General features: G+C 45.3%; 1 protein-coding gene across 1 annotated transcript; it reads left to right on the forward strand.

Moving 5' to 3' along the window:
- Nucleotides 1-47,304: 47,304 nt before the first annotated feature.
- On the forward strand, nucleotides 47,305-117,318 carry MYLIP (myosin regulatory light chain interacting protein). Its single transcript, XM_063923205.1, has 7 exons — nucleotides 47,305-47,633; nucleotides 54,621-54,811; nucleotides 89,190-89,375; nucleotides 103,925-104,122; nucleotides 105,332-105,496; nucleotides 107,259-107,673; nucleotides 115,242-117,318. Exons 1-7 carry the CDS (start codon nucleotides 47,409-47,411, stop codon nucleotides 115,329-115,331), a joined length of 1,470 nt encoding a protein of 489 aa, XP_063779275.1. The 5' UTR covers nucleotides 47,305-47,408; the 3' UTR covers nucleotides 115,332-117,318.
- Nucleotides 117,319-121,896: the final 4,578 nt, after the last annotated feature.

Here is a 121,896-nt window from a genome sequence, read left to right on the forward strand (position 1 = left end):
ACGTCAACCAGGAACGACAAGCACTGAACTGATCGCACAGGCAGAGTAAGTCTGAAGCTACTCTGAAACTGCTAAGTAGTTAGTAATCGCAATATTGCGAATACATCGGTCGCAATTTTAAGAAGCTAAGATTCACTCCCAGTAGGCGGCGGCTTAGCGTGTGTAACTCTGCTAAATTCGCCTTGCGACCGAACAACTCGGAATGAGGGCCATGGATTCAAAAAGTTGCATGAAAATGCACCCGATACAAAACGAGTTTAAACACTACACAAACCGAATCAAACACGAATATTAGTAAATATTGGCCCATGTGCACTGCAGATGGGGCAGATATAACATGTAAATAGAGAGAGTTAGATTTGGGTGGGGTGTATTCAAACTGAAATCTAAATTGCAGTGTAAAAATAAATCAGCCAGTATTTACCCTGCACAGAAACAAAATAACCCACCTAAATCTAACTCTCTCTGCACATGTTATATCTGGCCCACCTGCAGTGCACATGGTTTTTCCCATTCCAGACAGTGCATTTGAATTATACTGTACATATGTTAAATAGTATTGAATAGGACTATGGTGTATTTTTTACAGTGCACTGCTGTTATTAAGGTACATTATCCTGCATGGACTAGCAGGATTTTACTATACATATTTTATCAAGTGGCACTGACTATGCACTGTCTAATTGTTAGAGATGAGCGCCTGAAATTTTTCGGGTTTTGTGTTTTGGTTTTGGGTTCGGTTCCGCGGCCGTGTTTTGGGTTCGAACGCGTTTTGGCAAAACCTCACCGAATTATTTTTGTCGGATTCGGGTGTGTTTTGGATTCGGGTGTTTTTTTCCAAAAACACTAAAAAACAGCTTAAATCATAGAATTTGGGGGTCATTTTGATCCCAAAGTATTATTAACCTCAAAAACCATAATTTACACTCATTTTCAGTCTATTCTGAATACCTCACACCTCACAATATTATTTTTAGTCCTAAAATTTGCACCGAGGTCGCTGTGTGAGTAAGATAAGCGACCCTAGTGGCCGACACAAACACCGGGCCCATCTAGGAGTGGCACTGCAGTGTCACGCAGGATGTCCCTTCCAAAAAACCCTCCCCAAACAGCACATGACGCAAAGAAAAAAAGAGGCGCAATGAGGTAGCTGTGTGAGTAAGATTAGCGACCCTAGTGGCCGACACAAACACCGGGCCCATCTAGGAGTGGCACTGCAGTGTCACGCAGGATGGCCCTTCCAAAAAACCCTCCCCAAACAGCACATGACGCAAAGAAAAAAAGAGGCGCAATGAGGTAGCTGTGTGAGTAAGATTAGCGACCCTAGTGGCCGACACAAACACCGGGCCCATCTAGGAGTGGCACTGCAGTGTCACGCAGGATGGCCCTTCCAAAAAACCCTCCCCAAACAGCACATGACGCAAAGAAAAAAAGAGGCGCAATGAGGTAGCTGACTGTGTGAGTAAGATTAGCGACCCTAGTGGCCGACACAAACACCGGGCCCATCTAGGAGTGGCACTGCAGTGTCACGCAGGATGTCCCTTCCAAAAAACCCTCCCCAAACAGCACATGACGCAAAGAAAAAAAGAGGCGCAATGAGGTAGCTGTGTGAGTAAGATTAGCGACCCTAGTGGTCGACACAAACACCGGGCCCATCTAGGAGTGGCACTGCAGTGTCACGCAGGATGTCCCTTCCAAAAAACCCTCCCCAATCAGCACATGATGCAAAGAAAAAGAAAAGAAAAAAGAGGTGCAAGATGGAATTATCCTTGGGCCCTCCCACCCACCCTTATGTTGTATAAACAAAACAGGACATGCACACTTTAACCAACCCATCATTTCAGTGACAGGGTCTGCCACACGACTGTGACTGATATGACGGGTTGGTTTGGACCCCCCCCAAAAAAGAAGCAATTAATCTCTCCTTGCACAAACTGGCTCTACAGAGGCAAGATGTCCACCTCATCTTCACCCTCCGATATATCACCGTGTACATCCCCCTCCTCACAGATTATCAATTCGTCCCCACTGGAATCCACCATCTCAGCTCCCTGTGTACTTTGTGGAGGCAATTGCTGCTGGTCAATGTCTCCGCGGAGGAATTGATTATAATTCATTTTAATGAACATCATCTTCTCCACATTTTCTGGATGTAACCTCGTACGCCGATTGCTGACAAGGTGAGCGGCGGCACTAAACACTCTTTCGGAGTACACACTTGTGGGAGGGCAACTTAGGTAGAATAAAGCCAGTTTGTGCAAGGGCCTCCAAATTGCCTCTTTTTCCTGCCAGTATAAGTACGGACTGTGTGACGTGCCTACTTGGATGCGGTCACTCATATAATCCTCCACCATTCTATCAATGTTGAGAGAATCATATGCAGTGACAGTAGACGACATGTCCGTAATCGTTGGCAGGTCCTTCAGTCCGGACCAGATGTCAGCATCAGCAGTCGCTCCAGACTGCCCTGCATCACCGCCAGCGGGTGGGCTCGGAATTCTGAGCCTTTTCCTCGCACCCCCAGTTGCGGGAGAATGTGAAGGAGGAGATGTTGACAGGTCGCGTTCCGCTTGACTTGACAATTTTGTCACCAGCAGGTCTTTCAACCCCAGCAGACCTGTGTCTGCCGGAAAGAGAGATCCAAGGTAGGCTTTAAATCTAGGATCGAGCACGGTGGCCAAAATGTAGTGCTCTGATTTCAACAGATTGACCACCCGTGAATCCTTGTTAAGCGAATTAAGGGCTGCATCCACAAGTCCCACATGCCTAGCGGAATCGCTCCGTGTTAGCTCCTTCTTCAATGCCTCCAGCTTCTTCTGCAAAAGCCTGATGAGGGGAATGACCTGACTCAGGCTGGCAGTGTCTGAACTGACTTCACGTGTGGCAAGTTCAAAGGGCATCAGAACCTTGCACAACGTTGAAATCATTCTCCACTGCACTTGAGACAGGTGCATTCCATCTCCTATATCGTGCTCAATTGTATAGGCTTGAATGGCCTTTTGCTGCTCCTCCAACCTCTGAAGCATATAGAGGGTTGAATTCCACCTCGTTACCACTTCTTGCTTCAGATGATGGCAGGGCAGGTTCAGTAGTTTTTGGTGGTGCTCCAGTCTTCTGTACGTGGTGCCTGTACGCCGAAAGTGTCCCGCAATTTTTCTGGCCACCGACAGCATCTCTTGCACGCCCCTGTCGTTTTTTAAAAAATTCTGCACCACCAAATTCAAGGTATGTGCAAAACATGGGACGTGCTGGAATTTGCCCATATTTAATGCACACACAATATTGCTGGCGTTGTCCGATGCCACAAATCCACAGGAGAGTCCAATTGGGGTAAGCCATTCCGCGATGATCTTCCTCAGTTGCCGTAAGAGGTTTTCAGCTGTGTGCGTATTCTGGAAAGCGGTGATACAAAGCGTAGCCTGCCTAGGAAAGAGTTGGCGTTTGCGAGATGCTGCTACTGGTGCCGCCGCTGCTGTTCTTGCGGCGGGAGTCCATACATCTACCCAGTGGGCTGTCACAGTCATATAGTCCTGACCCTGCCCTGCTCCACTTGTCCACATGTCCGTGGTTAAGTGGACATTGGGTACAACTGCATTTTTTAGGACACTGGTGAGTCTTTTTCTGACGTCCGTGTACATTCTCGGTATCGCCTGCCTAGAGAAGTGGAACCTAGATGGTATTTGGTAACGGGGGCACACTGCCTCAATAAATTGTCTAGTTCCCTGTGAACTAACGGCGGATACCGGACGCACGTCTAACACCAACATAGTTGTCAAGGACTCAGTTATCCGCTTTGCAGTAGGATGACTGCTGTGATATTTCATCTTCCTCGCAAAGGACTGTTGAACAGTCAATTGCTTACTGGAAGTAGTACAAGTGGGCTTACGACTTCCCCTCTGGGATGACCATCGACTCCCAGCGGCAACAACAGCAGCGCCAGCAGCAGTAGGCGTTACACGCAAGGATGCATCGGAGGAATCCCAGGCAGGAGAGGACTCGTCAGACTTGCCAGTGACATGGCCTGCAGGACTATTGGCATTCCTGGGGAAGGAGGAAATTGACACTGAGGGAGTTGGTGGGGTGGTTTGCGTGAGCTTGATTACAAGAGGAAGGGATTTACTGGTCAGTGGACTGCTTCCGCTGTCACCCAAAGTTTTTGAACTTGTCACTGACTTATTATGAATGCGCTGCAGGTGACGTATAAGGGAGGATGTTCCGAGGTGGTTAACGTCCTTACCCCTACTTATTACAGCTTGACAAAGGGAACACACGGCTTGACACCTGTTGTCCGCATTTCTGGTGAAATACCTCCACACCGAAGAGCTGATTTTTTTGGTATTTTCACCTGGCATGTCAACGGCCATATTCCTCCCACGGACAACAGGTGTCTCCCCGGGTGCCTGACTTAAACAAACCACCTCACCATCAGAATCCTTCTGGTCAATTTCCTCCCCAGCGCCAGCAACACCCATATCCTCCTCATCCTGGTGTACTTCAACACTGACATCTTCAATCTGACTATCAGGAACTGGACTGCGGGTGCTCCTTCCAGCACTTGCAGGGGGCATGCAAATAGTGGAAGGCGCATGCTCTTCACGTCCAGTGTTGGGAAGGTCAGGCATCGCAACCGACACAATTGGACTCTCCTTGTGGATTTGGGATTTCAAAGAACGCACAGTTCTTTGCGGTGCTTTTGCCAGCTTGAGTCTTTTCAGTTTTCTAGCGAGAGGCTGAGTGCTTCCATCCTCATGTGAAGCTGAACCACTAGCCATGAACATAGGCCAGGGCCTCAGCCGTTCCTTGCCACTCCGTGTGGTAAATGGCATATTGGCAAGTTTACGCTTCTCCTCCGACAATTTTATTTTAGGTTTTGGAGTCCTTTTTTTTCTGATATTTGGTGTTTTGGATTTGACATGCTCTGTACTATGACATTGGGCATCGGCCTTGGCAGACGACGTTGCTGGCATTTCATCGTCTCGGCCATGACTAGTGGCAGCAGCTTCAGCACGAGGTGGAAGTGGATCTTGATCTTTCCCTAATTTTGGAACCTCAACTTTTTTGTTCTCCATATTTTATAGGCAGAACTAAAAGGCACCTCAGGTAAACAATGGAGATGGATGGATTGGATACTAGTATACAATTATGGACGGACTGCCACGGTTAGGTGGTATAAAAAAACCACGGTTAGGTGGTATATATTGTAATACAATTATGGATGGACGGACTGCCTGCCGAGTGCCGACACAGAGGTAGCCACAGCCGTGAACTACCGCACTGTACACTGGTTGATAAAGAGATAGTAGTATACTCGTAACAACTAGTATGACTGACTATGACGGTATAAAGAATGAAAAAAAAACCACGGTTAGGTGGTATATATTGTAATACAATTATGGATGGACGGACTGCCTGCCGAGTTCCGACACAGAGGTAGCCACAGCCGTGAACTACCGCACTGTACACTGGTTGATAAAGAGATAGTAGTATACTCGTAACAACTAGTATGACTGACTATGACGGTATAAAGAATGAAAAAAAAACCACGGTTAGGTGGTATATATTATAATACAATTATGGATGGACGGACTGCCTGCCGACTGCCGACACAGAGGTAGCCACAGCCGTGAACTACCGCACTGTACACTGGTTGATAAAGAGATAGTAGTATACTCGTAACAACTAGTATGACACTATGACGGTATAAAGAATGAAAAAAAAACCACGGTTAGGTGGTATATATTATAATAATACAATTATGGATGGACGGACTGCCTGCCGAGTTCCGACACAGAGGTAGCCACAGCCGTGAACTACCGCACTGTACACTGGTTGATAAAGAGATAGTAGTATACTCGTAACAACTAGTATGACTGACTATGACGGTATAAAGAATGAAAAAAAAACCACGGTTAGGTGGTATATATTGTAATACAATTATGGATGGACGGACTGCCTGCCGAGTTCCGACACAGAGGTAGCCACAGCCGTGAACTACCGCACTGTACACTGGTTGATAAAGAGATAGTAGTATACTCGTAACAACTAGTATGACTGACTATGACGGTATAAAGAATGAAAAAAAAACCACGGTTAGGTGGTATATATTGTAATACAATTATGGATGGACGGACTGCCTGCCGAGTTCCGACACAGAGGTAGCCACAGCCGTGAACTACCGCACTGTACACTGGTTGATAAAGAGATAGTAGTATACTCGTAACAACTAGTATGACTGACTATGACGGTATAAAGAATGAAAAAAAAACCACGGTTAGGTGGTATATATTATAATACAATTATGGATGGACGGACTGCCTGCCGACTGCCGACACAGAGGTAGCCACAGCCGTGAACTACCGCACTGTACACTGGTTGATAAAGAGATAGTAGTATACTCGTAACAACTAGTATGACACTATGACGGTATAAAGAATGAAAAAAAAACCACGGTTAGGTGGTATATATTATAATACAATTATGGATGGACGGACTGCCTGCCGACTGCCGACACAGAGGTAGCCACAGCCGTGAACTACCGCACTGTACACTGGTTGATAAAGAGATAGTAGTATACTCGTAACAACTAGTATGACACTATGACGGTATAAAGAATGAAAAAAAAACCACGGTTAGGTGGTATATATTATAATACAATTATGGATGGACGGACTGCCTGCCGAGTGCCGACACAGAGGTAGCCACAGCCGTGAACTACCGCACTGTACACTGGTTGATAAAGAGATAGTAGTATACTCGTAACAACTAGTATGACTGACTATGACGGTATAAAGAATGAAAAAAAAACCACGGTTAGGTGGTATATATTATAATACAATTATGGATGGACGGACTGCCTGCCGACTGCCGACACAGAGGTAGCCACAGCCGTGAACTACCGCACTGTACACTGGTTGATAAAGAGATAGTAGTATACTCGTAACAACTAGTATGACACTATGACGGTATAAAGAATGAAAAAAAAACCACGGTTAGGTGGTATATATTATAATACAATTATGGATGGACGGACTGCCTGCCGACTGCCGACACAGAGGTAGCCACAGCCGTGAACTACCGCACTGTACACTGGTTGATAAAGAGATAGTAGTATACTCGTAACAACTAGTATGACACTATGACGGTATAAAGAATGAAAAAAAAACCACGGTTAGGTGGTATATATTATAATAATACAATTATGGATGGACGGACTGCCTGCCGACTGCCGACACAGAGGTAGCCACAGCCGTGAACTACCGCACTGTACACTGGTTGATAAAGAGATAGTAGTATACTCGTAACAACTAGTATGACTATGACGACGGTATAAAGAAAGAAAAAAAAATACCACGGTTAGGTGGTATATAATTATACAATTATGGATGGACGGACTGCCTGCCGAGTGCCGACTGCCGACACAGAGGTAGCCACAGCCGTGAACTACCGCACTGTACTGTGTCTGCTGCTAATATAGACTGGTTGATAAAGAGATAGTATACAACAATATACTACTATACTGGTGGTCAGGCACTGGTCACCACTAGTCACACTGGCAGTGGCACTCCTGCAGCAAAAGTGTGCACTGTTTAATTTTAAATTAATATAATATTATGTACTCCTGGCTCCTGCTATAACAACCTGCAGTGCTCCCCAGTCTCCCCCACAATTATTATAAGCTTTTATACATTGATGTGCAGCACACTGGGCTGAGCTGAGTGCACACAGACTGAGTCACACTGTGTGACTGCTGTGTATCGTTTTTTTCAGGCAGAGAACGGATATAGCAGAGAACGGATATATTAAATAAAAGTTAACTTAACAACAACTGCACTGGTCACTGTGGTAAACTCTGTCTGCACAATCTCTCTCTCTCTCTCTCTCTTCTAATCTATTCTAATGGAGAGGACGCCAGCCACGTCCTCTCCCTATCAATCTCAATGCACGTGTGAAAATGGCGGCGACGCGCGGCTCCTTATATAGAATCCGAGTCTCGCGAGAATCCGACAGCGTCATGATGACGTTCGGGCGCGCTCGGGTTAACCGAGCAAGGCGGGAAGATCCGAGTCGCTCGGACCCGTGAAAAAAAAAGTGAAGTTCGTGCGGGTTCGGATTCAAAGAAACCGAACCCGCTCATCTCTACTAATTGTTAGACAAGTCTCTGTGGTGGTTGGCCAGACCCCTGCCCCTACCACTGCACTCCCCCATTGGGTCCTTCATGCCCCAGTATGGCACAGCCAGCAGTCTATGCAGAGAGCACAAACAAGATATTGGAAAAAAATACATCTGGACAGTTGCAAAGCAAATCATATAATAAGTAGAGATGAGCGGGTTCGGTTCGTCGAGATCCGAACCCCCCCCGAGCTTCACTTATTTTACACGGGTCCGAGGCAGCCTCAGATCTTCCCGCCTTGCTCGGTTAACCCGGACGCGGCCGAATGTCATCTTCCCGCTGTCGGATTCTCGCGAGATTCGTATTCTATATAAAGAGCTGCGCGTCGCCGCCATTTTCACTCGTGCATTGGAGATTGAACGGAGAGGATGTGGCTACGTTCTCTGCCTGAAAAGCTCCATATCTGTGCTCAGTGTGCTGCAAATATCTGTGCTCAGTGTGCTACAAATATCTGTGCTCAGTGTGCTGCAAATATCTACGTTCTCTGCCTGAAAAGCTCCATATCTGTGCTCAGTGTGCTGCAAATTTATGTGCTCACTGTGCTGCATTTTGGTGACCAACAGTATATAGTTGTACAGTACAGTAGGCCATTGCTGTATCTTGCAGCTCCGTGTCACTGCAAGTATCCATTCCATATCTGTGCTGCATTTTGTTGAGCAGTATATATAGTAGTACAGTGCAGCATTTTGGTGACCAATAGTATATAGTTGTACAGTACAGTAGGCCATTGCTATTGATATAATAATATTACTGGCATATAATTCCACACATTAAAAAATGGAGAACAAAAATGTGGAGGGTGAAATAGGGAAAGATCAAGATCCACTTCCACCTAGTGCTGAAGCTGCTGCTTCTAGCCATGGCAGAGACAATTCAATGCCATTAACGTCGTCTGCCAGGGCCGATGCCCAATGTCATAGTAGAGAGCATGTAAAATCCAAAAAACAAAAGTTCAGTAAAATGACCCAAAAATCTAAATTAAAAGCGCCTGAGGAGAAGCGTAAACTTGCCAATATGCCATTTACGACACGGAGTGGAAAGGAACGGCTGAAGCCCTGGCCTATGTTCATGGCTAGTGGTTCAGCTTCACATGAGGATGGAAGCACTCATCCTCCCACTAGAAAACTGAAATGAGTTACGATGGCAAAAGCACAGCAAAGAACTGTGCGTTCTTCTAAATCACAAATCCCCAAGGAGAGTCTAATGTTGTCCGTGGGATGAATATGGCCATTGACATGCCTGGTCAAATTACAAAAAAAAAATCACCTCTTCGGTGTGGAATTATTTCAACAGAAATGCGGAAAACTGGTGTCAAGCCGTGTGTTGGCTTTGTCAAGCTGTAATAAGTAGGGGTAAGGACGTTAACCACCTAGGAACATCCTCCTTTATACATCACCTGGAGCGCATTCATCAGAAGTCATTGACAAGTTCAAAAACTTTGGGTGACAGCAGAAGCAGTCCACTGACAACAAAATCCCTTCATCCTCTTGTACCCAAGCTCCCAGTGCACACCACACCACCAACTCCCTCAGTGTCAATTTCTTCCTTAGACAGGAACGCCAATAGTCCTGCAGGCCATGTCACTGGCAAGTCTGAAGAGTCCTCTCCTGACTGGGATTCCTCCGATGGATCCTTCAGTGTAACACCTACTGCTGCTGGCGCTGCTGTTGTTGCTGCTGGGAGTCGATCATCGTCCCAGAGGGGAAGTCGGAAGACCACTTGTACTACTTCCAGTAAGCAATTGACTGTCCAACAGTCCTTTGCGAGGAAGATTAAATATCACAGCAGTCATCCTTTTACAAAGCGGATAACTCAGGCCTTGGTATCCGGCGTTAGTTCACAGGGACTTAGAGAATTTCTTGAGGTAGTGTGTCCCCGGTACCAAATACCATCTAGGTTCCACTTCTCTAGGCAGGCGATACCGAGAATGTACACAGACGTCAGAAAAAGACTCACCAGTGTCCTAAAAAATGCAGTTGTACCCAATGTCCACTTAACCACGGACATGTGGACAAGTGAAGCAGGGCAGACTCAGGACTATATGACTGTGACAGCCCACTGGGTAGATGTATTGCCTCCAGCAGCAAGAACAGCAGCGGCAGCACCAGTAGCAGCATCTCGCAAACGCCAACTCGTTCCTAGGCAGGCTACACTTTGTATCACTGCTTTCCATAAGAGGCACACAGCTGACAACCTCTTACGGAAACTGAGGAACATCATCGCAGATTGGCTTACCCCAATTGGACTCTCCTGGGGATTTGTGGCATCGGACAACGCCACGAATATTGTGCGTGCATTACATGTGGGCAAATTCCAGCACGTCCCATGTTTTGCACATACATTGAATTTGGTGGTGCAGAATTTTTTTTCAAAACGTGCAAGAGATGCTGTCGGTGGCCCAAAGAATTGCGGGCCACTTTCGGCATTCAGCCACCGCGTGCCGAAGACTGGAGCACCAGCAAACCCTCCTGAACCTGCCCCGCCATCATCTGAAGCAAGAGGTGGTAACGAGGTGGAATTCAACCCTCTATATGCTTCAGAGGATGGAGGAGCAGCAAAAGGCCATTCAAGCCTATACATCTGCCTAAGATATAGGCAAAGGAGGGGGAATGCACCTGACTCAAGCGCAGTGGAGAATGCTTTCAACGTTGTGCAAGGTTCTGCAACCCTTTGAACTTGCCACACGTGAAGTCAGTTCAGACACTGCCAGCCTGAGTCAGGTCATTCCCCTCATCAGGCTTTTGCAGAAGCAGCTGGAGAGATTGAAGGAGGAGCTAAAACGGAGCGATTCCGCTAGGCATGTGGGACTTGTGGATGGAGCCCTTAATTCGCTTAACCAGGATTCACGGGTGGTAAATCTATTGAAATCAGAGCACTACAATTTGGCCACCGTGCTCGATCCTAGGTTTAAAGCCTACGTTGTATCTCTCTTTCCAGCAGACACAAGTCTGCAGATGTTCAAAGACCTGCTGGTGAGACACTTGTCAACCCAAGTGGAACATGACCCGTCAACAGCTCCTCCTTCACATTCTCCCGCAACTGGGGCTGCGAGGAAAAGGCTAGGAATTCCGAGCCCACCCGCTGGCGGTAATGCAGGGCAGTCTGGAGCGAGTGCTGACATCTGGTCCGGACTGAAGGACCTGCCAACAATTACTGACATGTCGTCTACTGTCACTGCATATGATTCTGTCACCATTGAAAGAATGGTGGAGGATTATATGAGTGACAGCTTCCAAGTAGGCTGTCACGATCCGGGTATCTGGACGCCATTTCTTACCCATCAGATGCCTCCTAAGGCTGGCTCAGCGCTCCAGGACCGGATCCCATCTGTTATCCTAATGTTCACATTCCTGCATCCTCTCCTGTCTCTCTGAGACGCTGTCACAGTAACGCCTTATTACATCTGGCATGGCGTCTCCCGCGGCCTCCGCCGCCGTCCCTGAGCTTCTGCATGCAGAGTGTCAGAGTGGCGATTACGTCAGCCGCGGCCTCCGCTGTGTCCGCGTGGTTGGATGTGCACTTGTCAGCCTGGCGTCTCCTGTCTCCAGTGGCCGGCGCCGCCATTACTGTTTTCATTACCACATGGATTACAAACCAAACTTCCCTCCAAGTGTCTGCATGGGCGCAGCCATCTTGGATTCTGTCAGCTGATCATTTCCTCCAATCTGTTGTCAGTATTGTTAATCTGCATAATTGCCTAGCCAATCCCTTCCTTGCTGCAGGTATAAATACACTATGCCTGAGCAAGGAAGGCGTCAGTGCTTTGGTTGTCAAACCTAGTTCCTGTTTGTCTCTCTCCTGTGATTGTCTTCCAGGTTCCAGCTCCTGTCTCAAGACTTCCACCATAGAGACCCGCACCAGCATTCCACCTGCGGTGTAGCCTGACTCTCCAATCCATTGTGGATTCATCTGTTTCCAGCTACAACATTACCTGCTTCCAGCAGAGTACAGCTTCCCTTAAAAGGCCGGTGTCCTTTCTACACTTTACCACTCTCCACCGGTATTATTATTTCTCCGCTCTCAAGTTCTACATTTCAGTTCATATTTCATCGCTCCCAAGTTCATTTATTATTTAACTGGTTCCAGCCAGTATCCACTCCGTGCTAACAACAGTCTGGTTCCAGCCAGTATCCACAGCAGCTGTTTTACCTTCAGCAACCCAGCTTTTCCTGGAACACCAGCTGGCACAATCCTGGGTTATCTCCACTGCTACAGTCGGGCCTGGTAAGGACTTTCCATCTAGAAGATCATAAGAACTATCTCACACTACCAGTGCCCTGTGGCTCCTGCCATCCTGTAGTACCCAGGAACTGTATTTATTATTTGCTGACTTTTACGTTTTCTTTTACTGCTGCTGTGTTGCGGAGTTGTCATAATAAACATCATTGACTTTTATCCAAGTTGTCGTGGTCACGCCTTCGGGCAGTTATTATTCATGTTACTTACATGTCCAGGGGTCTGATACAACCTCCCAGGTTCCGGTACATCTCAGCCCCTACAACTGAGGCTGCCTCCCGTCAGCTCAGGCCCTCAGTTGTGACAGTAAGCACTGACCTAATGAATCCAGCCGGAGACCAGGATCAAGCGGCCAGGCCGATGCAAGAACTGGCAGCCCGACTAGAACATCAGGAGGCTGCACAGGGCCACATCATCCGCTGTCTCCAGGGTCTCTCTACTCGGCTGGATGGGATTCAGACAACTCTCCGTGGATCAGGCGCATCTGGTGCGTCAACCACAGTGACTCCAGCTATAACCCCACCCACCTTACCCATTTCTGCTCCACGTCTTCATCCTCCAACGCCAGCAAAATTTGACGGATCTCCAAGATTCTGCAGGGGATTTCTCAACCAGTGTGAGATTCAGTTTGAGCTACAACCTGGCAATTTTCCCAGTGACCGTACAAAAATTGCCTATATCATCTCTCTTCTCAGTGGCTCCGCCCTTGACTGGGCATCACCGTTATGGGAGAGGTCCGACACCCTGCTATCTTCTTACACTGCATTCGTGTCAACATTCAGGCGCATCTTCGACGAGCCAGGCCGGGTAACCTCAGCTTCATCCGAGATTCTCCGTTTACGCCAGGGGTCACGTACTGTAGGACAATATCTGATACAGTTCCAGATCCTGGCATCCGAACTGGCATGGAACGACGAGGCCCTGTATGCTGCATTCTGGCATGGCTTATCTGAGCTTATTAAAAATGAGTTAGCTACCAGAGACTTACCTTCTAAGTTAGATGAGCTAATCTCACTCTGCGCGAAAGTTGATTTACGTTTCAGAGAGAGAGCAACTGAGCGTGGAAGATCATCTGCTCCAAAATCTTCTGCTCCTCCTCCTCGTCAACTGTCACCATCTAAAGATGAGCCCATGCAAATTGGCCGTTCCCGTTTAACTCCTGCTGAGCGCCGAAGACGTCTCTCTGAGTCTCTTTGTCTTTACTGTGCAGCTCCGTCTCACACCATCAATGCCTGTCCCGAACGTCCGGGAAAACTCCAAACCCTAGCTCGCCCAGGAGAGGGCCGGCTAGGAGTAATGATCTCCTCTCCATCTCCTCATGATTGTAATCTCCCAGTCTCGCTTCAAGTTGCTCAACGTTATCGGAACGTCATTGCTCTCCTTGATTCCGGAGCAGCTGGGAACTTTATTACTGAAGCCTATGTTAAACGGTGGTCCCTACCCACCGAGAGACTTCCTTCCTCCTTTTCCTTAACTGCCGTGGATGGCAGTAAAATTTTTGATACTGTTATTGCTCTAAGGACTCTACCAGTTCGTCTGAGAGTGGGAGTTCTTCATTCCGAACTTATTTCACTTTTAGTGATTCCAAGAGCCACACATCCTGTGGTCCTGGGCCTTCCATGGCTCCGTCTTCACAATCCTACAATTGATTGGACGACTACGCAAATCCTGGCATGGGGTTCCTCCTGTGCAGAGACATGTTTGTTTAAAGTATTGCCTGTCTGTTCTTCCTCCCCCAGGTCGTCTGATGTTCCACCTCCTCCATATCAAGATTTCACGGATGTGTTCAGTAAAGCTTCTGCTGATATCCTTCCTCCTCATAGAGAATGGGACTGCCCGATTGATCTCGTTCCAGGGAAGGTTCCACCTCGAGGCCGAACTTATCCGTTGTCTCTGCCTGAGACGCATTCTATGGAGGAATACATTAAAGAGAACCTAGCAAAGGGGTTCATTCGACCTTCTTCTTCCCCAGCCGGCGCAGGCTTCTTTTTTGTAAAAAAGAAAGATGGTGGTCTGCGGCCGTGCATCGACTACAGAGGTTTGAACGACATTACCATCAAGAACCGTTATCCTTTACCCCTGATTACTGAGCTCTTTGACAGAGTTAGCGGAGCTACCATCTTTACAAAGCTGGACTTGCGAGGTGCATACAATCTCATCCGGATCCGTGAGGGTGACGAGTGGAAGACCGCCTTTAACACCCGTGACGGACATTATGAGTACCTCATCATGCCCTTCGGATTGAGCAATGCTCCAGCTGTCTTCCAGCATTTTGTCAATGAGATTTTCAGAGACATTCTATACCGTCATGTCGTGGTCTATCTAGACGATATCCTCATTTTTGCCAACGATTTAGAGGAACATCGTTTTTGGGTTAAAGAGGTTCTGTCCCGTCTCTGTGTCAATCATCTCTATTGCAAATTAGAAAAATGCGTCTTTGAAGTCAAGTCCATTCCGTTTCTAGGGTACATTGTGTCCGGTTCCGGACTAGAGATGGATCCTGAGAAACTACAAGCAATTCAGAATTGGCCGGTACCCTTAACCCTCAAAGGGGTCCAGAGGTTCTTAGGGTTCGCCAATTATTACCGAAAGTTTATACGAGACTTTTCCACCATTGTGGCGCCTATTACTGCTTTCACCAAGAAGGGTGCTAACCCGTCCAAGTGGTCTGAAGAAGCCATGCAAGCTTTTCATCTTTTAAAACAGAGGTTCATCTCTGCGCCTGTCCTGAAACAGCCTGACATCGACTCTCCTTTCATCCTAGAGGTGGATGCCTCCTCCGTTGGAGTAGGAGCGGTGTTATCTCAGAGGGCTAAAGATGGCCATTTACATCCTTGCAGTTTCTTCTCCCGGAAGTTCTCCCCAGCTGAGCGCAACTATGCCATTGGCGACCAGGAGTTGCTAGCCATCAAGCTCGCTCTAGAAGAGTGGAGGTATCTGTTGGAGGGAGCTTCTCATTTAATCACCATACTTACAGACCACAAGAACCTTTTATACCTGAAGGGCGCACAATGTCTCAACCCTCGTCAGGCCAGATGGGCACTTTTCTTTTCCAGGTTCGACTTTAAACTCCAGTTCTGTCCGGGCTCTCAGAATCGCAAGGCCGATGCCCTTTCCCGCTCATGGGAGCAAGAAAATGAGTCAGAGTCTTCAGACAAGCATCCTATTATAAATCCGTTGGCATTCTCCACGGTGGGGATGGACTCTACGCCCCCATCAGGGAAAAGTTTTGTGAAGCCGATGCTAAGGAAGAAGCTCATGCATTGGGCCCATGCTTCCCGTTTTGCCGGACATACAGGTATCCAAAAAACCCTGGAGTTTATCTCTAGGTCCTATTGGTGGCCAACTCTGAAAAAGGACGTCTTGGAGTTTATTGCATCTTGCCCAAAGTGTGCCCAACATAAAGTATCCCGCCAGTCGCCTGCGGGGCAACTGGTTCCACTATCCGTTCCCCGTCGACCATGGACCCACTTGTCGATGGATTTCATTACAGACTTACCCATGTGCAACAAGTTCAATACCATCTGGGTGGTAGTTGACCGGTTCACCAAGATGGCACACTTCATTCCTCTCACCGGTCTTCCGTCAGCTTCCAAGTTGGCTCAAGTATTCATACAAGAGATCTTCCGACTCCACGGTCTTCCTGAAGAAATTATCTCAGATCGAGGAGTTCAATTCACAGCCAAATTCTGGCGAAGTTTATGTCAAGTCCTCCAAGTCAAGCTAAAGTTTTCCACGGCTTACCATCCTCAGACCAATGGTCAAACCGAGAGGGTGAATCAGGACTTGGAGGCCTTCCTCCGCATCTATGTGTCCTCCTCTCAAGATGACTGGGTTCAATTACTTCCCTGGGCCGAGTTCTGTCATAACAACCAGTATCATTCTTCATCTGCTTCAACACCATTCTTCACTAACTTTGGATTCCACCCTAAAGTTCCTGAGTTCCAACCGCTTCCAGCAACTTCTGTTCCCGCAGTGGATATCACCTTGCATTAGTTTGCCAATATCTGGAAGAGCGTACGATCAGCTCTGCTCAAGGCATCGTTCAGGTACAAGAAGTTTGCGGATAAGAAGCGTCGAGCAGTTCCTGCTCTCAAGGTGGGTGATCGGGTATGGTTATCCACGAAGAATTTGAGGTTAAGAGTTCCCAGTATGAAGTTTGCACCTCGCTATATCGGTCCTTTCAAGATTGAACAAGTCATCAATCCTGTTGCTTACAGACTCCAGTTGCCTCCCTTCTTAAAAATACCCAGGACATTCCATGTTTCCCTGTTGAAACCGCTGATCTTGAATCGGTTTCATTCCTCACTTCCTCCAACTCCGAAAGTCCAAACTCAACGAGGCGTTGAGTATGAAGTGGCCAAGATCCTGGACTCACGTCACCGTTACGGTCAACTACAATATCTTATTGACTGGAAGGGTTATGGTCCTGAGGAACGTTCATGGACCAATGCTTCTGATGTCCATGCTCCTGCCTTGGTCCGGAGATTCCATTCCAAGTTTCCTCAAAAGCCAAAGAAGTGTCCTGGGGCCACTCCTAAAGGGGGGGGTGCTGTCACGATCCGGGTATCTGGACGCCATTTCTTACCCATCAGATGCCTCCTAAGGCTGGCTCAGCGCTCCAGGACCGGATCCCATCTGTTATCCTAATGTTCACATTCCTGCATCCTCTCCTGTCTCTCTGAGACGCTGTCACAGTAACGCCTTATTACATCTGGCATGGCGTCTCCCGCGGCCTCCGCCGCCGTCCCTGAGCTTCTGCATGCAGAGTGTCAGAGTGGCGATTACGTCAGCCGCGGCCTCCGCTGTGTCCGCGTGGTTGGATGTGCACTTGTCAGCCTGGCGTCTCCTGTCTCCAGTGGCCGGCGCCGCCATTACTGTTTTCATTACCACATGGATTACAAACCAAACTTCCCTCCAAGTGTCTGCATGGGCGCAGCCATCTTGGATTCTGTCAGCTGATCATTTCCTCCAATCTGTTGTCAGTATTGTTAATCTGCATAATTGCCTAGCCAATCCCTTCCTTGCTGCAGGTATAAATACACTGTGCCTGAGCAAGGAAGGCGTCAGTGCTTTGGTTGTCAAACCTAGTTCCTGTTTGTCTCTCTCCTGTGATTGTCTTCCAGGTTCCAGCTCCTGTCTCAAGACTTCCACCATAGAGACCCGCACCAGCATTCCCCCTGCGGTGTAGCCTGACTCTCCAATCCATTGTGGATTCATCTGTTTCCAGCTACAACATTACCTGCTTCCAGCAGAGTACAGCTTCCCTTAAAGGGCCGGTGTCCTTTCTACACTTTACCACTCTCCACCGGTATTATTATTTCTCCGCTCTCAAGTTCTACATTTCAGTTCATATTTCATCGCTCCCAAGTTCATTTATTATTTAACTGGTTCCAGCCAGTATCCACTCCGTGCTAACAACAGTCTGGTTCCAGCCAGTATCCACAGCAGCTGTTTTACCTTCAGCAACCCAGCTTTTCCTGGAACACCAGCTGGCACATTCCTGGGTTATCTCCACTGCTACAGTCGGGCCTGGTAAGGACTTTCCATCTAGAAGATCATAAGAACTATCTCACACTACCAGTGCCCTGTGGCTCCTGCCATCCTGTAGTACCCAGGAACTGTATTTATTATTTGCTGACTTTTACGTTTTCTTTTACTGCTGCTGTGTTGCGGAGTTGTCATAATAAACATCATTGACTTTTATCCAAGTTGTCGTGGTCACGCCTTCGGGCAGTTATTATTCATGTTACTTACATGTCCAGGGGTCTGATACAACCTCCCAGGTTCCGGTACATCTCAGCCCCTACAACTGAGGCTGCCTCCCGTCAGCTCAGGCCCTCAGTTGTGACATAGGCATGTCAGACAGTCCGTACGTATACTGGCAGGAAAAAGAGGCAATTTGGAGGCACTTGCACAAACTGGCTTTATTTTACCTAAGTTGCCCCCCCCCCTCCCCCCCCTCCAGTGTGTACTCCAAAAAAGTGTTTAGTGCAGCCGGTCACCTTGTCAGCGATCGGCGTACAAGGTAACTTCCACAAAATGTGGAGAAGATGATGTTCATAAAAATTAATTATAATCAATTCCTCCGTGGAGACATTCACCATCAATTGCCTCCAGAAAGTACACAGGGACCTGAGATGGTGGATTCCAGTGGGGATGAATTAATACTCTGTGAAAGGGGTGAGGAATCGGAGGAGGATGATGAGGTTGACATCTTGCCTCTGTAGAGCCAGTTTGAGCAAGGAGAGATTGATTGCTTCTTTTTTTGGTGGGGGCCCAAACCAACCAGTCATTTCAGCCACAGTCGTGTGGCAGACCCTGTGGCTGAAATGATGGGTAGGTTAACGTGTGCATGTCCTGTTTATACAACATAAGGGTGGGTGGGAGGGCCCAAGGACAATTCCATCTTGCACATCTTTTTTTTTTTTTAATTATCTTTGTATCATGTCATGTTTGGGGCCAATTTTTTTAAGTGCTATCCTGTCTGACACTGCAGTGCCACTCCTAGATGGGCCAGGTGTTTGTGCTGCCCACTTGGGTCGCTTAGCTTAGTCATCCAGCGACCTCGGTGCAAATTCTAGGACTAAAAATAAAATTGTGAGGTGTGAGGTATTCAGAATAGACTGGAAATGAGTGGAAATTATGGTTATTGAGGTTAATAATACTATAGGATCAAAATGACCCCCAAATTCTATGATTTAAGCTGTTTTTGAAAAAAAAAAACAACCCGAATCCAAAACACACCCGAATCCGACAAAAAATTTTCAGGGAGGTTTTGCCAAAATGCGTCCGAATCCAAAACACGGCCGCGGAACCGAATCCAAAACCAAAACACAAAACCCGAAAAATTTCCGGTGCACATCTCTAATAATAAGTCACAGCCATCATAATAGTGTACATAGAAACATGTTACGAATCAGTCCAGTTCACTCCAGTGGAATCTCAGCTCCTCGCACCCCTCCTCAGTGTCAATGAAGCATAAGGAGACTCCAACTATTTAGAAAATGTGGTCAGGTTTGGTCAATGCATCCCTGCCAGTGTAAACACATTTATTATGCCCTATATTGGTATTACCTAAAGACACCTAGTCAGAAAGAAAGAGGACTTCTAGGATGCATCTATTTTTGTGTGATGTAAACTTTCACCAGCATCAACATGTTGAGTACATAGTTATGAGGTTTTTGGCAAGAACAAACTGTAAAAGAGGGAGAGACTCGTGTAGAAGACACCACTCTTGCCACCCTGCACTCAAATTTATTAGCTTCAGGGTATGACCAAATAAGGTGCCTGAATGCACCCTCTGGTGCAGAGCATTTTGGGCAAGCAGTGGAATGACTCACACCAAATAGTCCGTTACACACCCACATATACTAGGCAAGGTGGGGAAGGGAAGCGCCAGGCCATGAATAAAATAAAAATAAATAATCTAAATGACAGGAGGGGGCAGGTGCCCTGATGCCCCCCTGAATCTACCCTCTGCATGCGCCCGTTGATGCTGCGTCATTACCATCACACACCCAATAAAGACAAGATGTGTGCAAATGAGACAAACCCAAGTCTTTGAGAATTTTCATATTACGACATCTTTGCACTTTTGTTAAGATACTGTATCTGTTTTTATTTTTCAACGGTATTTCATGGAATAAGTGTTACTTATAAAATAACGAAAATGAATAGCGTTATGTGTTTTTACAAGTTGATAGTTTTTTTCTAACGTGATTAAATGCTTTCATTTGGTAAAGCATTTTATGAAGACCTTATATATATTATTAACCTATACACTATGATCATGGTCACAAGAGCTCATATTCCGGAAAGAGAGCACCAGGAAATGGAAGTTGTTCTTCTGTATTCTATTCAGCGGACCATCTAAGCCAGGCATGTCCAAACTGCGGCCCTCCAGCTGTTGTGAAACTACATATCCCAGCATGCCCTGACACAGTTTTGCTGTCAGAGAATGCTGAAGCTGTGTCAGGACATGCTGGGATGTGTAGTTTCTCAACAGTTGGAGGGCCGCAGTTTGGACATGCCTGATCTAAGCGGTATGTGGTCTATAGATGTAGTGTCAGATAGACAGTCAATACACCAAATGATAGACATGCATTAGGTCGCAATGGTCAAAGGTCGACCTAGTCATTAGGTCGACATGTAAATGGTCGACAGTGCATATGGTCGACAGGCACAACAGGTCAAGTTTCAAATGGTCGACACACACATGGTTGACACAACTTTTTACGTTTTTTTTCTTCCATATTCTCACTTTTATCATACTTTACCATCCACATGGACTACGATTGGGAATAGTTTACCTGTGCCGAGTGGAGCGGCAGCGGATTGAAGCACCTTGCCCATAGCATGGCGAGTGAAGCGAGCCATCCAAGGGGCCGCGGTACACTAATTGGGGACAATCTATAAAAGGTAATTTTAGAGTTAGAACTTAGAGTCTGAATGATCAAATCACCTCTGCTGGAAGAAAGGGTATTACTGTTGAAGAAACTTTTCTATTGCCAGCAATAACTCCTGTTGGGGAAGCCTATTTATGAAACATTGAGGTGGTATACCCTGTCCTGTATCACCATCCCGAGATGATATTACCAGATCAGAATCATGAAAAACATTTCTTCTTAGATATAAATTGAATATAAATATAATGTCTTCGAAATGTATATTCACTTACTGTATATTGGCCCTCATTCCGAGTTGTTCGCTTGCTAACTGCTTTTAGCAGCATTGCACACGCTAGGTCGCCGCCCTCTGGGAGTGTATCTTTGCATAGCAGAATTGCGAACGAAAGATTAGCGAAACTGCTACTAAATAATTCTTTGCAGTTTCTGAGTAGCTCCAGACCTACTCACAGATTGCAATCAGCTCAGTCCGTTTAGTTCCTGGTTTGATGTCACAAACACGCCCTGCGTTCGGCCAACCACTCCCCCGTTTCTCCAGACACTCTTGCGTTTTTCCCTGACACGCCTGCGTTTTTTAGCACACTCCCGGAAAACGCTGTTACCACCCAGAAACGCCCCTTTCCTGTCAATCACACACCGATCAGCAGTGCAAATGAAAAGCGCAGCAGAATCCACAGCAAAACTGCTAAGTTTTTAGTAAAATAACTAAACGCATGCGCGCTGCGTACCATGTGCATGCACATTTAGCAGCAAATTGCAGCATAGCGAAAATCGGCAACGAGTGAACAACTCGGAATGACCCCCATTGTACATTGTACAGGAAATTATCTACACAATATTGTTTTATTTTGCATATGTGGACAGTCTTAAAAATGTACATAATTTCTATATATTATTTACCTGAGTTCACGTTCTATTCTATTGGTAATATACTGTACAAACTGAAGGTGGCACTCTATTCCCAATGGAAAAAGTTACCCTACAGGTATATGGAACACTAATTAGATAATTGCAGATGAGTATATTCATTATGCATTCCATTAGACTGAGTTAGCACAATGCAAATCTGCATCAAATTTTGGCGAATCATATTAATATGTTCTCTTTGGAAACATGTTTATTTATTTAGGTCAGTGATCTTATTTTTTAATATATTAATTACACACTATTTTAAAAAGCATTCTTTTAAATCATGGATAAACCTTCCCTTGATACACTTTTAATTATAAATATAATAATTTTTCATGAATCATATGGTGCTCTGGTGTGTTGTTACCATAAATTCTCTCTTCTCCCTGCTCCATTATCTCCCTCATCCACTTGTTCTCTATCAATGATCCTCTTTCTTTTTTCTTACACTTAGTTTTCCTTCACAACTCCTTCTCCCTCGGCCTTCTCTCTACCATATTCCTCTTCTTCTCTCTCATCTGGCTACTCGTTTGTCATTCCTCCTGAGCCTTTATTCCTCCCTCTCCTCTTTGAATTGTGTTGATTAAAGGGTCACCTTTACATCTTCCGTTTCAATGGACAGGTTGAAGGAGCATATCTGAAGGATGGTGCCTTGCCACTGCACTTACCCATCAGCACCAGCATCACTGTAAATCATAGTATTTGTCCAACAGAAGACCTGGAGGACCAATATTGTTGCAATGAATGATATGGTCATAGAGACCATTTGTAAGCAAGCCACTGGCATGTAGAGTCCAGGGCCACTAAGAGCTAAATGGGGCCCAGGTATGGGGACAAGTCAAAATCCTGGAGTCTGGCAGTGGTTGCACTGGCTTTGCCTGAGCCTAAGTGCTCTGCCACTACCACCACCACTCCCCATCCATTCTGGGGACATTGGTGGTATAGCAGAGGAACGGGTGGCAGTGCCCTTTGCCCTCCATGCTACTTCCCCATCACCTGGTCTGCACCAGGACTGAATTGGAGCTCATGTGTGTGACCAAAGATTGTGCTATGCATAAGAGATCACCAGCTGGGGGTGTTGCAGCAGGAGCTGCTAGAATGGCTCCAGCTGCATTGCCAACTGCAGCTGAATGTCCGTGCAGCTTAGTTGCCTTGGCACTGCACTGTGACCCTTAGAAGCTGACTAGGGCACCACCAAGCTCGGGCCCAAGTAATCAGTACCCGCCTCCTCTCTTGCCCCTGGCCACGTCTAGCTGTATGGCTAAAAAAAACCTTTCACAAACAGTCCAACTCTGGGAACACATGTTGCCCCCCCCCCCCCCCCCCCCCCGCTACCCCTTTACATATATCTGGTTACTTCAATCAATACACCCTAAGACACTTACTATCCAATGGTTTCAGTAGCACTGGAAGCACTTTTTTTCTAGGTCATGTAACAAAAAAAATTAACCCATTGTCGGTGTTTAACAGGTAACCTGCTTCTGATAGATTCAGTCTATAGGCAATGGGCTATACTATGGTGTTTTCACACATTGGAAAGAACAATTTATTATTTATTATCAGTTATTTACAATGCTCACACAAATTCTGCTGCATTTTACAGAGATAGCAGTACTTCACATCAATCCCCATGGAGCTTAAAATCTATATTTACTATAGCATGGACATACTGTACATACATACTAGGCTGAAACGTCTTGAAAAGCGCAGTGAATTTAATTCTCACTACACAACATGAGCTGAGTAACTCTGACTGATACGGCTGGCATCTCAAGGTGACCACACAGTTCTCTGTTCTGAGGCCCATGGGAGATGCTAGCCTGGTGATAGGGTTATGTTCAAAGAAGAGAGTCTGACTTAATTAGGGCTGACTAACTCACGCTGATGTGTTGGCTCAAATCTACATACTGTAGGAAGGCGAATGATTTGTATCTTGGTTCAGTGATCCCTAACCCCTCTGAACAGACATTGTAACCACTTGATCTTTGTAGTGCTCTTTTACCTTCCACTAATATCTCCACACCATTCTACTCTTGATCAACTTGACCTCTAACATCTTCTTCCATTGATCAAGTCGCTTCTGGGACTGCACTAGGGCCCTCAGCTGTGACTTTGGAGATCTCCAGCAACTTTCACTTAGACCACAACTCTTTTCCACATAGATCATCTTCTTGGCAAGCTTCGCAAACTGACTCTCCACTTGCCGCTCGTACAGGAGCAAGTAGTTTTGGTGTTGACATAGCAAGCCATGATTGGCCATATATTATTGGCTAAACCACAGCAAGCCAGTGGTGACAATCTTAAAATGCTACAAATTCTTCTCAGATTCAAGCTTTCAAAAGCTCTGAATACACACTGGGCCAGGTGCCTCCACTTACGAAAATAAATGCGGATCTCCACATATATTCAGAGTTGCTTCCATCTATGCAAATGCACCACCCCATCATTAGCACACATTTGTGCTAGCCCTATCTCTGGCACAAGATATGCGACTGAAGGTGGACGGATCTCTGTATGTGCTAATCTCTGAATAGACTGCAGACTGACATGCACATGGCATACTTATCCTACATGTAAATGCCTCATAACACACTCAGTCATCGGTAGAGATGCGACTGAGACGCACACAGCTCTGGATCACTCTGAGTTGCTTATACAGGTCCTGACATATGCGCAGTCTACTAAAATTTGAGAGACCCATATGCAGACGGAATTATGGAATTGCTCAACATTGTGGAAACTTTTTTTGTATAGCAACAGTTCCTAAGGCTTTGAACTAGTACTGTAGCTATAACTAACATTGCCTATTCGCTGAATAGACTTAACTGCATTTAAAGCTGGCTACTAACTGTAAACATTTCTATTCATTGCATGAAATTACTGCATGATACTTTTATAGTGTACACTTAGATTTAGGTTTACTAATATCAGTACAATAGCAGTCCCCCACCCACCATCATAATGTCACACAACAAGTGCTGGGGGCCAAGAACATGGGTGTCCTAAGGCCCCCTGCAAGCTGTGAATGGGTGCCATTGAGGAAGCAACCTTAGTTTTGGCATCCTTGGCCTTGCATCCTCTGGGGCCTCATTGAATGTACACCCTTGTTACAGTTCAGATTAATCTATTACACTATGGGGTGTATTCAATTATTGTCGGAAGCTGCCGTCTTGTCGGAAAGACAGCAGCTTCCGACAGGTTTAGGTCGGAAAGGGGTTCCGACCTATTCAATACCCGCTGATTTTTTCCGACAAGTCGGGAATTCCCGACTTGTCGGAGACCACGTGGATTGTCGGAATCCACATTGGCTCTCGGATGCGTGGCCAAATCTGACAGGTTTTAGCCCCGTTTCCGACAGTCAGGTTGCCATTGTCGGGAATGGGCCAAACCTGTTGGGTTTTGCATGGCATTGAATACTGACCTGTCGGCTCCTTTCCATTTGAAAGGATCCGACAGGTATTGAATACACCCCTATGTATGCAATATTGATAGTAAAAGTGATACAACCGCCACTATAGCTGATATAATAAGTAAAAATTTAGTTTTTTTTTTAGATTTTACAAATATATTTATTTTTGTGATATACTGTATTGCACTAATGAAAATTAAAATTTAGATGATCATTATTTTGTAACCAGCACTGTTAATTTCTCCTGTTTTTCATTTTAAATCTTAAGTTTGCCTCATTCATGTTTCTTTCTTTCTTATGCCTAATCAAGTTGTAGGTTCCTATATTTTTATATCTATAGCAGTGGTTGGGGAACGGTTGTCATAGAGATTAGTGATCTCTGCTTCATTTTGAAAGACAAAAAAAACTATGCAGTTGACACTTCCCAAAACTACAGTACAGTTCTCTTTCTTAATGTATTTTTGTCTAGCATGTGATATATTAATAATGCATTAAATCAAAGTAAACTTGACATTGTGCTTGATTTACAGAACTTATTTGATCGTGTTTTAAATATTCTCCTATTCTGCAGTATGAAGAAATGTAGTCGGTGAATGACTTGGTTTGGTTGTCAAGATTTATGTTTGTACAGAGCTGCATAAGGTGTACCACCAACCCTAGTTACAGACAAGTGAAGCAGAAATGCTCATCCTGTGTACACAGAATACAGCTGAGTTTTTGTTCTACAAGGATCCATCATTTAAAATGAACCTGAATGTTACACCACAGTTACACTGTCAGCAAATACAGGCAGACATGCTAATTCTAAGGCTGGGTACACACCAGACAGATATGTCAGGGGACACACCATCGCACCGACTGATCGGCCGACCCAGGCAGTAGTGTCTTTACCACAAGGCAGCCAAAGTGGCTGCTTAGAGCCCTGTGGGGCCCAGGGGGCCTGCTGACAAGGCTGTATAAAGGAAATTTCTGGCAGACCGTGAGCTCCACCGAAATGGTCAGTGCTGCGCTGGCTGAATACTCCCAGCAGGCTGTCAGTGATTAGACGCTGTTGGGTGGCGGCTCCAGTCTTGCAACATTGTGCATGTGACCCTTAATGACATACGAGTGTATGACGATAGACTCGCAGAGAGTAGCTGGGATGCTCACAGAGAAAAACATGAGGTTTTCCAGTGTCCTTTATTACAGTATTATTTACATTTTGTATAACATCCAACTACTTCAAATTCCAATGGAGGGAGGCTGAATAGTTTTATTTTAAGTACAGAGTATAACATCCGCCTCCTACCATCATCGCTGGGGGAGGCACACAGGTTATGGTTCAAAGGGACAACCTAGTTAAGGTCGACAGTCCATAGATCATCCACTTTTAGTCGACATTAACATGGTCGACATGTGAAACTTGTCGACGTGGCACAGGTTGACACATGAAAAGGACATGACATTTTTGACTGTTTTTGGTGTTGTTTTTTTCCGTAACATGACCAGGAACTCCAATTATTGCACCGCGTCTCCTTGCGTGGTTCGCTTAGCTCACTGCAGGCAAGGTGTCTCACTCCGCTACTGCTGCTCCTGGCACATGTTACTATTTCCATTCGTAGTTCACGTGGATGAAAAAGTAAAAAAATCTAATTTTGTTTTTAAAAAGCCACGTTGACATTTTCATGTGTCGACATGTCCTGTGTCGACCATTTTAATGTGTCAACCTTTTTTATAATGACCATGTCAATGTCAACCAATACTGGTCAACCTATTGACTATCGACCTACCATCCGGATGCCAGGCACACACTGACCAGTTATATAACAATATGCTATCATACTTTATATTAAGTACAGTAGGAGATGCCTGCTACAATCAGTAGGGCACTGATATATACTCAATGCAGTCACACTGACTGAGGGGTGTAATAATGGGTATTATAAGGGGGACCTGCTAGACTGTTGCAATCCGTAAGGGTGAAAGAGGTATTCATATAATGCAGTCAACACTAATGTGAATGGGTGTAATAATAAGTATTATAAGGTATAGGTGCCCAGAGGCATTTCCGTATCTGGAGACACCTGGTGTGCACTCCGTATCCCCCTTGCACGCCACCAAAAAGTAAGGATGTGTCCTAAACTGAATAGGACATGGCTTAAATGGGAATCCTGATGTTCTCACTCTGGGGAGCAGCCCAGCATCCTCGAGATTCTAGGCTGCCCATGGAGACTGGTGCCTGCACTGCCAGCTCCTTCTCTCTGACAGGAGCCAGGTGCTGCAAAAGAATGTCACACTGCAACACCCGGCTCCTGTGACTGTGGAGAAGCCAGCATTTTGGTAACACCTGGATGTGGCCCACACCCCCAATTCTGACGCCACTGTGGGTGTCTGCATTATACATCATTGCCACCCTCCCTACTGATTATAGCGCATCCCCAACCCCTATTAGCAGGTGACCTATTCCTTATAATACCCCTTACTGCACTCCACAGTCAGTGACTGTATTGATTATATATCAGTGCCTTTAGTGAGACTATCAATGCCCTCCCCTTCCCCCTCCTGAATGATTGTACCAGGCACATTAGGCACTGATATATAATCAATATGGTCACTGGCTGTGTGGTGTAAATAACGGGTATTATAAAATGCTGTTATAAAATACCATTATAAAATGCAGTCAGTAAGTGAGAGGGGATGATAATAAGTATTTTAGGAGATGGGGCTTACTACAGTCAGTAAGCCTGGGTCACTCATATACAATACAGACAGTGATTGAGGGTGTAATAGTGGGGTATGGGGAGCTTCTACATTCAGTGAGGGGAGCATTGATCTAAAATGCAGTAACTGAGAGAAGTAATAATGGAAATTAGAGGTGAGGTGACATGGTGCAATCAGGGAAGGGGGAAAGTGATATACTATAACATAATATAAGGAGGAAAAACAACAAATAATATAAGGAGCATAAATCAGGATTGAAAATATAGTGGATTGTTTGAGGGAGGGGAGTCCTATCTTGATTTAAAATAGGTACATATTATACAATTATCTGGCAGATAATCTGCCAGATCTAACTGGTTGGAATGGAAATCTGGTAATGGATGAGAGCAAATGACAATCGACCATTTGCTCCCAAACACTGGAAAACAAATAAAACCTGTTGTTCAGACATATTGGTTAAACGTAAATTTAACCAACTCATATGGGCAATTGTTTTTATCTGTTTTGCAGTGTTTGTGAGGAAATGGTCGATTGTCATTTGCTCTCATCCATTACCAAATTTCCCTTCCAACCAGCTAGATCTGTCAGATAATCTGCCAGATTATTGTATAGTGTGTACCTATTTTAAGGCCCCATGAGGTCTAAATCCACCTCTGGATCCAGGTAAGAATACACAATTACCGATCAGCTACTCGATGAGTCAGTCTTCTCATGCAGCTGGGTGGGCACTTGAATTTGCCGCCTAGCTGTGACGTGGGACCCCACAGCAAGTGTATGGGTGGTCGGTGCCAGATGCGCCAATATATCTTTAAATATATCACCCATCGGATGTGCTGCACAGTCAACGTGATATTTCTTTGAATGACATCGTTCACAGACATATTGGGTGTACACACCCTCTGACGAGCTCAGGATGTATCAGCCATTTGTACAAACGCCAGGTATATCGCCTAGAGTGTAACCAGCTAAACCCAGATCTCTGCATGGAAGCAAGTAATGTTTTAACATGTAGCGCATGCTGAGGTGCAAATTGACATGTTTCCATATCTCCTTACTATTTTGAGTATTTGGACGGTTCTTTGTCAGATATCTTTCCGTGAAATGGGCATTTTTGTAGAGGGAACTTGGCGGCGTCAGTGTAATTGCATGGAACTGTTCTGTATTTTGGGTGTGTGGCTTAAGTTTTGTGCTAAGTTAGGCATACTGAGAAGGAAAGCCTTTTTTAACGGATCTCTTGCACCTAATAATGATGGCTGTGGCTGTGGGGTGAAACACAATGTGTAGAGCCAGGGGCGCTTTAATAGAGGAGAAGGCCTGTGTACTGCCTACTCCGTTCGGGCTCCCTCCCCTCTGCCGGCAGCGCTGAAGAGTCTGAGCACTAGAGGGCTCAGACTCTACTGCGCATGCGCAGATCACCTGGAGAGTGGCGCAGAGGTCATTTTCCCTGTGATTTCTCTACTGCCTTTTCACAGTGATTCCACAGCGCTGCTGACTTTGGCGTGGCACTCCGGAGGGGTAAGAATTCAAAACATGGGTGTAATGTATGCGGTGAAGGCTAGGGTGGCCAATCCTGGGCCATTTTTTCAAACCCAGGTATCGTTATCGAAAAATGGTCAATCCCGGATTCCCAAAATACCCGGAATTGGTTTGTTTCCAGTGTCGTCCCCTCCCACACACAGAACTTACCACCATGGTACCTGGGAGGGCGCGTGGTCAACTTCCTCCTGTCACAACTGAGGGCTGGTGCTGACCAGGGGAAGCCTCAGTTGTAGGGGCTGTGGTATATGTGAACCTGGGAGGCAGTACAGGGTTCTTAGACATGCAGGGAACCTTTACCACAGATACCCGAAGGCGTGACCACGACAACAACGGAAAGTTCAAAGGTTTTATTGAAACTCAGCTCACAAGCATATGTCGGCAGTTAGCAATATTAAGAACAGCATATAAGTCACAGTTCCCAGGAGTGCATATAGGCAGTCTCTAGGTGTGGTATAATTAAGCACAGTCTTGAAGGACTTGGAGATGATATGTCCTTACCAACACCGATGCACTGGGTAGCTGATGGGAAACAGAAGCTGATGACTGAACTGCCGGGAAATGCCGGATAGAACCGACACAGGTGGTGAGCTGTGAAATGGTGTCAGATACCAGTGTAATGGAAGATCAAATGTAGAAACACTGGTGATGCTAGAGATCGATGACAGAGCACTGATGGTGACTTGGGATCGATGATGGAACACCGATGGTGACTTGAGATCGATGGCGGACACCGATGGTGACTGGAGATCGATGGCGGAACACCGATGGTGACTGGAGATCGATGGCGGAACACCGATGGTGACTGGAGATCGATGGCGGAACACCGATGGTGACTTGGGATTGATGGCGGAACACCGATGGTTACTGGAGATCGATGGCGGAACACCGATGGTGACTGGAGATCGATGGCGGAACACCGATGGTGACTTGGGATTGATGGCGGAACACCGATGGTTACTGGAGATCGATGGCGGAACACCGATGGTTACTGGCAGGGCAGAGCACCGCTGGAAGCTGGAAGCCGGTGTCGGGTAACTGCCAGTCACAGGGTGCAATGATGAGACACTGCAGAGTCAGGCTGTACTGCAGAGAAAGTCCATGGGAGAACTGCACACTGGAATCACTGAAGACAATTGAAGCACTGACATCTTTCCACCCCAGGAACAGGATATTTATACCTGCTGGGAAGCAGGGATTGGCTGGCTGATTAACCAGAGACCAGAGCGCAGCTGCTGTGTAATCAGGCTGAGAGCAGAGTGCAGCTGATAGGCTGAAAGGTAACATGTGATTAGGAAAACATGGCTGCGCCCATGGTAGCTTTTGGAGGGAAAGATTGTTTGTAACTTGAATGTGAGCTTTAACCATGAAGCTGCCAGAATCACAGTAAAGAGATTTGAGACAATGAGATGCAGCGTGCTGCACACAGACAGTGCAGATGGAATCCAGGCTTGGAACACTGGGACAGTCTCAGGAGGCATTTGGAAGGTAAATACTGATAAGGAATTACCTAGATCGTGACAGCACCCCCTCCTTTAGGAGTGGCCCCAGGACACTTCTTATAAGTTCTTTACCTGAACAAATGGAAGGATCTAGATTGAATCCTGATGAACTTGAACTGGCTGGGACCAGAGGAGATTGTACCGGATCTATGGACGAGACCAAATTAAGTCCAGACAACCTTGAACCGGTTGAGACCGGCGGAGACTTTAGACCGACGGATAGGACCGGGTTAGATCCGAAGGTATTGGAATCGGCTGGAACCGAAGGAGGCTGATCCGGACAGACGGATGGGACCGGATTGGGTCCAGAAAAGCTTGAACCGGCTGGGACCGGAGGAGTCTTCGGATTGACGGTTGAATCAGCTGGAACTGAAGGAGTCTTTGGACCTACGGATGGAACCGGATTGGGTCCAGAGATATCGGAATCGGCAGGAACCGAAGGAATCTTCAGACAGACGGATGGAACCGGATTGAGTCTAAAGACAGTTGAATCAGCTGGAACTGAAGGAGTCAGAATCCGGTTAGAACCGGAATGAGTGGTATCCGAGTGTTCAGTTAGACCATCCTGGACCTGGTCCATGCTGGATGCCAACAGAGTGGTGCTCTCTGAAGACGGCAAACAGGAGTTCATAACTGCATCTGTAGCACAAAAATTTCCATCTGGGAACTTGGCTCTGGATACTTCCCTTGGGACTGAAACTTTGGTGACCCCTCTTGGGGTTGATAAATCAGACACCTCTCTCAGGGTTGTTTTCTCCTGCACCCCTCCTGGGGTTGACAGATCAGAAACTCCTTTTTGAGAAGACTCATATGCCCCTACTAGAGCTTGAACATTGGATACCCCTCCTAGGGCTGTAGACACAGACACCCACCCTTGGCTGAGTAAAGAGCATCATCATTCCAGGAAAGTTCGGATGCTAGGATCTGGTACTGTACCAGATATTTACCGACTGTTCGTGTCCCCTGATGTAGCCGGAGGATATCAGAGGAGGCAGAGGTCACACGACCTGGTTCATCAAAGATGCGCCTGAAGGTTGCCACGAAATCTGCATATGAAGAGAGCACGGCATCAGACTTCTCCCACAGAGGTGATACCCAATCGAGGGCGGAGCCACTGAGGAGGGAGATGATGTAAGCAACCTTGGTGCGGTCAGTTGGGAAACTGCCAGGCTGTAACTCAAAATATATCTCACACTGATTTAGGAAACCCCGACAGGCTTTTGGGGAACCATCAAACTTGGCAGGTGTCTGTAAATGGAGACAAGGAGCAGAAACGGGAATGGTGGGTGGGGATACCACCAAAGGTACTGCAGTCGGCACACTGGACGCCCCTGAACCACGGAGGGTTACTTGTATTCCATCCAGCCGAGAGGAGAGGTCCTGGAGACAGCGGATCACATGGCCCTGTGCAGTCTCCTGACGTTCAAGGCAGGCTGCAAGTTCTTGCATCGGCCTGGTCGCTTGGACCTGGTCTCCGGCCGGATCCATTAGGTCAGTGCTTACTGTCACAACTGAGGGTTGGTGCTGACCAGGGGAAGCCTCAGTTGTAGGGGCTGTGGTATATGTGAACCTGGGAGGCAGTACAGGGTTCTTAGACATGCAGGGAACCTTTACCACAGATACCCGAAGGCGTGACCACGACAACAAAGGAAAGTTCAAAGGTTTTATTGAAACTCAGCTCACAAGCATATGTCGGCAGTTAGCAATATTAAGAACAGCATATTGTTATGAACCACAGGCAGTGGTTCATTCCTATTTTATGTTTATAAAGTTGTCTTGCATGCCAGGATTTCCTGTTGCTCTGTTTTAGAATACTCTTGTCTGCTGCCGCTGGTGAGTCTGTGTAATTGCAGCTTGTTCCCTTGTGTTCAGCCTCACCTGGCTGCTAATTGCATCTGGTCAGTTTGGAATCTTGCAACAAGGCAGCTGCATGGGATTATTAATTAGGCCTCTCTGTTATATGCTGGCTGTTTGCAATTCACAGATGCTGGTGATATTCCTGGGTTTTCAGTCTGCTTGAGGTCTGAGCTTGGTTCCTGCTAGTTCCTGAGCTTCCTGTGTCGATTCCTGTGTCAGTCCCTGTGTCGATTCCTATGTCTGATCCCGTGTCCTGCCGTGAGGCGTTCCTGTCCTGAGGTCCAGTACCTTTGCCTGTGCAAGTTTCTGGCTTCTTGGTGTCCACCGGTCTGTCGTTTGGGATTCTGCCTGTCCTCCAGTTCTGAGAGTCTGTGTCAGCAGCATTGGGAGTTCCTGTCCGTTTGCCAGTATTCGTACCGGTTCCGTGAGTAGCGGCACGGCCGCGTCCGTTGGCTTAGGCCGCTGTATTCCCTTATCATTTCTGTCACTGGTGTTTTGCAGAGGGTTCTGCTTATGCTGTCACCGCCGGTACACAAAAGTATTGTCGGCGTGTGGTCAGCATTTCCTTTGTTGTTCTTTTCCTTTGGCGGCAAGCCGCACATACTTTGGCTTTAGGTTTGTTAGTAGCCCCTGGCCTTGTTGTTTAGTCAGAGGGCCCCTTGTTATCACCCTGTCTCGGTTCACTCTTTGTCTCTCATTAAGACCTGAGGGGGCATCGAAGTTGGGCAGACGTAATCCGCCCTTCAAACGCGGCTGCCATGGGCTCAAGCAACCATAGTCTCGCAAGAGTGTACTGACAGCACGGGTGAGACAACGGAGATAGGGCGCCAGGGGCTATTCCCTTTCCATTCCCCTTTCCCAGCATTCCGTCCTGGTGCTCTGGACTCGCTTCATAACATCTCCCTTGTTCTGAGCACCAGGAACCTAACATTATCACCAGCCATACCACAAAAAAGAAATAAAACTTTTTTTTTTCTTTTTTGGCCCAGTCCAGTGTCTAGTCTAGAATCCAGTCCGGTGTTAGAATCCAGTCCGGTGTTAGAATCCAGTCCGGTGTTAGAATCCAGTCTTGTCTAGAATCCAGTCTTGTCTAGAATCCAGTCTTGTCTAGAATCCAGTCTTGTCTAGAATCCAGTTTTGTTTAGAATCCAGTCTTGTTTAGAATCCAGTCCGGTGTTTAGAATCCAGTCCGGTGTTTAGAATCCAGTCCGGTGTTTAGAATCCAGTCCGCGGTGTTTAGAATCCAGTCCGGTGTTTAGAATCCAGTCCGCGGTGTTTAGAATCCAGTCCGCGGTGTTTAGAATCCAGTCCGGTGTTTAGAAACCAGTCCGCGGTGTTTAGAATCCAGTCCGGTGTTTAAAAAAAAAAAAAAAGTCTTGTTTTGTTTAGCAAAATTTAGTCTTGCCTTGCCTTGCCTTGTCTTGTCCTGTCTAGTTTTAAATCCTCCTATGTCTACTATGCAAGCCCTGCAGGCATCTCTCGCAGCCCTGAACTCTGTATTCAGTGCTTTGAGACCAGAGCGACTAGAAGTTTTGCAGCAATCCCTAAAGCAACTGCAAAACCTTCTGACTGAAATCTTGCTCATTTTGCCAGAAGTCGTTGAGAGTACATCTATCTCTAAAGAGACTCTTGTTCACAGTATGGTGACAAGAGAATCCTCTGGTTTAATTGAAGAGAAAAGGTTTAAAAGTTTTCTGCGGCCCAGGCTCTCAGAAGAGGAGCGTCTGCGTCGCAGAAACTTAAACTTATGCCTATATTGTGGGGGTTTAGGCCACTATCTGCAGACCTGTGAGTTGCGCAAGCCAAAGTGTGGTGACGAGTCTTGCCCTCTGGCCAAGTTGAGTCAGGATACAAGACCTACTCCTGTCTCTACTGTGGCAGAGGTACTTGTCACACAACCCACACTAAAAAGCTCTCTGTCCTATAATTGGGGTCCTTGGGCAAGGGAGCCCCATTATAGATTCAGGAATCAAAAAAGAATGTTTTTCTCCTCTCTTGAGGTTCCTGTGGAAGTGGAGTTGCAAGCCCCTGGAGTGGTGCCCGTAGCCCAGGGTCCTGGAGTGGTGCCCGTAGCCCAGGGTCCTGGAGTGGTGCCCGTAGCCCAGGGTCCTGGAGTGGTGCCCGTAGCCCAGGGTCCTGGAGTGGTGCCCGTAGCCCAGGGTCCTGGAGTGGTGCCCGATGCTCAGGTTCTTGGTGCGGTACCCGATGCCCAGAGTGCTGGAGCGGTACCCGATGCCCAGAGTGCTGGAGCGGTACCCGATGCCCAGAGTGCTGGAGCGGTACCCGATGCCCAGAGTGCTGGAGCGGTACCCGATGCCCAGAGTGCTGGAGCGGTACCCGATGCCCTAGCTTATAGAGGGACATCAAATATTATAGTTCAAGTGTCCATACCGGAAGGGGTCTCAGAAGCTGTCACCCCAGGTAGGGACTTGAAAAGCGCAACCCAAGAAAGGGTCTCTAAAACCATAGTTCTTGAAGGGAACTCGAGAAGCAAAACCCCAGAAGGGATCTTTGAAGTAATATCCCCAAGTGGGGTCTCGAGAGACGCAGCCCCAAAGAAGGGTCTAGAAGTCGCTTCCCCAGGAAAGAACTTAAGAAGCATAGCATTAGTGGAGGATCTGAACGCTATTGCTTCAGCAACAGTCCCGGAAGTCATAGTCCCGGGAGAACTTTCGATAATTATCGACTCAGAGAGGGAGGCCGATGGCCCGATCCCAGTCAGGGAGGCCAACGGCCCGGTCCCAGTAAAAGAATCCGAGGTGCTGGCCCCAGCGGGGTTCCCGGAGGCCACTGCCCCAGCGGGGTTCCCAGAGGCCACTGCCCCAGCGGGGTTCCCGGAGGCCACTGCCCCAGCGGGGTTCCCGGAGGCCACTGCCCCAGCAGGGTTCCCGGAGGCCACTGCCCCGGCGGGGTTCCCGGAAGTCTCTGCCCCGGGTGGGGTTCAGAAAGTCACTGCCCCGGGTGGGGTTCAGAAAGTCACTGCCCCGGGTGGGGTTCAGAGAGTCTCAGCCTCGAGTAAGGTCAATAGTGACCAGGTCCTAGCAAAGCACTCCAGTCAGTCAGATGAGAAGGAAACAGATCCTGACTCTGATATCTCAACATCCATAATCTTTGATGGGGACTTAGCCCAATTTTTGACACTTTACAAACACTATTACATTATTATGTTGTCTAGACCATTTCTGGGCATCACTTCAGAGAACATTGTGCTTTATCTGATTTATTCTTTTAGAGGAGAGCCTTTTGAGTGGGCGACCAGCCTAATGAAAGCTGAAGATCCCATTCTTCAGGATCCCCTAGCATTCAGTGATGCAATTATTAAAAGATATGGTTCCAAAGAAATTGGTTCAGGTTCCTCTAGGTCACCCGTCTTATATACTGAGAGTCCACCAAATACTGTAAACTCAGCACAAGAGTCTCAGCCCGTTGTTTTGACTGCAGGATGTGCTTTTCTGACTTCTTCTTCTAATAATAGTACTTTACCAGAAAGTTCAGCTCCCAAGGGTAAGAGACCTGTCTCTGATTTGAACGCAGCCTTGCTGGGTGGTACCATCAGTTCAGACAATGTGTGGGGAATTACCTTGGTCAGACCTAAAGAGCTTTGTAAAAAGAAGAAGAAAAAGAAATAATTTTTGACTCTTGCCTTGATAAAAAAAAGAGTTTTTTTGTTTTTTTCCCCTTGTCTTGTGTCCAGTGGCCACCATCAAGGGGAGGGCACTGTTACAAGTTGTTGCTACAGCTTGTTTTTGTTTTCTTGTCTGTTAGACCAGTGTGTCAGGTTTTTTTTTTGTATCCCTTGTTCTGGATAGTCTGAATTTTGGGGTCTTTTGACCCCTCCTCAAGGGGGGGGTAATGTTATGAGCCACGGCTGTGGCTCATTCCTGTTTTGCAGTTTTGTTCTGTATTTCATGTTATACTTCTGTTTATGTTCCCCGTGGGTGTCATGGGGTGCTCGGAGCTCACCCTTAAGGAGGGGATACTGTTATGAACCACAGGTAGTGGTTCATTCCTATTTTATGTTTATAAAGTTGTCTTGCATGCCAGGATTTCCTGTTGCTCTGTTTTAGAATACTCTTGTCTGCTGCCGCTGGTGAGTCTGTGTAATTGCAGCTTGTTCCCTTGTGTTCAGCCTCACCTGGCTGCTAATTGCATCTGGTCAGTTTGGAATCTTGCAACAAGGCAGCTGCATGGGATTATTAATTAGGCCTCTCTGTTATATGCTGGCTGTTTGCAATTCACAGATGCTGGTGATATTCCTGGGTTTTCAGTCTGCTTGAGTTCTGAGCTTGGTTCCTGCTAGTTCCTGAGCTTCCTGTGTCGATTCCTGTGTCAGTCCCTGTGTCGATTCCTATGTCTGATCCCGTGTCCTGCCGTGAGGCGTTCCTGTCCTGAGGTCCAGTACCTTTGCCTGTGCAAGTTTCTGGCTTCTTGGTGTCCACCGGTCTGTCGTTTGGGATTCTGCCTGTCCTCCAGTTCTGAGAGTCTGTGTCAGCAGCATTGGGAGTTCCTGTCCGTTTGCCAGTATTCGTACCGGTTCCGTGAGTAGCGACACGGCCGCGTCCGTTGGCTTAGGCCACTGTATTCCCTTATCATTTCTGTCACTGGTGTTTTGCAGAGGGTTCTGCTTATGCTGTCACCGCCGGTACACAAAAGTATTGTCGGCGTGTGGTCAGCATTTCCTTTGTTGTTCTTTTCCTTTGGCAGCAAGCCGCACATACTTTGGCTTTAGGTTTGTTAGTAGCCCCTGGCCTTGTTGTTTAGTCAGAGGGCCCCTTGTTATCACCCTGTCTCGGTTCACTCTTTGTCTCTCATTAAGACCTGAGGGGGCATCGAAGTTGGGCAGACGTAATCCGCCCTTCAAACGCGGCTGCCATGGGCTCAAGCAACCATAGTCTCGCAAGAGTGTACTGACAGCACGGGTGAGACAACGGAGATAGGGCGCCAGGGGCTATTCCCTTTCCATTCCCCTTTCCCAGCATTCCGTCCTGGTGCTCTGGACTCGCTTCATAACATCTCCCTTGTTCTGAGCACCAGGAACCTAACACATATAAGTCACAGTTCCCAGGAGTGCATATAGGCAGTCTCTAGGTGTGGTATAATTAAGCACAGTCTTGAAGGACTTGGAGATGATATGTCCTTACCAACACCAATGCACTGGGTAGCTGACGGGAAACAGAAGCTGATGACTGAACTGCCGGGAAATGGCGGATAGAACCGACACAGGTGGTGAGCTGTGAAATGGTGTCAGATACCAGTGTAATGGAAGATCAAATGTAGAAACACTGGTGATGCTAGAGATCGATGACAGAGCACCGATGGTGACTTGGGATCGATGATGGAACACCGATGGTGACTGGAGATCGATGGCGGACACCGATGGTGACTGGAGATCGATGGCAGAACACCGATGGTGACTGGAGATCGATGGCGGAACACCGATGGTGACTGGAGATCGATGGCAGAACACAGATGGTGACTTGGGATTGATGGCGGAACACCGATGGTTACTGGAGATCGATGGCGGAACACCGATGGTTACTGGCAGGGCAGAGCACCGCTGGAAACTGGAAGCCGGTGTCGGGTAACTGCCAGTCACAGGGTGCAATGATGAGACACTGCAGAGTCAGGCTGTACTGCAGAGAAAGTCCATGGGAGAACTGCACACTGGAATCACTGAAGACAATTGAAGCACTGACATCTTTCCACCCCAGGAACAGGATATTTATACCTGCTGGGAAGCAGGGATTGGCTGGCTGATTAACCAGAGACCAGAGCGCAGCTGCTGTGTAATCAGGCTGAGAGCAGAGTGCAGCTGATAGGCTGAAAGGTAACATGTGATTAGGAAAACATGGCTGCGCCCATGGTACTTTTGGAGGGAAAGATTGTTTGTAACTTGAATGTGAGCTTTAACCATGAAGCTGCCAGAATCACAGGGAGTCATTCCGAGGTGTTCGCTTGGTATTTTTTACTCGCAACGGAGCGATTAGTCGCTAATGCGCATGCGCAATGTCCGCAGTGCGACTGCGCCAAGTAAATTTGCTATGCAGTTAGGTATTTTACTCACGGCATTACGAGGTTTTTTCTTCGTTCTGGTGATCGTAATGTGATTGACAGGAAGTGGGTGTTTCTGGGTGGAAACTGGCCATTTTATGGGTGTGTGCGAAAAAACGCTACCGTTTCAGGGAAAAACGCGGGAGTGGCTGGAGAAACGGAGGAGTGTCTGGGCGAACGCTGGGTGTGTTTGTGACGTCAAACCAGGAACGACAAGCACTGAACTGATCGCAGATGCCGAGTAAGTCTCGAGCTACTCAGAAACTGCTAAGAGGTGTCTATTCGCAATTCTGCTAATCTTTCGTTCGCAATTTTGATAAGCTAAGATTCACTCCCAGTAGGCGGCGGCTTAGCGTGTGCAATGCTGCTAAAAGCAGCTTTCGAGCGAACAACTCGGAATGACCCCCCCAGTAAAGAGATTTGAGACAATGAGATGCAGCGTGCTGCACACAGACAGTGCAGATGGAATCCAGGCTTGGAACACTGGGACAGTCTCAGGAGGCATTTGGAAGGTAAATACTGATAAGGAATTACCTAGATCGTGACACCTCCGTTTCGAGTTTCAAACGGCGTGTGGCAAGCTTCGCAGCTTGACCTCTGACTTCATGTCACGCTGCGCAGAGGGAACCAGAAGGAGGGAGTGAGGCAGTGTCTGAGCCTCCTGAGGACGCTCAATACTGCCCGGCCTTAAAAAAACAAAGGATTGCCTGATCCCTCAATCCCCGGGACTGGAGCTAAACCCCGGGATCCTGCCGATCCTGATCCAGGTGGGGGCACCCTCTGGACTCAGGGGCCCATGTGCACCGCACACACTGCACCCATTATAGATATGCCAGTGTGTGGAGCAGTGTCCACACTGAAATTCTGTTTAGTATAAGGTGATAAATCTAGCAGTGTGTGGGAGCAAACAATAATCAGTCTCTGGTTCCCAAACGATAAAAATGGGAGGAGAGGATCAGTCCCCGGCCCACATTGCACCCTACCAGCCATCACCCGTACCCCCCTCCCGCGCGCGATCACAAACTAGAGGCCGCACCCCACTCACGAACACCTGCTATACCGCCCCCCCATCTGCGCACAATCACCTGGAATATCCACCGCAATCACCACCTAGTGGAGCACTGACACTCCACTGGCCACAACCCACCAGCGATCACACCCCAATATCCCCCCCCCCATCCCGGTCATTTCCCAGACGAGCACCCTCCCATTCATCTCCTGGACAAGCACCCTCACCCACCAGCCCGTACAGTGGCCACTTCTGTGGAGGAAGAGATTACAACAGCAGTAGCAGCTCAGTGCCCGGTCCCCACGCCAATACAGCACCCATTTAAATAATAAAATAAAAAATATGAACATCAAAAAATTACAGGTTGTGTGAAAATACTGGTCAGCTTGGTGCCACATTTACACACATTCCATCCGGAGCACTGCCAATCATAAAGTATGTGGACAAACAGAAGTGAATCCTGTCCCTCACCACAGAACTGACCCTAAGGTCGGATGACATATAAACACAATTTACTCAATTTAATTTTCTTCCTAAATCTCTCAATAATAAACTGTTGGCCTAGGGGTGCGTGAAACAAAATCTGATACTCTAGGGCGCTGTGATTCAAAAAAGTTTGGGAAACACTGGAATAGTGAGTTGTTTTGCAATGGAAAATCCCTCTCCAAAATTCTGTTTTACATAACTGAATGTATATTATAAATATGTTAAATAAATATGTTACTTGCATACATTGTCACAGCATATTGGGGGTCATTCCGAGTTGATCGCTCGCTAGCAGTTTTTAGCAGCCGTGCAAACTGCAAAGGCATTGTCGCCGCCCACGGGGGAGTGTATTTTCACTTTGCAGAAGTGAGAACGCTTGTGCAGCTGAGTGCCTGCAAAATCTTTTTGTGCAAAACAAGACCAGCCCTGTAGTTACTCGTCGTGTGCGTTGATTCTAACGACGGAGGGACGGCTTTTGACGTCACACACCCGCCCAGCGAACGCTCAGCCACGCCTGCGTTTTTTCTGCAATGCCTGCGTTTTACCAAACACTCCCTGAAAAACGGTCAGTTGCCACCCAGAAACTCCCACTTCTCCTTGCGATTGGCTGTGCGTTTGGAATCGTCGCTAGAACCAGTGCAAAAACACAAAGGAGTCTGTACCCGTACGACGCTCGTGCACATTGCGGTGCATATGCATGCACAGATTAGCCTTTTTTTCACTGATCGCAACGCAGCGAACAACGGCAGCTAGCGATCAACTAGGAATGACCCCCATAGAGAGTATATATGCATGCTTTTCATCTGAACCGGTAATTGACCACAAATATCAGAGAGCTTGTTTAAATGACAGCGAGAGAGATGTAGGTATTTATGTATCTGCTTGTAGTAGTTGTAACTTACTGTATACATATACAAAAGTATCTATTTGCTGCCTTCAAGAAAGGCAAACTTAGTCAGCTGAATTGAAACACATGCAGTAGTTAGATCCATCCTGTTACCTTGGCAACCTGTAACCTGACAATAACATTAAAAAAAACATCCAGTTTTAGTAAAAAAACAAAAAAAAAACATCAAAACACTCAAAGCAGGCAGATACTGTCCGTCTACTTCTGTGACCTCACAAGTTGGAGAGAAGTTGGCTAGTCTGATGTAAAAAAGTTGGTTAGGTGTGTGGGGCAGCGTCGTTTTACTATGACAGACAGGTTGGAAGGCTGAAGGAAAGCTGTCATGGTGTATTGTCCACATTAGTTCAACGGTCATCACGTATGAAAGTAAACCTGGGTACAAATCTGTCCAATCCCTGGCTGATTGGGATAAATTCTCCTTATCAGCCGAGGACAATGTGTCTCCACCGTGACCCCCTGTGACATCCTGAGACAACAGCAGCAGCTGTGTAGGGAGAGGGGTGGGTGGCGTGTGTGTGTGTGTGTGTGTGTGTGGGGGGAGGGGGGTAGAGGTGTTGGGTGGTTCATCAACTCCTCTATGGGAATTGGGAGGTTGGCTGTGACCTCCCGCCTTTGACCATTGCAGGAGCGTTATGAGCCGTTAGCCATTTATCGGCTAATGCTCCTGCATCGGCGCAGGAGTGGTATTCAAGATCTAGTGTTTAGGTCAACCCCATATGGTTGACATGCATTAAGTCAACATTGACAAAAGGTCAACATGGAGAAGAAGTCAACCTATGAAGTTCGAAACAGGTAAAGGTCGACATACACAAAAGATCGAAAGGATCAAAAGGATGACATGGCAATGGTTGACACAAAAATGTTTGACACTTCTTTTTGCAGTTTTGGAGTTAGTATGGATAGTTTTTCTATCTGGGACCACCATTTATAGAAACACTTCGCTAGCTGCGCTTTGAGTACAGAATCTTGCTTCGCTTGACACAAGGCTACTAAAGGTTATATTATATGACATGGATAGTGAAGGATGGAAAAAGTCCAAAAACATGAACAAACATGTCGACTATTTTTAACCTGTCGACCTTTTGTCCATAAAAGGGAAGGACCTGGACTGCACATCTTATTGCTAAAGATATCAAGAGGTGCTATCATGCTGAGGCTTCTAATACCATGCTGGAGGAAGAGAGATGCAGATGCACACTCTTAGCACTAAGAACACTGATAGTAAACATAATTTAAATAAACCCTCACAATTAACATGGAGTATAATTGAAGTTCTTAGCACACATTTGCGCAAATATGCGGGCCCATGACTTCATCACATGTGTCCCTATCTTTAGTAATAGGATGTACAGTCCAGGTCCCCCCTTTTTCCACTATATTTGTGTATATATTGTACACTGGAAGGCAAGGCTTCCTTCCTCTGGTATTGGCACTCCTCCCATTCACCCTCAGGTGTTTTAATTAGCTGGGTTCCTGCATTTCAGATCACACATTGATAAGGCCCTATTATTTAGAGAAGTCCTGAATACATTTATATAATGTGATAGTATTAGGAATGTTAGGGACCCATGTGATGAAGTCACCTGGGCGCGGTACATGGGCCCGCATATTTGTGCGCAAATGTGTGCTAAGGACTTCAATTATACTCTATGTTAATTGTGAGGGTTTATTTAAATTATTTTCACTATCAGTGTTCTTAGTAGTGATGAGCGGGTTCGGTTCCTCGGGATCCGAACCCCCCCGAACTTCACCCTTTTTTGCACGGGTCCGAGCAGACTCGGATCCTCCCGCCTTGCTCGGTTATCCCGAGCGCGCCCGAACGTCATCATCCCACGGTCGGATTCTCGCGAGATTCGTATTCTATATAAGGAGCCGCGCATCGCCGCCATTTTTCACTCGTGCATTGGAGATGATCGTGATAGGACGTGGCTGGCGTCCTCTCAGTTTCTATGTTCAGTGTGCTGCAAATATCTGTGCTCAGGGTGCTGCAAATATCTGTGCTCAGGGTGCTGCAAATATCTGTGCTCAGTGTGCTGCAAATATCTGCGCTCAGTGTGCTGCAAATATCTACGTTCTCTGCCTGAAAAACGCTCCATATCTGTGCTCAGTGTGCTGCAAATATCTGTGCTCAGTGTGCTAATTGCTTTATTGTGGGGACTGGGGACCAGCAGTATTATATAGTAGGAGGACAGTGCAGAGTTTTGCTGACCAGTGACCACCAGTATTATACGTTCTCTGTCTGAAAAACGCTCCATATCTGTGCTGCATTGTAGTATATAGTAGGAGGACAGTGCAGAATTTTGCTGACCACCAGTATATATATATAGCAGTACGGTACAGTAGTCCACTGCTCTACCTCTGTGTCGTCAAGTATACTATCCCATCCATACCTGTGGTGCATTTAAGTTTTGCACAGTATATATATAGTAGGAGGACAGTGCATAATTTTGCTGACCACCAGTATATAATATATAGCAGTACGGTACAGTAGGCCACTGCTCTACCTACCTCTGTCGTCAAGTATACTATCCCATCCATACCTGTGGTGCATTTAAGTTTTGCACAGTATATATATAGTAGGAGGACAGTGCATAATTTTGCTGACCACCAGTATATAATATATAGCAGTACGGTACAGTAGGACACTGCTCTACCTACCTCTGTGTCGTCAAGTATACTATCCCATCCATACCTGTGGTGCATTTCAGTTGTGCGCAGTATATATAGTAGTAGGCCATTGCTATTGTTATATTACTGGCATATAATTCCACACATTAAAAAATGGAGAACAAAAATGTGGAGGGTAAAATAGGGAAAGATCAAGATCCACTTCCACCTCGTGCTGAAGCTGCTGCCACTAGTCATGGCCGAGACGATGAAATGCCATCAACTTCGTCTGCCAAGGCCGATGCCCAATGTCATAGTAGAGAGCATGTAAAATCCAAAAAAATAAAGCTCAGTAAAATGACCCAACAATCTAAATCAAAATCGTCTGAGGAGAAGCGTAAACTTGCCAATGTGCCATTTACGACACGGCGTGGCAAGGAACGGCTGAGGGCCTGGCCCATGTTCATGGCTAGTGGTTCAGCTTCACATGAGGATGGAAGCACTCATCCTCCTGCTAGAAAACTTAAAAGAGTTAAGATGGCAAAAGTACAGCAAAGAACTGTGCGTTATTCTAAATCACAAATCCCCAAGGAGAGTCCAATTGTGTCGGTTGCAATGCCTGACCTTCCCAACACTGGACGGGAAGAGGTGGTGCCTTCCACCATTTGCACGCCCCCTGCAAGTGCTGGAAGGAGCACCCGCAGTCTAGTTCCTGAAAGTCAAATTGAAGATGTCACTGTTGAAGTACACCAGGATGAGGATATGGGTGTTGCTGGCGCTGGGGAGTAAATTGACAAGGAGGATTCTGATGGTGAGGTGGTTTGTTTAAGTCAGGCACCCGGGGAGACACCTGTTAATGGGACGAATATGGCCATTGACATGCCTGGTCAAAATACAAAAAATGTGGAATTATTTCAACAGAAATGCGGACAACTGGTGTCAAGCCGTGTGTTGCCTTTGTCAAGCTGTAATAAGTAGGGGTAAGGACGTTAACCACCTAGGAACATCCTCCCTTATACGTCATCTGGAGCGCATTCATCAGAAGTCATTGACAAGTTCAAAAACTTTGGGTGACAGCGGAAGCAGTCCACTGCCAATTAAATCCCTTCCTCTTGTAACCAAGCTCCTGCAAACCACACCACCAACTCCCTCAGTGTCAATTTCCTCCTTAGACAGGAAAGCCAATAGTCCTGCAGGCCATGTCACTGTCAAGTCTGACGAGTCCTCTCCTGCCTGGGATTCCTCCGATGCATCCTTGAGTGTAACGCCTACTGCTGCTGGCGCTGCTGTTGTTGCTGCTGGGAGTCGATCGTCATCCTAGAGGGGAAGTCGAAGACCACTTGTACTATTTCCAGTAAGCAATTGACTGTCCAACAGTCCTTTGCGAGGAAGATGAAATATCACAGCAGTCATCCTGCTGCAAAGCGGATAACTCAGGCCTTGGCAGCCTGGGTGGTGAGAAACGTGTTTCCGGTATCCACCGTTAATTCACAGGGAACTAGAGAATTGACTGAGGTACTGTGTCCTCGGTACCAAATACCATCTAGGTTCCATTTCTCTAGGCAGGCGATACCGAAAATGTACACAGACCTCAGAAAAAGAGTCACCAGTGTCCTAAAAAATGCAGTTGTACCCAATGTCCACTTAACCACGGACATGTGGACAAGTGGACCAGGGCAGACTCAGGACTATATGACTGTGACAGCCCACTGGGTAGATGTATTGCCTCCCGCAGCAAGAACAGCAGCGGCGGCACCAGTAGCAGCATCTCGCAAACGCCAACTCATTCCCAGGCAGGCTACGCTTTGTATCACCGCTTTCCAGAAGAGGCACACAGCTGACAACCTCTTACGGAAACTGAGGAACATCATCGCAGAATGGCTTACCCCAATTGGACTCTCCTGGGGATTTGTGACTTCGGACAACGCCACCAATATTGTGCGTGCATTACATGTGGGCAAATTCCAGCACGTCCCATGTTTTGCACATACATTGAATTTGGTGGTGCAGAATTATTTAAAAAATGACAGGGGCGTGCAAGAGATGCTGTCGGTGGCCAGAAGAATAGCGGGCCACTTTCGGCATTCAGCCACCGCGTGCCGAAGACTGGAGCACCAGCAAACACTCCTGAACCTGCCCCGCCATCATCTGAAGCAAGAGGTGGTAACGAGGTGGAATTCAACCCTCTATATGCTTCAGAGGATGGAGGAGCAGAAAAAGGCCATTCAAGCCTATACAGCTATCTACGATATAGGCAAAGGAGGGGGAATGCACCTGACTCAAGCGCAGTGCAGAATGATTTCAACGTTGTGCAAGGTTCTGCAACCCTTTGAACTTGCCACACGTGAAGTCAGTTCAGGCACTGCCAGCCTGAGTCTGAGCTAAAACAGAGCGATTCCGCTAGGCATGTGGGACTTGTGGATGGAGCCCTTAATTCGCTTAACCAGGATTCACGGGTGGTCAATCTGTTGAAATCAGAGCACTACATTTTGGCCACAGTGCTCGATCCTAGATTTAAAACCTACGTTGTATCTCTCTTTCCGGCAGACAGAGGTTCAAAGACCTGCTGGTGAGAAAATTGTCAAGTCAAGCGGAACGTGACCTGTCAACAGCTCCTCCTTCACATTCTCCCGCAACTGGGGCTGCGAGGAAAAGGCTAAGAATTCCGAGCCCACCCACTGGCGGTGATGCAGGGCAGTCTGGAGCGAGTGCTAACATCTGGTCCGGACTGAAGGACCTGCCAACGATTAGTCCATGTTGACCTAATGCATTTCCACCATATGGGGTCAACCTATTGACTGTCGACCTATAGTCTGGATCCCCAACTGCACTGCATACACACCTATACAATCAATACCCGTTCACCTGATATTGGGAGACCGGGTTGACAATTGTATTGGTGTTTATTCTAACCAGCTTAAGTACAAATCTTCTCCCACAGCAACTACAGAATTGTATGATAGAATCAGGCCCAAAGCATATTATACAGCTGGAGTGCAAATATCCTAATTACCTGGGGTTTATAATTAAACATTTACTGAACACGAAAATCAGTCAAATGAAGTACAAACGACTGAGTTACATAAATTAGACAACATTTATGTAGGGTCAGAGGAAGGACAGCGACCTGATCACACCCAGCACTGATGTTGTTTGTCTCAGGGGTTTGCGGACCTAAAAAATGGACTATTTAGGAAAACTAATGTGCAATCCCCGGGCACAGCCCTCCGTAGCTGCTGCTGGACACTGTGTTACTCATGTCAGTGACATAGGGCTCACCTCCCCCTTACCAATACACCCCAGTGTGCAGGCAGCACGCAGCAGGGGTGATAATACATGACCACTCTGTCACCGCATAGCGCTTCATGTCAGTGTGAATGAGGACTAGTAGGGGAGGAGGAGGAGAGGCTGGCGGCGGCAGCTATAGGTAGGAGTGAGCCTGAGTTGCCCAGCTGCTAGTGAGCCAATGAGGGAGGGTGGGACGTGCATTATATGGGAGGGCGGGCCTACGTGTCTCTCAGACAGGGACCCTCGTCTCGGACCCTGAGTCCATTCCCCAGAGCAGAGAGGCTGCCACCGCCGCCACTATAAGCAGGCTGCATTCCGGGCTCCCTCATCTACATGCAGATATCTACAGGGAGCACACGGCTGGCAGCGAGGGCGCTCCCGGGTCCTGCGGCTTCTACAAAGGGGGACAAGAGCTCACCCAGCTTCTGTGCATTACAGCCCGACCTGGGAGAGCGCTACCCCGCTGCTGCCATGCTGTGCTATGTGACGAGGCCGGATGCGGTGGTCATGGAGGTGGAGGTAGATGCCAAAGCTAATGGAGAGGACTGCCTCAATCAGGTAAGCTATGCTGGTCCTCAGTGACTGACCCTCTGTAACATGCTGGTGCCAGCCTGGCGCTCTGTAACATCTGTGCTGCTGCCCTCTTCCTGATTGCGTCCTGTCTGTACAGCTATAGATGTCATATATGTTCAGTATCTATCAGATCCCCCCCTGCTGCTGCCGCCGCCAGGCAGACTGCAGCTCCCCGTACCTGGCGGAGCCGACGGGCTGCCCTCATGTCTGTGCCAGTCTGTACTGGGTGCTGTGGGCTCTGCGCTGGTTCCCCTATATGTACTGTAGAGGACTTTTCCCTATACGCAGTCCTCACCCACACAGTATGTGCCTCTGGCTGCAGTATGTGCCTCTGGCTCTCCTGGTGGAGTGTTAAAATAAGTTTACATATAGTTGTCGGGAACCTAGTAACATTTCTCTCCCCTCAAGGTTATGCCATGGGCACACTGATGCTCTTGATTTGGGTTGGTTACTGGTAAGCAGCAGTTACTGTAGTGTTGTTGTTTTTTTTTAATATATATATATATATATATATATATATATATATAAAATCTGCTCCTTTCACAAGTCGTTTGTTTTTGGGAAGGGATCCGGACTGAAAGTCGACAGTGTCTAGGTCGACCACTATTGGTCGACAGTAACTAGGTCGACAGGATGTCTAGGTCGACAGGGTCTTTAGGTCGACATGTTCTAGGTCGACAGGTCAAAAGGTCGACACGAGTTTTTCACAATTTTTTCTTTTTTTGAACCTTTTCATACTTAACGATCCACGTGGACTACGATTGGAACGGTAATCTGTGCCGAGCGAAGCGGTAGCGGAGCGAAGGCACCATGCCCAAAGCATGGCGAGCGAAGCGGTGCACTAATTGGGGTTCCCGGTCACTCTACGAAGAAAACTACACCAAAATAACATTAAAAACTCATGTCGACCTTTTGACCTGTCGACCTAGAATATGTCGTCCTAAATACCCTGTCGACCTAGTTACTGTCGACCAATAGTGGTCGACCTAGTTACTGTTGACTTTCAATACCACACCCTTTTGGGAAATGTCTATTGCTGTTACAGAAAAAAACAGGGCAGAGTGTAGTCTTTGGTTCTGTCTGAGAGAAGAGGTGCACAGATACTGTATATACACTTCGTGTCTGGCGCTAAAAAGGTTAATAGTCTGAGATGCATGGTTGTTTTATTATTATAGTCCCAGATTCCTGTGTGTTCTTGTTTCTTTTGTTTGCCTTATAATATGTGTGCAAAAAAAATAAAATAAAATACATATATATATATAATATATATATATATATATATATATATATATATATATATATATATATATATTTCTGCTACAGCAATGCGGCCAAGTTAATAAAATAAAAAACATTCCCAGAAGACGATAACAGTGTAAGCAGGATATCATGAAGTCATGTACAGCATGTGGCCTGTCATCAAGAAAGTACAGAACTGCTGTACTTCAGGCGTTCAACTGATCGAAAAGATTTATTTATTTATTTATTAACAGTTTCTTATATAGCGCAGCATATTCCGTTGCGCTTTACAACATGCAGGCTAAATTGTTGGCCTGTTTGTGCTGTGCAAATATCTTACTTCATGGTAGGTTTGTTCTTTGTTTTTGCTGTAGTTTATGGGAAACCTTCACAATGCTGTAGAAAAAATGACTTGGAATGTGACTTGTTATTGAGAACACAGTCTGCTCCTTTGTGAAGCGCCACTACCTTTTCTGAAGCTTAATAATAAGTAACCTGTTGAGACGGTAGCAGAATTATTTATTTTAATTACTTATTAACCGTTATTTACATAGCACATACACATTACAGCACTTTACAGAGAATATTCAGTCATTTACATTAGTTCATGCCCCAGTGAAGCCTACAATCTGTATCGCCTACTATAGGGGCATCCACTAAGATTTATTATTGTTTTATTATTATTTATTTTTCTTGCTGGTTTGTGAGAAACCAAATAATTTTTCTACAGTGTGGGAGGAAACCAGAGTAATCGCAAGAAACTCACAAACACAGGAAGAACATACAAACTTCACACTGATAGGGTCATGCTTGGGATCAAAACTTTGACCCCAGTGTGGTGAGGCAGCTATACGCATTACTGCATCACTATGATGCTATTTATTCCTGTAGGAATTGTACACCAGCTTAAACACGCATTTAGATATGAATTTCTATGTGGATGTAGTTAATCTAAGAAAGTCAGAAAAATGTTTAACTATGAGCCACGAACCTTAATGGTCTGCTACATATTTTATATTACTACTTTGTAGTCTAAGCTCCTTTTAAAGTACACAAAGCAACTGTGCAAACATCGTAATTATAACTTCACTGAAAGAGAAGAATAAAACAACTACTTCAGTTTTATTGTGCCATCCACCACCCCAGTCAACTTCACTGGTGACTTATATTGAAACTCAAAATATCTCCTGGTAATACAGGTTGAGTATCCCATATCCAAAATGCTTGGGACCAGAGGTATTTTGGATATCGGATTATTCCGTATTTTGGAATAATTGCATACCATAATGAGATATCATGGTGATGGGTCCCAAGTCTAAGCACAGAATGCATTTATGGTTCATATACACCTTATACACACAGCCTGAAGGTAATTTTAGCCAATATTTCTAATAACTTTGTGCATTAAACAAAGTGTGTGTACATTCACACAATTCATTTATGTTTCATATACACCTTATACACACAGCCTGAAGGTCATTTAATACAATATTTTTAATTATTTTGTGTATTAAACAAAGTTTGTGTACATTGAGCCATCAGAAAACAAAGGTTTCAATATCTCAGTCTCACTCAAAAAATTCCGTATTTCGGAATATTTGGATATGGGATACTCAACCTGTATATTGTACTAGAACAAAGTGGGAACATTTTATGTATATTTGGGAACACATTAATTCTTCTGTTTGACTCTTAATTAAATTGCAATATATGTGGCTTAATACGTGCATCACAATTACTAATCCCAGGGGCATAATATCATTATTACTACTATTATTACTATTATTATTATTATTATTATTAATAATAATATGTTGTACTAACCTTTTAATCACTATTGTGTTGTTAGACCAACATGGGTTTAGCTGAAAGCAGCCTTTTCACAGTTTATTATAGCAGACTATAGCACAGCAACTGTTTTTAACAAGCTGCTGTGAGCATAGTACATGGTACACAGCTTAAATGCATTTTAAGATGATGCAGTTGTCACAGAGTGAAACGGTCTTGCAATTTAAGCTGATGATTTTCCTGTTGATTTTTGCATAATGTAACATGTATTCCAAGGCAAACAGCAGCTGTTCACATTGTGAATTGGTTATCAAAGACTATCTTTAAACTGTCAGTTAGGTACATACTGGAGGTTATTGGCCTCTAATACTCCTTTAGATTCATGCCTTTATATTACAAACTACAGCAATACTTTATTTGATAAAGGGTTTATTTGCGCGTATGCTGAAAGGTTGAGCATGTGCCAAATGTTTATTTCAGGACTCACTGATAATGTGTCTGCTCTGGTCTTTCTGTGGTGGAGGAATAGTTTTCTGTTTTTGTTGTGTGGATACTACTTATTTGAGGAGCTTCAATAGCTAAAGAGACATGATGATCAAACTGGAATTTTTTGTATGCATAATCAATAATCACAGTAGGCAGCGTGATTCAATTAGCGTGGATTCACGCTGTATGGTGGTGTTATCCTCACAGCTTCAGGAGCTGTGAGGAAAAATCAGAGAGAAAATGGCATAAGTGGGGGTATGCGTAATCGGTGAGTTTCCACGCTGTAATCCTCATTTTAGGAGCAGGGAAAAAGCTATTTAATTGAATAACTTTTGCTTCGCCACACGGTAATTTCCTGACAGTTAGTTTTGGGGTAAATCTTGGGGCTAATTGAATATACCCAATAGTTTGAGGTCTGTTAACCCTAAAACAAAACAGAAGTTCTCGTTCTTGTTGTGTGAAGTTGTAGTTACATTTTCTGTGTGGCTAGTGTAAGCTATAATTCAGGAATTCTAAATGGAGAAAGTGGGTCATTGTCTTAAACTGGCTTACACTGCTACCTGGTCTGACGATCAAATGACCATATGAACGGTACATAATGGGATATATAATATCTCTATCTCTATATATCTATATCCCACACATACAACCCCATGGTCAGTCCAAAGTATTGTAGTTTTACCATGAAGTCTGTAACTGAGACAACTTTTATTTTAGGTTAACTGGAATTTTAAACATTGCTGTAAAGTGGTCATAGCAATCTATCAAACTTTGTGCAAAGGTTTTTTTATTTTTTTTAAATCAGTGTACCCATTGCTCTCGGAGTAGTCTACAGCCCGATTGCATGAACTGGGTTCATTGAGTTGTTGGAGTGAGAAATATGGCCAAGACCTAGGTAGTGTGCTAAATGATGATGATTATTATTATTATTATTATTATCCTATATTGATATGGTGCCACAAGGGATCTTCAGAGCCCAGTTAGAGTACATAATCAAACAAGTTAAACAAGGGATACAGGGGATGCAGTGAAACACCGCAGGACGGAATTCCGACCTCCGCTGGTTATTCCCACTCGGTTGGTGATTCCATACCACCAATCGAGTGGGAATATAACCTGTGGCGAGCGCAGCAAGCCCGCGAGGAGACTCGATGCCTTGCTGCTGGGATTCCACCAGATGGGATTCCACAGTTTGTATACTGATAGCCATCACCCAGTCTGTCAGTAAAACATACCGATTTTCAAGTACAGGGTATATAAACATACAGTGCCTTGTTAAAGTATTCACCCTCCTTGGCTTTTTACCTATTTTGTTACATTACAACCTGTAATTTAATGTGTTTTATGTAATGTATCTGCACAAAATAGGCTAAGTTGGTGAAGTGAAATGAGAAAAATGTATGTAAATTTTTTTTTTTTTTTGATAATTTTTTTTTTGAAAATAGTCATGTGCATATGTATTCACCCCCTTTGCTATGAAGCCCCTCAAACGTTCTGGTGTAACCAATTACCATCAGAAGTCACATAATTAGTGATATGAAGTCCACTTGTGTGCAATCTAAGTGTCACATGATCTGTCAGTATAAACACCCTTTTTCTGAAAGTCCCCAGAGGCCGCAACACCACTAAGCAAAAGGCATCACACCATGAAGACCAAGGAGCTCTCCAAACAAGTCGGGGACAAAGTTGTTGAGAGGTACAAGTCAGGGTTGGGTTATAAAAAAAAAAAAAAATCCTACTTTTTGATGATCCCCTGGAGCACCATCTAATCCATCATCTTCAAATGGAAAGAACATGGTACCACAACAAACCTGCCAAGAGAGGGCCGGCCACCAAAACTCACAGTCCGGGCAAGGAGGGCATTAATCAGAGAGGCAGCACAGAGACCAAAGGTAACCCTGAAGGAGCTGCAGAGTTCCACCGCAGAGACTGGTGTATTTGTGCATGTGACAGCAATAAGCCATTCACTCCATAGAGCTGGGCTTTATGGAAGAGTGGCCAGAAAAAAGCCACTACTTTGCGTTAAAAATAAGAAGGCACGTTTTGAGTTTGCCAAAAGGCATGTGGACGACTCTCCAAATGGAGGAAGGTGCTCTGGTCAAATGAGACTGAAATTTTACTTTTCGGCCACCAAGGAAAACGCTATGTCTGACGCAAACCTAACACCTCCCATCACCCCAAGAACACCATCCCCACAGTGAAACATGGTGGTGGCAGCATCATGCTGTGGGAATTTTTTTCAGCAGCAGGGACTGGGAAACTGTCTTGAGCAAAACCTGTTTCAGTCTGAATGTGATTTGAGACTGGGACGGAGGTTCACCTTCCAGTAGGACAATGACCCAAAGCATACTGCTAAAGCAACACTTGAGTGGTTTAAGGGGAAACATTGAAACGTGTTGGAATGGCCTAGTCAAAGCCCAGATCTCAATCCAATTGAGAATCAGTGGTCAGACTTAAAGATTGCTGTTCACAAGCGGAAACCTTCCAACATGAAGGAGTGGGGCAGATTTGCCTTGAGGAATGGGCAAAAATCCCAGTGGCAAGCTCATAGAGACTTATCCAAAGTGACTTGCAGCTGTAATTGCCGCAAAGTACTGACTTTAGGGGGGTGAATAGTTAAGCACGCTGAAGTTTTCTGTTATTTTATCCTATTTGTTGTTTGCTTCACAATAAAAAAAATAAAAATCTTCAAAGTTGTAGCCATGTTCTGTGAATGAAAATTATGCAAACCTTCAAACAATCCATTTTAGTTATAAGTTGTGAAGCAACAAAATATGAAAAATGCAAAGGGGGATGAATACTTTAGCAAAGCACTGTAGCTGTATCCGCAGATGACACTGAAATAAAGGTCCATACACACTGGGCGTTTTTGCCCAGCATGTATGAACAGCGATGATCGTTAACATCGCTGGGCTGAAAAGCGCTCCGTGCATACACACTGAGCGCTTTTCCCCGCTGCCCAGCGATGTCAGTGGGGGTGAGCGGCTTTCCATAGCAGGACACTATGGAAAGCCGCTCACCCCGCCGTTCATCTACTGGTAATACCAGTAGATGAACGGCGGCTGCCAGCGATGAAGCGGGAGTGCGCATCAGCACTCACAGCTCATCGTTTACTCATACACACTGGGCGGCTTTGAGCTGAAAGCAGCTCAAAGCACCAAAAGTGATCTGCTTTCAGCTCAAAATCGCCCAGTGTGTGTGGGCCTTTAGTATCAGAGTTGCAGAAAACAGAGATTTTGTACCGTCGAAGGGAGTATGGAGTAGAAGATAGTTTAAGTAAGAGAAAGAAAGGCACATGAGGGAGAGGAGCCTCTTTTCGTAAGAGCTGTTATAAAGATTTTTGGACATCTAGCATTTCAAATATTTCTCTTACGATTTATATTTGCCGCATTAGAAGAAAAAAAAATCTTAAGTTTAAACTTATACAATGTAATGACTGTCACTTTCTCTGTTTTCTAGGTGTGCAAACGGCTTGGCATTATTGAAGTGGATTACTTTGGTTTACAGTTCAGTGGTAATAAAGGAGAGAGTTTGTGGCTGAATCTGCGAAACCGAATATCTCAGCAGATGGGCAGCTTGGCTCCATTTAGAATGAAATTAAGAGTCAAGTTCTTTGTGGAACCTCATCTTATTCTCCAGGAGCAGACTAGGTAAGACCTGAAGGACTGATATAGCTAGGCAAGGTAGAAACTTTTATTTTTAAATGAAATAAACCTGTGTATGCTACTGATGTAATGTTAGTTTCATTGCTGGTTGTCCGTATTCTAAAACTGTGACAAGTGACTGTTTTACTTGGTATAATATATACTGCTCATTTTAATTTCATTTTTTTTTCTTTGTTCCTCTAGCTTATTTCTATTTTTTTTTTCCCCCTTATAGTCCTCTTTCTTTATTTTTTAGATGTCCATTGCTTTGCTGGTAACATTGACAGATTGCATTGGTTAGCTGATTGTAAATAAATACAGTGCAGGAAACTTTTCTAAGCCTGAAACAACAATGGTTCACAATACCTTGTACATACTGTATGCTATTCAGTGACTGTAATGCTCAATGTGAAATCACTTTTTCTGTTGGTTAAATTATTGGAAACCTTTTATTTTACTTAAGGTAGATGTTAAGGAAAATCAGTTTATTTTGCTTCTATTGCTGGAACAGAAGAAATTCTGCCCTGTAGTAACCTCATAACTGAGACTGTTATTATAGGTCATACAAACCACAAGTATAGCAGAACAGGAAACTCCCTCCCACTAAACTGCTCAGCTTTTTCTTTTCCAAGCTCCATGTGCCAGACGACTTTTTATGTTTGTTTATTAATGGATTTTTTATCGGAATGTATCTTAAAACATTGGGGTAAATTTACTAAGATGGGAGTTCTATTTAAGATGGGATGTTGCCCATAGCAACCAATCAGCTTTTACTTCTCATTTATCTAGCACCTTCTAGAAGATAATACCTGGAATCTGATTGGTTGCTATGCGCAACATCCCATCTTAAATAGAACTCCCATCTTAGTAAATTTACCCCATTGTTGCACCTACATGTCGGTCATTTTGGAATTCTTCATTTTTGAGAAAAGACCAACTTTATCTTTTTAAGAGTTACTTGCTTTTTGCTTACACAAGATGAACGCATTCTCAGCCTTTTTTAATAAATGTATGTATTCAGTGACATTTCTGAATTATTTAGAAAGTAGGAGTATGTTAGTAAATTTGTTATAAGCTTCATGGGTTTGTGTAAAGTATTTGTACTGTATAATTATACTGTCAGTTGGTGTTTGGGGTAAAGAGGTGAGGGGGGCTTATTTATGAAAGCTTGGAGAGAGATTAAGGGGGAGTATCCAATTAGCCACAGTTTATTACCGTAGCTAATTGTCCCACTGGAAGCTATCCAATTAGCCTCGTAAAGCCGCAACGGCTTATCAGGGATTTTGTTTCACCTTCCTCAGGCCAGTGAAACCAAATCCCCAGAAACAGCCCTGTTTTCATCTGAAAACGGGGCTGTTTCTCATGAAACACATTGGTCTCACTGAAGCTGTGTGTTTCTGGGAGACAATGTGTTTTTTACAGGTGACCAAATTGAATAGCCTGGGGGAAAAAAAGAAAAAACGGGTGAAACATCGGGAAAAATCTGAGTGTACCATGGACCACCGTAACGTCACTGTATAAAGTGCAAAAAGACTCATTTAATTTGCTACTACTGAAAGTTATCATAAAACATATGTACATTTAGAACTGTGGGCCTGATTCAGACCTGATGGCTGTTGTGCAGAATAGCACAGCGGGCGATTATCGAATGACTGTGTATGCACCGCAATGCACAGACGTGGCACCAAACAGCGACAGGATGGTGTGAAAATTTCAATCGCAAAGTGATTGACAGGAAGCGGACATCTGTGGGTGGCAACTGACAGTTTCCTTGGAGTGTCAAGAAAAACACAGGCGTTCCCAAGCGTTTTTTGGGAGGGTGTGTGACACCAGCTCCAGCCCCGATCAGCCTGTTTTTATTGCACTGTAGGGGTAAGTCCTGGGCTATGCATAGACTGCACAGTATAGAAAAATCATACAGTGGTGAGTGAGTTGCGAACGGATTTGCAGATGTCCGCTGTCTGGCGTAGTTTTCGTACGGCGTACACATGTATTCGCAAACTTACATGGGGCAGGTTTTCACTCTCCCTGGGCAGCGACTATCTGATGGCAGCCCTCTGCAAACTTGCAGCATAGCGATCAGGTTTGAATTAGGCCCTGTCACCGTAAGAACTGCAAACCATTTCTGATGTACACACTCCTAACCTTTTGTCTGTAAGTACCCGCTTTGTTGTGCAGCACATGGCTAAATATTTATTGAGCTTTGTTACTTTTGCAAGTCTCTTGGGGAAGTCACATGAATTTTCAATATGTGATGACATGGTGTAACAATGGGTCACTGACTCAGAGTAACCTCTCCTAATAGCTGGTAATGTATAATGTAGATTACTGTAAGAGGAAACGGCCTGGGTTGGCCAACAGTTCTTGTTTCTATGCAGAAAAGAAAGTGTTTCTTCTAGCACACAAAGTTGCACACTTGTTTTCTAAACCTTATAAAGCAAAACTAACATTGCATGTTTATACACCGCATAACTAAACAATTAAAATTTTGTGTGATATATATTTTTATTAAATATCTTTTGTTCTTAATAGAGGGGGGTGTGGGGGATGATGACATTATTTGCCTACACATATTAATGCTTTTAGAGCATATTGTAAGCTTCTCCATTACATAGGATAATGGTTTTTAGTCTCGGACATGTTTTTAATGTTTTTGATAGCTTCCTGTAAGTTATGACTGTTTGTGAGTGATCGCGCATGGGCTGCATTGTGCCTGCTGGTTTCCTACCACCTTGTGTGTGTGTATGTGTATATACAGTGTATATATAGTTTAATGGAGTGATGGATCTCCATGTCTGTGTATCATGGACGATTACAGCAGCCGATTGCATGTATGAATTGTTCAGTGTTGACCTTCCCTATATAAAGTAGGGTAAAGGTTACTACAGTATAGATAATAAGATTGTAATTGGAGAGCTCCGGGTGCACTGAGCTTTTCTCCTCCCTCTATTTTGGCAGCTGCTTATGTGTTTTTTACAAGCAGCAGTTGCTTTTGTTTAGACATTTTCCATATACGTACAGGAGTTAAATGTGGAAAGACACTTTTTTTTGAAGGCCGTATACCTGGTGGCATTCTCACAGGAAGGTGGCCAGATAGGGGATTTTGCAGGTTTGTGTGGTGATTGTAACACAAATATTTTAAAAACAAACACCAAAAATGCCATTTTCTCTTACGTCCTAGAGGATGCTGGGGACTCCGTAAGGACCATGGGGTATAGACGGGCTCCGCAGGAGATAGGGCACCTAAAAAGAACTTTGACTATCGGTGTGCACTGGCTCCTCCCTCTATGCCCCTCCTCCAGACCTCAGTTAGATCTTGTGCCCAGAGGAGAATGGGTGCACTGCAGAGAGCTCTCCAGAGTTTTCTGTGGAAAAAGAATTTTGTTAGGTTTTTTATTTTCAGGGAGTCCTGTTGGCAACAGGCTCCCTGCATCGTGGGGCCGAGGAGAGAGAAGCAGAGCTGGCTTGTAAAGTTGGGCACTGCTTCTAGGCTACTGGACACCATTCGCTCCAGAGGGAGTCGGAACACAGGTCTCACCTGGGGTTCGTCCCAGGAGCTGCGCCGCCACCGTCCTCCTCACAGATGCCGAAGATAGAAGCTGGGTGAGTATTGAGGAAAAGACTTCAGGCTGCAGAAGACATTCATGAGCTGCGCGCCATTGCTCCCAGTCACACACACAAAGCAGGCACTGAAGGGCGCAGGGGGGGGCGCCCTGGGCAGCAATAAACCTCGTTTTGGCCATAAATAAGGTGGATTAGGCTGGGGGACAGTAAATCCGCGGACCCCCGCCATTTTATTAATATATGATGAAGGGACCGAAGCCCGCCGTCGGTGGGCGGGGCTGATCCTCAGCACTCACCAGCGCCATTTTCTCCACAGAGGCTGCATGAGAAAACGCTGGCTCCCTGTTCTCTCCCCTGCTGAGCTTCACAGGTTGGAAAAAGGAGGAGGGGGGCACTTTGGCGACGCAGTGAGTGGAGATTACGATTATAAACATATAAAAGCGCTATCTGGTTGTATATTCCAGTGTTTTTAAGCGCTGGGTGTGTGCTGGCATACTCTATCTCTCTGTCTCTCCTAAGGGCCTGGTTGGGGTTTTATCCCTTATAGGTAAATCCCTGTGTGTGTGGGGTGTCGGTACGTGTGTGTCGACATGTCTGAGGCGGAAGGCTTCTCCAAGGAGGAGGTGGAGCAAATGAGTGGTGTGTCCCCTTCGGTTGTGCCGACTCCTGATTGGATGGACATGTGGCATACGTTGCATGCAAGTGTGGCATCTCTACATAAAAGGCTTGATAAGGCTGGTTTAGGGGGGACATCAGGCGGTCAATCCTCAGATTGGACCGACTCACAGGGCCCGTCGGGGTCTCAAAAGCGTACCTTAACACAAGACACTACTACCGACATGGATTCTGATTCCAGTGTCGACTATGACGTAGTAAAATTGCACCCTAGGGTGACTAAAACTATTCAGTGTATGATTGTGGCAATAAGGGATGTGTTGCATATTGTGGATGAACCCTCAGTCCCCGACACAAGGGTACACATGTTTAAGGAAAAGAAACAGATTATTAATTTTCCCACATCTCATGAATTAAATGAGTTCTTTGGAAAAGCTTGGGAGACTCCTGATAAGAGACCGCAGATCCCCAAAAGAATGTTTATGGCATACCCTTTCCCTAAGCAGGACAGGGAGATTGGGAATTACCCCGCTCTGTGGACAAGGCCCTGACGCGCTTATCCAAGAAAGTGGCGCTACCGTCTCCTGACACAGCGGCCCTTAAAGACCCAGCAGATCGCAGGCAAGAAACTACCTTAAAGGGTATTTATTCTCATACGGGTGCTGTGCTAAGACTGACGATTGCGTCGGCATGGGTGTGTAGCGCAATTGCAGCTTGGACAGATGAGTTGACAGATCAATTTGATACTATGGATAAGGAAACTATGGCCCTCATTCCGAGTCGTTCGCTCGGTATATTTCATCGCATCGCAGTGAAATTCCGCTTAGTACGCATGCGCAATATTCGCACTGCGACTGCGCCAAGTAATTTAACAATGAAGATAGTATTTTTACTCACGGCTTTTTCTTCGCTCCGGCGATCGTAATGTGATTGACAGGAAATGGGTGTTACTGGGCGGAAACACGGCGTTTCAGGGGCGTGTGGTTAAAAACGCTACCGTTTCCGGAAAAAACGCAGGAGTGGCCGGAGAAACGGAGGAGTGTCTGGGCGAACGCTGGGTGTGTTTATGACGTCAAACCAGGAACGACAAGCACTGAACTGATCGCAGATGCCGAGTAAGTCTGAAGCTACTCTGAAACTGCTAAGTAGTTTGTAATCGCAATATTGCGAATACATCGGTCGCAATTTTAAGAAGCTAAGATTCACTCCCAGTAGGCGGCGGCTTAGCGTGTGTAACTCTGCTAAAATCGCCTTGCGAGCGATCAACTCGGAATGAGGGCCTATATTCCTAACTCTAGCCCATATAAAAGACGCAGCCTTATTTATGAGGGATGCAAAGGGACATTGGATTGCTAGCTTCTAGGGCCAATGCCATGGCTATCTCAGCGAGAAGATCCTTATGGACTCGCCAATGGACAGGTGATGCGGATTCCAAGAAACATATGGAAGTACTACCCTATAAGGGGGATGTATTGTTCGGGGATGGGCTGACGGACCTGGTTTCCACAGCTACAGCAGGTAAATCAAATTTTTTATCATATATTCCCCAACAGCAAAAGAAAGTAACACCCTATCAGATGCAGTCCTTTCGGTCGCACAAGTCCAAAAGAGGTCGGGGATCCTCTTTCCTCGCCAGAGGTAAGGGCAGAGGCAAGAGAGCACCTGCTTCGGCAGGTGCCCAGGAACAAAAGTCCTCCCCGGCTGCTCCAAAACCCACAGCATGACGCTGGAGCTCCCCTGAGGGAGTCCGCACCGGTGGGGGCACGTCTTCGACTTTTCAGTCAGGCCTGGGTCAGTTCGGACCTGAATCCCTGGGTGTTGGAAATAGTGTCCCAGGGTTACAAATTGGAATTCGAGGAGGTGCCCCCGCACCGATTTTTCAAATCGGCCCTACCAGCTTCCACATCGGAAAGGGATGTAGTGTTAGCTGCAATTCAAACGCTGTGTATACAGCAACTGATAATCAAGGTTCCCCTGCACCAGCAGGGAAGAGGTTACTACTCAACCCTATTTGTGGTCCCGAAACCGGACGGTTCGGTCAGACCGATTTTGAATCTGAAATCCCTAAACCTGTACATAAAAAGATTCAAATTCAAAATGGAATCACTCAGAGCGATAATAGCCAACATGGAGGAGGGGGAGTTTATGGTGTCTCTGGACATAAAGGATGTGTACCTTCATGCCCCATATATGCCCCCCATCAGGAATACCTGAGATTCGCTGTACAGGATTGTCATTACCAATTTCAGACGTTGCCGTTTGGACTTTCCACGGCCCGAGGATTTTCACCAAAATAATGGCGGAAATGATGGTGCTCCTGCGCAAGCATGGAGTCACAATTATCCCATACTTGGACGATCTCCTGATAAAAGCGAGATCAAGGGAGAAATTGCTGAGCAGTGTGGCGCTTTCTCTGAGAGTGCTCCAGCAACACGGTTGGATTCTAAATCTACCAAAGTCACAGTTGATTCCGACAACTCGACTACCGTTCCTAGGTATGATATTGGATACGGAACAAATGAAGGTCTTTCTCCCAATAGAGAAGGCCCAAGACATCCAGAACATGGTCAGAGAACTGCTAAAACCAAAAAGGGTGTCAGGTCACCAATGCACTCGAGTTCTGGGAAAAATGGTGGCGGCCTACGAGGCCATTCCCTTCGGAAGGTTCCATGCACGGATTTTTCAATGGGACCTTCTGGACAAGTGGTCAGGGTCCCATCTGCACTTACATCGGAAAATAACTCTGTCCCCGGGAACCAGAGTGTCCCTCCTGTGGTGGTTGCAAAGTGCTCACCTGCTGGAGGGTCGCCGGTTCGGGATTCAGGACTGGATCCTGGTTACCACGGACGCGAGCCTCCGAGGATGGGGAGCGGTCACACAGGGAAAGACTTTTCAGGGTCTTTGGTCAGACCAGGAGTCCTGTCTACACATCAATGTGTCGGAACTCATGGCCATTTACAACGGCCTTCGACAAGTGGAGAGTTTTCTTCGAAACCTACCGGTTCTGATTCAATCAGACAATGTCACAGCAGTGGCTCATGTGAACCGCCAAGGCGGGACAAGAAGCAGAGTGGCGATGGCGGAAGCCACAAGGATTCTTCGCTGGGCGGAAAATCATGTAAGCGCTCTGTCGGCTGTCTTCATTCCGGGAGTAGACAACTGGGAAGCAGACTTCCTCAGCAGACACGATCTCCATCCAGGAGAGTGGGGACTTCATCAAGAAGTCTTTGCAGACGTAACACGTCTTTGGGGAACCCCTCAAATAGACATGATGGCGTCACGCCTCAACAAAAAACTTCGGAGGTATTGCGCAAGGTCTCGGGACCCTCAGGCAGTAGCAGTAGACGCACCGGTAACACCGTGGGTGTTCGAATCGGTCTACGTGTTTCCTCCTCTTCCTCTCATCACGAAAGTGTTGAGGATCATAAGACGAAGAAGAGTACAGACGATACTCGTTGTCCCAGACTGGCCTCAAAGGGCCTGGTACTCGGATCTACAAGAGATGCTCACAGGAGACCCCTGGCCTCTTCCTCTGAGGGAAGACCTGTTGCAGCAGGGGCCCTGTGTATTTCAAGACTTACCGCGGTTACGTTTGACGGCATGGCGGTTGAACGCAGAATCCTAGCAAAAAAGGGGATTCCGGAAGAGGTCATCCCTACTTTAATAAAGGCTAGGAAGGAGGTGACGATAAAACATTATCACCGTATCTGGCGAAAGTATGTGTCTTGGTGTGAGACCGAGAATGCACCTACGGAAGATTTTCATCTGGGTCGTTTTCTCCACTTCCTACAGACAGGAGTGGATATGGGCCTGAAATTAGGCTCGGTTAAGGTACAGATTTCGGCCCTCTCGATTTTCTTTCAGAAGGAATTGGCTTCTTTTCTAGAAGTCCAGACGTTTGTAAAGGGAGTGCTGCACATCCAGCCCCCTTTTGTGCCTCCAGTGGCACCATGGGACCTGAACGTGGTGTTGCAGTTCCTAAAATCACACTGGTTTGAACCGCTTAACAAGGTTGAGTTGAAATTTCTTACTTGGAAGGTGGTCATGTTGTTGGCCTTAGCATCAGCAAGGCGAGTGTCAGAATTGGCGGCTCTATCACACAAGAGCCCCTACTTGATTTTTCATGTGGATCGAGCTGAATTGAGGACACGTCCGCAATTTTTGCCTAAAGTGGTTTCTTCGTTCCATATGAATCAACCTATTGTGGTGCCTGTGGCTACCGGTGACCTGGAGGATTCCAGATCCCTAGACGTAGTCAGGGCCTTAAAGATTTATGTAGCCAGGACGGCTAGAATTAGGAAAACAGAGGCTCTGTTTGTCCTGTATGCGGCCAATAAGATTGGCGCTCCTGCTTCAAAGCAGACTATTGCTCGCTGGATCTGTAATACGATTCAGTAGGCTCACTCTACGGCTGGATTGCCGGTACCAAATTCGGTTAGAGCCCATTCCACTAGGAAGGTGGGCTCTTCTTGGGCGGCTGCCCGAGGCGTCTCGGCTTTACAACTTTGCCGAGCGGCGACTTGGTCGGGGTCAAACACTTTCGCTAAATTCTACAAGTTTGATACCCTGGCTGATGAGGACCTTGCGTTTGCTCAGTCGGTGCTGCAGAGTCATACGCACTCTCCTGCCCGATTGGATGCTTTGGTATAAACCCCATGGTCCTTACGGAGTCCCCAGCATCCTCTAGGACGTAAGAGAAAATAAGATTTTAAACCTACCGGTAAATCTATTTCTCCTAGTCCGTAGAGGATGCTGGGCGCCCGTCCCAGTGTGGAAACTCTGCAAGACTTGTATATAGTTGTTGCTTACATAAGGGTTATGTTATAGTTGACATCGGTCTAGGACCGTTACTGTCGTTTTTGTTCATACTGTTAACTGGTTATGTATGTTCCAGGTTACATGGTATGATTGGTGTGAGCTGGTATGAATCTTGCCCTTGGATTGCTAAATCCTGCCTTGTATTGTCCATCTCCTCTGGGCACAGTTCTCTAACTGAGGTCTGGAGGAGGGGCATAGAGGGAGGAGCCAGTGCACACCCATAGTCAAAGTTCTTTTTAGGTGCCCTGTCTCCTGCGGAGCACGTCTATACCCCATGGTCCTTACGGAGTCCCCAGCATCCTCTACAGACTAGGAGAGATAGATTTACCGGTAGGTTTAAAATCTTATTATCTTGCGCTATTCAGAAATGACAGTTGTACCTCTAAAAAAGACCCTCTGTTAGAGTCCAAACACATAACATCCAATACAAAAACAGATTTAGAGAGCGCTCTAAATGGTATGCCCTAAGTTTCCCGACTGTCGAAATCCCGACAGCCATTGAAATACAGACGGTCGGAATCCTGACCGCTGGCCAGAATCCCCACTTGGGTGATTGTCCACACTACCACCCTAGGGAGAATAGAACCTTGTGGCGACCATATTTCGACCGGTATTACGTCAGTCTGGAAATCATACTGATCTCCCCCCCCCCCCCCCCCCCCCATAAATGTGATGGATCTCATATATATATATTTATATATATATATAATATATAATTTTCATAATTCTGCACTCCAGGCTTTATTTTTTGATTCAAATCAGCCAGCCAGAGCTCTTTGTCACTGCCGGAAGCCACATGCGCTCCACCACTGTGGAGTGCATCACGTGACCAGAAGTCAGACCCAAATGTGGCATACCGTAAATCAAAGATACAACATAATAAGAAGTGCAAAATGCAAATAGTCGACAATAATTCCTTACAAGGGGACATTATTTAATTATAGTATATAAACCCCCAGATATTAAAGGTATAAATATCAAGGCCAAGTGCAATAGGCTATAGGCAAAAAGGGCTCGGGTAGATGTCGGCCATGTTGGAGAAGGGCAGAAGCTGTTTTATAAACCCAGGACAAAAAAACATTATCAGTTTTGCTGCAAAAAAAGGGGTTCTGTAAGACATACCCCACATAACAGACATAGTGAAAGAAGACAGAAACATATAGGATCACAATTGATGATAACCTAAAAACATAACCTACAAAAAGGCCACCATATGGTCCATATAAAAAATAGAAATTGGTTAAAAAATTGCACTTGACGCCACAGACGCAAAAAATAGGAGTCTCCCTTTTTTTTTTTTTTTATAGTCTACCGTTAAAAAATGTTATATGGATTGTGCTCGTTTACGCCTCTCGGTGCTAGGGTATTCAGCTGGTAGAACCATCGAATCTTGCTTTGGCGCAGCAGTTTTTCTCGATCACTGCCACGTGGAAGGACGGGGATATGATCAATAAACATGCATTTAAGGCTGGAGACAGTGTCCTTCTAATAAAAAAAATGTTTAGCCACCTGTTTGTCAGAATCTTTAGTGGGGAGAGCATTGCGTATTGAATAGCAGTGATTTGCCATTTGATCCCTGAAACAGCGTGTCGTCATACGTACATAGTAATAGCCACCAAGGCAAACGATAATATAGATGACGAAATACATCTTGCAACGTAACTGATGACGAATATATATCTTCCTTCCACTATGTGGATGTGCAAAGTACGTTCCGGTCATCATGGACCTGCAGGTCACACAGTTTGGGCATCTGTAGCAGCCAACCTAGCATTTAGGCAGCCATTGTCCTGAGTTCTCTTCAGGCTGTAGCATAGGGCGCATTAGCAACTGCTTCAGATTCGTCCCTTTCCAATACGCGCACATTGGCGTTTGAACTAATATATTCAAATGCAGGGTCAGTTGAGATAATCGACCAATGTTTTTTCTTTAAAAGTTTTCTCAGTCCGCATAGAAGCAGTATCATAGGTTGACGTAAAGATCATTCTTTTGTGAGCGATTTATCGTTTAGGTAGATCAACCTGCTGTGAGTGCCTGCGTCTAGCCTTAGATAGACATCTGGAAATGGTCTTCTGGGTATAACCTCGGTCCAAAAATCTATTCACCATTTCGTCAATCTGAATTTCGGTATTTGTCTGGGATGTATTATACCTTAAGTCGCACATAAATTGTGAGATCGGAAGGCTCTCTTTCAAGGTACAAGGGTGGTGACTCTTAGCAGGCAGGATGGTATTACAATCCGTTTCCTTTCTAAACCACATAGAGGTCAGCCGAAAAAGCATCCAAAAATGTAAAACATCTTGGGCTTTCTGATAAGTAAAGCTTATTGGGCTGTCGAGTGCATTTTAAGACCTCAACCATCTCCCTAAACTCTGCATCTGTATCCCCTCTCCCCCCCCCCCCCAAAAAAAAAAAAAAACAACATCAAAAAAAACAAAAGACAAATCATCACTATAGCTTCTAAAATAATAAATGCTGTGTCCATATTTCGGCAATAGATGGGTATTTTCATATTGGTGCATGTACAGATTGGCGTATGAGGGCACCAAGTTCGACCCCATTGCCATTCCTGAGACTTGTGGGAAAAAATATTTTCCATAGGTGAAGTAATAGTCAATACCAGGTTTGCCAGTTCCAAAAGGAACCCAGTTGGAGGGACGCTATGAGACAATCCACTCAGTGCTTCTCTCATTGCATCCAAACCCACTTTGTGTGGGATCACAGTGTAGAGTGACTGTACGTCCATAGATGCTAACCATACATTGGTCAGGATTTTACCTAATAGACTCAATTTCTTTAAAAAGTCTGGGGTATCCCTAATGTAACTATGCATCTTCTGGACATAAGGTTGTAAAAAGCTGTCAACAAATACTGCCAACAGTTGGAGGGTAGAGCCCATGGCAGAGATTACAGGACAACCCGTTGGGCTTTCTAAGGGTTTTTTTTTTAATGAATTTAAGGGAGCGTATGCAAGAGGGGACAAATAGGGTGCTCGACCTTGAGAAAACAAGGAATTTTTGTATCCAGCCACTGCTGTTGAACTCCCAGATCAATTCTGCGATCAAGAACCTTTTTGGTGGTATACATAGGGTCGACCTGAAGCTTAAGATATGTTTCAGTGTCTGACAACTGTCGACAGATTTCGCGGTTGTAGGCATGCCAATCCTGCAAACATTTTTATATATATATATATATATATATATATATATATATATATATATATATATATATATACTGCTCAAAAAAATGAAGGGAACACTAAAATAACACACTACTGAGCCTCATTTTGACTTGTTTTAAGGACATTACATCAAAGTTGGATCAGCCTGTAGTGTGTTTTTCCACTTTAATTTTGAGGGTGACTCCAAATCCAGACCTCCATGGGTTAATAAATTTGATTTCCATTGATAATTTTTGTGTGATTTTGTTGTCAGAACATTCAACTATGTAAAGAACAAAGTATTTAAGAAGAATATTTCATTCATTCAGATCTAGGATGTGTTATTTTAGTGATCCCTTTATTTTTTTGAGCAGTGTATGTGTATGTATATGTGTGTATGTATGTGTGTGTGTGTGTATATATATATATATATATATATATATATATATATATATATATATATATATATATATATATATTTGTAATGCCCGGCACTCTTGGTCCTTCCTGGGTCACTGGGTCAATAGCCTGAGTGCCCTCCGTTATGTGGTCAGATCATAGCAAGAACAAAACGGCGTCACTCCAGGTCTTGTGCAAAATTCAATGTTTAAATCAAAAATCACAGTGTCATGTCCAACGTTTCGGGCCCGTAGCCCCTTTGTCAAGGAGTAATGTCTTAGCCTACATAATATTATATTTCTTGTGACAAGGATCACAAACACGGAGACTCGGGTGAACATTTTCGGTGTTTATTTTCAACAGCAGGTCACCAAATAGCAAGTTAAATCCATATGCACTCGGTATTACAGGCAGTAGCATACAGGCACTCTCAGCATAGCAGACTCCCTTGATAGGCTCCAGTGGTCCCTAGTCTAACCCACACAATCCGCCCTATCACTTGGGTAGCTATTCCACCGTCAAGAGCAAGGTGACTCTGCCCTGGAAACCCTTATATCAGGAGACCCCAGGTGCTGCTGATCACACACCTGGGATTCTGCTACTGCTTCCAAAACCTGGCCTGGATTCTCCACATTACTCTGCCACATTTATTTATTATACAATCCGGTACTCTCCTGTAAGCCACAACAATAACCTGCCAGAGGCGGCACTCCCGGACTCCGTACTTGGTGAAAAACAAAGTGCTTTACTTCAACGTTTCGGTGTGTGTGTGTGTGTGTGTGTGTGTGTGTGTGTGTGTGTGTGTATATATATATTAAATCTGCTCCTTTCATAAGTCGTTTTGTTGACTGAAAGTCGACAGTAACTAGGTCGACAATGTCTAGGTCGACCACTATTGGTAGACAGTAACTAGGTCGACAGGGTGTCTAGGTCGACAGGTTCTTTAGGTCGACATGTTCTAGGTCGACAGGTCAAAACACACACACAATCACAAAAGACGAGGCGGTACTCGGAGACTCTGCAACAACGTGTATTCAGAAAAATGTGCAATCAACGTTTCAGGGACCAGTTCCCCTTCTTCTTCCTGAAGAAGAGAAACTGGTCCCCGAAACGTTGATTACACATTTTTCCGAATACACGTTGTTGCAGAGTCTCCGAGTGCCGCCTCGTCTTTTGTGATTGTCCATATCAGAGGGGAGACCCTCGGTAGGGGAGGGCACCGGAGCAAGACGTATTCCATAGAGGATAACCAGAGTGCCGGGGCAACTGCTCAGGTAATATATATCTCTATCTCTATCTCTATCTCTATCTCTCATAGTCTGTAGGGCAGCACACCTTTTATGAAATGATGGTCCCGGTGCCAGCCATAGAACTTCCCCAGCCAGGAGTCCAAGTACACCGCAAATAGTATCGGCAGCACACGGTAAATAACGACACAAGGAGTCAGGATAAACTGCAGTTTATTATTTGATATATATATATTACAGAAAGTTCAGCACTCACCATAGCAAGCTCACTTATCCTCACAACAGCAATAAATAAATTATTAATTTTTGAGACTTTGTGATAGTGTAGGACCTGCAAGAAGGTGGGATACCTTGGCGAGCGGTTTGCAGGCTTCCGTGCATTGGCCAGTTCACTAATTAAACCCCCATCATTTATTTATTGATGTTGTGAGGATAAGTGAGCTTGCTATGGTGAGTGCTGAACTTTCTGTTTGTATATATTCGGGTAGCTGGCCATGGGCTGCATGCACCCCACCCTATGAGTGGTGAGTGCATACATTGCACCCCGCTCCCGGGGTGGCGAGTGCTGTGGTTTTCTATATGTGTGTGTGTATATGTATATATACATATATCCACGTAATTACCGGCACTCAGTACCTCTGAAGTTCTATTGCCCCAGTGCCCTCCTGTACCAAACGGTATACACAGTCCATCACAAAACGGCGGGACTTACTCATCGTGAGAGAAAGGAAGAGACTGAACTCAAATCCAGTCTCTTCCTTTTTCTTACGATGAGTAAGTCCCGCTGAGTGCCGCCGTTTTGTGATTGACTAATATATATATATATGTATATAATGTATGTATGTGTGTGTATATATGTGTGTGTATATAATGTGTGTGTGTGTGTGTGTGTATGTATGTAGAAGGGGGGATAAGGGTTTCAGCGACCAACAGTGTCTGATAAATATGAGGAGACTTGATGGATACGTATAAAATAATAGAGCATTTATTTATATAATATAAAAATGTAATTAATTGATTCAATATAAAAATAACTAATGAATTAATATCAGGGTGGGTTAAAAGCCGAAGAGCTAATACAAAATAAAAGGTCAGCTAAAAAAAAACCTAGATAAATGGCATATAATAAAAGACAATAAAAAATTAAATATCGGATAAAAGAGTGCTGCTTATCTTTCAAAGTGGAGAGTCAATTGAGGTACACTCAACGCGTTTCGTCACTCAGACTTCATCTGGGTGTACCTCAATTGACTCTCCACTTTGAAAGATAAGCAGCACTCTTTTATCCGATATTTAATTTTTTATTATCTTTTATTATATGCCATTTATCTAGTTTTTTTTTTTTTTTTTTTTTTTTTTTTTTTTTTTTAGCTGACCTTTTATTTTGTATTAGCTCTTCGGCTTTTAACCCACCCTGATATTAATTAATTAGTTATTTTTATATTGAATCAATTAATTCAATTTTTATATTATATAAATAAATGTTCTATTATTTTATACGTATCCATCAAGTCTCCTCATATTTATATCTTATTTTACCAGACACTGTTGGTCGCTGAAACCCTTATCCCCCCTTCTACATACCCCAATCGAGGCAGTTTATCCCTGCCTAATACTTAAGGGTTAGCTGACGCCTTGTATTACTTAAGGAGTGTCTGAATTTGTTGCATTTATATCACTTTATTTGTTCTATTACTCACACACCTGTGGCGCCATACTTCCACTACCCAAATAAATAAATATATATATATATATATATATATATATATATATATATATATTAATCTATCCCAATAGTTTCCTTAATACAGAAGGTCTTCCAGAAGTAGTTGTATTCTTAATATATGACGCCATACATTCCCTTATTCTTGAATTTATTTGACACCAGAACATTAGACTTTAGAAAAAATACAACATTTTAAAATTAGAAAAGTTTAATATACATGTCTGCCATCAGGGATGGATATTGCTCTGATAAATCTTTGGTGGCAGAATTTGTAGATGATCAGAAATCCAGATGAAAAGATTAATAACGCATTTGAATCCTACACGTTTCATCCTATGGACTTCATCAGGGGTTTATCAATACAACTTTAACAGATTTTTCCAGCATCAATACTGCAAATGAGATAATTTGTGAAATCAAGAATCCAAATCCCTGATGGATATAATTGTAGTACCTCAGATAAAACACCATAATGTACAGAGCCTGCATCCACTAGTGATTTCTCCAATGCAGCAAGATGTTCAAGTGCTTCCATAGCAGTAACTCATTAACACCGTTTTAGATTTGAGGTTTATTGTGCATACTGTAAGGCGATTACTTATTATGTCACTTTAAACATTTCTGTTTTAAAGTGCTGCATATTTTTTGCACTTTAGTTTTATACAGTAATTTATAGAGGCTGGAGGCCAACAAATGATTTTGAGACTGCTCACAATATATATGTATTTGGTAGCCTGGCACTCCACTAAAGTACTTAAATGCTCCGGTGCTCTCTGGAAGTTGGTAGGTAGGCAGCAGAGAAAACAGACAGCGGCACTCGGAGATTTGTAAAAAGCATTTGTATTATAATGGCATAGTGCTATACCAACGCTTCAGGGGTTACATGCCCCTTTGTTCTGCTTTTCTGCCCTCAAAGGGCTCTTTACATCATGACGGACTCCATGCCTTCTCCCTGTTCTCTACGTCCCCTTCTTTCACTTCGGCCAATCCAGATGTGGCAAGGGATATAGTGGCAGAGAAAAAGAAAATTGTCCCTGCTCCATATGTGTCCGAGACACTGACATTGAGGCAGAGGTTTCCAGAGAGTATATGAAGTGACCCTGCATACTGGGTCACCTCACTCGACTAACCGCCCACATGGCTTGCTCACTCCTGCCACCAATGTGTCCGCTGCAGCCACAGTACTACATGAATAGGCCCTTAAGTTACAGCTTTGGAGCTATAAGCTGGTCAGAGAGGGAGAGGGTGGGGCTACATGGCACTGTATGCATTCCTGTAGGGCTCCTGCAAGCACCATGTCCTATATAATAACCCAGATCTGTGACTCTGTGCCTGTGTACCTAACGCTGGGCGTGGCAAGGAGCTCTCATTGGGTTAGTAGCAGGTCTGTCACACCCAGTCCACAGCTGATTGAGGGAGAAATGCCCTCCCACACAGGTTACATCTAATGGGAGGCTCTGCCCTTTGGCTGCTGTGTGTTCCCAGAGCAGGATTAACAATCGGGCAGTGGAGCTGCAGCTCCAGGTCCACACCCCAAAATAGGCCCACTGCATCTGAAGCAACATACCCTCCAACAATTCACACACAAAAACTGGTACAAATTCAAATAGGGGGCGTGGCCATGGGTAAAGTGGTGTGGCCACGCCCCTTTTCCTATACTTTCAATGGAATTTTGGAGAGCCAAAAATCGGTGCAGACCATAAAAAAAATACTGCACCTGCCAAAAAGGTACAGTTGGAGGGTATGCCACTGCATCTGCAGCAAGTCTCTGCGCTGTATATAGGACCTTGTAGTAAAGATTTTTTTCCCCTATGTCCTGCTGCCAGTCTGCCTGCCCCCTCCGCCATCAACAATCCCCACTCCCTAGCCGCGGCGCAGGTGGAACAAAAGCTGCTGTGGCCACCGGCATTGAAAGCGGCGCAGCGGAAGGCTTTTATAGCCCTCCCTGCGCCGCATACTCTGAGCCCCGGAGCCTCCTCTGAGCATGATGTCACAGAAGTGCCTCCCCCCCACAGCTGCGCCCAGATCCCCCGACTGAAGCCCGAGATGGCTAATGTAATGGATAGAGTGGGTGATATCGCGGAGGGTAATGTCTGGACGCTGAATCAATGTAAAAAGTGACAGTGCTGTGCAGTGCAGTGTCACTGACCCTGCACAGCACTCTCACATTTTACATTGATTCAGCGAGTCAGTCAGTTCTGCCAGCCAGTCACTATTGTTAGGACCGGTGTATCAACGCGCCGCTTTACAGGGAAGTAGACACACTAAATAAACTACAGCTCCCAACAGCCCTTTGCACCAAAGCATTCCGGCCCTTAGGGCTGCTGGGAGCTGTAGTTTGAGTGCATCTTCTTCCCTGTAATACGGCGCAATGGGACACCGGCGCTAACAATAGTATCTGGCTGCTTGCCTGCTGTGCGAGTCTCCGGGAGAGCCACTGCCAAAGGGAGGACAGCAGCTTAACTACTTCCAGGAGGAGAAGCATTACCCGCCCCTCTCCCACTTGCAGTACCTCCGGGCCTCATCTGCGCCACCCCCGCAACTGCTCCTTCTCCCCCCTTCCCCGTGGTGGCTCCAGACCCCTTCCCGCGGCACCCACGCACCCTCCCCCACCCGCGGCACCACCACACCAGCCCATGGCCCTGGTTCCCATCCGTGTATCCCCCCCCGCACCTGTCACTCCCCCAACCACAGCACCTACTAGGTGATTCATCAGGCCAATCATGCGCTGTTCACGCCGTTGCAAGGGGCTTCGACCCCTTAACATCGCACGCCCTTTGTCCGTACTATATTTAACCACTCACAAAATTATGATTGGAGGTAATACTCCATATAATAATAATATTGCACGCCACAAGGGTGTGCAAGGGCTAAGGGGGAGTAGCCCCTTACGACTGTGTGAAGAACGCCCGTAGGGCACGATGAATCACCTAGTGTAAAATAGGGGCTGGAGTTGCAACTAGCGGACTCTGTGACAACTTCTGTGCCTGTAAAGTGGTGTTGGGGGAGGTCCTTTGTTTTTATCCAGTGTGTGTGTGGTACTCCTGTGTTTGGGTCACCTAGTACATGTCTGCATGTGTTAGACTGATCCATATCCTCCATATAAAATAAGAAAAAAGAGCACACTAAAAAGTATCGGCAAGATTTGAATACTTACCCCAGGTAAAAATACTTACCCCATCCGCAGTCGGGATCTTCATTATTGGGGTGCAGGTGTCATGTGACCGCCGGTATTAAATACCGTACCCGTTGCCAGGCGCCTCTGTTCTGGTGGTACTTGCAGTGACATTAGTCTGTTTTTTAAAAGTGTTGATGGGGGAAAAAAGAAAAAAGGATCCATATTTGTGATTTTCTTTTTTCAAGTGCCTTGAAGTATTTTACTTTATGTGTAATAACACACCAACAGCCACAAATGATCTGTTAATGGGAGGGCAGACATTCAATGTTTCTACAGGAGAATAGCGTGAATGTATTATATATAGTGATGAATCACAACACAGCACAAGCTACTGAGACTAAATTGTCGCCCACTGACGTAATCTGTTCATAACAATCTGAAGAAAAGCATGTCCGAATTTAAAAATATATCTGTGTTCTGTTGCTTCACTCATATCTTTATTTATTTAATCCTTTTGTTAAAAAAATAACGTAAATATTGTTTACAAATTTTTTTTTTTTGTATTTTATTGTGTCATTCACAAGTGTGCAGACAACTAGCCTTGAAACAGCACTAAAAATACCTATTTCAAAAGGTCAAACATTCTGTAGATGGCTGTTATTTATGCAAATTACGTGTGTGTGTGTGTGTGTGTGTGTGTGTGTGTGTGTGTGTGTGTGTGTGTGTGTGTGTGTGGCGAGAGAGAGAGAGGCTTTCTCCATCCACTTTATCTCTTTATAATGTTTGAATAGCTATACCCTTAAGATTGTAAGCTTGCAGGCAGGGCCTTCCTACCTCTGTGTTATTACAGTTTTGTTCTATCAATGGGGGTGATTCCGAGTTGTTCGCTCGCTAGCTGCTTTTAGCAGCATTGCACACGCTAGGCCGCCACCCTCTGGGAGTGTATCTTAGCTTAGCAGAATTGCGAACGAAAGATTAGCAGAATTGCGAATAGAAATTTCTTAGCAGTTTCTGAGTAGCTCGAGACTTACTCACAAATAGCGATCAGTTCAGTCAGTTTCGTTCCTGGTTTGACGTCACACACACGCCCAGCGTTCGGCCAGCCACTCCCCCGTTTCTCCAGACACTCCCGCGTTTTTCCCTGACACGCCTGCGTTTTTCCGCACACTCCCAGAAAACGGCCAGTTTCCGCCCAGAAACACCCACTTCCTGTCAATCGCACTCCGATCACTTCAACGATGAAAAAGTCTTTGTTCGGGCGTGAGTAAATCTACTAAGTTTTGTGTTAAAATACTAACCGCATGCGCACTGTGAACCATGCGCATTTTTGCCTTAATCGCTCCGTTGCGAAAATCGGCAACGTGCGAACAACTCGGAATGACCCCCATTGTTTCCAATTGTAAAGCACGAGGGGATATGCTGTGCTATATAAGAAACTGTTTATAATTCAGCATTTTTTTATATTCTATAATTATGTCCGAATTCCCACTAACATGACTGGACACACTTGATCACACGACTGCATTATTTTCCTAGTGAGACCACACACCTACTTCCAACTGTCACCACAACCTCATCACAAAGCCACTAGCACTAAACCTCATCACAAAGCCACAGCACGATCACTCGCAGAGAGACACCTGGCTGAGAGCAGCACATCACTGACATCTGCCTCACCTGAATTTTGAAGAGCCTAACCATGAATCTGTTAGGATCTCCTGAGGAGATACGAACCAAATCAAGGGCTGGTTCGGATCCTCCCACAGTTCGAAATCTGGATTTAATATCTGAATTTTGAGTTGTGGATTGAAAAAAAAGACAGTGTTTTTATCCATTTTCAGCAAATCCAAGGTTCGTATTTTAAATCTGAATGCCAAACCAAAACACTTGATGGTGGTTTTGCAAAACCAAAACATGTCTGTAAAATTAGAACCAAACCAAAACACGAGACTCCGCACATTCCTTAAACCACCTTACAGACTTGTTCGTCTGACTTTCCCTCTATGACCCTCCCATGAAAATACTTCAGTCTGTTACTTACAAAGCCCTTGAGAAAGACTAAACAAACCATTAAACAATCAAATGAGACCCCAAAAATACTGTAGAAACTGGAGAGGGAACAAAGTGTACCCCAAACCATTAGAATACAAAAACTGGCCACATGCTCCAAAGCACATTGCAATGGAAGCCTACAGCACTCCTATTAAGGATGCAGACCGCTACTGTCTTGTTGCTTTAAAGTGAGATAGCTTTTACTGTCTTAAATAATGTAGGCACCCATAGAGGGAGATTTATCAAAGTTTGGAGAGAGATAAAGTACTAACAAATCAGCTCCTGTCACTTTTCAAACATATCCTGTAAAATGAGTTACAAGCTGATTGGTTAGTGCTTTATCTTTCACCAATTGTATCTTTAAAAGATTTGATGTATTTGACTCATAGGGGTTGATTCAATTCACCGACAGTTGAATAGCGCTGCGCTATTCAATTCAGCTCAAGTTAAGTCTGTGAATGCCCGTTCTCCTGGACTTAACAGGTTGATTTGTCGGGAGAATGGGCATTCTCCGACTTAACTCCCCGTGGCGATGCTGATTCCCGACAGAATCAGCCTCGTGCCGGCCGCGCGGCAGCACTTTTGTCGGATTTCCTCTCTCATCCCCCGGGGGTGAGAGAAGAATTCCCGACAATTTGCACTGTATTGTATAGTGCCGGGAGCTAATTCCCAGCGCTTTTCAACTGTCGGTGAATTGAATCGACCCCATAGTATGTAAGTGCTAGTAACATAGTATTTGAGGTTGAAAAGAGGCAAAATACCCATCGTGTTCAACCTGTACTCTGTATTAAGTTGAGTTGATTTTACTGTACCTGCTGAAGAATATTTTTATGACTCGTTAACAACTATATGTCATGTTACACCCGCATTAACAACGTCCATATTTTAAATGTAACCTTGGATTTCCTTTTCAATCAGAACTTCATCCAATCCTTTTTTAAATGCATTTACAGGGTCCACCATTACCACTTTCTTTGGCAAGGAATTCCAAATCCTGATTGCCCTAACGGTAAAGAACCCTTTCCTCCGTTGCATACGGATTTTTTTTTCTCCAGCCTCAACGAGTGCCCACGTGTCCTAAACAGAGTTCTTTTAATAAATAATTCGTCTGATAACTCTTTGTAGTGCCCTTTTATATATTTGAAGATATTAATAATGTCTCCTCTTAGATGCCTCTTTTCCAGTGTATACATTTTCAACCTAGTAAGCCTTTCCTTGTAATCCAGTCCCGCTAGCCCTTTAATCAGTTTAGTAGCTCGCCTTTGAACCCTTTTGAGTTCCCCAATATCATTTATTTTTATTTTTTTATTTTTTATACAGTGGTGCCCAAAACTGAACACAATATTCCAGGTACGGACCCACCAGTGATTTGTACAATGGCAGAATTACATCCTCGTCCCTTGTCTCAATTCCCTGTTTTATGCACGCTAGCACCTTACTTGCCTTCTTTACTGCGCTTTGACGTTGTATACAGTTATTAAGCTTATCAATGAGTACCCCCAAATATTTTTCCAAAACTGTTACCCCTAGACTTTCCCCGTTTAATATGTAGGATGCAAGTTTGTTTTTAGTCCCGAAATGCATAACCTTGCATTTTTCATTGACCCTCATTCCCATTTTAGACGCCCAGATTTCAAGTTTAGATAAGTCCTTCTGCAGAGACTCCACATCCATTTCTGAATTAATTACCCTACACAGTTTAGGATCATCTGCAAAAATTAAAACTGCTTTCCAGGCCTGTTTCTAGGTCATTGATAAATATGAACAGTAGTGGCCCAAGTATGGACCCCTGTGGTATTCCGCGGACTACTGATGTCTAGCTTGAAGACTTCCCGTTGACCACTAATCGCTGTACCCTGTTGTCCAGCCAGTTGCTTATCCATGTACAAACAGTTTTTCCTAGGCCAAGGTCCTTTAATTTGATGATTAGTCTCCTGTGAGGCTGGTTCTTGCATATAATCTTAGTAGTCTGCAGATACTCATGTATGCTATCCCTTAGAATTCCTTCCAATATTTTCCCCACTATAGATGTCAAACTAATCGGTCTGTAGTTATCCGGATGGTTTTTGGATCCCTTTTTAAATAATGGCACTACCTCTGCTATACGCCAACCCATCGGTACCATGCCAGATCTAATTGAACTATTGAAAATCAAGTATAAGGGTCTTACTAGTTGTGACCTAAGCTCCATAAGAACCCTCGGATGAAGTCCGTCCGGGCCAGGTGATTGATTTATTCTTTATTTTGCATAGTCTCCCTGATTACTTCTTCACTTAAACAAGTATCTAACCACGAATCCTTACTGTCACTATTGCTATGCACTACTCATCTGTGTTACTCAGGCTCGACTCCCTGTGCTGCTCACTATGCAGTTATGGCATATTATACAGTAGTAGATATGAGGCCTATGTACTAAGCCTTGTAGAAAGATATAGTACCAGCCATTCAGCTCCTAACTGCCATGTTACAGGCTGTGTTTGAAAAACAACAGCTGGCACTTTTTCTCCAGCCACTTTCTCTCTCCACAGCTTAGTACAACTGCTCTATAATGTCATCTTCTTTGAATAAATATACCCTTTTAAAAAGGTTACATGTAGTCCCTAGTACAACAGATGTAAAGTGAGCGCTGGTCTTCATGCATGTCAAGGCTAAACAGGCTAGCGCCATGGGCCACTGAGATGTCTTAGCAAGCTTTATTACATTTCCGCTGTCAACTAAATATCACTGCAGAGGTTCCTGCCACATGGACCAACCACCATGTAGGGTACAACAACAGCATTGCGTTGTCCAGTACAGCGACTATAATACTGATCAGCAGTATATCTTTACTAGGTAATGACTTTCAATAAGTTGCCCCACACTAAATATAGGTGTGTTTTAAGTAAATCTTTGTATAATCTGTTGTGTAATATTAACCCCTGTAATATTTTATTAGACATGTATTTTATATGATTGTGCACTCAAAACGGGATGCAGTTAATAACCTGGCAGTGAGGATCTTGGTGTTTAGGTTCCCGACGCCGGAATCACAACAGACATGGAAATACTGGTGGTCGGAATCCTGACCCAACCCCGTATTCCCAATTGGGTGGTGGTCCACGCCACCCAATTGGGAATACAATAGTGTGGCGAGCGAGGCTCACCACTGGACCCAAAGCGTGGTGAGCTGACTTAATGCTTTCACCACCAGGATTCTGAATATCGGGATTCTGGTGTCGGTCTCCTGATCACCGAGATCTCGACCACTGACATTTCATACCGGTTCCCTCAAAACTTTTGATAGAGACCAAAATAATTATTTGGTTGTAATGGGTACAGTGTAGACTGTTGAAACCTATACATGTTGAGCATATTCCTTGAATCGTAGCAGGGTAGGTACAAGCACAAATGACATGACTGACAATGTGCAATAGCACTATATTATGCTATTTGGCTAGACCAATTGTGTCATCTGTAATTCTGACTGAAATTATGTACAGTTTTGTTCTGACTGCTCTACAAACCTTTCCTGTAGAAAGTAATCTTCAAACGCTTTTAGCTTTAACTGTAAGAGAATTGCCAGCTTTTATAGAAAATGTCTGGAATGGAGTGCTGTGTAGGCCTACTTGACACCTGGGTTATGATGAATACATTTCTGTGAGCACACTACACGTTTCAGGCAGACTTGGAATTCCTTTAATTGGAATTAAGGCACATTCCTGAAATTTGAATATTTTAGTTATCTTTCTCTAACGTCCTAAGTGGATGCTGGGGACTCCGTCAGGACCATGGGGAATAGCGGCTCCGCAGGAGACAGGGCACAAAAATAAAGCTTTAGGATCAGGTGGCGTGCACTGGCTCCTCCCCCTATGACCCTCCTCCAAGCCCCAGTTAGGTTTTTGTGCCCATCCGAGCAGGGTGCAATCTAGGTGGCTCTCCTAAAGAGCTGCTTAGAAAAAGTTTTTTAGGTTTTTTATTTTCAGTGAGTCCTGCTGGCAACAGGCTCACTGCATCGAGGGACTTAGGGGAGAGAATTTCAACTCACCTGCGTGCAGGATGGATTGGATTCTTAGGCTACTGGACACCATTAGCTCCAGAGGGAGTCGGAACACAGGTCTCACCCTGGGGTTCGTCCCGGAGCCGCGCCGCCGACCCCCCTTACAGATGCTGAAGATTGAAGGTCCGGAAACAGGCGGCAGAAGGCTCTTCAGTCTTCATGAAGGTAGCGCACAGCACTGCAGCTGTGCGCCATTGTTGTCACACACTTCACACCAGACGGTCACGGAGGGTGCAGGGCGCTGCTGGGGGCGCCCTGGGCAGCAATATATAATACCTTTTATGGCAAAAGAATACATCACATATAGCCATTGAGGCTATATGTATGTATTTAACCCATGCCAAATGTCTAAAACTCCGGGAGAAAAGCCCGCCGGAATAGGGGGCGGGGCTTATTCTCCTCAGCACACAGCGCCATTTTCCTGCTCAGCTCCGCTGTGAGGAAGGCTCCCAGGACTCTCCCCTGCACTGCACTACAGAAACAGGGTAAAACAGAGAGGGGGGGCATATTTTGGCGATATTTTTATATTTTTATATATTTAAGCGGCTATAAGGAACAACACTTATATAGGGTTGTTCCCATATATATTATAGCGCTTGGGTGTGTGCTGGCAAACTCTCCCTCTGTCTCCCCAAAGGGCTAGTGGGGTCCTGTCTTCGATAAGAGCATTCCCTGTGTGTCTGCTGTGTGTCGGTACGTGTGTGTCGACATGTATGAGGACGATGTTGGCGTGGAGGCAGAGCAATTGCCGATAATGGTGATGTCACCCCCCAGGGAGTCGACACCGGAATGGATGGCTTTGTTTATGGAATTACGTGATAATGTCAGCACATTACAAAAATCAGTTGACGACATGAGACGGCCGGCAAACCAGTTAGTACCTGCCCAGGCGTCTCAGACACCGTCAGGGGCTGTAAAGCGCCCTTTACCTCAGTCGGTCGACACAGACCCAGACACAGACACTGAATCTAGTGTCGACGGTGATGAAACAAACGTATTTTCAAGTAGGGCCACACGTTATATGATCACGGCAATGAAGGAGGCTTTGCATATCTCTGATACTACAAGTACCACAAAAAGGGGTATTATGTGGGGGGTGAAAAAACTACCTGTAGTTTTTCCTGAATCAGAGGAATTAAATGATGTATGTGATGAAGCGTGGGTTAACCCAGATAGAAAAATGCTAATTTCAAAAAAGTTATTAGCATTATACCCTTTCCCGCCAGAGGTTAGGGCGCGCTGGGAAACACCCCCTAGGGTGGATAAGGCGCTCACACGCTTATCAAAACAAGTGGCGTTACCGTCTCCTGATACGGCCGCCCTCAAGGATCCAGCAGATAGGAGGCTGGAAACTACCTTAAAAAGTATATACACACATACTGGGGTTATACTGCGACCAGCCATCGCCTCAGCCTGGATGTGCAGTGCTGGGGTCGTCTGGTTGGATTCCCTGACTGAAAATATTGATACCCTGGATAGGGACAGTATTTTATTGACTATAGAGCAATTAAAGGATGCTTTCCTTTATATGCGAGATGCGCAGAGAGATATTTGCACTCTGGCATCGAGAGTAAATGCGATGTCCATATCTGCCAGAAGGAGTTTATGGACGCGACAGTGGTCAGGTGATGCGGATTCCAACGACATATGGAAGTATTGCCGTATAAAGGGGAGGAGTTATTTGGCGTCGGTCTATCGGATCTGGTGGCTACGGCAACTGCCGGAAAATCCACTTTTTTACCTCAGACCCCCTCCCAACAGAAAAAGACACCGTCTTTTCAGCCGCAGTCCTTTCGTTCCTATAAGAACAAGCGGACAAAAGGACAGTCATATCTGCCTCGGGGCAGAGGAAAGGGTAAGAGAGGGCAGCAAGCAGCCCCTGCCCAGGAACAGAAGCCCTCCCAGGGTTCTGCAAAGCCCTCAGCATGACGCTGGGGCCTTACAAGCGGACTCAGGAACGGTGGGGGGTCGACTCAATAATTTCAGCGCACAGTGGGCTTGCTCACAGGTGGACCCCTGGATTCTGCAGGTAGTATCTCAGGGTTACAGGTTGGAATTCGAGAAGTCTCCCCCTCGCCGGTTCCTAAAGTCTGCTTTGCCAACGTCTCCCTCAGACAGGGCGACGGTATTGGAAGCCATTCACAAGCTGTTCGCTCAGCAGGTGATAGTCAAGGTACCCCTCCTACAACAGGGAAAGGGGTATTACTCCACGCTATTTGTGGTACCGAAGCCGGACGGCTCGGTAAGACCTATTCTAAATCTCAAATCTTTGAACCTGTACATACAAAAATTCAAGTTCAAGATGGAGTCGCTCAGAGCAGTGATAGCGAATCTGGAAGAAGGGGACTTTATGGTGTCCCTGGACATAAAGGACGCTTACCTGCATGTCCCAATTAGGGCTGCTATAGGATCCGACTACTTTTCATCCAACCACTTCCACCTCTCACGGACTTCACCTGTTCCAGCTCTACTCCACTGTCGGGTAAAAATCTGCCCGAGCAGAGCCTCCTGCACTGGTCCCTTTTGTATCACGGGGACCGTGGCTGCCAGCTCATTTCTACTGTCGGGTCTAAATCTGCCCGAATAAAGCCACCTGCACTGGTCCCGTCTGCAATACGGGGACCGTGGCTGTCAGCTCATCTCCTTGGATCAACGGCACTTCGGTTAATTACAGCACCGTCAGATGATCCGTAGGAGCGGTGAGCAGTTAGGAGTCTAACACGACTTAGTAAGTAGAGAGCAGTGGATACAGTCGCTGAAACAAGCAGACACCCGAGCACTCGCGAGTGCTATACTCACATCAAGGAAGCGGTAAGCGTCATTTTCCTATATGAGGATATACTAAATCAAACGGAACTGGTGCTATGTCCATTGGAGGTAACTTACAGATATTTAATCCATAATCAACAGTGCACTGACTTTGTATACATGTGACTTTCATTTGAACAAATCAATACGAGACTGTTATATGGATAATATCCAGATTCTCAGCACTTAAACACCAGCTGCTAAAAATTTTAGGATTACTTCATATCGTCATTATACCAGTATATTAGTGCACTGGACTGTGTGGAATTTATGGAGTTGTAGTACGGAATCAATTCTTAATTATCTTAATATTATCATATTCTGTGATCACTGTTTTAATAAATTGTGAACTTTTGTTAAGTCTGCCTGCGCTCTCTTGTTTAGTCTTTTTTTGCCCTTCACATCAAGGGTACCTCAGGTTCGTGGTGCAAAACTGTCATTATCAGTTTCAGACGCTGCCGTTTGGATTGTCCACGGCACCTCGGGTCTTTACCAAGGTAATGGCCGAAATGATGATCCTTCTACGAAGAAGAGGCGTATTAATTATCCCTTACTTGGACGATCTCCTGATAAGGGCAAGATCCAGAGAACAGCTGGAAGACGGAGTAGCACTAACCCAACTAGTGCTGCAACAACACGGGTGGATTCTGAATTTTCCAAAATCTCAGTTGACCCCGACGACACGTCTGCTATTCCTGGGAATGATTCTGGACACGGTTCAGAAAAAGGTGTTTCTTCCGGAGGAGAAAGCCAGGGAGTTATCCGAACTTGTCAGGAACCTCCTAAAACCAGGGACAGTGTCTGTGCATCAATGCACAAGAGTCCTGGGAAAGATGGTGGCTTCTTACGAAGCGATTCCATTCGGCAGATTCCACGCACGAACTTTTCAGTGGGATCTGCTGGACAAATGGTCCGGATCGCATCTGCAGATGCATCAGCGGATAACCCTATCGCCACGGACAAGGGTGTCTCTTCTGTGGTGGTTGCAGAGTGCTCATCTGTTAGAGGGCAGCAGATTCGGCATACAGGATTGGGTCCTGGTGACCACGGATGCCAGTCTGAGAGGCTGGGGAGCGGTCACACAAGGAAGAAACTTCCAGGGAGTATGGTCAAGCCTGGAGATGTCTCTTCACATAAATATACTGGAGCTAAGAGCGATCTACAATGCTCTAAGTCTGGCAAAACCCCTGCTTCAGGGTCAGCCGGTGTTGATCCAGTCGGACAACATCACGGCAGTCGCCCACGTAAACAGACAGGGCGGCACAAGAAGCAGGACAGCAATGGCAGAAGCTGCAAGGATTCTTCGCTGGGCGGAAGATCATGTGATAGCACTGTCAGCAGTATTCATTCCGGGAGTGGACAACTGGGAAGCAGACTTCCTCAGCAGACACGATTTACACCCGGGAGAGTGGGGACTTCATCCAGAAGTCTTCCACATGATTGTGAACCGTTGGGAAAAACCAATGGTGGATATGATGGCGTCCCGCCTCAACAAAAAACTGGACAGGTATTGCGCCAGGTCAAGAGATCCTCAGGCAATAGCTGTGGACGCTCTGGTAACACCGTGGGTGTTCCAGTCAGTGTATGTGTTCCCTCCTCTGCCTCTCATACCAAAAGTACTGAGAATTATACGGCAAAAGGGAGTAAGAACGATACTAGTGGCTCCGGATTGGCCAAGAAGAACTTGGTACCCGGAACTTCAAGAGATGCTCACGGAGGATCCGTGGCCCTACCTCTAAGACGGGACCTGCTTCAGCAGGGACCGTGTCTATTCCAAGACTTACCGCGGCTGCGTTTGACGGCATGGCGGTTGAACGCCGAATTCTAAAGGAAAAAGGCATTCCGGAAGAGGTCATTCCTACACTGGTAAAGGCCAGGAAGGAGGTGACTGCACAACATTATCACCGCATTTGGAGGAAATATGTTGCGTGGTGTGAGGCCAGGAAGGCCCCCACGGAGGAATTTCAACTGGGTCGATTCCTACATTTCCTGCAAACAGGATTGTCTATGGGCCTCAAATTGGGGTCCATTAAGGTTCAAATTTCGGCCTGTCTATTTTCTTCCAGAAAGAATTGGCTTCAGTTCCTGAAGTCCAGACTTTTGTAAAAGGAGTACTACATATACAGCCCCCGGTTGTGCCCCCAGTGGCACCGTGGGATCTTAATGTAGTCTTGGATTTTCTCAAATCCCATTGGTTTGAGCCGCTCAAATCGGTGGAGCTGAAGTATCTCACATGGAAAGTAACCATGCTACTGGCCCTGGCTTCAGCCAGGAGAGTATCAGAATTGGCGGCTTTATCATATAAGAGCCCATATCTGATTTTCCATACGGACAGGGCAGAACTGCGGACGCGTCCTCATTTTCTGCCTAAGGTGGTGTCAGCGTTTCACCTGAACCAGCCTATTGTGGTGCCTGCGGCTACTAACGAGTTGGAGGATTCCAAGTTGTTGGACGTGGTCCGGGCATTGAAAATATATATTTCAAGAACGGCGGGAGTCAGAAAGTCTGACTCACTGCTTATATTGTATGCACCCAACAAGATGGGTGCTCCTGCTTCTAAGCAGACGATTGCTCGTTGGATTTGTAGCACAATTCAACTTGCACATTCTGTGGCAGGCTTGCCACAACCTAAATCTGTCAAGGCCCATTCCACAAGGAAAGTGGGCTCATTCTGGGCGGCTGCCCGGGGAGTCTCGGCATTACAACTCTGCCGAGCTGCTACTTGGTCAGGGACAAATACGTTTGCAAAATTCTACAAATTTGATACCCTGGCTGAGGAGGACCTTGAGTTCTCTCATTCGGTGCTGCAGAGTCATCCGCACTCTCCCGCCCGTTTGGGAGCTTTGGTATAATCCCCATGGTCCTGACGGAGTCCCCAGCATCCACTTAGGACGTTAGAGAAAATAAGAATTTACTTACCGATAATTCTATTTCTCGTAGTCCGTAGTGGATGCTGGGCGCCCATCCCAAGTGCGGATTGTCTGCAATACTTGTACATAGTTATTGTTACAAAAAAATCGGGTTATTATTTGTTGTGAGCCGTCTGTTCAGAGGCTCCTACGTTTGTCATACTGTTAACTGGGTTCAGATCACAAGTTATACGGTGTGATTGGTGTGGCTGGTATGAGTCTTACCCGGGGTTCAATATCCTTCCTTATTGTGTACGCTCGTCCGGGCACAGTATCCTAGCTGGGGCTTGGAGGAGGGTCATAGGGGGAGGAGCCAGTGCACGCCACCTGATCCTAAAGCTTTATTTTTGTGCCCTGTCTCCTGCGGAGCCGCTATTCCCCATGGTCCTGACGGAGTCCCCAGCATCCACTACGGACTACGAGAAATAGAATTATCGGTAAGTAAATTCTTATTATAAATACTTACATTTGATATAAATAAAGGGAAGACTATAGTTAGTCTGCTTTATTTCTCCAGGCACTTGTGCCAATGCTAGTTATAAACTGACTCCTGTGCTTATATGTAGACATCTGATTTGAAAAGGTGATATGTATTAATTTATTACCATAAGTCAAAAATTCTGAAACTGTCCTCAAGACACCCCAACGGTCCAGGTTTTAAGTCTATCCAAGGCTCAACACAGATGGTTAAATCAAATTGACTAAAGTACTAATTAAATCAATTGTGGACAAGCATGGATAAATTTAAAACCTGGATCGGATGGGTACCTTGAGGAGCATGTTTGAGAACATCTGACATATACATACGTACGTACATACACACACACACACACACACACACACACACACACACACACATATATAAAATCATTAATTTTTATATATAATATTCATGCATTTTTATATATAATATTCATGCATTTTTATTTATATGTGTGTGTGTGTGTGTGTGTGTGTGTGTGTGTATACACACACACACACACACACACACACACACACACACACACACACACATATATATATATATATAATGTATGTACATACATACATACATACATACACAGACAGAAAGTTCAGCACTCACCTCTGTCTGTATGTATTTGGGCTGGTGGCCATGGGCTTCATGTACCCCACCTTGTGAGTGCAGACACTGCACCCCAGACACTGCATCCCGCCTCTGGGTGGCGAGTGCTGTGGTTTTCTAGATTTGTTTGTGTATGTATGTATGTATGTATGTATGTACGTATGTATGTGTGTATGTATATGTATGTATGTATGTGTATATATATATATATATATATATATAATATATATATTATACATACAGAATTGGAGAGGTCGGCACTCCCTCAAGTGATGACAGCTGCCCCGGTGCCTTCCTAATATCCAATGTATAACAGTACCGTTCTTCTAGAGAGGGGTAAGCATCCATCCACTCCCAATGTGCAAAGAACAGGCGGCACTCCAGGGTCTTGGTACAAAATTCAGTTATGCTTTGTGATGCGTAAACGATCTCTAGTAGGTGACCACTCAGACCAATCGAATGAGTGCTTGAAATATTGCCTAATGCTGGATAATGCAGATAAACAAGGTGGGGTGCCGTGCCGCTGGGGACTGTAAGCACAGCCCAATTGATACAGAATTGGTGAGGTCGGCACTCTCTCAAGTGATGACAGCTGCCCCGGTGCCTTCCTAATATCCAATGTATAACAGTACCGTTCTTCTAGAGAGGGGTAAGCATCCATCCACTCCCAATGTGCAAAGAACAGGCGGCACTCCAGGGTCTTGGTACAAAATTCAGTTATGCTTTGTGATGCGTAAACGATCTCTAGTAGGTGACCACTCAGACCAATCGAATGAGTGCATGAAATATTGCCTAATGCTGGATAATGCAGATAAACAAGGTGGGGTGCCGTGCCGCTGGGGACTGTAAGCACAGCCCAATTGATACAGAATTGGTGAGGTCGGCCTCACCAATTCTGTATCAATTGGGCTGTGCTTACAGTCCCCAGCGGCACGGCACCCCACCTTGTTTATCTGCATTATCCAGCATTAGGCAATATTTCAAGCACTCATTCGATTGGTCTGAGTGGTCACCTACTAGAGATCGTTTACGCATTACAAAGCATAACTGAATTTTGTACCAAGACCCTGGAGTGCCGCCCCAGTGGAACTTACTATACACATTCTGTACCAAACCAACAAATACAATATGGTAAGGAACCATACAAACTCAACACATGTAGTAGTACCCTGGTAAGAATGGGAAATTTAGTCCCGATGCTGTGAGGCAACACTAACCACTGTGCTTTCCAGATTTAACCTTCCTATGGCATATTTTAATGGCATTTCAAGTCTTGGCTACCTAAAACTTGGAAGGTACATGTTAGACAAATACTATGTTATGCAAATACTGTGCAGGCATGTAGTATGATTCCATGCAGTCTGCTGTGCAATATGTAGTTTACTTAACTTAAGCCTGAAATAGCAAAAGCTATGTAGTGTCCCATGATGCCATTGTGTTTTTAAATCAATTTTCTGAAAAGTATTCTTTATTATGTGCTCCCTTGTTTGGTTCATTTTGCAATTGTGGTATTACAAGAGTGTGGTGATCCATCCTTGGAAAAACACACATGCTTCTCTCTGAAATCCTCCTGGTTATGTTTCTGCACTAAATATTTATACAAGTATGTCATAACCGGACGTCTGTGTGTGACTATTCATTCCACGTTTCCAGGAGCAGGCCACGTTTGTTTTTTTATCAAAATAGTGTGTTAATGAGGCACACTAATGATCTGTGGTGGTTTTGTTTTATTTTTGTGCTTCTATATTGTGGTGATTGGGAGCATTATGTACTCCTCTTTTTATAATCTCTCCCAGTTATTCATTTTTTAATTTAAGATTGAATGATAAAATGGGGTTTTAACCAGCTAAAACAATAGGTCAGCCTCAAATACATATGGGCCAGAGATTCTTATGCCACTAACTCACTGGTGTTATGTTTCTAGTAGGGTTTACCGCCAGTGAAAACACACCAGCAGGTATGGAACCTATTGGTTCGGATAACCCTATATCTACTAATGCCTGTGGTCAAGAGAGGCTGCTTACTGTACTTGCTGGATTAGGCTCGATTCAATTTAGTGCACTGGTAATAGTGCCAGGAGGGAGCTCCCAGAGCTATTCAATTCAGTATGATGTTCTTCCCGACTACAGGATTTCTTCTCTCACTCCTCTGGGGGTGCAATCAAAAATCCAACAAACTAGGTCTGTGTGGCGCAAAGAGCATCACGGTGAAGCTCTTTAGTTGGAGATTGTCCGTTCTCGCAACTAAACACCCTATTTAGTCTGCGAGTATCGGCATTCTCTGACTTAGCAGCACGATAGCTCCAGGACCTCCTTCTCCGTGCGGTTCAGTTTGCGTTGAATTGAATCGACCCCATTGAGGATTGCCCTCCATAGACACGCCACCTCCTCCCTAAAGCCAGTTATGATGTTTTGTTGGCAAAGTGTTATATATTTTATTTGATCAATAAAACAAAAAAATATCTATATTAAGTATATATGTTTGGGGTTGGGTATGCGTGACCGGTGGTCAGGATACCTCCGCCGATAACGAGCGCAACAAGCCCTGCTAGTCGGCATGCAGACTGTCAGGATAGTGAGGGGGCGGGATATAGGCGGAGGTGTTGTGACCAGCGGTCTCCTGACTACATCCCTGTGTGTGTGTGTGTGTGTGTGTGTATATATATATATATATATATATATATATATATATATATATATATATATATATATATATATATATATATATATATAAAATATATAATAATATATGGTGGGTTATTTGCATATTTAAGATTGATTAACAAATTGCTCATAAGTATTAGTTTGCTTTGTTTTAACAATTGTCTATTTTTTCCCCACTCTGTTAGACACATGTTTTTCCTGCACATAAAGGAAGACCTACTGGCTGGCCGTCTGCCATGTTCTCCAGAGCAGGCTGTGGAGTTGAGTGCCCTGCTGGCCCAAATAGAGTATGGAGATTATAATCAGAACACTGCCCAATATAGCTACCAGAATTTCTGCACAAGGGAGCTTGGAACTTCCACATTGGAAAGGTAGACTGGCTTTATATATTTGCTACCGCTTAAGGCTTATGCACACAAGCATTGACAACTACATGTTAAAGTGAGGGCAAAGCACATGGTTATGTCTACGTTATAACAGCGCATTTGATGCATGTTCATTAACATAATTCCAAGCATCTCTGCAGTATGGTTGCCTATGGGCCTGATTCATAGGAATAAGCTATTGCTGCTGCAGCTGTGATTTTTGTAGTTGTGGATATGCAAAAACATGGCAATGCAACAACCGCCAGAACTTGTATTGAGACGCCCACGGAAGCCAGCGCAGCTGTCCACAACTGTGTACTCATATGCAGCATTGGACGCAGATCATGCTTACATGACTGCCTGATTGAGTCTGTGGTCACGCAGAATGGCTGACACAACTAATATGCCAGTGCCATTTTATCTGCGTACAGGATCGCAGGCTCAGCCTGAGATACAGGTTTAGTTCAAAGTTTAAAAAGCATTCAGCTTATGAGTGTGCTGTCTAATAGATTGTATCCACTGTTGCAACATTATAGAGTCATATAATGTATTATAGAGTTATAGGGGTATATGCAATTGTGGTCGAATTCCCGAAATTGTCGAATTTCGGGTCATTTTCGACCAAAAAAAAAAATTCCCCTATGCAATCCAGTGCTTTCCGACCAAAAAACGGACTTTCAAAATTCGACTTTTTGAAATTCGAATTTTTGCAAATTCGACTTTTCTGCAAGGATACAAGTGCTGCAATTCGACCAAAGCATATTCAATTCAAGTTTTGAAATTCGACAGCAGTGCTTTTAGACAGCAAATTCGTCATTTTCAATCCGCCACACTTTGGAGGGTGAAAACAAATAAAAAAAATTTAAACATGTTTTTTTTGGTGTTTTTTTTTGGGGGAATAGCAGATCTATTTATATTAGAAGGGATTAGGTACTTTTTTTTTTTTTTTTTTTGGGAGGCACAAATATTATTTATATATTTTTTAAAATATTATTTTTTTTTTTTTTTTTTTTTTTTATGCTGGAAGGGTAAAATCATAAAAAAAAATGGCGTGGGGTCCCCCCTCCAAAGCATAACCAGCCTCGGGCTCATTGAGCTGGTCCTGGTTCTAAAAATGCGGGGAAAAAATTGACAGGGGATCCCCCGTATTTTTAAAACCAGCACCGGGCTCTGCGCCTGGTGCTGGTGCCAAAAATACGGGGGACAAAAAGAGTAGGGGTCCCCCGTATTTTTAACACCAGCATCGGGCTCCACTAGCTGGACAGATAATGCCACAGCCGGGGGTCACTTTTATGCCGTGCCCTGCGGCCGTGGCATTAAATATCCAACTAGTCACCCCTGGCCGGGGTACCCTGGGGGAGTGGGGACCCCTTCAATCAAGGGGTCCCCCCCCCCAGCCACCCAAGGGCCAGGGGTGAAGCCCGAGGCTGTCCCCCCCCATCCAATGGGCTGCGGATGGGGGGGCTGATAGCCTTTGTGATAATAAAAAGATATTGTTTTTTCCAATAGTACTACAAGTCCCAGCAAGCCTCCCCCGCAAGCTGGTACTTGGAGAACCACAAGTACCAGCATGCGGGAGAAAAACGGGCCCGCTGGTACCTGTAGTACTACTGGGAGAAAAATACCCAAATAAAAACAGGACACACACACCGTCGACAGTAAAACTTTATTTCATACGTCGACACACACATACTTACCTATGTTCACACGCCGACATCGGTCCTCTTCTCCATGTAGAATCCACGGATACCTGTAAAGAAAAGTTCAAAATACTCACCTCAACCATGGTCCAGAGATAAATCCACGGACTTGGCAAAATAAGAAAACGCAAATACCCGCACCAAAAACGGACTGAAAGGGGTCCCATGCTGACACATGGGACACCTTTCCACGAATGAGACCTGTCAGTGACAGCTGTCACTGACAGGTCTCTAAGCCAATCAGGAAGCGCAACTTCGTTGCGCTCACCTGATTGGCTGAGCGCTGTCTGCACTGTGACAGCGCATCGCACAGCTCCCTCCATTATATTCAATGGTGGGAACTTAGCGGCTAGCGGTGAGGTCACCCGCCGGTCAGCGGCTGACCGGCGGGTGACCCCACCGCTACCCGCAAAGTTCCCACCATTGAAAGTAATGGAGCGGCTTTGCGATGCGCTGTCACAGTACAGACAGCGGACAGCCAATCAGGTGAGCGCCACGGAAGTAGCGCTTCCTGATTGGCTGAAGGGACGTCAGTGACAGGAGTCACGTGATGTCCCGGCATTCGGGAGAAAGGGGTCTTATGTGAAAACATTGGACCCCTTTCTAGTCCGGTATGGATCGGTGTTCGGTTTGTTTTTTTGCCAAGAACGTGGATTTACCTCTGGACGTGGATGTACCTCTGGACGCTGGAAGGTGAGTATAATTTTTTCACAGGTACCCTCGGATCGTCGGCGACCGTGGCAGTCGGCGTGTCAACATAGGTAAGTATGTGTGTGTCGGCAGTATGTAATAAAGTTGTACAAGTCACGGTGTCTGTGTCCTGTTTTTATTTGGGTATTTTTTTTCCAGTAGTACTACAGGTACCAGCGGGCCCGTTTTTCTCCCGCATGCTGGTACTTGTGGTTCTCCAAGTACCAGCTTGCGGGGGAGGCTTGCTGGGACTTGTAGTACTAATGGAAAAAACAATATCTTTTTATTATCACAAAGGCTATCAGCCCCCCCATCCGCAGCCCATTGGATGGGGGGGGACAGCCTCGGGCTTCACCCCTGGCCCTTGGGTGGCTGGGGGGGGGGACCCCTTGATTGAAGGGGTCCCCACTCCCCAGGGTACCCCGGCCAGGGGTGACTAGTTGGATATTTGATGCCACGGCCGCAGGGAACGGCATAAAAGTGACCCCCGGCTGTGGCATTATCTGTCCAGCTAGTGGAGCCCGATGCTGGTGTTAAAAATACGGGGGACCCCTACTCTTTTTGTCCCCCGTATTTTTGGCACCAGCATCAGGCGCAGAGCCCGGTGCTGGTTTTAAAAATACGGGGGATCCCTGGCCAATTTTTCCCCTGCATTTTTAGAACCAGGACCAGCTCAAAGAGCCCGAGGCTGGTTATGCTTTGGAGGGGGGACCCCACGCCATTTTTTTTTCGGGTTTTTCACGTTTTTTCCCGTTTTTTAAAATCGCGGCAAAATCCGCCAAATCGGCCGATTTTCGCCCGCGATTCTGGCGAATCCGTTTTTCATTGAATATGGTGAATCTGGCGAATTTGGTCGAATTAAAAAACGGCGATAATTGCCGCGAATTCGACCGCAATTGCATATACCCCATAATGTCAGAGATAGGGGCTGATTTAAATAAAAAAAACAAAAAAACTTTTACTCAGTGTTTCAATAGTTGAAAGACAAGTATGCAATTAGAAATGTCAATTTGTACAGTGTAGGCTTATTCAATAACAATGCCGTTCTCTTCAATACACACAATGCAACAATATTAGACAAAATTGTATGGAGAAATGCATATATAGAAAAATGCTCAAATGGGTACACATATGTGAATTGGGTCCAAGTTACGTGCCAAACTTCCGCTTTATTCGTAGCCAGTTCTGGTGTGGGTACACTAGTGTTAGGAATGTTCCTGCAATGTGTCAGTGTATCCCTGGACCGGTGTGCCGAATCACAGCACACTCGGTTCGTGATGAGTCTGTGTAGGGACTATCATTGGATCAGGATATTGCTTCGGGGTAAACAGTCTGGGGAGGGGATGTGGCAGCATCTGTCTAGGCCCAAATGTATTTAGCATTAACAGGAGATAAATCTGAGATGCATAAGAAGGAGTGATTAAGTGGAAGGTGATAAAGTACCAGCCAACCAGCTCCTAACTGTCATTTTCAAACCCAGCCTGTGACATGGCAGTAAGGAAGCTGATTGGCTGGTACCTCTCCTTATGCGTCCCAGATTTATCTCTTGTTAACGCTTAATACATTTAGGCCTAGGGACAGCAGTCGCTGGTTTTACCCTCCATTTACAGAGACTCACTGACAGGATTAACGTGGGGTCCCATCTAACACTTGTAACCACCCTTTCCGCTCTAGTGTTGGTGTGAGGGGTATCCCATGGGTCATTGGTTTGTCTCCTAACTTATGACCCAGGTTGTCCCTGGCCCGCGATAAGTCTGTGTAGAGGTCATATGACCGCAACACTGAAGAACCCAGTAGCTGGCTATACCATTGCACAGTGTGAATACCGGTGATGGACTGAATCCCACAGAGGATCGGAAGATGAGTCTCTGCAATAGAGGGGAGAACCAGTGACTGGTACTAGTGGACCAGAGCAGGTCAATCCCCTCCCCAGATTGAGCACTACCTGGCGCAATGTCCTGGCTCCAGCCTCTACACAGACCTGTTGCTGCCGGGGACAACGCAACCAGGGCCATCAGTTAGGAGACATTTGCTGAAATTTTTACCCATTTTGCACGTTTATTTTTCCATAGAATTTTTTTTCTAATATTGTGTGTATTGAAGAGAACTGCATTGTTATTGAATAAGCCTGCACTGTACTCATTGACATTTAAATCTGACGCTATCTGACAATGTATCCACTGTTGCAACATTATAGATTTGCAATCTATTAGACTGCACACTCATAAGCAGTGCACTTTTCAAACCTTGAACTAAACATGCATATACCAAATAGGAAGGGTCACCCTTATCTTGTTCTAGCTGCTCGCATCACTGACCCTAACCATCCACACTCAGTGCACAGGTAAAGTACTGTAATTAGTACCATATAATCATAGCCTGAAATAGGCCTGAAAAATATTTGCGGCACACCTGCGTTTTTGCCACCACTACCAACAATCACCCATCAATGATCCCTGACTGTCAATCACTTTGCGACGACATCCAAACTGTGAGCGTCATCATTAAGGTACCTTGGTGCATGCACAGTGTGACTGTGGAGCATGCGCAGTAAGCCGATAATCGCTCAACTGTGTAAATATCGGCATATCGTACAACTATAAATCGGGTCCTACATATTTAATGATTGTTCTCACAGAACTGTATGATGTTGTACAGCATAAACCTTTCTGAATGCTGCTGGTAAAGTCCATGTTGAAGCAAAGTAAAGGCTTGTCTGGGAATGTAGAGGTTAGTTTGCTGCCATCTGCACCAAAGCATGCACATGCATAAACACTTATTTGTACAAGGCTTGCAACTCTTGAGATTCGATGTACAGGTTGAGTATCCCTTATCCAAAATGCTTGGGACCAGATGTATTTTGGATATCGGATTTTTCCGTATTTCGGAATAATTGCATACCATAATGAGATATCATGGTGATGGGGCCTAAATCTAAGCACAGAATGCATTTATAATTCATTTACACCTTATACACACAGCCTGAAGGTCATTTTAGCCAACATTTTTTCTAACTTTGTGCATTAAACAAAGTGTGTGTACATTCACACAATTCATTTATGTTTCATATACACCTTATACACACAGCCTGAAGGTCATTTAATACAATATTTTTAATAACTTTGTGTATTAAACAAAGTTTGTGTACATTGAGTCATCAAAAAACAAAGGTTTCACTATCTCACTCTCATTCAAAAAAGTCCGTATTTCGGAATATTCCGTATTTCGGAATATTTGGATATGGGATACTCAACCTGTATTATGTAGTGATTCTAAAATCTAAATGACTGCTATAAATATATTTCAGGGGTACATCAGTTCCTCAGTTTCAGATTTTTCCCCTGCTGAAAGCTATCACGTATCTCTCCTCACCAAAGATGATTCTATGATTAACAACTCTTTAGAATTTCAAGGCACTAGTGTTAATCATATTCTGACATCTCAATAAAATCTGTTTTTCTCTGACGTCCTAGTGGATGCTGGGAACTCCGTAAGGACCATGGGGAATAGCGGCTCCGCAGGAGACTGGGCACAAAAAGTAAAAGCTTTAGACTAGCTGGTGTGCACTGGCTCCTCCCCCTATGACCCTCCTCTAAGCCTAAGTTAGATTTTTGTGCATGAACGAGAAGGGTGCAAGCTAGGTGGCTCTCCTGAGCTGCTTAGAAGTAAAAGTTTAAATTAAATGAGGTGTGTGATAAAGCGTGGGTTTCCCCCGATAAAAAACTGCTGATTTCTAATAAATTATTGGCACTATACCCTTTCCCGCCAGAGGTTAGGGCACGTTGGGAAACACCCCCTAGGGTAGATAAGGCGCTCATACGCTTATCAAAACAAGTGGCGTTACCGTCTCCTGATACGGCCGCTCTCAAGGAACCAGCTGATAGAAGGCTGGAAAATATCTTAAAAGATATACCGGTGTTATACTGCGACCAGCGATCGCCTCAGCCTGGATGTGCAGCGCTGGAGTGGCTTGGTCGGATTCCCTGACTGAAAATATTGATACCCTGGATAGGGACAGTATATTATTAACTATAGAGCATTTGAAGGATGCATTACTATATATGCGAGATGCACAGAGGGATATTTGCACCCTGGCATCTAGAGTAAGTGCGATGTCCATTTCTGCCAGAAGAACGTTATGGACGCGACAGTGGTCAGGTGATGCGGATTCCAAACGACATATGGAAGTATTGCCGTATAAAGGGGAGGAGTTATTTGGGGTCGGTCTATCGGACCTGGTGGCCACAGCAACGGCTGGAAAATCCACCTTTTTACCCCAGGTCACCTCTCAGCAGAAAAAGACACCGTCTTTTCAAACCCAGTCCTTTCGTCCCTATAAGGGCAAGAGGGAAAAAGGCCGCTCGTTCCTGCCCCGGGGCAGAGGAAGGGGAAAAAGACTGCACCATGCAGCCTCTTCCCAGGAGCAGAAGCCCTCCCCCGCTTCTGCCAAGTCCTCAGCATGACGCTGGGGCTCTGCAAGCAGACTCGGGCACGGTGGGGGGCCGTCTCAAGAATTTCAGCGCGCAGTGGGCTCACTCGCAAGTGGACCCCTGGATCCTGCAGGTAGTATCACAGGGGTACAAATTGGAATTCGAGACGTCTCCCCCTCGCCGGTTCCTGAAGTCTGCTCTACCAACGTCTCCCTCCGACAGGGAGGCAGTATTGGAAGCTATTCACAAGCTGTATTCCCAGCAGGTGATAATCAAGGTACCCCTCCTACAACAGGGAAAGGGGTATTATTCCACGCTGTTTGTGGTACCGAAGCCGGACGGCTCGGTGAGACCAATTTTAAATCTAAAATCTTTGAACACTTACATAAAAAGGTTCAAATTCAAGATGGAGTCACTCAGAGCAGTGATAGCGAACCTGGAAGAAGGGGACTATATGGTATCTCTAGACATCAAGGATGCTTATCTCCATGTCCCAATCTACCCTTCTCACCAAGGGTACCTCAGGTTTGTGATACAAAACTGTCATTATCAGTTTCAGACGCTGCCGTTTGGATTGTCCACGGCACCACGGGTCTTTACCAAGGTAATGGCCGAAATGATGATTCTTCTTCGAAGAAAAGGCGTATTAATTATCCCTTACTTGGACGATCTCCTGATAAGGGCAAGGTCCAGGGAACAGTTAGAGGTCGGAGTAGCACTATCTCAGGTAGTGCTACGTCAGCACGGGTGGATTCTAAATATCCCAAAATCACAGCTGATTCCAACAACACGTCTACTGTTCCTAGGGATGATTCTGGACACAGTCCAGAAAAAGGTGTTTCTCCCGGAGGAGAAGGCCAGGGAGTTATCCGAGCTAGTCAGGAACCTCCTAAAACCAGGACAAGTGTCAGTGCATCAGTGCACGAGAGTCCTGGGAAAAATGGTGGCTTCTTACGAAGCGATTCCATTCGGAAGATTCCATGCAAGAACTTTTCAGTGGGATCTGCTGGACAAATGGTCCGGATCGCATCTTCAGATGCATCAGCGGATAACCCTATCTCCAAGGACAAGGGTATCTCTCCTGTGGTGGTTACAGAAGGCTCATCTTCTCGAGGGCCGCAGATTCGGCATTCAGGATTGGATGCTGGTAACCACGGATGCCAGCCTGAGAGGCTGGGGAGCAGTCACACAGGGAAGAAATTTCCAGGGCTTGTGGTCAAGCATGGAAACGTCTCTTCACATAAATATCCTAGAGCTAAGGGCCATTTACAATGCCCTAAGTCAAGCAAGGCCTCTGCTTCAGGGTCAACCGGTATTGATCCAGTCGGACAACATCACGGCTGTCGCCCACGTAAACAGACAGGGCGGCACAAGAAGCAGGAGGGCAATGGCAGAAGCTGCAAGGATTCTCCGCTGGGCGGAAAATCATGTGATAGCACTGTCAGCAGTGTTCATTCCGGGGGTGGACAACTGGGAAGCAGACTTCCTCAGCAGACACGACCTCCACCCGGGGGAGTGGGGACTTCATCCAGAAGTCTTCCAAGTGATTGTAAACCGTTGGGAAAAACCAAAGGTGGACATGATGGCGTCCCGTCTCAACAAGAAACTGGACAGATATTGCGCCAGGTCAAGGGACCCTCAGGCAATAGCTGTGGACGCTCTGGTAACTCCGTGGGTGTTCCAGTCGGTATATGTGTTCCCTCCTCTTCCTCTCATACCAAAAGTACTGAGAATCATAAGAAGGAGAGGAGTAAGAACGATACTCGTGGCTCCGGATTGGCCAAGAAGAACTTGGTACCCGGAGCTGCAAGAGATGCTCACGGAGGACCCGTGGCCTCTACCTCTAAGGAAGGACCTGCTCCAGCAGGGACCTTGTCTGTTCCAAGACTTACCGCGGCTGCGTTTGACGGCATGGCGGTTGAACGCCGGATCCTGAAGGAAAAAGGCATTCCAGATGAAGTCATCCCTACCCTGATCAAGGCCAGGAAGGATGTAACTGCAAAACATTATCATCGCATTTGGCGAAAATATGTTGCGTGGTGTGAGGCCAAGAAGGCCCCTACGGAGGAATTTCAACTGGGTCGTTTCCTACATTTCCTGCAAGCAGGATTGTCTATGGGCCTAAAATTAGGATCCATTAAGGTTCAAATTTCGGCCCTGTCGATCTTCTTCCAGAAAGAACTGGCTTCACTGCCTGAAGTTCAGACGTTTGTCAAAGGGGTACTGCATATACAGCCTCCTTTTGTGCCCCCAGTGGCACCTTGGGATCTCAATGTAGTTTTAGGGTTCCTAAAATCACATTGGTTTGAACCACTTGCCACAGTGGATTTGAAATATCTCACATGGAAAGTGGTAATGCTGTTGGCCCTGGCTTCAGCCAGGCGCGTATCAGAATTGGCGGCTTTATCCTATAAAAGCCCTGTCCTGATATTTCATTCGGATAGGGCGGAATTGAGGACTCGTCCTCAATTTCTCCCTAAGGTGGTTTCAGCATTTCACATGAATCAACCTATTGTGGTACCTGTGGCTACTAGGGACTTGGAGGACTCCAAGTTGCTGGACGTAGTCAGGGCCCTGAAAATATATGTTTCCAGGACGGCTGGAGTCAGAAAATCTGACTCGCTGTTTATACTGTATGCACCCAACAAGCTGGGTGCTCCTGCTTCTAAGCAGACGATTGCTCGTTGGATTTGTAGTACAATTCAATTTGCACATTCTGTGGCAGGCCTGCCACAGCCAAAATCTGTAAAAGCCCATTCCACAAGGAAGGTGGGCTCATCTTGGGCGGCTGCCCGAGGGGTCTCGGCTTTACACCTTTGCCGAGCAGCTACTTGGTCAGGGGCAAACACGTTTGCTAAATTCTACAAATTTGATACCCTGGCTGAGGAGGACCTGGAGTTCTCTCATTCGGTGCTGCAGAGTCATCCGCACTCTCCCGCCCGTTTGGGAGCTTTGGTATAATCCCCATGGTCCTTACGGAGTTCCCAGCATCCACTAGGACGTCAGAGAAAATAAGAATTTACTTACCGATAATTCTATTTCTCATAGTCCGTAGTGGATGCTGGGCGCCCATCCCAAGTGCGGATTGTCTGCAATACTTGTATATAGTTATTGTTACAAACAAATCGGGTTGTTTATTGTTAGAAGCCATCTTTTCAGAGGCTCCTACGGTTATCATACTGTTAACTGGGTTCAGATCACGAGTTGTACGGTGTGATTGGTGTGGCTGGTATGAGTCTTACCCGGGATTCAAGATCCTTCCTTATTATGTACGCTCGTCCGGGCACAGTATCTTAACTGAGGCTTGGAGGAGGGTCATAGGGGGAGGAGCCAGTGCACACCAGCTAGTCTAAAGCTTTTACTTTTTGTGCCCAGTCTCCTGCGGAGCCGCTATTCCCCATGGTCCTTACGGAGTTCCCAGCATCCACTACGGACTATGAGAAATAGAATTATCGGTAAGTAAATTCTTATTTTTTCCCTTAACTTTTGAAAATATAATTTCCCATCATAGGAGCCAGACCTGTGCGTGTTTGAGCAACCACAACATTCGTGCTGGCACTGACCATTTTTATGCATAGCCTTTATCCGCAATAAATGGGGCGGAGGAGGCACATGGTTCCTATGAATGCCAAGGAATATTATTTTCCTATGCTCTGCTTGCTTTGTATTCTGCATTTCAGAAAATCGTACGGCATGCCTGAGGGACATGATCCTCTGAATGGCTTTGTGTTAAGTTAGAAGCCCTTTGACCCTGATGTAAAATATGAATTGCCATCCGTAGGCAATCTGTGCTGCACCTCTTCTCCATTAGTTCTTGGCTGCCCTTCTCATGTTTAGGTTGCTCATGTTGTATATTGTCCCCCGACTGTTGCATGTTTCACTTGCCTCCCAACTGGTACATCCCCTATTGTTATGTTAGTCATACCTCCCAACTTCTGGTACCTGCAGGGACCATCGCGTGTGGCTCAAAAATGATCAGTGGCTTCGGGTGGGAGTGGACGAGGCCTCTGGTGCATGGGCATGGCCTTGTGGCACGAGCCTGTTATTTGCATTTTTGGGGAGTGTTAAGCTCTCCCTGAGGAGCTGGGCAGCCCCCCAGGTCACCTCTCTGCACTGTTCAGATGCTGTGCACATGACATTTATTCAGGAATCACCCGCTGCTTTGCAGAGCAGCCGTGATTTAAAGGTTCTCTGCCCGTGGGTGGGACAGTGTCAGAATAGCGGGACTGTCCCACTAGAATCAGGACAGTTGGGAGGTATGTGTTAGTGGTTAGGTGTGATGGTGAACAAACCATTTGAAACCAGCTACTGTATCTAACAATAGTACATAGAGACTTGAATATTCAGAATCCTGTCATCGGATTACCTTTTTAAAATGGTGTAATGGTTACAATTTCTGCACCGCTGTAGTGAGGTCATGGGTTTGATTCCCACCACTGACCTAACTGTGGAATTTGTATATTTTCCCTATGCTTGCGTGGGTACTCGGGTTACCTCATACATGACAAAAATATACTGGTAGCAGTGATCGCAGCGAGCAAAAAAAATTGTGGGTCCAAATCCATTGTTTCAGGGTCCCATCACATATTATGGGGGGAGAGGCAGGGATAATTTGGTTAGAGATGAAATAGAGGCAGGGAGAAGTTAGGTTGAGCTTGGGGGTAGAAGGGGTAAGGGCAAACAGTGCTGGGGGCAGGGAAGGGGGTAAGTGCAGATAACAGTTGGGATAGTGCTGAGGGGCAAGGAAGTAGCTAGAGGCAGGCAGATACAGTACATTAGTGTGTGTGTATATATAGGTGTTCCAGGGTTGGGTATAATTTACTGGCGGTCGCGATACCAGGGTTCAGTATACCAACGCCAGCATCCCGACATTTGAAATTCTTACAGGTCGGTTCTCCCCTCCCCCCTACCCCTTAACCCTCCCTTACCCTAGCCTCCCCATTTGGTGCCTAACTCTAACCCCCCCCCCCCCCCCCTTCCCCCTTGTTGCCTAAACCTAACTCCCCCTCCCCCCCCTAAACATACGCGCTGTAGTGCATTTTTGCGGACACTGAGTAGGTTTATTGGCTGCCAACAAAACTTAACCCTAATGTGTAAGCGTGTCCATGTACTTGGCAGACTAGTTGGGCCAAGTGGCTGTCATCTGCCATCAAATTCTATGTTTCTATGTAACTTACATATGCAAATGTAAGTCTATTTATATCAGAGTACTTCATATCTCATTAGAATATTTTTACTCTTTTATAGTTGTCTTACAATAAAAAAGCACATGCAGTAAATATATCTGTGGGTGTTTCTTGCACATTTCCAAAGAGCACACAAATTATTATGTTCTTAGTCTCTGTTCCAAGATAATATTTAGTTATTATGTTACTTCAGGCTGTAATAATTATATTGTTGAATTACTGTATAAACCTGGTGTGAATCAAATCTTGGAAGGTGTAGGCAGTGAGTTAAATTTAGACAATTTGTTCTGTCCTAGTTCTAATTATATTTCTTACTGTACATCCGCTGTAAGACATTGCCATGCAGAACGTATTTGTTTAGGAAATGTATTGTCCTGTAGAAATAGCCACCCTAAACATGGGTGTGGGGAGCTGGAGAGGACGATGTGTACAGTAGGCAGTAAACGTAGTGCACATCATATTTGTTTTTATGACCTAGTCCTGTGCTGAGACTCATCCTTAGTCCACACCCTTTAGGAAGCTGGAAGTCTCATTCCAGACAAGGCACACACATCCCACACTTGTAGTACAGAATTAGATGACATAAGGGAAATGAAGGTGTAATCTGTCTCTAAGTGGTATAATCACTATTGGCAGTTTGTCAAAGGCACTGATGATCGACAACTTTGATAGTTTTAAAGTGACAGCAGAAATAAATGCTGTCCAAGTTGTCGATCATCCGTGCCTTTGACGAACTGCCCAATCGTGAATATACCCCAAGTGTCTGCAGTTTTATTATTTTGGGAGGTTTTATTTAGTTGCTGGTTAGCTTATCTCACGAATGGTGTAATGGTTAGCATTATTGCCTCACAGCCCTGAGGTCATGGGTTCCCACCACGGCACTAACTGTGTGGAGTTTGTATATTCTCCCCGTGCTTGCATGGGCTTCCTCCAGGTACTCATGTTTCTCCCACAATCCAAAAATATACTGGTAGGTTAATTGTCTCCCAACAAATATTAACCCTAGCGTGAATGTGGTAGAGAATCTAGAGCTCCACTGGGGCAGGAACTGATGGAAATGGCTAAATATTCTCTGTAAAGCGCTGCGGAATATGTGTGCGCTATATAAATAACTGGTAATAATAAATAATATTGATTTTAATAATCAATTGAGCATGATTAAGTTAAATGAAGAAACTAGTTTGTCTGATGGGCACAATTGCAGGTCGTAAAATGCTTAGTCCTTTGAATAGTACATTATTAGGTTGTGTGTCTTTTTTAATAATTGTCAAAAGATGAGTCTCTGGCCATACTCCTGTCCAGTGAAGTTAGTACTAGGTAGAGATGTGTATGGAGTCTTGTGTTTTTTGTTTTGGTGTTGGTTCTAATTTCATTGCCATGTTTTGGTTTTGCAAAACCACCCTAAAGTGTTTTGGTTTGGTATTCGGATTTAAAATCAGAATTTTGGGTTTCGGATTTATTGAAAATGGATACAGGTTGAGTATCCCATATCCAAATATTCCGAAATACGGAATATTCCGAAATACGGAATTTTTTGAGCGAGACTGAGATAGTGAAACCTTTGTTTTTTGATGGCTCAGTGTACACAAACTTTGTTTAATACACAAAGTTATTAAAAATATTGTATTAAATTACCTACAGGCTGTGTGTATAAGGTGTATATGAAACATAAATGAATTGTGTGAATGTACACACACATTGCTTACTGCACAAAGTTATTAAACATATTGGCTAAAATTACCTTCAGGCTGTGTGTATAAGGTGTATATGAAACATAAATGCATTCTGTGCTTAGACTTGGGTCCCATCACCATGATATCTCATTACGGGATGCAATTATTCCAATATACGGAAAAATCCAATATCCAAAATACTTCTGGTCCCAAGCATTTTGGATAAGGGATACTCAACCTGTAACAACTAAAATCATGGAATTTTTGTAATCTACAATTTCAGGTTTTGATTTAAAAGCAGAATACCAAACTGCAGGAAGATCCAAACCAGGACTCTGCTTGGGATACACAATTTGTGTGGGTTCTGATTTCTACGGAACCGAATTGCACATCTCTAGTACTAGGGTCTGTATTAGCTGGTCCGTTTGCAGTGTATACTTATGGTTTACCCGTTTGATAACCATTTGCACGGATTCTGATTTTATTTTGAATACGGTTAAAAAAATAAAGAAAATGGATTAGGAATAAAGTGCATATGGAATGTAAGTAGTGTCTGCGTTTCTAGTTTATCTACTTGCCAAAATCTCTCATTACAGTAATAAGATTATGCTATAGCAATATGTGCATGCTGTGCACCGTAAGAGTTTAGAGTAGACCATCCAAAAGAAGATTAATAGAAAATGCACAATACATGTTTCTTTTATATCACTAGGCCTGTATGCAAAGATTGGTTATCATTTCAGTTTACATTATCAGCCAGCCTCAACATGGTTACATGTCACTTTACCTTGTAAACAACATTTTTCTTTGTAATTAAGATTACCGCCTGTGTTTGCCTACAGACTAAACTCCCTGTCTCTTTTTGTCTCATTACAGTATTATTGAAAAGCATAAAAGTTTGGAAGGGCTCAGCCAGGCCTCCGGGGAATACCAGGTTCTTCAGATTGTATCCACGCAAGAGAACTATGGGGTAGAGTGGCATTCTGTGAGAGATGCAGAAGGACAAAAGCTTGTAATAGGCATAGGCCCTGAAGGCGTTTCTATCTGCAGAGAAGATTTCAGCCAAATTAATAGGTAGCTATTATGCAATGCAAGACACAGTATTATTGTCTTTCATTTCCACCTGGCATTTGTGGTTTGTTAAAAATGAAAATACATACAGTATGTGTTTTGCAGTGTGTGTAGTAAAAGCTTCCTGTTTTGATTTGAGGACAGAACAGTACAGTCATTGAAGTCTCTATGTAGCCAAATATGTTTTTTACATACTGTGAAAACGGTACAGTTCTTGTGTTTTGTTTTTATAGGAAGGTTTTTTTTATTAAATCTTTTTTTTTTTTTTTTTTTTTTCTATTAGACATTCAATCACCTGTGTATACAGTAAAATTATTATGTGTCCAATTGGAAGTGTGATCACTTTTCATGATTTATCACACCATCATTTTTGTGATGTGATTTTGTTTACAAATGTAAATGTAGTGTAGGCTTTTACTTACAACGCATGGTATTCCTGAATGCACTTCTGTTTCTTTGTTAGAATCTCTATTCTAACCGTTTCCACTTTAAGAATTGCTTCCAAACTATTATTGTTACCCAAGAGAAACTAAAGAGTTATAATTTTTCCCCAGCTTGTATGCCATATGCAGACTGTTGAAATGTGTAACTTAATTGGTAATATAGAATGACTTTGTAGTGGCCACAACTATTCCTTTTGGGTATTGGGCCTAATTCAGATCTGATCGCAGCAGCAAATTTGCTAGCAAATGGGCAAAACCATGTGCACTGCAGGGGGGGGGGGGGGGGCAGATATAACATGCAGAGAGTTAGATTTGGGTGGGGTGTGTTCAAACTGAAATCTAAATTGCAGTGTAAAAATAAAGCAGCCAGTATTTACCCTGCACAGAAATAAAAAATATCCACACAAATCTAACACTCTCTGCAAATGTTATATCTGCCGACCCCCCCCCCCCCCCCGCAGTGCACATGGTTTTGCCCAACTGCTAACAAATTTGCTCTGCGATCTGAATTACCCCCATAGTCCTTAAGGAGTATCTGTAGCATGCTGGCCTCTTGCAGCAAGAGTCATAATGATAAATCAGAATGGGTGACAAAATGCCAGGTGATCAAAGATAAAAGGTCTACTGGAAGTGTCCCTGAAGCCATATCTGGGAAACGGAGGATATGCAGTGGCTCGGAACTTCCACAGCTGAGTTTTTGGTGTTTAAAACCTATCTCTCTATAATATAATGTGTATAATAATAATTTTTTTTTATTTTTTTCTGTTAGGATTACTTATCCAATTATACAAATGGCAACTCAATCAGGGAAGAATGTGTACTTGACTATAACAAAGGAGTCTGGGAATAGTTTGGTCCTTCTCTTTAAAGTGATCAGCACCAGAGCGGCCAGCGGACTCTATAGGGCGATAACTGAAACGCATGCTTTCTACAGGTTAGTATGCCCCGCAAGCCAAAAAAGTTAAGGCACATACTGGTTTTTTTTTATTTCTATGCACTTAAACAACTGTTAAAGTAATTGTAGTTGATCACTACCAAATGACCCCATAATTTATATAACCTCATCACTGTGCAAAGTAACAATTATGCAGCTGCATTGGTAACCATTTTTTTTTCTATGAAAACCATAGCCTAAATGTAGCCTTCACTCAGACTGCTAGTAGGCTTAAAGGTGGGTACACACTGGCCGATATATCGGCCGTTCTCTTGAACTGCCGATATATCGCGGGTCCGTCGGCCAGTGTGTACGGCCGATACGTCTGTGAACTCCGTCGTTCACAGACGTATTGCATCGGCCCCGCAGCACAGCCGATGGCCAATATATCTACTGATATATTGGTGCGTCAGTTTGTACGGGCGGGCGGCCGACCACCCGTACACATGCTGCGGCGGCTGGCGGTGATTGACAGCTGAACACACGCCCGCCCAGTTCATGACGTCAGTCCCCGGCGGATTGGGCAGTGTGAATGCTCAACACACTGCCCGATCCGTCCATAGATATATCTGCCGATCAGTTGATCGGCAGATATATCTACCAGTGTGTTCCCACCTTTACAGATTGTTTTACTGATTTCCAGTAGGTAGCAAAGCAGAAAAATGGAGCAGCTTTGCACCTAGGCACACCATGCTGCAACCCAAGGGGTGCAAATACATTTTATTTTTATGCTTGCAGGGTGAATACTGGCAACTCCGTAAATAGCCCACAAGTATTGTGCAGATTTATTTTTACACTATACTTTACAGGCCTGCTAGGATCAGAGCCGGATTAAGGCCCCGGGAGGCCTGGGGTACTAAAGAGCAGGGGGCCCCCATGGGCTAAAAAAAAATATATATATATATATATATATATATATATATATATATATATATATATATATATATATATATATATATATAGTTTTTTTTTGTTTTTTTAGTTTTTTGTAGCTGTGTGTCCAGGCTGTGTGTATGTGTGTGCAGGTTATGTGCCTGTTCCCCCAATACACCCTGCTGGGACTGATAGTTCCACAACTATATGATACAGTTTGCTTACCACTGCCTATGGCAAGTTGCAGGCACGATAGTGCATGATACCTGCTGCTGGTACCTGCAGAGCTGGCCGATGAGGGTCCCTGCAGAACTGCACATAATTGGTTTCAATCCGAGGAGCCTATTTATCAATATTGGCTGAAAAGTTTTCTCTCACCTGTTCATCACAGCGATAGCAAATCTTTTACATATGTGTGTGTGTATATATATATATATATATATATATAAGAATCCCTCCTCCTTCAGTTCAGCGTGCGGCGCGCCAATGACTGAGCCGCAGGCTTGCTGAGCCGGACAGCAATTGGACAGCTGAGCCGTCGCTCAGCTGCCCTGACTACACCTGTTAGAGCACTCTTCTTAGAGCTGTAGTCAGATCCGGGGCTCGTGAGCGCAGCACCGCAGATCGGATTGAAGAAAGATCCGATCTGTGGTGTGGCAGGGGGCCCTTTTGGAAAGGGGGGCCCGGGGTACGTATCCCCAGGATCCCCCCCCTTAATCCGGCTCTGGCTAGGATGCGCCCCTCCCAAATATAAATTTCTCTTGTGCATTAAGTCTATTCCACCTGCATTGCAACACTGTGTGTTTCTTGGTTTTTTTGCATTCTCCAGTAACTGGAATGTGACGAAATTCTATGCATTATTTCCTTTTCTTGTTTCTTTTTGTTTAAGATGTGATACAGTTACCAGTGCTGTTATGATGCAGTACAGCCGAGACCTCAAAGGGCACCTAGCATCACTATTCCTGAATGATGATATTAATGTTGGTAAAAAGTATGTGTTCGATATTAGAAGGACATCAAAGGAAGCATACGATCATGCAAGGAGATCATTGTACAACGCTGGCATTATGGATCTGAGGAGTGACCACAGTGGCCAGAGCTCCCCTCTCAAGACGTCTGAAAGTACTCTGAACTGTAACAGCTGTGAGAACCTGGGCTGCCAGCAGACAAGGGCACTGCAGGAGAGGCTGAGGAAGCTGGAAGAAGCCATGCTGTGCATGTTGTGCTGTAACAAAGAAATCAATTCTGCTTTCTGCCCGTGTGGGCATATGGTGTGCTGTGAGGGATGCGCCACCCAATTACAGGTAATCACTACCTTTTTAAGGATAATTTGATTTTGTTACATTCAAGTTTGCCATTTCGGGCAATTTCATACTATAAGTTGTATAGAAAGTTCAAATATATTTTAAGAAGGGAAATCTGATAATGGCTGAAAATCTACATGTTCCTGAACAATCTCACAGGTATAATTCAAGGAGCAGATTAATGATTAACTTTGATGTAGAGCTGGAACATCCTGTTCTCCAGTCCATCTCATACTTGGGTTATTTTGGAAAGGTGGAAGTATATAGGAAATACTGTGGCTGTTTGCTTACCTCTCTGTACTGTTCTTAGAACCAGGAAAGCTTTTGCCCTTTTTCTCTAACGACTGGGGACTCCGTAAGGACCATGGGGAATAGACGGGCTCCGCAGGAGACATGGGCACTTTAAGAAAGAATTTAGATTCTGGTGTGCTCTGGCTCCTCCCTCTATGTCCCTCCTCAAGACCTCAGTTTGAATCTGTGCCCGGACGAGCTGGGTGCTGTTCAGTGAGCTCTCCTGAGCTTGCTGTAAGAAAGTATTTTGTTAGGTTTTTTATTTTCAGGGAGCTCTGCTGGCAACAGACTCCCTGCATCGTGGGACAGAGGGGAGAGAAGCAGCCCTACTCTCTGAAGCTAGGTCCTGCTTCTTAGGCTACTGGACACCATTAGCTCCAGAGGGATCGTACACAGGATCTCACCCTCGTCGTCCGATCCCAGAGCCGAGCCGCCGTCACCCTCGCAGAGCCGGAAGACAGAAGCCGGGTGAGTATGAGAAGCAAGAAGACTTCGAAATCGGCGGCAGAAGACTCCGTTCTTCACATGAGGTAACGCACAGCACTGCAGCTGTGCGCCATTGCTCCAAACACACCTCACATACTCTGGTCACTGTAAGGGTGCAGGGCGCAGGGGGGGGCGCCCTGGGCAGCATATGGACCTCTTTTGGCAAAAGTACACATATATACAGTTGGGCACTGTATATATGTATGAGCCCCCGCCAAGAAAATTTATATTTAAGCGGGACAGAAGCCCGCCGTCGAGGGGGCGGGGCTTCTTCCTCAGCATTCACCAGCGCCATGTTTTTTCTCCACAGCACCGCTGAGAGGAAGCTCCCCAGCCTCTCCCCTGCAGATACACGGTAGAAGAGGGTAAAAAGAGAGGGGGGGCACATAATTAGGCGCAAAAATCAATATAAACAGCAGCTACTGGGTTAACATTAAGTTACTGTGTTATTTCTGGGTTAATAGCGCTGGGGTGTGTGCTGTCATACTCTCTCTCTGTCTCTCCAAAGGGCCTTGTGGGGGAATTGTCTTCAGATGAGCATTCCCTGAGTGTGTGGTGTGTCGGTACGTGTGTGTCGACATGTCTGAGGTAATAGGCTCCCCTAAGGAGGAGATGGAGCAAATGTGTGTGTGAGGGGTGTCTCCGTCGACAACGCCGACACCTGTTTGGATATGTGTAATTAAGTGCTAAGGTGAATTTATTGCACAAAATATTAGAGAACAGACAGGGAATCTACCCATGTCTGTCCCTATGTCGCAGAGACCTTCAGAGTCTCTCAATGCTCACTATCCAAAATAATAGACACTGATATCGACACGGAGTCTGACTCCAATGTCGACTACGATAATGCAAAGTTACAGCCAAAATGGCAGGAAAGTATTCAATATATGATTATTGTAATAAAAGATGATTTGCATATCACCGATGACTCATCTGTCCCTGACACAAGGGTACACATGTTTAAGATGAAGAAAGCTGAGGTAAATTTCCCTCATCTCATGATGAAAAAGAGCGGGAATCTCCAGACAAGAGGCTGCAGTTTCCCACAAAGAATTCTCAGGGAGTATCCTTCCCCTACTAGGGCCAGGATACGATGGGAATCTTCCCCTAGGGTGTCACGTTTGCCCAAAAGGTAGCCCTGACTTAACAGCTAGCCTCAGGGATCCTGCAGATAGCGTGCACATTCTGGTACACTACTCAGACCGGCGATTGTGTCGGCATGGGTTTATAGCGCTGTAGCAGCGTGGACAGGTACCTTATCAGCAGAGATTGAGACCCTAGTATGTTTATATATATATATATATATATATATATATATATATATATATATATATATATATATATTAAAGATGCTGTCTTAAGATATATATATATATATATATATATATATATATATATATAAACATCCCCAAAGAGACATTAGTCTACTGGGTTCTAGAGTCAACGCTATGTCGATTTCCGTGTCCTGTAGAATATGCAATGGACAGGTGATGCCGACTTAAGAGGCATATGGAGGGCTGAGGATTGTGTGGAGAAGGGATCTCGGACCTGGTCTCCACAGCTATAGCTGGTAATTCTGATCTTTTGCCTTATATTCCTGCACAGCCTAGGAAAGCACGACATTATCAAATGCAGCCTTTCGATCACAAAGAAACAAGAAAGTCCGAGGTGCGTCCTTTCTTGCCAGAGGCAGGGACAGAGGAAAGAAGCTGCACAACACAGCTAGTTCCCAGGAACAGAAGTCCTCCCCGGCCTCTACAAAATCCACTGCATGTCGCTGGGGCTCCACAGGCGGAGCTAGGCCCGGTGGGAGCACGTCTTCGTAATTTCAGCCACAAGTGGGTTCACTCCCTGTTGGATCCCTGGGCAATAGATATTGTGTCTCAGGGATACAAGCTGGACTTTGAGGAGATGCCCCCTCACCGACGGCCCTGCCGGCTTCCCCCCAGAGAGGGAAATAGTGTTAACTGCAATTCACAAATTGTATCTTCAACAGGTGGTGGTCAAGGTTCCCCTCCTTCAACAATGAGGGGGTTATTATTCGACCATGTTGTAGTCCCGAAACCGGACTGTTCGGTCAGACCCATATTGAATTTAAAATCCCTGAACATATACCTGAAAAGGTTCAAGTTCAAGATGGAATCGCTAAGAGCGGTCATCGCAAGCCTGAAAGGGGGAGATTTTATGGTGTCCCTGGACATAAAGGATGCATACCTTCATGTCCCCATTTATCCACCTCATCAGGCATACCTCAGATTTGCGGTACAGGATTGTCATTACCATTTTCAGACGTTGCCGTTTGGTCTCTCCACGGCCCCGAGAATCTTCACCAAGGTAATGGCGGAAATGATGGTGCTCCTGCGGAAGCAAGGTGTCACAATTATCCCATACTGGGACGATCTCCTCATAAAAGCGAGATCAAGAGAGCAGTTGCTGAACAGCGTATCACTTTCTCTGGGAGTGTAACGGCAACACGGCTGGATTCTAAATATTCCAAAGTCGCAGTTGGTTCCTACGGCTCATCTGCCTTTCCTAGGCATGATTCTAGACACAGACCAGAAAAGGGTTTATCTCCAGATAGAGAGAGCTCAGGAGCTCATGACACTGGTCAGGAACCTATTAAAACCAAAACAGGTGTCAGTGCATCACTGCACTCGAGTCCTGGGAAGGATGGTGGCATCATACGAGGCCATTCCCTTCGGCAGGTTCCATGCGAGGACCTTTCAATGGGACTTACTGGACAAGTGGTCCGGATCACATCTTCAGATGCATCGGTTAATCACCCTATCCCCCAGGGCCAGGGTGTCTCTCCTGTGGTGGCTGCAGAGGGCCGCAGATTCGGCATTCAGGACTGGGTCCTGGTGACCACGGATGCAAGCCTCCGAGGGTGGGGAACAGTCACACAGGGAAGAAATTTCCAAGGTCTGTGGTCAAGTCAGGAGACTTGCCTTCACATCAACATCCTGGAACTAAGGACCGTATACAACGCCCTACGTCAAGCGGAGACCCTGCTTCGCGACCAACCGGTTCTGATTCAGTCAGAAGCCACCAGAATTCTTCGCTGGGCGGAGAATCACGTAAGCGCACTGTCAGCAGTGTTCATCCCGGAGTGGACAACTGGGAAGCAGACTTCCTCAGCAGGCACGACCTCCACCCGGGAGAGTGGGGACTTCATCAAGAAGTCTTCACGCAGATTGCAAGTCGGTGGGAACTGCCACAGGTGGACATGATGGCATCCCGCCTCAACAAAAAGCTACAGAGGTATTGCGCCAGGTCATGAGACCCTCAGGCGATACCTGTGGACACACTGGTGACACCGTGGGTGTTCCAGTCGGTCTATGTATTTTCTCCTCTTCCTCTCATACCCATAAGAAAAAGAGGAGTGAGAACAATACTCATTGTTCCGGATTGGCCAAGAAGGACTTGGTATCCAGATCTGCAAGAAATGCTCACAGAGGACCCGTGGCCTCTTTCTCTAAGACAGGACTTGTTGCAACAAGGGCCCTGTCTGTTCCAAGACTTACCGTGGCTGCGTTTGACGGCATGGCGGTTGTACGCCGGATCCTAGTGGAAAAAGGCATTCCAGATGAGGTCATTCCTACGCTGATAAAGGCTAGGAAGGACGTGACAGCTCAACATTATCACCGTATATGGTGAAAATATGTTGCTTGGTGTGAGGCCAGGAATGCCCCTACGGAGGAATTCCAGCTGGGCCGTTTCCTTCACTTCCTACAGTCAGGAATGACTTTGGGCCTAAAATTGGGTTCCATTAAGGTCCAGATTTCGGCCCTATCCATTTTCTTTAAAAAAGAGCTGGCTTCTCTACCTGAAGTTCAGACGTTGTGAAGAGAGTGCTGCGTATTCAGCCCCCTTTTGTGCCCCCGGTGGCACCTTGGGATCTTAACGTGGTGTTGAGTTTCCTGAAATCCCACTGGTTTGAACCACTCAAAACGATGGAATTGAAATATCTCACGTGGAAGGTGGTCATGCTACTAGCATTGGCTTAGGCTAGGCGTGTGTCAGAATTAGCGGCTTTGTCACATAAAAGCCCCTATCTGGTTTTCCATGCGGATAGAGCAGAATTGCGGACCTGTCCTCAATTTCTGCCAAAAGTGGTTTCATCCTTTCATATAAACCAACCTATTGTGGTGCCTGTAGCTACTACTGACTTGGAGGATTCCGAGTTACTTGATGTGGTCAGGGCTTTGAAGGTTTATGTAGCCAGAACGGCTAGGGTCAGGAAAACAGAATCTTTGTTTATCCTGTATGCTTCCAACAAGCTTGGTGCTCCTGCTTCAAAGCAAACTATTGTAATACAATTCAGCGGGCTCATTCTGCGGCTGGATTGCCGCTGCCAAAATCAGTTAAGGCCCATTCCACTAGGAAGGTGGGCTCTTCTTGGGCGGCTGCCCGAGGGGTCTCGGCATTACAGCTTTGCCGAGCAGCTACTTGGTCAGGTTCAAACACTTTTGCAAAGTTCTACAAGTTTGATACCCTGGCTGAGGAGGACCTTGTGTTTGCTGATTCGGTGCTGCAGAGTCATCCGCACTCTCCCGCCCGTTTGGGAGCTTTTCTATAATCCCCATGGTCCTTACGGAGTCCCCAGCATCCACTAGGACGTTAGAGAAAATAAGATTTTACTTACCGGTAAATCTATTTCTCGTAGTCCGTAGTGGATGCTGGGCGCCCGTCCCAAGTGCGGACTTCTTCTGCAATACTTGTATATAGTTATTGCTGCAATAAGGGCTATGTTATTGTTGCATCAGGGTTGAACTGATGCTCTGTTGTTGTTCATACTGTTGACTGGGTAAGTTTATCACAAGTTATACGGTGTGATTGGTGTGGCTGGTATGAGTCTTGCCCTGGATTTCCAAAATCCTTTCCTTGTACTGTCAGCTCTTCCGGGCACAGTTTCTCTAACTGAGGTCTGGAGGAGGGACATAGAGGGAGGAGCCAGAGCACACCAGAATCTAAATTCTTTCTTAAAGTGCCCATGTCTCCTGCGGAGCCCGTATATTCCCCATGGTCCTTACGGAGTCCCCAGCATCCACTACGGACTACGAGAAATAGATTTACCGGTCAGTAAAATCTATTTTTTTTAATTTATTTTTTTTTTAAAGCCATTATTAGAATGAAAATGTAAGAAAGGATCAAGTATTAAATTGTTGCATTTTTTCCTCTAGGAAGTGTGATTTAAAGTGTTCTTATTGAAAGATTAAGCCCATTGGTAGCCTATTTAACTTGGGCATGGTCTATAATTTCAGTTTGGTAATATCCCTATCACATACTGCTAATTAAAAATACTGTTGTTTAAGACAAGTACACACTGGCTTTATAATGATGCACTTCTAATGCAAGTTCATTGCATGTAATCAAATGTGAAAGTAAAAATCATTCTAACAAATGAGACAGAACGCATTTCTGTTTCATGTACATCGTTTTTATTTTATGTTGCGTGTTCCATTTCATATTTTATACGATTATAAAGTTCAGTCCATGCTTTTGGCTTGAACATAATGTCTTGTCAGACGTGTGTACACTTTTTTTTTTTTTTTTTCATATGTATTACACACACACACGAGCGGTTCTTGGTGCGGGCAAGCAGTGCCTGCGCCCGGGGCGCTGCGGCCTGGGGGCGCGGCCGCAGGCACTGCCGCCTGCCCGCACCCCGCTCCCCCGGCTGCAGCAGACGCCGTGGGCCGTGCGGGTGTCCGCTGCAGCCGGCTTCAGCGACAGACACTAGAGGTCAGTATTGACCTCTAGTGTCAGTGCGGCGCTGCTATGGGAGAGACGTCATGACATCTCTCCCATAGAGAAGAGCCGGCGGCCAGACGGAGCAGCAGCAGCGGTCGGGAGCGGGGCAGTGGTAAGTATTATTTTTTTTCTTTTTGTGTGTGTTTGACTGGGGGCACAGCAGCAGAGGGCACAACAGGGGGCACGTCAACAGGAGGCACAGCAGCAGAGGGCACATCAACAGGAGGCACAGCAGCAGAGGGCACAACTATTGGGGGCACAGCAGCAGAGGGCTCAGCAGCAGAGGGCACAACTATTGGGGACACAGCGACAGGGGACACAGCAGCAGAGGGCACAACTATTGGGGGCACAGCAACAGAGGGCACAGCTACTGGGGGCCACAACTACTTGGGGCATAACTGTGGCCACGCCCCTCACCTATGAAGCCACGCCCCTATTTTTGACGCGCGCGCACTACTTTTTTGCTGGGGGGGGGGGGGGGGGCAGTGGAAATTTTTGCACTGGGCGCCACAAAGTGTAGATCCGGCCCTACACACACACACACACACACACACATATATGTTTTTGGTATAACTGTACTGAGATTTGTCGAAAAATTGGACTTTCTGGCTGTATACTGCACAGTTTGGGCGGGCGGGACTTATTTTGGGAGTTATCTATAAAAATGTATGTGTTCTATACTTGCAATACAAAATGAAAAATTCCAGTGTGTATAACAGCAATCTATACATCCATGTCTAAGTGACTGGAATATTTGATCACTTGTCGTAAAATTCAAATAGAACATGAAAAGTAATACTACTTTAAATGTTTCACTCTCTGTGGAAATGCTATTTTGTATTAGATAGAACACAAAATTGGTTGATTCTTGCTATACTGTGTCTTCATAATGAATGAATTGATGTGCAAAGCTACAAATTCATGTTCAAACACATGAAAGAATTTCTAGTAGTATGCTTTTGCAGAATGCGTTGTGCCCCTAAGCTGTACTGTAGGAAGTGCGTGCTACTAATAAGATTCTTTCTTTTTATTCACAGTCATGTCCAGTATGCAGGGCTTTGGTGGATCATGTTCAGCACGTTTATTTACCAACGCACACAAGCTTGTTAAATCTGACTGTCATTTGAGAGGAGGGTGGAAACAGATGAAGCCTTAGACACTTTATATGAAACTGTACCTGTGTACATTGCCACAAACTACATTACAAAGTGCTACAACCATTGAACCTGCTACAACTAAAGAGTATTGAAGAGGATAAAATGCATCTGTCTGCAAGAAGACTCATTCTAAATGAGATGTGTTCTTTCACTTCAGTTTGCCTTGTGAAGTTTTGTTCATTGAAAAAGAACAGTATGAAAAACTATATATATATATTTTTTTTTTCAAGCTAAATATAGCACAGATCTGTTCCACTTGTACTAAGTCTAGAGAGGCTTTCATGGTAAAGCTTCTCTTTGTCATATAGCCTGTTTGCTTTTAAATGGGTGGGTTTTACCTTTTTTAGGTGTACTGTATACACACAGGAGGCATAAATTGTTATGGCCTGAGACAGTATAGCAGCCTATCAAATGACTAGAAACCAGTGCAATGTCCGGTTACTACTTGGGTGATCGGTATAGATATGTGCAAATATTACTGGCATTGTGAGCATTTTATATTGTACATGTGGCTACAGCTAGACATACATACATGCCAGTTTTTTATTTTTGTGTACAATATCTTTTTTGAAATGTCATGTTTTCCTCCTTTTAGTAAAGTTGGTTCTCGGTTTAGGAAGAAATGATAAGCCAAAATGAGTTACTAACAATTGTGTGGCTCAAGTTTAAACACAATCTAGTAACACTTCAGTTCTTAGAAATTGTTGGGTTTTAGGGTAAAGTGACATTTTAGGGACGTTTCTTTTTGGTTTTAATTGTTTTAATCCTTTATTTTTATTTGATTCTTAAATTCTTATGTTATCTCATTTAAACAGTATTAGATGCTCCTATAGCTGTAGTTATAGCTTGACAATGATTCTTAGTTTGTTTTTAGATTTATTTATTTTTTATTTTTTTATTTTTAAAAAGGGAGATATATACCATAAGTATAGCATAGGTCAAAGGACATAATGTTGGTTGCTGGCCCCGATACGCTATAGATTAGACATTAGCCACACCTCTAGAATGCGATGATAAAACCATTCTGTTTAATCAGTATTTGTCCTCCAGTCTTATTGCATTCTTACCGACTTCATATGTTTTATACGGGTGGTCTTCAGTATGCCGACTGTCGGGATCCCGGCACACAGTATACCGGCGCCGGAATCCCGACAGCCCGCATACCGACACTTTTTTTTTTTTCTCCCTCGTGGGGGTCCACGATCCTCCTAGAGGGAGAATAAAATAGCGTGGCGCGCTCCACCGTGCCCGCAAGGGGCTCATTTGCGCTCGCCACGCTGTCGGTATGCCGGCGGTCGGGCTCCCGGCGCCGGTATGCTGGTCGCCGGGAGCCCGGCTGTCGGCATACCACACTACACCCGTTTATACACTAGTGCTATATGTTTCTATGTTTTCAATGTGTATTTTATTGTTCTAAACCATGTTCGCCATAATCTTCTGTCTTTGTTGATCTTTGGGCATTATGGTCCTGCAAGAAGTTCACTATGTGTCTGGTATTGTCTTCACTGAAGTTCACTTTTGAAATTGTAAGATACTCCTTTCTAATGAGCCGGACTCTTGCCACAGTGCGTGTCGGACGTATCTGTACTCCGCTACAGTAAATTGTAGGTGGCCATAATGGTGCAATACCAGCAAATCAAAAGCTGGGGAAATTTTTACACTGTCACTTTATGGAAAGTTCTTTATATACCTTTCTTATTGCCTTAATGTAGCAGTAATCTGTTCTTTATGCATTTTTTGTTTCTTTGCACAGACATTTTGTCAAAATGAATTAGAAAATGGATCTACTTTTATATGGCACGTTGATGTATAGCCTCAGATTCCAAGAGGTATTTATTTTTTCACTTTGTAAAATATGGATTTTGTTTCCACATTCAACAATGGAGTGTTATCCTGTATAGTGTGGTAGACATTATCTTGTCTTTTTATATTTAGTAAAATAAAGGATTTCTGAAGATATTGTAGTCTTGTGTGTTTTTCCTGGTGGATTATCTGTTAACATGTTATCTATTTACTATTTTACTAAATGGCCTTCACAAATTCCATCAATTTATAAGCCTTTGAAAAGATCAAAGATAATCTGTTGCTGAGATTGTGTCTTGACAGTGCAACTATTCAGCGTAGTGGTTCAGTCCACATAATTAACTGCTCCAATAGAATACATTTATTATGCTTCCTTTGTCTTTATGACAGCTTTACACTGGAAAATGCACGGTTGTCAACAAAGATGAAAGATCTAAAACGGCTTACAATGATTTCATGTATTCCAAAATGGAAGCCTGGCAGTTGGTTAAAGTGTAGAATATAAATGAGACTACTCTTAATTATACATGCCAAAATGGCAGCTCCCTGGTGTTGTATTAGAATAAGGGTCGTTGGCTAGTAACCTGGAGCGCAGAGCAGTCTTCCCTTTTGTTAGTAATAAAGGTACTATATGTAGTTATTCCCACATTGCCACCACAGGAATGAAGGCTACTAAGGATCTATAGATAAGAAATGGACAGATTTTATTCCCTATGGAATAATTGATAGTTTACATATAACAACTAGTAATTGAACGGTTAATTTTTCTTATTGTTATACTATATTGCAACAAACTAAAGGTTACTAGCAATAGATTTGGTGGGGTATCAAAATTTACATATACAGCCAGTGGTGGATCTACATTTTTAGGACCCTCAATCTTTACCTATTATGGGGCCCCTTTGCAACCAGCAACAATAGGGCATCATCCAACAAGGTCTAGAGGGCCTTGCTGCCCTTGCAAGGACTGCACACACTGCTCAAATTTTACCTCCTTGTACCAGGCTCCTTTTCACCTTTTATTGCTCCCAGCTTCCTTCCTAGGACGGAACCTCTCATGCTCCGCCATTCCTGGGAATGACACACAGAAGTTCGGCAGGCTGTTGGGAATTGTAGTTTAAAACAGATATACGTTTTACACTATTTACAGAGCGCAAATCATAAAGCTAGACTACAATGCCCAGCAGCTGCCACGGTACTAAGCAACGCACATTCAAGCAGTAATAGCAGCTATGCTGTACTAGAAGCCTGGTTCTCATGGTGCTTTGGTGACGAGCTATAACCATACAGTACATAAAACAAGAGTTAAAAATCAGATTTTCTGCAGCAGGGTAGACTGTGCCTGTATCTGCTGTGTGATTTTCACTTTCAGTGTATCCCAGCTGTATTCTGTACCCTGGGACTAGGTGCGTCAGGGTCTCATATATAGTGCTGCACAGTATTTACTGTTAAGTGTATTCTACTGTGTACTCAGTCACATAATACCGGATTTAGATGCTGGTGTTGTGTACTGTGTACGCTGTCACATACTAGGGGATTTATTCCTAGGTGTTGTACTCTGTACTCTGGCTGTATCGTACTCATACACTCTGCGGTTACATTCACTGAAAGAAATGTCTAACCCAAAGGGCGGGAAATCCGTGGACACTCCTGCATCATGCAGCGCATGCGCCAGGGATTTGCCTGAGGGGGAAGCTTTGAATGATGGTCTGTGTAATATGTGCAATATGCCTCCCAGTCGGCCCACTGCTCCTGTAGCCAATCAGTAGCCACCTTGGGCAGCATTCTCCAATATGCTTATTACGCTTGTGACACTCCAAACGCCCCCTATGGGATCTCCTGTGCCATTGCAGCCACCTATTGTCCCTATGGTTAATCCACCCTGGGTGGATACTCTGTCTACCCAGATACAACAATTGAATTAATCTTTGTTTAGACAAAAACCTACCTCACGTCCCTCTGCAGTCAAGGGGCCATCTAAGTGGGCCTCCGCCTCCTCACAATCCACTAATATCTCAGATGATACTTCTGATGAGGATGGGGAGTATACTGATCCGTCAGACACTGATACAGTCACTTCTGACGAGGAAACTACAATGTAAGTTGATGTCCCTGACCTGGTGGAGGCTATTAATCTGTTTCTACAAATCGATGAGGATGTAGATCCCACTACTGCATCTAAGAAGCTTGATAAACTTAAACGGCAGAAGGTAACTAAAGTAGTCTTACCACATTCTGACCATTTGGTAGACATACGTCAGGAACCCTGGTCTTCTCCAGGAAAGAAATTATCCCTGTCTAAAAAGATACTAGCTCGTTATCCTCTCTCCACTGAGTTGTGTAACAAGTGGGAAAATCCACCGCCGGTGGATTCCCGTGTCACCCGTCTTGTGGTGTCATCTACTCTGCCTGTCACCACTGTCACCTCACTGAAAGAACCGACAGATAAGCATGTCGATGGATGCCTGAAGTCTATTTACTCCCTTACCGGTGCTGTACATAGACACACTATAGCAGCCTCCTGGGCCGCAAAAGGAATTGAAGCATGGGTTCAGGCACTAGAGGAAGAGCTGCCTCAAAATATATCTGACACTGCCGGACAATATCTGTCTCATATTGCCACCGCCTCCCATTACATTCAGGAGGCATCCTCTGAGGCAGGTGTAATAGCGGCCAAGGTGTCGACTACATCCATCCTGGCTTGCCGAATTCTGTGGTTGAGGTCATGGAAGGTGGATCTGGACTCCAAAAAGACCTTGGAGGTACTCTCTTTTAAGGGAGACATCTTGTTTGGGGAGGATCTGAATAAGATTGTGACTGACTTAGCGGCTGCTAAGACTGCGTTTCTCCCAAGTACTAATCCTTCTATACAGAAGGCAAAGAGTACCACTTTTCGTTCCCTTCGACCGCAAGGGAAAGCAAAAGGTCAGGCATACCTGAGACAAGCTCGAGCTTCCAAAACCACTAAGCCCAAAGCGAAACAATCCTGGGCTGCCCGTCAGCCTGCTTCCAAACAAGACAAGCCTGCTGCACGTCGGGGCGGGGATCCCAGGGTGGGAGGCCGACTTCTGCAATTCACCCAGGTCTGGTTAAAGACCACTTCAGACGCATGGGTGCGAGAAGTTGTCTCTCATGGGAATGCAGTCTCTTTCAAGAGACGTCCCCCTCGCCAGTTTCGACCGATGGTTGTCCCTTCGGACCTGTTGAAGGCGGAAGCTCTACACCTGGTTTAGCGTTCCCTCCTGGATACAGGAGTGGTGGTGCTGGTCCCCCTGTCCCAGAGAGGCGGAGGATACTACTCGACCCTGTTTCTAGTCCCGAATACGAATGGGTCTTTCCGGCCTATACTCATCCTCAAATCACTGAACAAATTTGTGAGCGTGTCCAAGTTCCGTATGGAAACACTGCGCTCCATTGTACTGGCCATGGAACAAGGATATTATATGGTATCCCTGGATTAACAAGATGCCTATCTGCATATACCTATTGCCATATCGCATCAGCAATATCTGCGGTTTGCTATTGGCAACCTTCCTTACCAATTCCAGGCTCTGCTGTTATGGCTCATCTGCGTCGTCAGGGACTCAGGATCCTGCCATACCTGGATGACTTGCTGATCCTGGTGAACTCCCAAGATGTCCTTTTCAGTCATCTGCAACTGATGGTAAACTTCCTACAAGCCCACAGGTGGCTCATCAACTGGAAGAAGTCCTCTCTGGTCCCTGCTCTGAGCATGGTGCACCTGGGGGCACTGCTGGACACACACCGCCAAAGACTGTTTCTGTCTCCAGAGAAAGTCCTGAAACTTCAGGACAGGATACAATGCTTCCTCTCTTGCCCAAGAGTGTCGATACATTCAGCGATGCAAGTACTAGGCCTCATGGTGTCGGCGTTCAACATGGTAGAGTTTGATTCCCGCCCTCTACAAAGGTTAATCCTTTCCAAGTGGGATGGCCTGTCGCATCTGATCAGGTCTCAAATGATCTCCTTGACTCCGGAGGTTCGTTTGTCACTGAGCTGGTGGCTACAGGACCAACAGTTGAGTAGAGGCCGTCCCTTCTCGATTCCCAACTGGGTCCTCCTGACTACGGACGCCAGTGTGAGGGGTTGGGTCGCGGTGCTGGAGCAACTCTCTCTCCAGGGTCGGTGGACCAGGGAGGAATCTCTCCTCCCGATAAACATTCTGGAATTGCGGGCAGTGTTCAATGCTCTGACTCTTGCCCTGCTTCTGATACAGAACAGGCCTGTTCAAGTACAATCAGACAACGCCACCATGGTGGCTTACATAAATCATCAAGGCGGCACTCGAAGCCGCAATGCAATGGTGGAAGTATCAAAAATCCTTTATTGGGCGGAATGCCATCTGCCAGCAATATCGGCAGTGTTCATTCCGGGGGTCCTCAACTGGGAAGCGGACTTCCTCAGTCGCCAGTGCGTACGTGCCTGAGAGTGGAGTCTTCATCCGGAAGTCTTTCAACTCCTAGTGGACAAGTGGGGCCTACCAGATGTAGACCTGATGGCGTCTCGACACACAATCACAAAGTTCCGGTCTTCGGATCAAGGACAAGGGATCCTCAAGCAGCATTCGTGGACACACTGGAAATTCCATGGAACTTTCGGCTGCCCTATGCGTTCCCTCCAGTGTCACTCCTGCCCAGGGTACTACGGAAGTTCAAGCAAGAAGGAGGAATACTACTTCTAGTTGCTCCAGCGTGGCCCCGACGGCATTGGT

This window comes from Pseudophryne corroboree, chromosome 5, assembly GCF_028390025.1.
Source record: "Pseudophryne corroboree isolate aPseCor3 chromosome 5, aPseCor3.hap2, whole genome shotgun sequence".
Taxonomy (NCBI): domain Eukaryota; kingdom Metazoa; phylum Chordata; class Amphibia; order Anura; family Myobatrachidae; genus Pseudophryne; species Pseudophryne corroboree.

Coding starts and splice junctions, on each gene's coding strand:
- MYLIP (XM_063923205.1), top strand. CDS start 47,409: ATGCAGATATCTACAGGGAGCACACGGCTGGCAGCGAGGGCGCTCCCG. Junction 105,497..107,258: donor GAAACGCATGCTTTCTACAG/GTTAGTATGCCC, acceptor TTTTTGTTTAAG/ATGTGATACAGTTACCAGTG. Junction 107,674..115,241: donor GATGCGCCACCCAATTACAG/GTAATCACTACC, acceptor TTTTATTCACAG/TCATGTCCAGTATGCAGGGC.